At 31.4% G+C, this 142,014-nt stretch overlaps 14 protein-coding genes and 1 long non-coding RNA gene across 27 annotated transcripts; 10 read left to right on the top strand and 5 right to left on the bottom strand.

Moving 5' to 3' along the window:
• Window positions 1-3,576: 3,576 nt before the first annotated feature.
• On the top strand, window positions 3,577-7,971 carry LOC100804919 (GDSL esterase/lipase At5g45960). The gene is made up of 5 exons (XM_003542662.5): window positions 3,577-3,927; window positions 4,473-4,603; window positions 5,184-5,420; window positions 7,122-7,401; window positions 7,564-7,971. The coding sequence occupies exons 1-5, from the start codon at window positions 3,660-3,662 to the stop codon at window positions 7,755-7,757; spliced, it is 1,110 nt and encodes a 369-aa protein (XP_003542710.1). The 5' UTR covers window positions 3,577-3,659; the 3' UTR covers window positions 7,758-7,971.
• Window positions 7,972-11,910: 3,939 nt separating this feature from the next.
• Window positions 11,911-17,914, top strand: LOC732620 (SNI1). Of its 3 annotated transcripts, XR_417320.4 has the most exons (17): window positions 11,911-12,243; window positions 12,513-12,570; window positions 12,848-12,941; window positions 13,032-13,115; window positions 13,232-13,321; window positions 13,620-13,691; window positions 14,104-14,173; window positions 14,257-14,306; window positions 14,544-14,756; window positions 14,841-14,911; window positions 15,034-15,103; window positions 15,475-15,540; window positions 15,689-15,841; window positions 16,460-16,578; window positions 16,880-16,956; window positions 17,055-17,161; window positions 17,660-17,914. XR_417320.4 is itself a non-coding variant. In XM_006593422.4 (16 exons), exons 1-15 carry the CDS (start codon window positions 12,129-12,131, stop codon window positions 16,950-16,952), a joined length of 1,398 nt encoding a protein of 465 aa, XP_006593485.1. In that variant the 5' UTR covers window positions 11,911-12,128; the 3' UTR covers window positions 16,953-16,956; window positions 17,660-17,914.
• A 341-nt stretch (window positions 17,915-18,255) lies between these two features.
• On the bottom strand, window positions 18,256-23,289 carry LOC100777463 (peroxidase 19). Its single transcript, XM_003541465.5, has 3 exons — window positions 22,453-23,289; window positions 21,824-22,024; window positions 18,256-18,912 (listed from the first exon to the last, which is right to left on the bottom strand). Exons 1-3 carry the CDS (start codon window positions 22,720-22,722, stop codon window positions 18,334-18,336), a joined length of 1,050 nt encoding a protein of 349 aa, XP_003541513.1. The 5' UTR covers window positions 22,723-23,289; the 3' UTR covers window positions 18,256-18,333.
• Window positions 23,290-31,922: 8,633 nt separating this feature from the next.
• Window positions 31,923-40,247, top strand: LOC100803493 (apoptosis inhibitor 5-like protein API5). Its single transcript, XM_003542660.5, has 17 exons — window positions 31,923-32,192; window positions 32,377-32,487; window positions 32,584-32,745; window positions 33,202-33,301; window positions 33,388-33,453; window positions 34,410-34,507; window positions 34,600-34,674; window positions 34,794-34,943; window positions 35,140-35,205; window positions 35,293-35,358; window positions 36,874-36,984; window positions 37,615-37,704; window positions 37,781-37,887; window positions 38,942-39,056; window positions 39,139-39,204; window positions 39,348-39,445; window positions 39,893-40,247. Exons 2-17 carry the CDS (start codon window positions 32,398-32,400, stop codon window positions 40,086-40,088), a joined length of 1,656 nt encoding a protein of 551 aa, XP_003542708.1. The 5' UTR covers window positions 31,923-32,192; window positions 32,377-32,397; the 3' UTR covers window positions 40,089-40,247.
• Window positions 40,248-40,455: 208 nt separating this feature from the next.
• LOC100776933 (glutamate receptor 2.7) lies at window positions 40,456-44,920 on the bottom strand. The gene is made up of 5 exons (XM_014765620.3): window positions 44,183-44,920; window positions 42,659-43,929; window positions 41,878-42,184; window positions 41,363-41,760; window positions 40,456-41,073 (listed from the first exon to the last, which is right to left on the bottom strand). The coding sequence occupies exons 1-5, from the start codon at window positions 44,451-44,453 to the stop codon at window positions 40,768-40,770; spliced, it is 2,553 nt and encodes an 850-aa protein (XP_014621106.1). The 5' UTR covers window positions 44,454-44,920; the 3' UTR covers window positions 40,456-40,767.
• A 9,383-nt stretch (window positions 44,921-54,303) lies between these two features.
• Window positions 54,304-59,392, top strand: IQD44 (protein IQ-DOMAIN 44). 8 transcript variants are annotated; one of them, XM_041008177.1, is made up of 8 exons: window positions 54,304-54,478; window positions 54,559-54,621; window positions 54,741-54,837; window positions 56,330-56,442; window positions 57,207-57,338; window positions 57,618-57,845; window positions 58,611-58,724; window positions 58,815-59,392. In XM_041008177.1, exons 4-8 carry the CDS (start codon window positions 56,368-56,370, stop codon window positions 59,157-59,159), a joined length of 894 nt encoding a protein of 297 aa, XP_040864111.1. In that variant the 5' UTR covers window positions 54,304-54,478; window positions 54,559-54,621; window positions 54,741-54,837; window positions 56,330-56,367; the 3' UTR covers window positions 59,160-59,392. The 8 variants fall into 8 exon arrangements, with proteins under 8 accessions (XP_040864111.1, XP_014621098.1, XP_014621103.1 ...); XM_014765612.3 differs by lacking the exon at window positions 54,304-54,478 and having other exon boundaries at window positions 57,171-57,338; XM_014765617.3 differs by lacking the exon at window positions 54,304-54,478 and having other exon boundaries at window positions 54,562-54,621; window positions 54,741-54,860.
• A 1,389-nt stretch (window positions 59,393-60,781) lies between these two features.
• LOC100802086 (nudix hydrolase 15, mitochondrial) lies at window positions 60,782-64,483 on the top strand. Its single transcript, XM_003542658.5, has 4 exons — window positions 60,782-61,214; window positions 62,085-62,227; window positions 63,686-63,805; window positions 63,881-64,483. The coding sequence occupies exons 1-4, from the start codon at window positions 60,836-60,838 to the stop codon at window positions 64,103-64,105; spliced, it is 867 nt and encodes a 288-aa protein (XP_003542706.1). The 5' UTR covers window positions 60,782-60,835; the 3' UTR covers window positions 64,106-64,483.
• Window positions 64,484-66,152: 1,669 nt separating this feature from the next.
• LOC100801560 (magnesium-chelatase subunit ChlI, chloroplastic) lies at window positions 66,153-68,932 on the bottom strand. The gene is made up of 3 exons (XM_003542657.5): window positions 68,343-68,932; window positions 68,126-68,241; window positions 66,153-67,353 (listed from the first exon to the last, which is right to left on the bottom strand). Exons 1-3 carry the CDS (start codon window positions 68,437-68,439, stop codon window positions 66,301-66,303), a joined length of 1,266 nt encoding a protein of 421 aa, XP_003542705.1. The 5' UTR covers window positions 68,440-68,932; the 3' UTR covers window positions 66,153-66,300.
• Window positions 68,933-69,234: 302 nt separating this feature from the next.
• On the bottom strand, window positions 69,235-73,219 carry LOC100500321 (putative dolichol phosphate mannase synthase). 2 transcript variants are annotated; one of them, NM_001249400.2, is made up of 9 exons: window positions 73,101-73,210; window positions 72,427-72,586; window positions 72,032-72,131; window positions 71,862-71,895; window positions 71,720-71,796; window positions 71,204-71,229; window positions 70,961-71,125; window positions 70,752-70,866; window positions 69,235-69,716 (listed from the first exon to the last, which is right to left on the bottom strand). In NM_001249400.2, exons 2-9 carry the CDS (start codon window positions 72,534-72,536, stop codon window positions 69,612-69,614), a joined length of 732 nt encoding a protein of 243 aa, NP_001236329.2. In that variant the 5' UTR covers window positions 72,537-72,586; window positions 73,101-73,210; the 3' UTR covers window positions 69,235-69,611. The 2 variants fall into 2 exon arrangements, with proteins under 2 accessions (NP_001236329.2, XP_006593372.1); XM_006593309.4 differs by having other exon boundaries at window positions 69,309-69,716; window positions 72,427-72,538; window positions 73,101-73,219.
• A 1,097-nt stretch (window positions 73,220-74,316) lies between these two features.
• LOC102668705 (uncharacterized) lies at window positions 74,317-81,468 on the top strand. The gene is made up of 9 exons (XM_014765610.3): window positions 74,317-75,342; window positions 75,463-76,373; window positions 76,544-76,732; window positions 76,808-76,945; window positions 77,097-77,234; window positions 78,007-78,170; window positions 78,259-79,361; window positions 80,501-80,765; window positions 81,064-81,468. Exons 2-6 carry the CDS (start codon window positions 76,042-76,044, stop codon window positions 78,053-78,055), a joined length of 846 nt encoding a protein of 281 aa, XP_014621096.1. The 5' UTR covers window positions 74,317-75,342; window positions 75,463-76,041; the 3' UTR covers window positions 78,056-78,170; window positions 78,259-79,361; window positions 80,501-80,765; window positions 81,064-81,468.
• Window positions 81,469-92,951: 11,483 nt separating this feature from the next.
• LOC121173308 (uncharacterized) lies at window positions 92,952-93,721 on the top strand. 2 transcript variants are annotated; one of them, XR_005887881.1, is made up of 2 exons: window positions 92,952-93,180; window positions 93,389-93,721. It is a non-coding gene; the product is annotated as an uncharacterized lncRNA (long non-coding RNA). The 2 variants fall into 2 exon arrangements; XR_005887880.1 differs by having other exon boundaries at window positions 93,384-93,721.
• An 11,604-nt stretch (window positions 93,722-105,325) lies between these two features.
• Window positions 105,326-109,118, bottom strand: LOC100801018 (GDSL esterase/lipase At5g45920). Its single transcript, XM_003542656.5, has 5 exons — window positions 108,804-109,118; window positions 108,347-108,583; window positions 106,803-106,870; window positions 106,502-106,666; window positions 105,326-105,664 (listed from the first exon to the last, which is right to left on the bottom strand). The coding sequence occupies exons 1-5, from the start codon at window positions 108,900-108,902 to the stop codon at window positions 105,508-105,510; spliced, it is 726 nt and encodes a 241-aa protein (XP_003542704.1). The 5' UTR covers window positions 108,903-109,118; the 3' UTR covers window positions 105,326-105,507.
• A 945-nt stretch (window positions 109,119-110,063) lies between these two features.
• LOC100776399 (ribosomal RNA-processing protein 7 homolog A) lies at window positions 110,064-116,097 on the top strand. 2 transcript variants are annotated; one of them, XM_014765604.3, is made up of 9 exons: window positions 110,064-110,292; window positions 111,945-112,183; window positions 112,376-112,486; window positions 112,566-112,706; window positions 112,930-113,004; window positions 113,128-113,241; window positions 113,644-113,741; window positions 114,728-114,938; window positions 115,637-116,097. In XM_014765604.3, the coding sequence occupies exons 6-9, from the start codon at window positions 113,235-113,237 to the stop codon at window positions 115,720-115,722; spliced, it is 402 nt and encodes a 133-aa protein (XP_014621090.1). In that variant the 5' UTR covers window positions 110,064-110,292; window positions 111,945-112,183; window positions 112,376-112,486; window positions 112,566-112,706; window positions 112,930-113,004; window positions 113,128-113,234; the 3' UTR covers window positions 115,723-116,097. The 2 variants fall into 2 exon arrangements, with proteins under 2 accessions (XP_014621090.1, XP_040864109.1); XM_041008175.1 differs by lacking the exon at window positions 110,064-110,292 and having other exon boundaries at window positions 110,337-112,183.
• A 14,075-nt stretch (window positions 116,098-130,172) lies between these two features.
• LOC100799946 (protein CHUP1, chloroplastic) lies at window positions 130,173-134,095 on the top strand. Its single transcript, XM_003542654.5, has 6 exons — window positions 130,173-131,622; window positions 132,016-132,147; window positions 132,273-132,454; window positions 132,560-132,671; window positions 133,408-133,542; window positions 133,650-134,095. Exons 1-6 carry the CDS (start codon window positions 130,462-130,464, stop codon window positions 133,773-133,775), a joined length of 1,848 nt encoding a protein of 615 aa, XP_003542702.1. The 5' UTR covers window positions 130,173-130,461; the 3' UTR covers window positions 133,776-134,095.
• Window positions 134,096-137,382: 3,287 nt separating this feature from the next.
• LOC100527162 (uncharacterized) lies at window positions 137,383-140,855 on the top strand. The gene is given in 4 exon segments (NM_001248862.2): window positions 137,383-137,639; window positions 137,732-137,808; window positions 139,640-139,751; window positions 140,613-140,855. Coding segments are annotated over 4 exon segments (567 nt in total). The 5' UTR covers window positions 137,383-137,391; the 3' UTR covers window positions 140,743-140,855.
• Window positions 140,856-142,014: the final 1,159 nt, after the last annotated feature.

Here is a 142,014-nt window from a genome sequence, read left to right as displayed (position 1 = left end):
CAGCGATGTAGATTTTTTTTTTACTGGATATTATTAATCACAAGAAAACACGTGATCGTGATTTTACATATAGAGGGAGAATGGGATAATTAATACTATTAACTATCTAACTTAAGAAAATTGTATTTTCACAATATTTTATTAATATCAGTGTATATTAAATTTTAGACAATATTTTTTAAAAAATTAAGACACATAATTTAGCTGAAAATTATTATAATAAAATAATATGATAAAGTATTACTCATTTTTTTATGAAATTTTATAAACTTCATTTATTTGATAAAAAAATTCAAGACAATAATTAATTGATAAATTTCACTTCTGTAAGAAATTATTAAGAATAACAGTTTATGGATTTAACACCTAATATTATTTGACCATATTATAAATATAATTTATTTAAAAAGTAATATCTCATATTTATATAATTTTTTATATATGTATTAAATCATAATATTTATTTATTACAACTAATGATTTATGATCATCTTGATAGAAATTACTTTATCTTATATACTTTTCTTGTATTATTATAAAACAAATACAAGAAATTATATATTCAAAATTTATATGCTTAGAGCCAAGTTGATGAAGTTCAAATCAAGTTGATCATGAACGAGCTATACCCATAAATAAGTGTTATAACTTGATCTTTAATCCAAATTTAGTTATGCAAGACAAATTAAGTATGCAGTATACTTTCATCTGTAACCTAGTAAGTATCTCGCAATTATTCAGTTATTTTTCAATTTAGGTAAGATTTAAAGAATATAAATACAAAAATGATTTAATATAATAAGATAAATATATATTTCATTAAAATAAATAATAAAAATAAAAATAATCATTTAAAAGTACAAAATATTAAGATTTATGATGAGAAATAAAGTTTAATATAAAAAGAAAATCTTAAAATAATGAAAGTTTAGATTTGAGAAAAAAATTAACGTAAAGGAAAAATATAAAGATAATTGATAACTTTGAAATTAATATATATATATATATATATAGAAGTATATGCTCAATAATAAAAAAATTCTAGCATTATAATAATTAAAGAGATTATAATAAATTGTCTTCAAGGTTAAAGAATATAGATACAATTTCATCTTATATAATTTTTTAATAGCATTTTTTTAATGAGAAAGAAATAGGAAAATATGAGAGAAAAATATAAAATAATATTAATGATGTAATTAATAAAGAAAATAAAAAAGATTAATTATAATAAGTGATATAAAAATTTATTATAAATATATGCTTATATTTTCTTTCATTTTTCTCAAGCATACGGTGATATGGATTGCGCCTTTTGAAAAAAGACGCTAAATAAGTTCTCGGATAGATAAAGGAAGTATGATTGCTTTAATAATAACTAGTTTTTGACCATTTTACTTACGTATAAATAAAGTGATTTTTGCATTAAATAATATTTTTATTTAATAAATATAAATTTTATTCAATTTTTTATTGAATTATCTGTTTTAATATATAATGAGTATATAAAATTGCAAAAATAATTAAATTTAATAAATTAAGATATATAATATGTGATATTGTTAACAAAATAATTATTTTTGTTACACGGATACACTGTTGTCTCAATCAAAGTAAGATAGTTGTTAAAACATATTTATAATTCTTTAATTATTCTTCACATGTCCAAAATATTTTATCAAAGAAAATAAAAATAAGAAGAATTTAGCATATTGGACTTGATAATAAAGTCTATTGACCTCGTGTTTAGTTGACTTAAATCTCTTATCTATATCCTCATAATGAATTTGTGCCTCTATATCTTTGTAGAAAATAATAGGTGATTTTGCAGAGTGCAATTAATTAAAATATAAATAAAAATAGTAACTAAATAAAAAAATTATAATAATTTAATAAGAATTTCTAATCATATATACCTTAAATAACCACTGTTTGAAGATTTAAGCAAAATCATTTCAATATTAGTTTCAATCTTTTCTTTTGAAAATAAGTCTAGTGAAAAAGTCAATTTTCAATAGCTAATAAAAGTATTTATAAAGTTAAATATATTTCTTAACAACAGAAAGTATTTAACATTAAAACAAATTTGAAAAATCTCATAATATGATTACTATTTAAAAATAAATTTATTATATAAAAAATACTTACATATCCAGAATACATGACGAAATTAGTTTTCTATTATGTAATATGTAATGATAATTAGGAGACATTTTTTTACTTTCATATTTTGGTGAAGATCCAACACGCCTTTTTTTAAATCCTTTCATTTACTCATTATGATCCAACGTAAAATTTTTAATTTTTTAATGTAAAATAACGTTTTTTTAACTCCATTTAATTACCATTGATCACTATGTTTTCATAATTTTAATTGATCCGGCACACGTTTTCATATTTTGGTGAAGGATTCACACACATTTTTTTTAAACCTTTTCGGTTACTCAACACGTTTTTTCTTACTGCACACATTTTTACACACATTTTGGTTTAATACATTTCAATCAATTAAAGCCTCTTTTTTTTTTCAAAGGAGAGACGGTTTTTATTCCTTTTGAATCAAATGAACTCAGATTTTTATTTGATTCAATTAAAGCCTTTTTTTCTTAATTATTACAAATGATATTTCCATATATATATATATATAAAGATTACTTATGATATATTCTTATTTAATATAATATAATATTTTAATAGAACAAAATGTTTATTAGAGATCAAATTCAAATTGTTATTTTATTAAAGACTCATACTGAGAAAAACTTATTAGAAACAAACATAAAATTTAAATATTTATTAAGGATTAAAAACATATTTATTCTTTAAAATTCCAAAAAAGTTATACATGTGTATATTGATAAGACCGTTTATACTTTTTTAAATGATTAATCTCTCGTGCAACTGAAACCATAAAGTCAAGAGAAATCATGAAGCAGACGAGCTTGTCCCATCCTTAATTGGCACAAGTTATTTAATTTAATCTAGTTTAATCAATGATCTCGAATTTAAAACTTAGTCACTTAACTGTATGGTAAATATTTGAAAAACTTTATCATTTATATAATAAGAGAAAATATGGATTATATATGCAACAATAGTGTAAAAGATTTTTTATCCAATAATAAATTATAATATGTTGTAAATTTGTTGACTTTTAAAATAACTACCTTAAAAATCTTAAAAGATAATTTGTGTTTGAATGAAAATAAAAAATTATTTTATACTTTCAATAAATAACCACCAAACTCGTATAAATATATAATAATACCAAACTTACACAAAATTAGTCTTCATAAGTATAGAGTCTTACCAACATAACACTCGCTTTGTAGGAAATTAAGGTCGTTAAAGAAGATACGAAACTTGTGGAAATGTTGGGTGAACTTTCCTCAACCAAAGCTTACCCAAAAGTTCTTACTTGGGATGGACAAATTGAGAAATACCCCATAATTTAGAGGGTTGTTTTGGTCATAAGAAAATCAACACGGTAGTAGTTCACTCCACAACATCCGCAAGCCCATATGGCCATATCTTGGTTATTATATATACAGATAGATTGATAGATATCCCAAATCTTCATCCCATTGTTGAGGGAGTTCATATCACCAAGTTATTTATTCTGGTCCCTCCTTTGCTCATCCACACATAGCTATCATATCATGGAAGCCTCTAACTCACATTCGTTTCTCTCTCTTGTGCACCTTTTTGTGCTTTTCTTATTGTTATGTTTTGTGGTTACAATTGAAGCTAATTCAAAGAAGAAGGTCTCAGCCTTTTATGTGTTTGGAGACTCCACAGTAGACCCAGGAAACAACAACTTCATAGACACGGCTTTCAGGAGCGATTTTCCTCCCTATGGTAGAGATTTTGTTAACCAGGCTGCCACTGGAAGGTTCACCAATGGGAAGCTTGGCACTGATTTTCTTGGTATAACTTCTTCATTTTCTGTGCATGTTACTAATCGTAAAATATTGGAAAAAATATATTTTTAGTTCTTTTATTTTCACTAAAAACATAATTAAGGTATCTGTACTTTCTTATGGATAAATTTCATTTTTAAATTTGAAAAATATGTGTATTTAGTCATTTTTATCTAAGAATTTAGTATGTTTTGTAAAAATAAATATGAACAAGTTATTGTTCTAAGTGTTATTGAATTTAATACTCTTAAACAATATTTTTAATTCGAATATTGTGGATAAAAAATGTGACCCAAAAAATCATTAAAATTGGCCAGATTTTCAACAAAAAGTATTTATCAGGAAAAATACTGGAATGATAAAACAAATTATAATTAAAACAAATTACATATTTTTTAAAATTTAAGAATTAAATTCATTAATATGAAAATACAGCACCTCCTTGATTACGTTTAATCAAAAGAAAAAAAAAGAAGTAAATACACGTTTTTCTTAAATTTAATCAATTGTTATGTATTTGCAAAATTGATCTCTCGATGCTTGGTGATGCAGCTTCATATCTGGGCCTAAAAGAGTTGGTGCCGCCATATTTGGATCCAAATCTCAGCGACAAAGAACTTGTAACTGGTGTCAGTTTTGCCTCTGCTGGTTCTGGGTTTGACCCTCTCACTCCAATGCTGGGGGTATAACTCTTTCTCTCTCTCTTCTTTCATCTTTCTCCGTTATGCGTGTCCATTAATATTATTAATTAACTGTTCAACACTTATTATGATCATGCTTCACCACTTTACTATTAACACAAAAAAGGGCACTTGGAAATGACAGTGTCATGCTTTTTTTTTTTTTTATCATTTTATCGTATATATATGCCTCAAATAGATATGACATAAGTTTTTAGTTCATGCATAAAAATAACAAGGAATATATATATATATATATATATATATATATATATATATATACATACACGCTTTTACTTATTCACTGATCAAAGCCTAAAGAAGTGCTGAAATTTCATATGGGTATCTAAATATAAATATAATCTTATAGAATATTTATCGTATCACGTTTTATATTTTTTTATAATATACTGTATCATGTATATTAATTGGTAGTGCCATATTAATAGAACATACATATTTTCACACTTGTCAAAACATTATTTTTGTCCCTATATATAGTGTGCTAAAATGGAAAGAAAGTGGAAACTGATATAGGATTATATTAATTCTTAACTAATTTTCTGTTGTTTTTTCTGGGCAGAATGTAATTCCAGTAGCAAAGCAGTTGGAATATTTCAAAGAATACAAAAAGAGGTTAGAGGGTACGCTTGGTAAGAAAAGAACCGAATATCATATAAGCAATGCTTTATTTTTCATCAGCGCAGGCACAAATGACTACGTCATTAACTATTTTTCGTTGCCAATACGAAGAAAGACCTACACCACCCCCTTAACCTACGGACACTTCTTGCTTCAACACGTAAAAGAATTCATACAGGTTTGAATCTGATCGTAACACATGCATGCTTCTTTTTGTTTTGGTATATATATATAGAGAGAGAGAGAGGCACACAACACGTTTGTTTTATAAGATTTATTTATATAACAAAGACATTTAAAAAATAAAATAAAAAAGATAAATTTTTTAATTAGAATGTTTAATATTACATTATTTATTATTTTTTTATACTCTCATGTAATTTTTACATTAAACATTTACTCATTTAGTTCCTTAATCGATCAATATCTTACAAACACTTGATAATTAATGGGGGAGACTGATCACTTGATAATTAATAGGGGAGACTGAAAATATGTTTCCCTCGTACTGCCTTTATCCAAAATGCCCCTACACCACTAATTTTATGAAAAACTAAAAGAAGTAAGAGAAAAACTTAAAAACTTCATCAAGCAATCGATGAATATATATTTTTTTAATAAATTTTAGCTCTTCTCTTTTCTATGTATAATTTTTCATTATTTTAAGTAAATCAATTTTTTTATATATTAGAATAATACTTACCTAAATAAACTCCACAACTTATTCCTTCGTTTATTTTAAAAAAATCTTATCTATTTTTTTTAAAAAAATATTTATATAAAAAATACTTATTTTAAAATTATTTTTTAAGTCTTTTTTATCCGTATGAATACAAATTACATGACTCATCAAAAGGTAAAAAAGAAACTACAATTTATCTTCTCAAGGAATGTTGCTGATGTGCTAAAAATGAGATGTACTTTCCATTGTGTCCAATGTGTGGTTCTTAGTGTTGTTATTGAAAGAACAATAATGATAGCATATTTACATATGTCCTTATATATAATTCAAAACATTTATTTTTTTATATCATACTCCTAAACCCCTTTATGTATATAGTATGAAAGAAAAATATGATGTGAAAATATAAAACATCGTTTGGTTTATAAAGTTTTTTTTTTCATTTTAGTTACAAAAACATCACATTATTTTTATATCATTTCCCATTTTTAAATATTTTTATAAAAAATAATGAAAACAACTTTTTTATATTTTCACTTTTTTTCTATATACAAACTTTAGAAAGCAGAAAACAAAACAAAAATTAGTATAACATTTTTTTAATTAAAAATGAAAATAAAAATTATTTTTTGAATTAAATTATTATTCTATCTAGAACTTTAAATTTAAATAAATTGTAAAAATAAAAATTGTAACCGTGCAAATGTTAGGTTTGCATTGCCATAGACTCTTTTTGGCCTTGTAAGAATCAATGGCATTTTTGAGTTTTCCATACCAAATGAAAAATAGAAGGTAAGTAGTTAGTCTTATAGTAGTTACAATGCTGAGAAGGTAGCTCAGAAAACAAAGGAAGCATCAAGCACACCTTAATCCAACAAACGTTGAAATCACAAACCTCCCATCTTAAATCTTCCTAACCAAGATATATAAAGGGAAAGTTGGCAATTACTAGTTTCATATATCTTAATTAAGTAAAACTCGTGTACAGTCACAAAGTATTGGTAAGAAAATAATTTGTATAGCGTTATGATATTTGTGGCTAGCTAGATTAACTAATGTACTTTTTACCACTAGGGTCGCCCTAGCTAGTAGGAAATGATTCCAGATAATATGCACGAGTTTATAGTTAGGTTTAAATTTCAGTATGCTTATTATACACACACAAGAAAAAAACTAATATACTTGTTATCATATTAGAATTTATGGAAAGAAGGTGCACGGAAAATAGCTTTGGTTGGAGTACCTCCAATGGGATGCTTGCCGATCATGATCACCTTGAATTCCCATAATGTCTTTCTCGAACGTGGTTGTGTGGACAAGTATTCTGCTGTTGCAAGAGATCACAATATGATGCTTCAACATGAATTGTTCTTAATGCAACTAAATTTCTCCAATACTAACCCTGCCGGTGCTAAAATATCTTACCTCGACATATATGGACCCTTGGATGACATGATTCAAGCGCATCAAAACCTAGGTAATTAAATTAAGTAGACAACTGTAATTCCTTGATTGGTTATATTTGTTCTTATGAGGAATTGTACATATATACATGTGTAATCAATACACCATTACCTAATTTGATAACCTTATAACTAATTACTATTTCTTTTTATATATGTGTTGTACATTGTGGTAGGTTTTGATGAGGTTGATCGTGGTTGTTGTGGAAGTGGTTACATCGAAGCAACTTTTATGTGTAATGGGGTTTCATATGTGTGCTCTGATCCATCTAAGTTTGTCTTCTGGGATTCAATACACCCTACGGAGAAGGCATACTATGACCTATTTATGGCCGCCCGTCCCACAATTGATGCCCTTATCAATGGCTAGGAATACATATATTCTTTTTGTCCCCCCTCAATTTGGTTAGTTAGAAATTTATAACAAATAAAGGGTTGCAGCTTGTACCAAACTAAAAGGGATTATTGGAAAATAGAAAAAAAGAATTACAAAGTTTTTATGTATATATATTGTACACAAACACCCTTGTTTGTTTTGCATCATTTAATCGGTATAATGCTTTGGTAGTTTGATTATCATCAAATAGAATTGCAAGTATTTTAACTTTAATTCCTTAATAAACTCTTAACTGGACATCACTTATCATAGATACTTCATTAGTTAATCAAACAAAATGTCATTAAAAACTATACAACTACATTATTTATCAAAATTTTAATTTTTTAATATTTTATTATTAAACTTTAAAGATATAAAATGTACATGAATATGATTTTAATATCGTAACATTATTTATGATTATTATGTTCATGGAAACTATAATGTTTTACTTTTTGGCTTATAAAATTTAATAATATTTTTTTATTAAAAGTACATTTGTTAAATTAATTTTTTTATGAAAATATTTTTTTAAAATATATGTTGTTAAAATTCAATTAAAAGAATTTATGTTGTATTTCTTAAAGTTTTAAATATAAATTTTAAAATTGAAACATTTTTGTTGATTAAAATTATAGTTTATATATTATTCTCTTAAGATTTTTTAAAGTGTAATATTATATATTAAATATTAAAATATAACTCTAATAAATTTTATATTAAATATTTGTTTTAAATTTAATCTCACTCCTTGGAATGTACGTATATATGCATGTGTGTATTGTGCAGTTAAAGTTAAATAACATAGACCAAGCTATTGCACGATACATGTCTGCTTAAATCAGTAAGAAGGATGGATCGAGACCCAAACAAGAAAACATTGTGAGAAAGGGGGTTGAGGGCACAACAAAATATAAAATGATAAGCTATTGCCTTGCCTTCAATGCGACGGGCGCCCCATGGGAATGGGATCACCTACTGAGCTACCATCAAATGGTGGACAAGTTACATCACTAATAGTCTAATATGACGTTTAATTTAGATTTCTTTTCATGACCATGGAAAAGAAAATAGTTTCACAAATTATGAAAAAAAAAATAATTTCGTAATTTATCATGATGTAAATTGCTAGGTGCAACATAACTCAACTTGTCTCTCTGTCCAGTTCCATTCGAGGTTGGTTTGGGATTTTGAAAATGGATTAAATGTATTTTTTTAGGATGGATTTAGGTTGTGTATCAGGTCGTTATTTTGGCCTAGTTTCCTGTTTAAATTCGGGTTGATAGAAACAAGAATAAATCCATCCCTGGTCACCCAGATACGATGCAGCCAAATTTCTTTAAAAGAAAACTTATAGCCAAAATTGGGAACGGACCTCAAAATAAACAATATTATTTGATAATTTATCTTTATTTTTTTTGTTAAGTTTAATCATTTATCTTTTAAAAAAATTATTTTAATTAATCTTTTGTTTTTTTTTAAATGGATTCAAATTAATCTTTCAATTCATTTAAAATTGACGTTCTTAAAAATTATCATAAAATATAAGCTCTTTTTTTTTCTCTTTCTTCATCTTCCTCCTTTTTCTCCCTTTGCTTCCTTTAGGCAAATTGTCCAAACCGGGTTAGCTTTAGAAATTATTTTCTAAAATGAGTCTCTTTTCAAACTATTTTTGGAGGGGGTCTATTTTTTCAAAGCGTTCCGCCATCACTACGAGTGAAACACCACGTGGCACCATGGCATGTGTTTCGTCATTGGTGTTGACGAAACATGCTGCAACTTTTTTCGAGCGTGACATGGGTCTCCCCACTGGGCTGGCAAAATAAGCTTGGTAGGGTTTCGCCAATGTCATTAGCGAAACAGGTATAGGTACGAAAAATTAATTTTGCTTGTAAACTTGAAACAGGTGTAACTTTTGATATGAATGTCCGTCTGAGGCCCATAATATGTCAAAACGCTCGAAATTGAACGAGAAATCCCTTGATAAATATTTCCAAAGGGGATTTGATCAACTAATTTTTCCAAAAAACGCCTCTAAGTACTTGAAAAATAAAATTTAAGATTTAACCACCCGATTTTTCCATTATTAGAGAATAACAAAACTTGAACAAAACTAACTAGTGTGTGATATTTTTGTCAGGGGATTCCTCGTTCAATTTCAAACATTTTGACATATTATGGACCTCAAACGAATATTTCTATTAAAAGTTACACATGTTTCAAGTTTACAAGCAAAATTAATTTTTCGTACCTGTACCTGTTTCGCCAGTGGTACTGGCCAAACCCCATCAAGCTTATTTTGTCAGCACCCGTGCGAGACCCATGCCACGCTGGAAAAAAGTTGCAGCATGTTTCGCCAACACCAATGGCGAAACGCATGCCATGCTGCCACGTGGTGTTTCGCTCGTAGTGATGGCGAAATGCTTTGAAAAAACAAACCCCCTCCGGAAATAGTTTGAAAAGAGACTCGTTTTGGAAAATAGTTTCTAAAACTAACCCAGTTTGATCAATTTGCCCTCCCTTTACTCCTTCCTCCTTTCTTATCTCTATTTTCAATTCGTATATTTCTCCCTATGTGATGTGATTTATGTTTCCTTCCCATCTCCTTCTTCCCAATAACTCCTTTCTCCATTACCAAATCCCCTTCCGTTGCCCTACCTCCCCAACATTGCTCCCCAATGTCGATCAACCTTAGGTCACTATTTTTGTTGGTTTTTTTTCTCTTTGACGCTACCACCCTAGTTGTAGTCATGATTGTAGAGAATTTTGTGAATCTTGTCGTCTAAGGAGGGTAGAAGTCACGAATATGAGCCTTGATAGTTTTTGGGTTTCAATGGGGAAGGTTGGCAGGAGAAATAGTTTGGGATCACAAGTGGATTGAGGAGGTAAAGAGTGAGGGAGTTGCACATAAGCCTTTGAGGGTTGGGGGAGAAGCCAATATGGAGATAGCAACACGATATAAGAGAATGGGGAATTTTTGAAAATTGAATTTTTTTGGAAGGAGAAAAGGTAGATTGAAAAGAGAAAGGAGGAAAGGGAATGAACTAGAAGGAGTGGATGGAGAAAAGAGGAACAAGTTTATATTTTGTGACAGTTCTTATCTTATTAGAGGTGTTACCTTTAGATGGACAAAATAATGACCATTTAGAATTAATTTAAAAAGATAAAAGACAAAAATATTTTTTTAAAAGATAAATGATCAAATTGAACATAAAAATACAATAAGGGGTTAAAATGAGTATATAGTCTTTTAAAAATTATTGAAAATAATGGTTTTATAATTTTTTGGGAGATGTATTCATCTTAAGTGGTACAAAACTTCAATTTTTTTCTTTCGAATTTGACTCCTAAGTGAGGCAAGCCAAGATATCCAACACATCTTGCTTATAATGGGGTAACCTATCCTTCTTCTTACCCCTCTTAATTCTCCCTCCCTTTTTCCCTGCCCCAACCCATCACCACTACACTAACTTGCCCTAGATCTGAACCAGTGTTGGGCCCAACACATGATATCAACCTTTGAGGCTCCTTGCGCATGCAACCTCAACCTCCGTTTGTGCCACCATGAGCATTTTTTCTATTGAACGATGGGATGGTGTAATGTAGTGGTGTAGTGGCATGTAAATCTATTGTTGGTGTGGGGTGTTGTTTGGGGCATGGTGATGTTGTTGGTAATGTGGTGGCTAGGGTGATTGATGACAATGATGACGTGATGGAAGGTGATAATTTTGTATTTGAGTTGTGCAGATTTTGGTGGTATTTAATGAGATGGTTATGGTTGAGGAAGTGAAGTGTGCAAATGAAGAAGAGGCAAATACAATGATGCTAAAAATAAATAAACATTGATTATATAATAAAATCGTGTTTTAGTTTTTTTTTTTTCACTTTTTATAAAAACAATACAAATACGATTTCATTGTACAAACAAAATTATATTTTTGTTCATTTTTTTTACATCCCTTTAGTAAATAATGGAATAAAAATCTATTATATAATTATACAACAAAATCATATTTCCATAAAAAAATATTTTGAGGAAAAAAATGTTAGAATTACTGGGATCAATGGCCAGAGACCAATAGCAATCCCCTTTTATAATTAAGCAACCGGCTTAAGTAACTTCAAACTCTATTTTGCTCATAATTTGGTAACGTTTACCAAATTTTAGCGGGAAGCCGAAGCAACTCCTTTTTTATTTTTTTTTACTAAATTTTCAAATTACAGTTTTATTAAATTTCTTAGGTTTGTGTGCGTCAAATTCTCAGCGACACCAGTAGTATGAACTATGAAAAATAGGTAATTCCTTTTCAGTTTTGTTTGCGAAGAAACGAACAAAAAAATAAGCAAAAGTGGGAGCGAAAAATGGAGAACCCTAGCAGTGGTGAAAGATGGAGCAGAGCAGGAATCGATGACAACATGCTGGCTATGTTTGATGCCTCCGAAACCAAGGATGTTCATCAAGATGCCCTAGATGACCGTACGAATCGCACTCTTTTTTTTATAAATAATTTTATATTTTGTTTTTCTTCCTATTTTCACTTGACACTCCACCGCGTTCGTGCCGACGAAGAAAATCGTTGTGTTTGGGCTAATTGCACTTTTGGGTAATCGGAAAAATTAAAACTTGTGTAGAAATTGGTTTTGGGTTTCTTTCGAAATAAAAAAATAACTATTTTATACATGAATGTTAAATGACCAAAAAAATGTTGTCTTTTTTTGCTTTCTTGTACGGGTTCATACATGCAGGGATTGCTTTTATTGATGCTGTTCGTGCTTCTTGTGAACATGGAAAACCGCCCACTTCGTAAGTCTTTTTCTATCAGTGTTTTTTTATCAGCAAATGTAAGTTTTTGTTAGCAGAAGGATTGAACTCGCGATCTTTTCCCTCTTCCCTTCTCCCCAAACCATCCAATTCACTTTATAGCTTCTCTTTTTCTATCAGTGTGAATGCGTAACACTGTGTTGTCCCATTTTTCACATATATGGTTTATTCTCCCCCATAAGCAAGTTGTGTTTGAGAGAGTAAATTGCATTTTGTGTCTAATACTGTCTACTAAGGTTTTATTTTTCACTTTGTCAAGAAAGATTTTTGGGGCAGTTTTCCACATGCTGAGGACAGGGAAGTCTCTAGAGTTGATTGTGGGAAGTTATAAGCTTCTGGTTGATTTAGACAAGGTATTTGGATGCCACATGAAACATGGCTTTCTATCTTTATATTCGTAGGTTGTGAATGTAACTGATAGCTCTACTTTTTTTTTGGTTTAGCACTTCCCTCGTGTGTATTTATCTGGCATGGATGATTCCCGATCATCATCTAACTCTCCATCAAAATTGGTTGTGGTTAAAGAGGTACAAATGAGTCTAAGTCATCTTAATCTGTTGTTTTTGTTCTATTCTTGGTAAACTTAATTGATATTATAGGATGGTGGTTGAACTTATTTGCAAATATAAAATTTTTCTGCTAGGCATGGGCTCCCATTATTGGTTTCGTGGATAAGGCCACTGCTGTTAGTGAAGCCGGTGACAAACAGTCTGGTGGATCTCTTGACCACTCTGTGAGTTGGTTTTTTCTGCACTCTATTTTGTTCTATAGTGTTTCTAGTTCTTCTTTGATTTAATTGCAGTGATTTTTGCTGTAAGGATGACATGTTTTCTTATATATGTGTGAGCCAAAATAATAGAAGTATTTCTTAACTTTTCTTGGTGAATTTAGTGTTCTTATGCCTTTCAATGTATGAGACAGAATTATTGCTTATTTTTCCTTAACTTTTTCTCTTTCCTTAAATTACATTTTTGATATTGAATTCTTAAACTCGTTTCTGTTCTTTACATTCTCCACCTACTTTACTTTAGAGCTTTCAAGCTCTGATTGAAGAGCTGGCTGAAATTTTATCTGAGACCAAATTTGAAGCAGCAAGCATGGAGGTTAGTTCACCGATGTTGTAAATTCCTGTCTAGAATTTCGTATACTTGTTTTGCATCTGTCTCTTAAGAGTAGAGACATATTAGTAATTTTTCATTTCCAACTGGGGTTATAATATGTGGTCTACTTGTAGCTATATTTTGCATTTACATGTTCTAGATTCCAGGCTTCTACCTTTCCCATGTGGTTATGTATTTATATTAAGCTTCAGTTCATAAGTTACAGATTAAGTTCATTTTTTTTTTACTTTATATATATATGGTGAGAAAGTCATTGCCATTCTTATACGAGTAGTGAGAGGAACAGTCTTAGCTATACAACCATCATGAATGGTCAAGATTAAATGCTAATTTAAGGCACATGACTTTTATGTGGTGGATGAGTGTCTAATTTCTTTACATAATCTTATTGCAGCCCTTGAGGAACATGTTAATCTTTCAGTACCTTGTCGTTGTTTTTGAGGATGATTTTCTACCTCGCAACGGTGTGTATGAAGTTAAACTCATCTCTGCAGTCACCGTGCCTTAAGAAACTACTTGTAAATTCTAAGTAGCTATTTTTTTGCAGCAACCTTGAACTGGAGCATGCAGAGGGAGTCTTTGCTCAGCCTGCTACTGGTATTTATTTTTTATGCCAAAAGTATATTGATCATATTGTGTAAAAGAAGAACTTGTGTGAGTAACCAATCAACAATTAAACATATTGATTTGGGTGCTAAGTATGTGAGAACTAATACTCTTCTTCCCATATGTCCTGTTGATGGGATCTTTATGCATCTTGATTCCGTCACCTTGAAAGGCTTCTTTTTCCTTCTTTTTTTTTGCCGAAATATATATCTTATTTAGTTTTTGCAGGGATCTAGGAAAATAAATTACAAAAGCTTGATGAAGTATTTCATGGCAATTCTGTGTCAACTATCTCAACTTCAAAGTGAACTCAGTAAACATCCAGTGCTTCAAGAAAGTTCTGAATCTAAGTTATCCAAAAATTGTCATACTGCACTATCTCTTGCTTTACATGGAGTATTAAAGGACACATGTGTCTCAATGGAGAAACTTCTAGTGATGGTATGTTCCTGAATTATTTTATTCATTGTATATGTGTAATTCAAATAAGGGCCTTGTTTCTTCTTACATTCTGAGTGATTTTAGATTATGGACCTTGATATGGCAAGGAAGATAGCAGATATTGAAGGTCACACTACAAGAGGAGACAGTCCAAGGTAATTTACTTTATTTTCGTTTCTTTACAATGTTGGAGCTTTGAGTTGATTTTCTTGTTTCTTTATAGGCCATGCTTCTGATGAATTACATGTGATATTGTATTTTGGTGCTTTTGGTACAGAACACCTTTGATGGACATAATTCTGGATGAACTCTCTTACAACAAAGATAGTGTCCCTGTTTTTCTTAAGGTGGCTCCCAAATACCATCTCTCTTCCCTTCCCCTCTCTGTTCCTCTCACACACTTCTCTTTCGTTGCTGATAACTGTCTGTATATGGGGCTAGATGAAGTAATAATGCTTAAGATTGGGTTATGCTTTACCTTTAAAAACCTTAGTGTGGACATATTTGCTGATCAAGTCGTAAATCAAACCAATCTCTATATAAGATACGAGGGTTTACCACTATTTATGTAGTATCTAATATTGGATTACTTGACAATGGATACTTCCTACTTGTGTAGGTACTAGTTAACCTTTCCAGGTTTCCATTTCAACTCATTTTTGGAGGGAGTTTTCTTGTGAATAATAGTTTTTTCTGCTTTTCATGAGAATGGCTTCAGATCTTCAGTGAATCTAAATGGAAGCTAGAAATAGTTGTGCAGTATCTGTGGAAATACATAACCAAGGTAATCAACTGGTAGACAGGTTGAAAATCTATCATACTTGCTTAATGATATATTTTCCTCCGCCTGAAAGGAAGGCTCTATTAGTTGTAGGCTAGTAGTTTCTGATAATCTCTTGATTTAACTACCTTTGTTTTATACAAAATTGCAGCCTTCTGTTCGTACCCGCAAGTCAAATGGTCATACTGAGGATGCAACATTTGATGGGGCTTTGAAGTGCTTTTCAAATAAAACTGGCACTAAGAGCTTAATAAAAAAAATTGGTGTAGATGTAGTTCAATTCCTTCTGGCTCATGGTTTTCAGGTACTTTTTTTTATTCAACAAATCAATGCACAATATATATTGATTTAAACAGAATATATTGTAGAGAAAAGGAATACGTTGCAGAATTGAGGATTGTGATACAAACCAAGAATAGAAGTAGGGAAAAGAAAGGTTTTATTGATAGAGTGAGATTGGACAGAAATTAGTAGAGATTTCTTCTCCAAGGATTTGTCCTTTCAGAAAGAGCAAAGCTCAATCTGCAAATTGATACAAGATAGAATGAAGTTTCTCCCCTCTTACATTCTCCTATATATTTAACTGCCTAATCCTCCTTAAGAAGAAACAAAGATGACAAAAAAAAGAACATCACAACTAAAGAAGGACAAACCCCTTGGCATAATAGACTAAAGAGCTTCCTTAATCCCAGAGGTGGGATAATGATCACTTTGATAGCTATTTATCTCATGGGATAGAGAGACTAACTAGAGGCTTTTCCATCCTTTTTTTTTTTCTGAAACCAGTCAATTTAGCAGTTGGGAAGCTAAAGTATTAGTTCACACTCCTTGAGAATTTGAGAGGCTTCTAAACTAGTTTTTTTTTTATTAAAAAAAAAAGGGTTCTAGTTCTTTTTTGAAATGGGTTTTTACTGGCTTTCAGGCTCACTTGTCAATATTGTCAAAAGGAAATGCTGGTGATAAACAAGGGGGAGACAGTGCTATTGTGGATTCGTGTCAGACTTTTATCTCTGCTTTTGATAGTTTGAGAAGCACAGATGCGTAAGGGGACCATTTATGAGGATTTTAATTTACACAATCCTTGCTTACTTTTTCTTTGTATGATTTGGGATATTATGTCTATTGATCATACTTATTTACTTACAAAGAACGATTACAAATTTGCAATTGCTAATAGTATATGAAACCGCTTTAGTTTGAGTTTCCTTCCATGCTCATTGAGTATACCAAAGCTTTGAACTGATCCTCTAATTCTTTTTTTTGGGGAGGGGGCTTGGGACCTGTGTGTTCCTTCTGTTTAGTATGTTGACAATTTTCTAATTAGTTGTTTGTCACGTTGTAGGCAAATGGAGATATTGTCTATAGGAAAAGAGGCACTATTTACTGCGGCAACTATTATCTTCATGAAATCATAGGAATGTAAGTAGCTTGATTGACTTGTTCTGTCTGATAATTAAGGATAAATTCATTCTGTCCGATAAAACTGTTTCGACTTGATAAACTCATTCTTTATGCAGAATCTAAGGCTTTAATGCATGAGATATACTTTGCCATGTGGGAAATTTTACCTCCTTGTCTGACTGAATGATAATATCCCAAACTATTATAGTAATTTTATTTTGAGGTAACTGCCTTCATAAGATCCTTGTCAATTTGATATCTTAAAAGACATGGGTGTTCGTGTTACTCCTGATATGAAATTTGATGCCGTGTTCAACGAAAATTTTAATTGCATCAGAACTGAGAACGAAAATCATATTAACTGTGACTTGAAGTAGAATGACAATGACTATCAAAGTGAGTATATGAAAAATTTAATTGCATGAGAACTGAGAATGACAATCATATTAATTGACTTGAAGTAGAATGACAATGACTAACAAAGTGAGTATATGCTACTCAACCTCATCACTAGATCTTTCATGAGTAATTGAAGGCACCCTGTTTACTTAACCACCATTGTTTCAGTCTGTAGAACTGCTTTCAGTTTGAATTTTGAGCAGGTTGGCTGTATATATCTTTGATTTCAATCTCTAACAAGTATAACCATATGTTTGTGTTTTAACATATGAAAACTTCTATCCTTATAATTTTTTTTTTTATATATTTACTTCTATTTCAGGCTATGCCACAACATTGTATAGAAAAGTACAGCCTCCTTGCAGCTTTATAGTCGTAGCTTAGGTGCTATGCTGGGTTTATTTTGCTCCAACTCCAAGTGATGCATAGGAGGTTTAATTTTGGCAATTGTTACAGATCTGACAAAACAATGCAGATGCAATTAGATTTGATACCATCTTGGAATTGTTTTTCTTCTTTTTCATAATGTAGCATTGCTGAACTCTAGAATTACACTGATGAATGAAATTCTTACTCAGAATGTGCAGTAAACTTAGTCCAACTTGACACTTTGATACCCCTATTTCAAACCTGATCTTCAAAAATCAATATCCTACAAACTATTGCAGTAACATTTTCTAGATTCAAGAGAAATGCTACCAACACTTTTTTGAACACTCTTGAATACAATATGGACTCTTGTGGAAATTACACGAAGGAAAAAATAAATAAAAGATTAATCTTAACAAATAATATCTAAACAACTATTGCATTTATAAATGCACAAAACAGTACTAACTTCTGTTCTATTTATAACAAACAAGTTGTAATATATTTTATATCACAACTTGTTTCTTATAAATAGGACCAGAGGCCATATCAAAATCAATAAAAGTTCCATTGAAGTCTCGTATCAGTTATAAATGCAAGAATTGTGTAAAAATTGCATCTCACTTCTCACATATGCATGCTACAATCTCTTCTTTTCTCCCCATGCCTTTTCCCTCTCACCACTTTCACCAAACTCAATTTGTCCATAGCCCCCACAAAAGCTTTAAAAAACTTCTGCTTGTCCTTTGCAAGATCCTCAACAATGGGCTTGGTTCGTGGGTCCAAAGCCAAGGTCTGGTCAGATGCCAACAAGCCCAACTTCTTTTGCAAGTTACCATAATAGGCATGGTCAAATAGGAATGGGGTAGTGGCATCAAAAGGGGCAACAATGTCAGAGTTTCCACCAAAGTTTGGACAATACATTCTAAGTACATGTAATAGTTTTGGGTCCATGTTTGGGTCCGGTTGAGCCTTGCCTCGGTAACTGTAGAGGCGGGCCACGAAGTTCTTGCAGTGGGCAAACCCTATTGTGTGGGCCCCTGATAGGGCTACTAGGTCTTGTGTGGTTAGACCCTTTGAGGTGAAGAGTTTGATGAGTTGATCAACGGTGGAGTTTGCATGAGGGATGTTGGAGGCCACCCTTGATGCCGTTGATATCTTTCCATCCCATCTTCCCTTCTTCACTTGGTAATAGGGCCCTCCTGCCTTTGTCAGATTACACCAAATCAATCATTGGTTTCCATTACAAAGATAGTAATATATCCTTTTAATACATTCTTTTTTGAAAATATTTTTATTATTAATTAAAATTCATTAAAAATTACATAACTTTGTAGATCTCATCTTCCCTTCTTCCAGGCGATTTAGATTCTCTCAATTTCTTTTATTACTAAGTTTTTTGAGATCATAAATGTCACCTTTTATAAAGTATGTATCATCTTTATTTTATTTATTATCTTAAAAATTTATGAAATGAAAGAAATGAAGGAAAAAAAGAAATGGAGAAGACCCATTTCCCTTCACTTGGTAGTAGACACTAATTCTTTTTCTTTTTTCACTGGTAATTCTTTTTCCTTTTTGAAATCACACATATTAGTACACAGAATTGTAGACTAAAACAAAATCAAATATGTACTACTTGAATCAATCACATGTTGACTAATTTGATGTGACAATCTTGTCACTTTTGGTAGCAATCAGATAATAAAAAAGTTCTTGCCGTAGAACTAGCAAGCATTTTGTTATACAATGCTGGGTTCATTTTATTCTCTTAACTGTATTAAGAAAATCTAATTCAAGTCTTTAAAATGTAGAGGAATAACATGATTGACGATATCTTTTTTTTTTTTTTATCATACTTCACAATCATATAAATCAATGACAATGTTTTCATAAAAAAAAAAACCAATAACAATGAGTAATTGCATTTGAATAGTTAAATTTTATGACAAACTTGTCAGTTTGATGAAAAAGAATAATAGAAAACCTTTCATTATTAACCAGAACTTCATTAAGCAAAATTTTTAATTGCAACAAATTTAGATGAAGACCTGAGAATTTGTGGGAATGGGATTATTTTTCACATTCAATTTTATAAACAATAACAGGGTGGGATCCGCCACATTCTCTTTTAATTAAATTTAGATTTAGATGAAGTTTCTTAACTATTCATTAGATACAGGCTTGGTTTGGTTATAATTTTTATTTGGAAAAGTGATTTGGTTATAATTGGAAAGATCAAAACTAAACTAACAAAATTCTCTACAATGGCATTCATAAATTTGTTTATAATTAAAGAACCAAATAAAACCAAAACCAATCTTTATTAATTCAGTTTGGTTTGGTCAGCCTTTTTTTATCGACCTCTTTTTCTTCTTCTTAGAAAAACACAAATTTGGCTCTACTCTCACCTCCAAATAATAAATTAACTTTTAAAATTCAATAAAAACAATACTAAGTTAAAATATAATTATCCATAAACATGTAAATTATAGAAAAAAACTATAACTAATTTATTATTGATGGTGCAGGATTCCTAGTTTCCTACATATATCAATATGATATGGCATAGAAGAAAAGGACAACACAAAAACTTAGACCTAAGATTAAGAAGCAACGTTGTGTCTGGTGCCCAAATAATCCAAACATAAAAGTACAAAAGTTGAGCTGTTTTGGAGTCTATCATTATGCCCAAATAATACTGAGCAATTCATGACAATGTGAAAACAAATTTAAATTGACTTTATGCGGAATCAATACACGAAACAGCCACTATGTTAACTGTTTAAAACTGCAATTAATATTATACGAAGGACATGTTCTTATTTTCGTGTAGGAAAACACTTAGACCAAGACCAACTTGTCCGTTTCCTCTTTCTAGAGCTAAATTAAATGACTTCGGATAATCTACAATTGAGACCAGCCTGTCCCAATGCCTAATGCATTCTGTCCTTTTTACTAGGCAAAATAAAATAAAAATATTAACATAAGAGTATCTTTTTTAGTCATTATGATATTGTAAAGTATCTTTTAATTTTTTATCATATTTTTTTCATTCAAAAAAATTTAAACCTATAATTTTATTTAAAAAGACCAAATTCAATTTTACTCGAACTAACTTACCAAAAACCAGATACTAATATCCTAAAATACTAAAATATATTATTTTAAGGAATAGTTTTCTTAAAAATACTTTTTCATACTAAGGCTTGGGGATTAAACTCATACTCGATCAAGAAGTAGAGTTATTTGACAATCATAAGGTAATCCGTTAGCTCTTTTGTCTTTGTTTAGGAAGAAAAAAATAATTGGCCATATTGTCTTTCTCAATTTTCCCTTTTTCATTCTACAGTGTAAGAAGCTATTTCTAGCAACTAATATCCAATTTCTTTATACATAAATTATATAATATCCAATGTCATCATAAGTGACAGACAGATATGCTGTAATAAATCTAGGACACCTTTTCCCAAGTACCATAAGACTATTATACGCCTAAATTTTTATAACTTTTTTTGGCATTGGAATTCTATAATATAATTGGGAGGAGGGTGGACACTTGTTTTTTCATTTTTTTCTTCTTCTATATAAACGGTATGGAAGCAAAGCTGCTATGTAAGAAACACAGAAGATGCACTAGTGAAAGGAGAAGGAAACCACTCAGAAAATAAAACTAGAAAAGCACAATATGGATGTCTGCGGTCAATTTTAGTGGGCCAAACTTGGTTACTTCAAAGAGCACTACATCAACTTTTAAAATTAGGCATGCTTTGAATTTGTATTGCATGTGAACTGATACCTATGAATTATAATGTGTCAAGAGGAAGAAACCAAAAGGCAGAGGTGGAATGAAAATAATAGATAAATAAAAAAGAAAATAGTTTATGCACCAATAATATAAAGAATTTTACACTGTAATCTAATTATAAATATCATTTATAATTAGTTTGTAAATTTTTGTCCTAACTACTCTAAAAGTCATATTTTATTCGTTATCATGAATTTAATTCGTTTACGGTGTAAAACTTTCTTACACTTACAATTCACTCACACTATATAAAAATTGAACTCAAAACTAAAATATATGATAAGCATGATAGGAATTGCAACAACTTACCAGGTGAACATAATCTCTGGCTGCAATTACAAGAATGTCCGCACATGACACCACACCAGGGCACTTTCTCTCCACTTGTTCCTTAGCCTTTCTCACAGTCTCAAAAGCTTCCACCTTCAAGTCTCTATTATCCTCTGCATCTTTCTCTGCCAACTCCTTGCTCCCAGGCTTTGATGCTATTAAAATTGATGCATCACAACCCTGCACTCACCCATTCAAGAGTTATCATACCCCCAAAGAAGAAAAAAATAGCAACCCACTACAAAATTCACCCCCAAACATGGATGAATACTGACACATTTTTTCTAAAAAAAACTTAACTAGTGGATCAACACTAGAAAATAAGTTTTTTTAAGAGGGCTAGCAATGCATTTTCTAACACTCAATTATTAGTTAAAATTCGTTAAAAGTTACAAAATTATAAGTGAGACTCATTAAATATGAACTGGAATCTATGAAATTTTATAATTTCTAATAAACTTTGATCAATAGTAAAAAGTCTATTCCAAAGTGTATCAGAAAGTATATTGTCAGCATTTCTCTTTGAAATAATTTAGGAAAACAAGCCTATGCATGCATGCAAGTGCAAAGATGAATAATTTTTTTGAGGGGGTTGGAATTGGTCTTACTCCTACAAAACAATCATGGAAGAGGAGACGAATGGTGGCAGGGCCAGAAACAGGTGATTCTTTGAATTGTTGAGAGGTGACTGAGCCAACAAGCTGTTCTACCTGAGGGCATGATTTGGCATAGTAACTTACTGAGAGCTGGCGAGGGGGGCGTGTAGTGTTGGCATGTATTGCTAAGGAAGATGAAGAATTTCCACACAAGATGAAGAAAACAAAGAAAGATGTGAATAGAAATGAAAAAGAAGTGGTAGCAAAAGAAGGGAGAGACATGAGTTTAGGACAAAGAAAAGGGAAGAGTGAGTTGTAGAAGACCAAAAGTGAAGGCAAAGATTGAATGTTTTCTTTAGGGATATAGATAGATGGTCAAATCAGAATAAGAGGGGTTTAAATATTAGATGGAATCATATCCCGTGAGTCTCAGAAGAGAAAAACGAAGCTGAATTAATTGTTGGTATCTAATGCAGAAAGGGTCCTGACAACCCAAAAAAAGAAATTAATAAAAATCTGTAAGACATAAAGTAGACTTGAAGTCCAACTATCTGATAATGCTACATTTTCTTTTTTCAATCATAAAGGGTTTTTGTTTGGTCAATTGCATATAGGATCTCTACCTAGATGGATCGTGTCACTTTTTGATGATATTTGAACTTTCTCTAGGTTGAAAATTGAAATAATCAGTGATGGTTGAGATTAAAGGAAAACTGTGGTTTATCAATTACCACTAATTGTTTTGAAAACAGTAAAATAAAAAGGAGATATAAAGTTAACTCAATCGTTGGAGAATGATGAAAGGGAGAAGGATTATGGATTCAAATAACCTAAATGATATTTCTAACAAAAACTAACAAAAATTAATATATGCTGATAAAAAAAAATAAAACAGAAAAAGATTAAAGAACGCAAATATAAACTATCCTTGTGTAGTTGTGTACCTCAAGTTGTGGTAAAATATTAATTAAAAAGCATGATAATGAGATTCATTGGCATGTGTGTATATGCAATTGATCTTTATTCATCATTGTTGATAAATTGACTATTGATTGATGGGGACCTCCTAGCTAGGGTAAAATATCAAACTCCTATTCATTTTCTAGTTCATAAATTGAAATTTTTAACAAATTCAGTTTGCAATTAACAGTTTTATACGAAATTGTGGGCAAATCAGATTGTTATGCTCACAATTACTACAATTGAAATGCGGTTGCAGAAACTTCAAAATTGAAATTTATAACTGTAATCACAGCTACAAATCATAATTTAAAAAAATAATGACAAATTCATCAATGATGGTGGTCTATTATAAGAACTTTATAATGATAAATTAATTGACATGAAATTATTCTAACTTAAATAATGATTAAGTTTGAGTTGTGAGTATGCATTATAGAGATAAAGTTTTATTACTCATTATAATCTTAGTTAATTCCAACAAAATTATCTTCCTGGAAAAATATTTGAAGTCTCGAATTAATCAAAAAGTATTAAGGACTTTGCAATGACATAGAAGCAAATACAGAGATGACATAATCTACATCTAGGAAGGATGATGATATTTGCACATTATGGTCTCAACATATTTTTTACACTACTTTTAACATTTAGTACAAAATTAGTTTCAGAACCAACTGTAATAGAGTAAACAATGATTTATAAAAGTACCATTTTCAATGTACAAAAGAGGCTCGAGCAGTAATTGGATGGAAGGACGAAAGAGTGAGTCAGTGAACCCCACCAACACACACCTTGGTGCAGCCCTTGCATGAGTTATTAAATGCAAAGCATGTGCTACCAAAAGGGCCACTAGATTATAAATAAATGAAGCTCTTCAGAGATTAATCTAGTTTTCTGACTTATCCATCCCTTTCGGTGCACGTAGAGGGCCAATTACCGAGTTGCTTTTTTCCTTTTTCAGGTTGGTCTTATTAGGTGAATGGAGCCTTTTGTTGTGACTGCATTAAAAAGCTGGAGGACCATCTCAGCAAATTCATTCATTTCTGTAAGCTTAGCATTACAAGGTACTTTGGTATGACAAGAATTATGGTCATTCTGTGCATGTTTAGTTTGAAGTTGAAAATGTTATGACGCATAAAAATTACTTATGTCTCAAACGTAATTTTGCAAGTGATTCCCAAACATGTTTTCAGTGAGTGTGATACAGCTTTTTATGGGGTCTCCACCCTCTACTTTCTAGGGCCAGTATTTTTTTTTTTAACAAATCTTTATTGTTTCAAATTTTCAATGCTACTAACTACTTGTTGGAGGTTGAATGTCATCAGTCTTGTGATCTTAGGTGGACAATTAAAAAATGACCAAGGCTCAAATAAGGTTATTCAGTTAGGCTGTTGCTAAACACACCTCCCATTTTGTTTATGCACCTCCTTACACTTATTTCATACTTGCTTTTTCCAAATATATCCTTTCTTTAGTGCACCCCCTTATTTGTCCCGTGTCCCCTATACTCTATCTTTCGTTCCGCATGATCTCATTGTTATCGTTTTTGCGTCTTGATTGTATCCTTCATGGTTCCATGACTTGTTTCCGTCAATCACACAAATAACATGTCTTTGATTTCTCCGCTGACAAAGAAAACTAACAATTAATAACTAATATTTATCGATAAAAAAATTGAGTGTTTCCTTTGTAAGGACTAAGCATACATTTGCAGGATGCAAACAGTAACACAAACATACTATTAGTCTATGTATTTTGGGTCAAATTCCATGGTAGTTTAAGCTGTAGGTGGCGAGATTCTGAAATTATGTTTGGTTTGACTTCTTGTTTTTTGTTTTCATGAAATAAAAATATTGAAAATTTATTATACATTCATTGACTTCTTGTCTTTTTAGATTTGCTTAAAATTATATTTATTGGCACCGTAATTTCATTTTACCCAAGATGAGTTTTTGGAAACATTGAAAACGTATTATTTTCATTTTCTAGTTGTTTCCTGTTTTCATTTTTACTGAAAATGTTTTCAGAAATTCAAGCAAACACATTTTCATCACGGTTTTCAGTGAAAATGAAATCAGAAAACAATCAAACCAAACACTCTCTTACATTTGTGTGTGTTGAAATGTACCAATTTAAGAAAATTTTGAAATTCTCACAGTATTTTGGAGAAGTAAAGAATTTTAAATTCCTCGCTGCTTCCGCATTGTTGTTGAAGACTGACGAGCGCAATGTGTCGCTTCTGCAATGAGCTAGCTGCACGGATCCTCAGTCGCCGGAACGTGATGTTTATTCTGTGATCGCCGGAGAGTCAGATCGTCGTAAGATCGCGATGGAGCTGCGAGGCGATTGTTTCCTCCGCCGTAACCGTAAGCGGTTCCCTACTAAATCTATCGCGACTTCTCTGATCTATCCTTTGCCACCGTCGAAGCTCCACCTCTGCCGCACTGAGTTGTGATTGTCGTCGCCGTCGCCGTCGCGATTAGGTTGCGCTGCTACTGCCGCAGATAGGTCATCTCGTCGCTCACTCTCTTACAATCTTACTCGCGTCAGCCATTAGATTTCCAAAGATGCTACACAAACAACGACGCCCTATTCCGGAATGGACATTGGAGGTGCAGGAAGAGAAAAGGGGTGCAGGAGGTAAAAGCCTAAAGAACATAATATGAATATCCCATTTTATCCCGATATTGTTTTTTTAATATTATTTAAGAAAATAAAATTAAAAAACAGGAAAAAAGAGAGAAAATGTGATAAGACTTAATAAACACATAAGTTAGTTATAAGGAGAGCTGCATGATGTGAGCACTTGGTTACTTGGAAAACAAACTCAAAGTTTGGAAAGTATATTAACTATGTATTTTGCCTCTTTATGGATATGTGATTTGATATTTACTTGGCTCTTGTTTATTTGTTAATAGAAAATGGACATCTTTCACGTACACGAACACGAACACGAACAATGTTTCTCCGTTGCCATCAATTCCTTCATGCTTTCATTCTTTTCTCGTTCTCTTATTATTGATTTGTAAACCAATTTATATTATTGTGTCGGTGGTGATAGACTGATGCATCATTCAATTGTATAAGATTCCAATTGGAATTAGAGTAAATATCAGACGTCGACTTTGGCTTTTATTTTGCTTCTAAAAATAAGAAAAAGGAAAATATTAGAATCTATATAGGATTTTGTTTTTGGTTTCCATGTGTCATGAGCTTTAGGGAAGGTTGGAATATAGACGTTCAAATGGCTTGATCTGACTTTGAGTTTTTGTTTTGTTTTTATTTTCATTTATTTTTATTTATTTATTTATTTATTTTTCTTAAAAAAACGTTGAAAGGTGAGGCTTTAGCTTTAGGAATGTTTAGGTTGCAGCATTGTGTTTCATTAATTCCTTTACTTTTGGAAAGTGAGAAATAAACGGTGAAATCAAATTTTATTTATTTATTTATTTATTTATTTTCTCTCTTTATTCATATTTGTGTTTTCAAATAAAATAATTATTTTAACTCATTTGCAATATAAATAGAGTAACACTTTTACCTTTTGATTTCGGTTAATCATAAAAATTTACTGTATAGCCATTTGCTATCTAAAACTTTAGTACATAGAGTCCATGTTCTTCTTAAAAAAAAAATCATTCAAGTATCAATCAGTAGCATTAACGAATAGCAATTCTATTTTCAATGTTATTTGATTGTGAGGGTTTAATGACTAGTTATTTTACTGGCTTAAATCCTTGTGCTACACTTTTCTTTTAATAAAAAAAAATAATTTAAAAAAAAAAAATCAAATGCGTTCTTTTTGAAGAAAAGAAATATAAATAATTTTTGGGTAAAAAAATATTTATAAGATTATATAGATTTTGGGTAATTAATTAGAAGTATCATTTTTTAATGGAGTTGTAGAATATTAAAATTTTTGTATGCGTAATTGACTTTCAAACTTACCTTTGATTTCAAAGGTCATTTTTTGAAAGAGTTTTTCAACATTTTCCCCCAAAACATATTGGTGGCAACTCCATGTTTTAATTATTTTTGGCAAAATTATAAATTTAGCTCCCTTATAATTTAATTTATGAATTTAGTCTCCAAATTTTTTGCAATCCCATTATTTCAGTCAAATTGGACGTTGACTTTTAATTGTTTATCTTGACTATCAGGTGTCGCATTTTTATTAGACGTTAACTGTCACTTGTCGCGTATTTATTGGATGCTAATTTCGTATATTTACTTAACGTCAACCTCCAATAAAATCATGACACGTAACGAGTCATGTGAATGTCAAGGTAAGTAATTCCGTCAACATTCATTCTCCAGGATTGAAACAACGAGATTGTAAAAAACATGATACTAAATTCGTGAACTAAATTATAGGGAAACTAAATTTGTAATTTTGCCATTATTTTTGCAACATCCCTATTGTGATCCCAGTTACCAATAATAATAACAAAAAATATAATAAATTATTTAAAACATAACACATAATGTAATATACAAATTAAATAATAATAAGGGATTTAATAAATTAAAGAATAATAGTAATAAAAAAATATTAAATTTTGCTTGACTTAATCCAAACAATACTCATTAATCCTAATTGGCATTAATAAACACAATTCATTGTTTTGAAGAAATTTTTTCTAGCTATAAAAAAATTCCAAAATGCATTTTGTTCAAGTGATTCTCCTTCTTGAAACCAAACATGCCCTTTTTTCCACTATCTTAGATATGATGGGATCTTGAAGTTGCTTAAATTTTATTCTTTTCTAAAAGGACAGGTACATTACATTGGAGCTTAACATGTTAAATTGATGTAAAATCAGACTTTTGGATCATCATTACCAATGTCATTATTTGCTTGTAAATATTATGGAAAAAGAAGTAAATAATGACTATAATTGGTACGAAGGAAATTATCTTAGTATTAGCTTTCTTGATTGAAAATACCTCCTATGTGCATATTAGTTTTATATGGATTTTGATGATTCTCTTATTCTTTCCATATTCACATCTCTAATTACATGCTAAATGCAAAATGTGCATTTGAACATGTATGATATGAAAATGATTGGTTGTTTCTATAGTTGTTGCAACTAATATTTCTAAAGTTAATTTGCATAATGCTTCAAAATATGAAAAAGAGCACTTTACTTTTAGAGATCATGTTCACGGACTTTTAGTTATCCCTCTAACTTGCCTTCTTGGCTTCTTCTATATATTTTATACCTCTGGTTGTTAAGGATTTGAAGTATGCTGATTGTCATAAGTGGGTGAAAGTTGATGGAAATTATACTATGGTTGGTATAACTAATCATGCCCTTGCATATGTTGAATTGCCAAAAGTGGGAGTAGTTGTAACACAAGGAGGTAGTCCTACATTTCTTCATACAAGTTAATTCAAGCCCTTATAAAGATAGATGAATAATTAATTTTGAAATAAATGACAGTGATAAATTAAACAACTTGATGGATTCAGAACAATACTCCAAATTCTGTGAAAAAGAAGATTCCAAGCATTGATGGTCTTTGCCAAGATGTTTTAGAACTCTCTATGGTGTAGATCATGTTTTAATTGGGAAAGCAAATCATTGTTTATTCTCTTTTCTCCTTTTGCCCTTGTGTCATGTCTTGACTAATTTCCACTAGCTTATGATTCAACTGAGATGATATTTTCACCCTTTGCTATGGAAATATGAAATTGATAACGTGATAAATTGATGATGACAAATAATAATAACTTAAGAAATAAGATGGGGCGGTAAATTATTATAGAACAAATAACTTATTTGATCTTTTATCTTATTTTTTAATTCGTTTTGATCATTTATCTTTTAAAAATTATTCAAAATACTCATTTTGTTCATTTAATGTTAACAACATTAAATGAATAACAATACTAACAAGTAAAAACTATCACAAATGTAAGTTTTGCTCCCTCTTCCTTCAAACAAGATACATTGAATAAAAGAGAAAAATTCGTACATGAAAATTTTCTACACATGCAACACATGGTTGAGCTTTTATTAATACTTTTATTATACCTTTCATATAAATAATTACATGCTCATAAACCCATATAGTAGCATCATGTACAACGACGGATTTAGGGGCATATAAAAGGTAGATCAATTTTTTTAATATAATTATTTAAATACTTAAGTTATAATAAATGATTATTTAATAATAAGTTTTAAAACTAGGCAAAATTACATTTTTAGTCCCCCAGTTTATCTTCAGTTTCAGATTTAGTCCCCCAGTAATTTAATCGATGAATTGAGTCCTCCTATTTTGTAAAATCGTGCAATGTTGGTCCCCCAGACCACAATTGGACGTTGACCGTTAGCAAGTGATATTGACGGCCACATGTCATGTTTTTATTGGATGATGACTGTCATGTGTTATGTTCTGATTGGATGTTAACTCCATGAAAAATGAAATGCATTGTTATATTTATTGACCAATCAAAACATGACACATGATAGTCATCATCTAATAAGAACGTGACATGTGACAGTCAACATCACTTGCTAATGGTCAACGTCCAATTGTGGTATGGGGGACCAACATTGCACGATTTTACAAAATAGAAGGACTCAATTCGTGAATTAAATTACTGGGGAACTAAATCCGAAACTGAAGATAAAATGAGGGACCAAAAATGTAATTTTGCCTTAAAATTAAGGAAAGAGCAAAACCCCTATTAACCCCTTGAGTCCGTCCTTTATCATGTACATAAATAGTGGGTTATACAATCATAAATGGATAAATTACTCAAGTATGAACTACTCAAAGTTGACAATAATATTGATTCCATTATCGCTGTCAATGTAATTAAAAGTTATTGATTTGGTTATCATTTAAATTCAAAACACAATATGAATTTGTGACGGTAAGATGAAGAGTTAAAAGTTTTTTAGTGTGTTTGGTAGAGAGAAGATAAATAATATTAGAGAGAAATTTTATAATTTTTTTAGATCCACATCTTTTACATTATATTTTAATTCATTTTATTTTATTTCTATCTTCTCTATTTTCATCATTAATCAAAGCACACCATAATGGATGACAAAATTGAATCCAACCATTGAGCCTAAATCCTTGAGTTGGATATATTAAAAATTTGTAATATTATTTAGGTTAAAATATAATTTTTTCCTCTTATTTTTTCAAATTCGTGGTTTAGTCCTCCTATTTTGAAATTGATTTTGTCCCCAATGAAAAAATCTCTGTGATTTTAGTTTCTTTATTTTTTAATTAAGACATTTCGTCTCCCACTTATAAAAAATCCGTGAATTTAGTTCCTATGACCATTTTCAATTATTGACTGTGTATTTTTTTTATTTTTAATATGAATTAAACTTACTAGAAATTAAATAATAAAAAAAATATTTGTCATCTGACTTATAAACAAACACATGACATGTCGGTCAACATTAATAGAATACATATATCGTTGTTTGAAAATGATGAGAGGGACTAAAATTGTGAATTCTTTAAAAGTAAAGAACAAAATCTCTCAATTAAAAAATAAAAAACTAAAATCACGAATTTTTTTAAAATAATGGATGAAAATCATAAATTTTAAAAAATAGGCTGACAAAAATTATATTTTATCCTATTAATTAATTATTCAAATACACTGACCGTAAACAATAATATCATTAGTAGAGTCTTAGAATTGATACTTTTGAAAAATAAATTTAGAACATATTTTGATTTTCACGAAAACTAACAGGTTGAGCATTGAACTTGGATGAGAGCTGATCTTGAATATTCTTTGGAATGAGTTACTGTATTTGGTGCAGAAGAATAACTTGGGAGGTTTTACTTTTGTAGTTTGAAGGGTGGGTTTGAAAGCAACAATAAATTCTATCAAATATTACTATTGTTTTCAATTCCAAGGACCAACTTCTGCTATTAGGTAACCTTATTTTCTTCTGCAAAACGACAACAAAAGCAAGACAGTAAATAACATTTAAGTTGCATGACTGCATCTCATCATAATTTACTTCCGAATATAACAAAAGAAGAACAGAGGAGTGAAGTGGAAAGGAGTAGAAATTACTAGTTAAGAAACACAATCAGTAGATTAAAAGATAAATATATAAAAAAGAATTTTATATATTTGGTTTTCATATTACAATTTTTTTTAAAATTAGTTCTAAAACAATTTTGATTAACTTTTATATTAGATTTATAATGAAAACATTTAAATGTAAATAGTATCACTTCAAAATCAATTTGATCTCCAAGCATGTACCGTGAAAGTTGAACTTGAAATTTATCTGCTTTTGATTAATTTGGTTGAGAAAGGATTATTGTAACATTTTTATAATTTAGGCGGGAATTTATAGTTGTATTCGCTTTTATAGTATTTAAGAAAAGATGTTCTTAGGAATTATCTCTATGCTTAAAAGAAATTACTCTCCAACTATTGGTGAATTCATATTTTCAAAAAAGAGAGGATATCCTTGTTTTTTTTAAGAAATAAAATTATCTCTAATAGGTAAAAACATCCTGCAGTTGCTATTTTTTAAAAAGGTTTGGTCAATTCTGGCCGTTTAAGGAAGGCAGCAGGGTGAAACGACATGTCGTCTTATATATACAGAGTTTTTCGTTGGCGGAGAGATAGACTGTGTTTGTGTTTACTGTAAACTGTGTTTGTGTTGTGTCGTGTGTCTTGTTCAGTGAGGTAAGGGTAACTCGTCCCCATCGAAGAGCTTACTTGACCTCACACCACCGAATCATTCCCTACTAATTCAACTCAACAACACTACTTCACCAGTTAGGTCAGTTACTCTCTCTCTCTCTCTCTCTCTCTCTCTCTCTCTCTATATATATATATATATATATATATATATATATATATTCCCTCAAAACACTTCACAAAACCCTCTTTTTATTTTCCCTTTTCGCGTTGATTTTGTTCTTCAATTTCCAAATCGACGTTACAATCGCAATCGCAAATTGCAGAAACGCGCGTTCGTTCCAATAATGTCTGACCCCGCTGCCGAAGAGGCTGCTTTCATCGAGAAGCTCTACGAATACGGCGAGCAGCTCAACAATGCCAAGGACAAGTCGCAGGTTCGGAATTTCGCTCTTCAAATTGTTTTAGGGTTTTGGATTGTGATGTTCGAGTTTGGAATTAGGGTTTTGAATTGTTTTTTGTTGTTTTGGCAGAATGTGCAGGATTACCAGGGAATCATAGATGCGGCGAAGACGAGTGTGAAGGCGAAGCAGCTCGCCGCGCAGCTGATTCCCAAGTTCTTCAAGTTCTTCCCTGACCTCTCGAGCCCTGCTCTCGACACGCATCTTGATTTGGTTGAGGCTGAAGAACTTGGGGTATGTATTTTGCTCCACTAATTGTATGTAATATAATATTTGTGATTCTGTATGTGTGGCGGCTGAGGAATAATGTTCTGTTTCAAAATGGAAAAATATCTTATTACTATGATGCTTCTTTTCTATCCAAGTGTTAGTAATGGTTTAAAAACTAAATCAGGAGCCGAACTGGCAAGGGTTGTGGGTCATGTTTGTGTTGGTTCAACAGGCTAAAAGCTAAATTAATAAGGGGAGTTGAACTGAAGAGAGTTGGTGAGGGATACATGGGAAGGAAAGTAGTTCCATTTGTTAAGATTAAACCTTTAAAAGAAACATTGGGAACTGGGACGTGGATAGAAATAAAATCTTTTGTATTGCTGCATGTATCTTGGGTGTGTCTGTTTTGTCTCTATGAATTGAATTCTGTATGTACTGAGGTTTGTTTCTTCTATTTGGTGTTTTTCTGTTGCTGTACAGGTTCGGGTGCAAGCAATTAGAGGTCTGCCTCTTTTCTGTAAGGATACACCTGAGAATATTGGGAAGATGGTTGATATTCTTGTGCAAATTCTTGGGTCTGGTAAGTTGCAGTCATTGAAGTTTCTGCGTTGTTGAGAACTTAGCCATGATTATGATTCTGATATTTCCCCCCTTTAATTCTTGTAGAGGAATTTGTGGAGCGTGATGCAGTACATAAGGCTCTTATGTCTTTGCTGAGGCAGGATGTAAAAGGTACTTTGATATATCTTTATGTTGAGTGAGAAAATTGTTGTCAGATATTGTTGTGCTTAAGGGTGTGTTTGGAAATCTGTTTGGAGCCTTGTAACTGGAAGTTACTACTTTCCAATGCAGCTAATGTAGAAGGAATGGGGCTGGTCAATTAGCATTCTGTTGAACTCATCTAAATAGTTTAAAAGGATCTTCAGTTCATCAATGTTAAAGCAAAATAACTTATAATTTTGGGTATTGAACTAGTCTGATAATTGACAAGTGTTTAATTGCACGTTGTATATCATCATGTAATAGAAGTATATCACCAATCTTCTAGTATTATAGTAAACGGAATGAATTTGAATTTGAGAACTTTGTGTCTCAAACTTCTTGATCTTGTAACCTTTTAAGTTGGTGGTACATGCAATTTGATCTTTCTGCAATTCTTTCCCTTGTAGTGTAAATAATACTGGTAAATCTATCATCCATATAAAACAGAGAAAGAAAATGCATGCCTTAATGCCATTCTAACACAACTCTTATCTAGTTCCTATTCAGTGGGCATAAGATGTGCATTGAGATATACTTTTTCTTTGAAAACATTGGTTTCATTTTGGCTGAGATCCTGTTGATGTTATTGTGCCCTGAATAATTTTCTGTATCTGAAGTTATGGGTAATGTTTTTAATTAGTGCTTCCAATAAAGTTGACCACCTGCACCTTGGTGGTAATAAAACTTAAAAACATTTGTAACTGTGAGATTAATTGTGGAAGTCCAATAATTTTGTAAAACTGTTGCATGCCAAACTGATGGTGTGGAGTTAGGCTAATGCTTTGAATGTTGTACATAACACTCAAACTTTTTGCCAGTGAATGCTCAATTTTTTGTTAGCAATCACATATATGCTTTACAGATTCTTGACATTTATAATTAGTGCTGCATTTGGTTGTCTCCTTATAGTTTAGTTGTCAATGCAGCTTCTTTGACGGCTTTGTTTAAGCACATTGGCAGTGTTGAAGAGCCAAGCACGGATGATGTCATTCGTGAGAAAGTTATAAACTTTGTTAGAGATAAGGTAATCAGACAAATGTTCGATTAATGAGCCCTTTATTTTATTTCATCTTGAAAATGGAAGTGAATACTGAATACTAAATATCTTCATTACAGGTTTTCCCTATCAAAGCTGAATTGTTGAAACCCCAGGAGGAAATGGAAAGACACATAACTGATCTCATTAAAAAGGTATTCATAAATCATAGTTGCCCTCCCTCATTATTTTATGAATTCAGTTGTTAATCTATTAGTGTTTAATTTTTGTAAGGTAAGCAGTGTTGATATATGTTGTGGGAATTTAATTGCAGAGTTTAGAAGATGTAACTGGCATAGAATTTCGAATGTTTATGGATTTCCTGAAGAGTTTGAGCCTATTTGGAGAAAAGGCTCCGGCTGAGCGGATGAAAGAGCTTATTGGAATCATTGAAGGGCAAGCTGATTTAGATGCACAGTTCAATGTGATTATTATTTTTTTTTCTTTTCTTATTCAACACACAAATACAGTCATTTTATATGTAAAAAGAATCTGTTTTGAATTAGTAAAATGGTCTCTTAATTTTAGACTTTGCTGCTGGCAGAAGTTATTAAGTAATGGAAGTAGTATAGATTTTGTTTTGGGGTCTCATGTAATGGTTTTTAAATGGAAATTTGTAGGTATCAGATGCAGATCATATTGACAGGTTGATATCATGCCTTCATATGGCACTTCCATTTGTAGTGGTAAGGACTGTTTATACTGTTTATCTTTTCTCATATTGTTTTCTGTCAAGTTTTTTCTTCAACAGAATCATTTTTTTCTCCTTGCAGAGGGGTGCATCAAGCAACAAATTTCTCAACTATATAAACAAATATATAATACCTGTTTTTGACCAGGTATTACTTCAGATCTTTTAGTTTGAAAGAATAAGTATTTTTAATATTTGTTCTACCTATTTAATATTCTTCCTTTAGTTTTGAACCTGTCACGGAAGCTTTTACTTTCTGCCTCTTGTCTTTCAGGTAAATTGAACGTTCACAAGCATGAAATCTATTAGCCATTGTTGAATTGCAAGATATAATTTAGACAACTCTTTCTTTATATTTAGCAGGGTCTGGTCATATTTGCTTTTGAATTAGCATATTACCTTGTTCCAACTTCAGTACATAACTGTTCACCTCACCTGTGTAATTTCAAGTTGTTTGTGTTGGGGAGATTCGAGGGGTACACCTGTGGACCACGAGCCACCACATAAGGAAGCCTGACACCACACTCTAACCCAAAACCTTAAGGCTCAGGTTTATGGGTCTTCTCCTCACTTATATGGTGTTCAACCTTTCCACTTCTACCCGATGTGGGACTTCACCTCACACTTGTAACCCAACACATCTCCCCCTCAAGTGTGAGTCTCTTCCACATGGTAGTCTCCCCCTCGAGCGGAAGTCTTTATCATCCACGAGTATAGCCATGGCCACCTGCGGTACTTGCCCTGCCCGCTAGCCATTCTGGCTACCCCGCTTCACCTGTGGGGCGCGCTGTGCCGCTAGCCATTCTGGCCACCTGCGGTACTTGCATACTCATCTAAGCCGGTCACTAACTTGAACCATCGGCTCTGATACCAATTGTTGGGGAGATTCGAGGGGTACACCTGTGGACCACGAGCCACCACATAAGGAAGCCTGACACCACACTCTAACCCAAAACCTTAAGGCTCAGGTTTATGGGTCTTCTCCTCACTTATATGGTGTTCAACCTTTCCACTTCTACCCGATGTGGGACTTCACCTCACACTTGTAACCCAACACATCTCCCCCTCAAGTGTGAGTCTCTTCCACATGGTAGTCTCCCCCTCGAGCGGAAGTCTTTATCATCCACGAGTATAGCCATGGCCACCTGCGGTACTTGCCCTGCCCGCTAGCCATTCTGGCTACCCCGCTTCACCTGTGGGGCGCGCTGTGCCGCTAGCCATTCTGGCCACCTGCGGTACTTGCATACTCATCTAAGCCGGTCACTAACTTGAACCATCGGCTCTGATACCAATTGTTGGGGAGATTCGAGGGGTACACCTGTGGACCACGAGCCACCACATAAGGAAGCCTGACACCACACTCTAACCCAAAACCTTAAGGCTCAGGTTTATGGGTCTTCTCCTCACTTATATGGTGTTCAACCTTTCCACTTCTACCCGATGTGGGACTTCACCTCACACTTGTAACCCAACAGTTTGAACATAAAATATAAATAAGGAATCTTATCTATTGTAATTTTACTGGTTAGCTTTCTCGATCTTGCATTGCTGGTGAATGTTTTTTAATAATGAAATCTGGTTGGAATTATTTTAATAGTTTTTTATAATTGATGTTTTTCTTATGGTTGTTGAGAAACTTATGAATTTTTTTATTCCTTGTCAGCTTCCTGGAGAACGGAAAGTAGATTTACTCAGAAGCCTTGCAGAATTTTCACCTTATACAACACCACAAGATTCACGCCAAATGCTTCCTTCTATTGTTCAGTTGCTTAAGGTAAATTTTTAGTTGAAAATTGGCATATGGCACATTCAATGTTTTGGATATAGCAATATGTTTTCTTCATGTCAACGTCAAATTTTTATGTTTATTTTAGTTTGTGTCTTTATGCTGTTATTTCCAAGCACAGTTTGACTAGCAGAAATGTGATTTTGATGTGGCTAGCTTGGTTTAGTCTTAAATCCATTTTTTTTTTTTGAAGTGACTGTTGTAGGTCATCTATCTTTTATATTTGTAGTTATTAATTTGTAATGTTATTCATATAATTTCATTTCTGTTCATGCTCGTTGTCTGCAGCATTATATTTTGAGCTAGAAATTCATGCCTGACCTCCAAAATATTGGATTTCCATTACCCCAGCCCTTCAAAATAATTTGCACCATCTGATCACATTAATCTCCTTATTTTGATTGATGTAAACCCAAATTTTGCACAATTATGTTTCCCTGTTGAGTCAAATTCAAAGAGTGATGTAGTTAACTGTTGTGAATGGTCTTTGGAGAATTAAATCAATTTAAACACAATGTGTCAAGGATTAGTATATCAATTTATTTAATATTTCACTTAAATGCTTAATATCATCTACTCTTGCTGTTTTCATTAAGCTGTTTGCTTTCCTTTTTTCAGAAATACATGACTTGGAAGAAGACTGGAGAAGAGATGAACTTTACCTATGTTGAGTGCTTGTTGTACACATTTCATCACTTAGCTCATAAGGTGGTTACCTTACCTTGTCTAAAGCAAATATGTGATAGTAGTTGTATACGGTGCATAATTGAACTTGGTGATGTAGGTTCCTAATGCGACAAATAGTTTATGTGGATACAAAATTGTTACTGGCCAGCCATCTGATAGGCTTGGAGAGGACTTTTCAGAGCATTATAATGATTTTACTGAGAGGTATCATATTTTCTTTTGATAGATTTTTTGTAGTAAATTATTCACCTATTCTCTGGTTTTTATTCACCTATTCTTTGGTTTGTATTTTTAATATAAATATAATTTATTTTTTGAAAAATGTTTCTTAAAAAAATATTTTCTAAAATAGAAACAAACATATTTCAACCATATTTTCTGTTTTCTTTGAAAATGAAAACAGATAATGCTGAAATTAAATGCCCCCTAATAGTTTTGCCTTGTTTATCAAGTTTTGGGGTGATTAGACTGCGCAGTTATGTTTGTGAGTATTCCGAGTTTTATAGTGATATACTGATATGGGATTGTGGTTTACAAATAATTCCAGTATGCAATTTCTAGTAATGAGCATTCTTGGATATGTAGTTATTCCAATGATACAGTTCCATTGAGTTAGATCTCCTTATTTCATTATATCCTCTTAAAACTTTGTATTTATGCCTGTTAGTTTCTTTGTTCATTATATCAGCTGGGAGCAGAGCAGATTAACTTGACTTGATTTATGAAAATTCATGCTATTTTCCTTTACGTTGTCAACACAAATGCTGCTCACTTCCTCAATATTTCCACCATTCTCCGGATATATGTGCATAATCCTGCAATTCTCTTATTGAGTTCATTTTTAGGGTGTCAATTGGGTCCAAAATTAAAGAAATATCTGTCATGTGTTAAAGACACGAGAATTGTATGAGGCATGCAATGAGCAACAAGGTCCGATTCAGATTTTATAATTAAGCGGCTATTTGCAGAGTATCAGTATAAACTATAAACAAACTTCTTATGTGCAAGATTGTAGCAAAATCTGGTTTGGTCTAGAAATGCTCACTCCTGTTCATGACTGTCCTTTTGTCATTGTAGTGTGGATCTTCTTGTTGATCTTGTAAGTTTATAATAGTTTGGGAAGGGCAAACGTAGTTGATTTGACTGGTTGCTACTTTTCCATTGTTTAGTAAACTTTTTGTTGTTTTACCTCTCTTTAGTGTTTAAGTCATTTTTTATTGTTTTGTGGTCACATTTTTGGTTTATTTTCTTTTATTAGATTGAATAATGTTGAGGAGTTCACCCGGGCTACAATCAAGAAATTAACTCAAGGAATGGATGAAAACAACAAATCTATGGCCGGTGCTAAAACTGATGAAGAAAAGGAAAAAATTGTGAGTTCTTGTTAAATGGTTCTTTGTCTTGCCTTTCTCTTATTATGACATATTATGCTTACATTTATACATTATTTTGTAGAAAACTAAAAAGCAGAATGCTACAACTGGGTTGCGGACTTGTAATAACATTTTGACAATGACAAAGGTAAGAGCGATGCTACATTTTTTTTTTACTTTAGCAATTAAGTTGTTGACTCATTACTTGCATGAATTTTAATTGATCTTCCCCCCACCCCCACCACTCTCCCCCTTTTTTCTCTTATTTAATTATTTGGTTTGTGTGGTCAGCCATTGCACGCCAAAGTGCCTTCTTTTATTGGAGATAAGAGAATCAATCTTTCTTGGAAAGAAGCAACAAAAGCAGCATCTACTGCACCGGCTGCTGGGTATGTTATCTTTTCATTTGCTCTTAAAGATCATTTTAGAACTCGTATATATGGGGATTTTTTAATAAAATTAAAGTGGTTTTTAATAAATAAAAAAATTGTAATAGTTAGATAACTTTCTCTAGAGAACAAATGAAGCCTAGAAGACCTATTTTAGTACATTTTCCAGATGCTAGAAAAAGTAGTTTCTGAAGAAAAGTTCTAAGTAAGTTATATACCATAAAGCACCTTTTTACAAAGCTTATCCAATCCAAACACACTCTTGTTCTTTTTCAATCTTGAGAGTAACTTGTTTCATTCTCTCTTCTAATGACTGCCTAATTTACAGTTTTTATACAAAAAATTGATTTTTTAAACATCTCATTTGGATGAGGAGTTGGGACTACAGAAATAATTGGAAATTGATCAACCAACACCAACTTATCTATTTAGTTTAAACTTCTGCAGAGCAAAACGGCCTGCTAATGCTGCCAATGGGTCCAACAATATTGTCTCAAAGAAAGGTCGAGGTGCTGGTGGTTTGCAAAATCAACTTGTCAATAGAGCGCTGGAAGGATTGTCTGGTGGTGGGAGAGGGGGTATGAGGGGCAGAGGCCGGGGCTGGGGTGGTCGTGGAAGAGGAAGAGGAGGGTATCATCGGTAACTTTGTTGCAGATGTGATGTAGAAAACGTCAGACTTCACCAGGCTGTACTAGAATACGAATAGGACCTGTTAATGTACTAAAATTCTTTGTCGAGGAAGTTTTGACTTTTGATTATAGAGGATGATGAAATTTTAATTTAGTCGTGTACTTTTTACAAAGGTTGTTCATTTAGAATGCCGAGTTATTGATCATTTTCCAATCCATTTGTTGCAAGCAGCAGATGGGACTAGCTGACGGAACTTATGTTCGTTCGTATGTATGCATGTAATTTTAATGACGAGTGCATTTTAATGAAGACCGTATCTCCTAGTATGGATGTTACCCGTTTCAAGCAACATGAAATTAAATGGTCAGGTTCTTCGTACATTTGCCCTTAACGATGTCAATCTTACATGGTTCATATAACTTCTGAAGTTCAGTATATGATTAGAATTTTTAAAAAGTTAGTGACCAAGGTACAAAAGCAGGATAACTGAAATACTTTTCTTCGTAAGTTACCTTCCTAGATCTAGAGATGAAAAAGCTGCTAGTTGATTAAGAGCTGCGACTAGTAACCGTTGGGGGTGAATACACTGTTACCATATCTGGCAATTGTGGAGCCTGTGGCTAGTGATGCACGGGTGTCGCTGTTGCATTATTTCTGCTATAAATCTGCTTGGCTATTATAACTATCGTTTTTCATCGGCTTTCCTCACCTGGGTTGGCATTACCTTCTCGTGCCTCATCCCGGGTTGTTTGTCTAGATTTCAGCGACAGGATTGTATGAAGTAGAAAACAAATAGTAGAAGCGGCACCATAGATCACATACAGAACCCAGAAACTTTCAAGCCTCAAACTTTCTGTACCCTGTGAGGTCGAATTATTGTGGCAGTCTCCATCAGGTTTCAACCATTTGTCTTCTAATTCCTTCACTGTTCCATCCTCCAAGAGACGCAGTATAGCTTTGGAAAAATCTCTGGCCACTGGTGAGCCTTTCTGGAAGATCTGCATCATGGGATTGATAGGAAAATTAGTGGAGACAGATTGGCCAATTTTGTGAAAGATACAAGGCGTTTATTAAAAATATAAAAGAAAATTAACAATTAATACATCTAAAAATATATTTATGTTTATCTCAATTAGGACCAAAATAATGCATTTATTTTTCTTATATAAACAACAAAAGATAGTATTGTATTGTAATATATGAATGGCGTTTGGTTCTGTTTCCTTGTAGAAAACAGTTAGTCCAACATAAAATCACAGTTTTCAGAAGAATTCTTTTGTTACTTACAAATCCCAGTCCTCCAAATTTTTTGTTGATTGCAAAGGCATAGTATCCCTTGCAGTATTTACTGATATATACTTTCTCATAAGGGAGTTCGAGAAAAGCAGCTGCTATTGAGTTGTTTTTGAATGCATCATCATAACTGTTTTCACTGCCAATGTTTATGATGTTCTCTGGCTTGAACTCTTCGACTGTCTCCAGGTATGTCCTAACAAATGAATCTCCGTCACAACCAATTTTCTTGTTGTTGTTCTTCAGGATCTGGATGTCTGTCACAGTTGGTTGCAGTCGTTGAACTGTGAGAATCGAAGAAAGACTAGCAGTGTAGCTTGAGCTAAGAATCAATACTAGAAACATCCACGATACCATCACCATGCGAGATAAGTGGCTATAGATTTTCTCCCCTAAAACATCAAACAATTGGCATCAATTCAGTTTAATGCAAATTGGTATTTGTAACACTTCTTTTCATAACTAAAGCTGATCATTGTTGTTAATTGAATTATGAGGGTGATACTCACTGTGAGCAAAGAATAGAGAGGAGAAGGTAAACGTAAGAGCAGTGCTGATCTGGCTTTGCAAATTGCCATGAAACTCAGGATTGGGTTCCCTCTCAAGGTACCACACAACTACCATTGTATAAATCAACACGGCACCAGTTGCCAACCACATTTGCCAGGTGAAGGGCTTCGTAAACATCCATGTCGGTGCTTTGAACTCTTCTGTAACTATCATTGACAATCCTGATTCTGCATATGACGCAGTAAAGTCTACATATTTCAATCTGTCTTCTGTTATGGTCACGTCTCCAATAGCTGCCGCGTAAGACTTCCATTCCATCATTATTAGACCACATGACAACCATAAAAGTATTAGGTTAGTCAAGCAAGAAAAGGAAATTAACACACGCAAAAAAGAATTGTAACTAAAGTTCAAAACTAACAAGCAAAATAAAAGCATTTAGGACAAGTGAAGGTTTTATTCATTCATTTATTTATTTATTTTGCTGATTGTAAGGGAACTTGAGGGCGAGCCCTGGTGCAGCGGTAAAGTTGTGCCTTGGTGACTTGTTGGTCATGGGTTCAAATCTGGAAACAGCCTCTTCGCATATGCAAGGGTAAGGCTGCGTACAACATCCCTCCCCCATACCTTCGCATAGCGAAGAGTCTCTGAGCAATGGGGTACAAAGTTTTTTTTAAGGGAACTTGTTCATATAGGTGTGTGATGTGAGCAAAATAAAAACATATTTAACAATATATACAAAAAATAAGGGGCACAGTAGAATGAGTAATAAGGCCTTACCTTGTTATAGACAAGTTGAACCAGATCGTTATAGGTTCCGTTGATGGGATGAAACTCATGCGGCAGATCATACTTCAAAATCCCTATCACCTTATTAAAAAGTTCAATGCAGAATCCATTAAATTTATATGAATTATGATGCTCGTCAGGATCAACCTTAACAAACGCGGGAAAGGAGGTTCTTCCAGGAACTGCTATTTGCATTGGATTTTGTTTAGTAGGCAGATTCCAGCCCTTCGGAAATCTAACTAGTTTCCCTGGCCATATTACACCACGTAAACTCTCTGTGTTCCTAGAAACACTATCTGAACCTTGTTCTGTAGTGAGGCTAGTGATGAACCCGCGTTTTAGAGTCCAAAAGTCTAATTCTCTGTAACTCTTCTTATCTACATTCACCATCCTGAAGGTAGGATTCTGCAAGAGTTGGGCTGCTTCAAATCGAATTTCTCCACTTAAGCCAGGGAAATTGCTAGATAGTATTTCTGTTAGCAAAGTCTTTCTGCCACTGGCCGTTCTATCTATTGCTTGCGCAACAATTTTAATGCTATCATATGCTTGCAGAGCGTAAAATCCCGGATCACAGTTATCCTCCTCAGGATACTTGGCCCGAAAAGATTTTCGGAACTGAGCCTCAAAGTCTTGATATTCATTGCTATGGTTAGAGTAGTAGGTCTTGATTCCTAAAGCTCCTTCCATGTAGGAAATAGCAGACTTGTTGACAGTGTCAAGCAAATTAGTTATGCTCTCTGGGATTATCCAAGCTGATTCTCTTTCCACAAGTCCCATGTGTGAAGCTTCTCTGAACAAATGGATCACCATTTCTAATGATGATTGCAGAACAATGAACACCCGGGATTGTATATTTTTAATCAAATTATACAACTCTTCGCGAATAAACTCTCCAGGATTAGGTAGATAAGAAGGCGATGGAAGAGCTAAACGGTACTCAATCATTGAACCAACTTCTTGGAGGGTCTCAGATAGCAAAGCTAGCATCTCATAATCTCCATCTTCATAAATGACTACTACTCTTTGCCAACCATAAGCATGTACTACATCTGCAACACATTTTGCATATGCAGTACCATTGTTGGCCATTCTTACCGAAAAAGGCCAGCGAGTTGGCATCAATGGTGGGGTGATGGTAGGTGCTGCAAAGGATATGACAGGAACTAGAGTTTCGCGTCCTAATTCAGCCACTGAAGCTGCTTCTGTCCATGTGTGCATCCCTATAATCACTTGCGCCTTCTGTGTTTTAATCATATTTCTAGCTGCAAAAAATAGGTTCAATCAAAAGTAAAAAAAAAAAAACTAAGATGCAATTTCTCATATGCTACTTTCCAATCAGAATAAGAGTTTCACCTCAGAAATGCTTACCGCGGAAATTATCAAGGTAAAATTCTAATTCTTATTGGAAAACAGCACAAAAAACACTTAAGAATCTGCAACCCAGTTTTGTCCAAACCAAAAAAACATGAAAAATTTCAATCTTTTTTCTCTTGGCAAATGATTGATATTACTAACCAAGAGAAGTGGGTCCGAAGGGATCTTTGGTGGGTTCCTGAAAATGAAGGGCCATCTTGTGGCTCTTGGAAGTGTTATTGTGACTTTGAGCTGCAAGGTCCATGGCTACAAGCTGTTCTTTCCCAACCCGAGAGTTAACATCAATTATTGCTCCTATAGATATAACCATGTCGTCTCCATTTGTAGCCTCAGCATGGTAGCAATTAACTAGAACAAACGAAATGAATAAATAGGTTGGAAGTGCTAGAGGAATAGTGGATGGAAGATTCATTTTTCTTCAATTTGTTTTGATCATAATCTATGTAAGCATTTTTTGGAAAATTTGTGCATGCACTGGTTTCCTATTACGTAGTTTCATGCAATGCAATATTGCAAATTTGCAATATATGATGAGTAAACTTTTGAAGAAAGATGCAATGGAAAAGGAAAATATATAGCAATATAACACTGGAGTGGACCCCAAGGATTCTTCTAGTGGGGATGGAATTTGAGTTTTCATTTGGTCAATTATGCAGTTTTGAGTTCTGATGTAATCACTGTTGGAAATAATCCAAATCTCACATTGGTTAAAAGTAATCCCACATTAGAATATATAAGTGAGGGACAATCCTCACCCCTTGAGTTAGTTTTTGGGATTGAGTTAGACTTTTTACATTACCCATTCTAAGATGTGTGTGTTGGGAAATACCCAAGTGATTTTAAGATGAAATCTAACAATTAGGTGGTTCTAAATGAGTATGGCATCCAAATTTATCATTAATATATTAAATAAAATAAAAATATTATTCATTAGTTAAAAATAATACTTAAAGTGAAGATGTTCTTTTTCTTCCCTTAATTAGTAATTACTATTCTATTTATATACTAGAGAGTGTAAGTCAATTGATTGAGTAAAATGTATAGGTGTTATAAATTTTTTGATATTATTTTTGATTCTTACCAATAAAAGAAAATTATATTTACATCCTTAATGGATTTTTTACTACTGTTAATCTTAATTGAAATATTTATCTTTTTGATTGTTTTGTTGTTAAACATTTTTTAATTGTAAAGTTCAAAAACCTACTATACTTATTATTTGGATTGTAAATATTCTCAAGTTTTAATTAAAATAAAATTAAAGTGGCTTTTGACTAATTTTCTTTCCCTTTCAATATTCTATTTGTGTTTTTTAATAGCACAATTATGAGAATAAATGAAAAAAACATAGTTATAGTAGGCATTTTAATAATGGAAAACTTATATTTATTTTCGGAATTAAAAATTTCAAATAAAATTATATAAGTAGCAAAAGGATATACTAATAGACATAATTATATAGAAATACTTTTTTTTTTAAAATGCATATATTTCTAATAAAATAATGTTAGCAGTTCCATCCAATAAAATAATGATAGCAATTTCATGTAATAACTACTTGTTTTTGGTAAAAAAAACTATGTACTGCTTTAACAGAGAAGATCTCAAAAGCCAAAATTAAAAATAGTAAAATATTATATAAAATTAGATTAACTTTATTATTGATTGAAAATTAATTGTTAAATGAAATTAATTATGATACATTAAGTATTTTGCATTCTATAAATCTCAAATTCCCTGTGAAATTAGTTGTTTGAGGTCCATGTAATGTTGGACCAACCTGTGATTGTAAGATGGAAAATTGCTCTGAACCTCCGTGGATTAGAGACTTTGAAGGGTAAGTTGAACATGGGGTTTATAGAATCTAGAGGCAACTCTATTGTCTTAAATATAGACCAGTTCAAAATTACATTAATAATTTTTTTTAAAAAAAAAGGTAAAGAAGAAATATTTAATGTAAACTTTAGCATTCGAAGTACCAATATATTGGTCTGAGTGGGAAAAATTTTCTAAAAAAAATCTTAAATTTAAATATTGTAGATTAAAAAATGTAATTAAAAGAGAAAAATATTTAATTAAATTTTTCCATAAAAATTAGTAATGAATAAATACTTTGTACTTTAACATAGAAACAAAAATCAAATCAAATTATATACTAACGATAAATCAACATGTGAACAAATATTTTTTTTCTTCTTTTGTGTGTCTCTTGAAAGTATTTTTTTATTTTCATTTCCTATTTTCACTTTTATGTTCATCTTATGTCATTTTGTTTTCTGCTTTTAAATATTTGTATAGGAAGTAATAAAAACATCTCTTTATTATTTTCACCATTTTACACAAATATTTAAAAATAGAAATGAAAAGATAGCTTTTTTACAGTTAAAAGTAAGAATGAAATTGAAAACAAGAAATATTTGATGTTAAATGCATTGCCTATACTAATATTATTTTTCTATAGATGTGTAATTATGCTCTCTCTTTTGCCGTCAAAAAAATTATACCCTCTTTTTTTACTGTAGATGTATAATTATGCTTTATTACTCTTATTTACACTCTTTTCATTCCTTAGATTTTAAAATTCACAATGCACTTGATAAATATTTTTAAACCTATAATTTTTTTTCATTAATTTTTTATAAGTACTATTTTACATATTTTAAAAGTTTGAAGATTAAAGTATATGTTCGATCATAATTTAAACGGGGTAAATTAGATTTATTTAAGAGTTTAATTATTATGTAATGTTATTGTAAATTTTTTTTACTCTATCAACTAATAAAAAATAATTACTTATATGATTATAATTATTACATATACCAATTTATGATTAAATGGCACTATGGCACAGTGTAAATTATTTATACTATACAGTATTTTCTCTTTGTTTAATGGGGGCAAAAGAAAACTATAGTTTAAAAATATTTTTCCTTTCTGATTCTCTACAAAAACACGTTTCTTTCTACCACAAATTGCGCGGTTATGAAGCTGACTTAACTGAAAGCAACAGCAGCGGCACGAATTAATGTTGACACTTTGGATAATAAAATATATGTAAGGTCTAAGGTGAGCAAATAGTTGAAATCTTTATTTTAAGAAGTTTAATAATCAATAATATATATGGCTGGTTGGTACACAATCCAGGCACAAGTAGCCATGCATCCATCCACAAATTTAAAACATTAAGTAAACACAGCAGCACTATAAGTTGTGGTTAATTGCGATATTGTGCATGTTTGTATATTTGAAGATTTCACAACAATCTGAAAAATAAAAATAAAAATATGCAAAGGCTCCTATTTATAGCTTGTTCCAAAGTAAAAAAAAATTGAAAAAATTTAATGTATTCTATTGTTGAATATTTAATGTATAATACAACAATTTGAAAAGAAATAATACGTAAATTTATAGCTTGTTGCCTTCTTTCCATGTACAAAGTAAAAAAATTCTTCCAATCAAATTAGTATTTTATTGTTGAACATTTAATGTATAATACAACAATATGAAAAAAAAAAAACTCAAAGGCTACTATTCATAGCTTGTTGCCTTTTTCCTACTTCTATGTACAAAGTAAAAAAATTCTTCCAATCAAATGAGTATTTCATTGTTGAACATTTAATGTATGATACAACAATCTGGAAAAAATAAATAATACGCAAAGACTACTATTTATAGCTTGTTGCCTTCTTCCTACTTCTATGTACAAAGTAAAAAAATTCTTCCAATCAAATGAGTATTTTATTGTTGAACATTTAATGTATAATACAACAATCTGAAAAAAAAAATAATACGCAAATTTATAGCTTGTTGCCTTCTTCCTACTTCTATGTACAAAGTAAAAAAATTCTTCCAATGAGTATTTCATTGTCGAACATTTAATGTATAATACAACAATCTGAAAAAAAAATAAAATACGCAAAGACTACTATTTATAGCTTGTTGCCTTCTTCCTACTTCTATGTACAAAGTAAAAGAATTCTTCCAATTAAATGAGTATTTCATTGTTGAACATTTAATGTATAATACAATAATCTGAACAAAAAATACCCAAAGGCTACTATTTATAGCTTGTTGCCTTCTTCCTACTTCTATGTATAAAGTAAAAAAATTCTTCCAATCAAATGAGTATTCCATTGTTGAACATTTAATGTATAATTAAAGAATGAGATGGAAGTGTAACAATAACAAAAGTAGATAACCAACATGATAAACTAGTCTTCAATTTTCTATTTTAATTTTGTGTGTGAAAATAAATTATTAGTTTTTATCAGCATGTTGTTAGTCTAAATATAATTAGATTTAATTTTTTTAAATAATGTCTCATATTCAAACTTTGTAGATAAAAATATATTGTTAGGAGGGGAAATCTTAATAAAAGTGTATGCCCCTCATAGACTATAAAGAGAAATAAAACTATTTAAAATGGTATAAGTACCATATTTATATATTTAATTGACAAAAAAATTTATATATTTAATCTTGATAGTACATGCCTAAGGAAGTGAAAGCAAAAGTAAATGCCTTCGGGCTCAATTTCTTTCTATCAGCATCATGCATTTGTTGAAAAACTTGTATGGAATTCTTCGAAGAATGACATACAGAGTATAATTTTACATATGAATACAGAAGTTTGATGCCAATTCATGCATCCAATAGATACATGAAAAGAAAGTTTTGACAATATTGATGGTTTTTTTTAGTTGACACAGATCTTACTAGAAATAGTCACTTTATTTATTCAAGATTAATATTAATTATTAATTTTATTCATATATTGTTACTTTTTTATTTGAAAAATTACATCTATATACTTTTGTAAAAAGTGTATGTGAAGTTATTACATCTTTTAATAAACAAATCAGGCATTTACATTTCTGTACAAACTATACACAAAGTATAAAATTTGTTATAAATATTAAAGAACGGGATATAAGTTTAATTTTTTTAACAAGAAAACCGTTATAGTTAATGTCAATATTAAGAAATTTCAGTGTAATGAACCTAGATGATATGGAAACTTGAGGTCATAATTAACGACATATTTGGATTGTCATGAGAGAGACTCTTAATATTTCAAAAGGAAGCAGGAGAATCTGTCCCAATCTAAGTTTTAATTAATTAACTAGGGAGCTAGGAATCTTGTTTTTTTATGGAAAATGAAATAGAGGCATAACCATTAAAACCCTTATGAGGATGACTTCAAGTCACTTTAAACTTTGTTTTGACAAATATGGTTTATGATGTAGTTCATCAAATATTGGCAGAATTGCATAGGAAAGGCTTAGTTTCATTACAAAAATCAACTTACACTATTGTTCATTAGACATCAGTCCTAATGCAACTTTCAGTGTAACTAAAAACAAAACATAATATTATTTAAAAATAATTATTAAAAATTATTGTTTCTGCTGATGATGACAATTTTCATCGAGAAATCATCATTTCAAAAAGGGATTTTGTTCATGGTTTTAACCATTTTTTATATTACTACGTATGTTATAAACTATACCAACCAATCTATTAAGTAGTTTTAACTACTTTATAGTTAGCTCAGAGAGGAGTGTTCATTTAACAGGTTGCCACAGGTAATGACGTATAATGTTGTAATTACTTAGCGAAAATCTCAAGTTGGGGCTTGAGTAATATCTAGATCGGAGTAACCAAACCGATATAACAATCATCGGTGCATCCTCTTTTTATCCTTCCTCTTTCTCACTAAGTTAAATAGAATTCAGTATATTTTCATAAGAATTAAATATATTTGAATATGTTCAATTCCTTTGGAATTAGAGATCGGATACCAAATGATTTTCAAATAACATAATTCTCCCTCCTTTTGAGCTATTTATGTCACTTGGTTAACATAAATTTAAGTAATATGAAACTTTTGTTGTGTCGAAACAATTTTTCAAATCTAGATCGATTATGAAATAAGAGTGGCCTAAATTTTTTTGATGTCAATCTTTTAACCTCCAATTTATTGAAGAGTTAGGATCACTACCACATCTATGAGTATGATTAAGATAAGGCGTATGATTAGAATAATTCTTAAAAATGCTTTCATTAAATAATAGTTCCTCAAAATATAACAAGACTACTTTATTTATGATGAGAAATGTAAAAGATCTTTGAGAGTCAATAAATTAAAAGGATATGCACAATAGAAAACGAAAGGGAAAACAGTGCAAGTTTGAAAAGAAAAAAAGTTCTATAAAAAGGAAGATAGGCATTGGAAAGAGAGATTGACAAAGAATACGCATACTGATAGAAAAAAAGGCAAAAAAAGAAAGGTGGTTCATGTCATTTAAATTCTTAAATATCTTTTCATTCTTTTCTAGTGTCTTGTATATTAACTATTAAGAAAGATATGTTCATCAATAGCGTAAATATTGGTTTGGTTGCTTAACGATTTCAAATTATGAGATGGCATAACGGATAATATATATATTAAATATTTACATGATTTTAACATTTATATTTATCTGCTAAAAAAATATTTATATTTATCTATCTATCTTAATTATCTTCAATTCTTATTTTTTTTAATTTTAACCCCAAATGCCGTCATCTTACTAACCAAAAGCAAGTTGTATATGTTATATGTCTACTCTAATTTATGATTCGTATTATTCCATTTGACTATTCTAACAATTTTTACGTACCATGACATATATCTTGAAGTCAAGACTCAAGAACAAAAGGCCAAAATGATTTCTTTCCCTCGAAGGCTCCAACGCGTCCAACTTTACAGAAAACGCGGTTTTGAAGTTAAAAGCGGATCAAAATAGCAACGACCAACATGTTATCATGGTACCAATGTGTCCACGTTTACATGGAAGATTAATTTATATTATAGCATTACAATTATCTGAAATATTAAGGTCCTGAGTCCTAACATAAAAGATTAAAAGTACTTAATCAAGTATACAATGCCAAAAACTTGTTATTAGTGTACTTTAGTGTTAGTTTTCATCCGAACATATTTTGAAGACAATTTGGTGATAAACTTTAATGAATATAAATGAATTAATATTAAAGTTGAAGCATTATTATGAGCTAGTTTGATTTTTGGGTTGTCTATGCTATGTCTATAGCACACAATAAAAAGTTAAATGTTTTTTTTTTATTGAAAAACTTATTTAATTGAATAAAAATAATTTAATTTTGAATAATTAAAACATTTAATAAGATATATTTAGTGGTTTTACACCATAAACAATAAAACATTTATCTTTCACAAAGGAAGGGTGTTACAAGATTCAACTCTGGTGGTGCAGAATAATACTCAAAGAAAAAATAGAATAAATAAATAAATCAAATGATGACGTACATCTTAATTTTTATGGTTTTGTTGGAAAATTTATTATTGAAGTACTGTCGACGTCGCATGAATATGAAAAGAATATTGTAACAACAAAAAATAATATATATTGAAGCAAATATGATAAGAATTTTTTGGTAAATAATGTTTTTTAAAAATCCCCCCCCCCCCCAAAAAAAAAAAAGAAAAAGAAAAAGAAAAAAAGCATCAATGAACTATAGTAGCGTAGATCTTTGAAGTTTACTAAAAAAAGATCTTTGAATTTTGAACAAATTAATTAAACACGCGGTGCTTTTTCTTTCTTTTGATTTAACTGAAAGCTTTAGCCCCTATATATATGCACATGTTACACATATATTTTATAAAGAGAAAATTAGTGTATATCAGAGAAAAATATATATTAGAAAATCCTTAGATAAACGTCATCAAATCTTCGCTCTCCCCCTTTTTGACATCATTAAAAGAAAATACGTAATGCATGGAGTGATATATATGGAATTGATCTTAATAAATAGCATAATTTGAATTAAATACATTATGCTATATATACACATATCATCATAAAGGAAAAAAAAGAAGAAGAAGAAGAGTAGTTATCGTCTAAAATGTTGCAGAAAACCAAGCAAAAAGTCTTTAATCTCCTACATGCGTTAATCAATCTAACCCTGAAGAACTTGACGAGTTCAGCATGAACATCTGCATAATTAAGTTGACCACTCTGGACTCTTAGCTAATCTTAGACGTACGTTATTGATAGCATAACATCAAAGGTTGTGTCTGAGTTCAGTGTTGACAAGGATAAGTCTTGTGGTTGCTCCAAACGACTGAAATGCCTCAAAATGATGGGAATATGTGTACGAAACCCTTCAAATAAAACGAATAGAAGGAAAATGAAATGTTTCAAAAACAAATCTTCCATACATAGGGGGTCAAGGAGAGAAAGTACAATAAAACAATTTTTATTTATATATAAAAAACACATTTTAAGGAAGAATGTACAAATTAAAGGGAAAAATAGTATTTTATTAACGATAACAAAGAGCTTTGGAAAGAAACAATGAGGGTTGGTACGACTTAAGAATAAGGTTATATATTAAACTTCAAGCTTTAGGTTCATTGAAAAAATAAATATTTACTCTTAATTTTTATAAAATAAAAAAGTCATATATGTTGACAAAATATGACATGTAATTCTCTCATTTATAGTAATATAAAAATCATCCAATTACTACAGTTACATGATGCTGTTTTATTCATTACGATCTCATTTTTTCCATTTTCAACTAGTGGTTTACTCTCTTTTGTTCTCTCAATTTATTTTAAGGCTTACTCATTGTTGAACCGACTTTGGAGGAGATATTGTAAAGTAAACAAAATGAAAAGGCTAAAAGGGTGAGGGAGGAGAAAAGGATAGATGAAAGAATTAATAAAGGTTGAGCAGGGGAATTATACTGAAGCCAAATGTGTCTATATTTTGCACTTAGAGGATGAACGTTCAACTTGATTTCACAGTTTAACGAAGTAATTAACTCGTTCCCCGCTACACCTGTTATAAAGTGTTGTTGTCCTTGCCCTAGGTAAGAATATATCTTTGGCATTTTCTTTCCTTCATTGGCATTATGATGATGGTGAATATATTGGAGTCATAGTAGCAATTGAGGCCATGTCTCAAATACTTCCTAGACCACTATATATAGTTGTTTTGTCTTTGGCCTCAACTTGCTCCATATATAGCCAAAGCCAAGCGACAAATGAGGGTCTTGTCTTCCTTGGTTAACCAAGAAGGATGCTATATGTCGCATCAAATAGCTAGGGTAAAACTAGCTAGCATGTATCTTTATTTTATGCTCCCGCGCGTATACAGTAATTGCTACATGTCTCCTTTAGTAAAAACCATTTTTACTGCAAGGCCAAGGAAAAAAATAGTCATATAATGTGTTTGGTTGACATGATGAAAATAAATAAAATAGAAATAAATGAAAGATATTTGAATTCAAATAATAAAATGTAGAAGGTTTTCAATTATTAATTTGTTCTTCTACCAAATGCACTCATAGAGTTTTGCTAATCTTTATCCTTAGCAGGAATAATATATCCATAAACACTAAAACCATAAATCCTAAAATTGAAGGTTTTCAATTATTAATTTGTTCGTTTTAAGCACGCATTGATGCTTGGCTAAAGATTTTTTTTTAGTATGTGTGTGCGTGTGTCTATTTCAAATTGATTAACAGTAAAGAAAAAATAATCTCCACTACCATAGTATACTCTTTGGTATTTTAACTCCTTAATTAATATTTTGGTTAAGAAAAACTTCTTCATATTTCTAAACAAAAACTTAGTTTCTGAATATTTTTGTAGAATTTATATTTTATCTTCAATTTAATTCTAAATGAACATGTTGGATCCATGTCATCTCTTGATAAAAATCATTGATTAAAAGGATGACGTTGAAATAATTTAAAGACATTAATAATAATATCAAACAAAAGTTATTTAGAATTTCATTAAATTTAAGGAAAATAGATTACGAATAAAAAAAGCCAAATGGATTATTATTGCATGAAAACCAAATGGGATCATATCACTATATCAACTAGGTCCAGAATTTTATGTATTTTCCTTTGATTTTTGTTATTTCAAAAAATACAGCTGTGTTAAATGCTAATTGAAGCTTCGTTGGCAAATACATTGACTTGACAGTTTAATATTCCAGAAATAATAGTTGAATGACATATACTCCTTGAATTGAAAAGAATTAGTAGAATGACATATACTCCTTGAATTGAAAAGAATTAGTCCAAGTGCACACTTTCAAAAGAAAACAAAGTTCAACAAAATTACATGGCCCCGTAGTTCAATTGGTTATGGTCTATATTGTTCATATGAATCATGACACATTGAAGGTTCTCCTCACTAGTCTTCATTCCAAAAGATGAAAATGTTAACCTTTTACAAATTCATGTTCATCAATAGAGAAAAAACAGTGCATACAGAAAGCAGCAACAGGGTCACCATCAGGATTCTGTAATCACGGTTTGTTCTGCTGTCGTTATAACTGTAGCTGTAGCCTCCGTTGTTGAATTTCTCCAAAATCAAAAATGCAACCGTGTCATGTAATATTACTACGTTACTCTCTCTCTGTCAGACTAAAACTGCACGCCAATGTTCATTTTTTTTTTCGTTTCTTTTTCAGATGTGGGCCTTGTGGTGTTTACATGCGTCGGTTGAGCCTTTGATTGAGTGAGACAGAGAAAAAGTAAGTTTTTTTTTCTCTCTTGTATATTTTTTGGTTTGTTTTCTCTCTTTCTTTCTTTCTACCTTTTATTCTTTTTTTCTCTTTGTATTCATATTTACTTCCTCTTTACTTCTATGCAGATATAATTGTCCCCCACTTCCTTTTTTTCATCCAGAAATCTTGTTGCCCAAGTGAAGAAAAAAGGGTTGCCTTGGACACTTCTCACCTTGTTTTCTGGTATGTTTTTTTTATCGGCAAAGGTTAGTTATTAGTTTTTTTAAGGGGGTTCGAATTTACCACCTATCCATCTCTTCCTTCATCCTTTACCACCAAGCCAATCTTATATCTCCTTGTTCTCTAGTATGTTATCCTCCTCAGGTGCTTTATGTTTGTTCTTGCACTGTTTGGTCCAATTTCTGGGTTCATAAATGTGATTCTGGGTGGCATGTTGGGTATGTTGTGAGACCCAGATGGATTTTGACATGTTTTGGTCTTTTGATTTGCTTGCTAGGCAATCAAGCATATACTTTTTTCTTTTTCATTTATTCATTCTTTAAGCAGTTTAGTTGTTGATCCTTTTTTTGTTGTTCTGTTTGGTGGATCACAGTATGAGTCTGATGTGGAAGAAAAATCTTTAGGTTGTCTTATTGTAAATTTCTGTTGGTTGGGAGATTATTGGTGGGATTTGTTTATTTCTATAAAGGGAACAAAAGGGTTTTATATATCAAGTAAATCAGCATAGTCTATAATAATAGCTTTAGTGTTGTTCAAAAATGAACAAATGGATGCTTTTTCTTTTTTCTTCTTTGGCTGCAAACTGTGATGCCCTATGATAGATGTTTGCTCTCTGATTTTCATGTCTTTGCTGATTAAATCCAGTTCTACAGTGACTAACAATACCTGTGAACTGTGATTGCAAAATTTGTTTCTATTCTGGTTGTAAGACTGGAGTTCTGGTTAGCATAACAATTATAGGATTTGCTATGTGACGTAGTTTAGGGACAAGGGAAGGGCAGAAGAGATTGAGGGAAAGGGAGACTGAAAGTGGGAGAAATAAAGGAATGGAGGACGACTAAAATGAGAAGAAAGAAACAGAAAATTTCAAAATTATTTCAAGCATCAATTCAAGTCTAAATCCAAAACTTACTAAATAGCCATCCTTGAATTGGTAAAGCCTAGCTTGCTTTCTTCCCTACTCGTAGTAATCCTTATATTAATAAGAAAATACCCTACAAGCTTAAAATACTAAATTCCCAACATTTTGCTTGCTCCATACACCTTAAAAATCCTAATATTTATTTCCTATACTCCATTATTTCTATCCTATTCTCAATCAATATGACAAATGATATCATATAATGTTTCATGGATGAAGAACTGTACACTTATAATATATATTGGGCTTGATTACAAATAACTTACAATGGGGATGTTAGATTTCAACTTAAAATCAATTGGCACTATATGAAGTTGTCCAACAGATATATAAGCTGTACCCCAAGAACTGAGACAGGTGATGTGGGACTTCCTAACACCCCCCTCGTGTGCAGTTTATATATCTGTTGGACAACTTCACTTAGTGTCAATTGGTTTTAAGTTGAAATCTAACAGGGGACAAGTCACACGAACTCCAACACTGTTTTCTTCTTCTGTTTATGAACAACATGCAAAATCTTTATTTGTAGAGTGCTATGCTAATGCTTTTTATATTCATTAAAACTACTCCCAGAGTTATGTTAATTTGAAAGAAGCTACGTGGCATCAAGAATGGGTTCAGGTGATTGGTTTAAGACAATAATTAGCTCAAGAAAATCAAAAGAAGGAAGATCAAAGAAATTAAAGGTACAACACACTTTCTGTCAATACTAGTTTCTTGGAGTGAATTTTGCATGGATTAAGTTGAATGAGTATGGAAATTTTATTGTAAACCTCTAAATTGCCATTATTTTCCAGAAAAAAAAAAATCTTTTTTGAATGCTTTGAAGATCATTTATCTTGATCATGAGGAATCACATATGCCTTATTTTAGCAGAAAAGGTTTTGTGATTTGAAGAGTGACTGCTAATTTCCTATAAGGGATTGAACTGTGAGTAAGTTACCCTTAGATCCAAATTAGTAATCCGTCCAGAATTGAAATAACATTTTGTCAAAGAACAATACTTTGTTGACATAAATTGAAAAGCAAAGTTTAGATTTGTTCTACATGAAATTATTCAAAGTTTTGGACTGCAATATGACTTTAAACTATTACAACAACATCAACCAAGCCTTATCTCACTTTCTGGGGTCAGTTATCTTGAATCAGTTGATGCCATTGGGCTAATATAATTAGTTTTCAAACAGGAATTTCAGAGATTTAAGTTTTATCTTGAGTCTGACATCATTTTTATGAGGAACAGCATATGTTATTGTTTATAATGACCTCTTAATTTACCTGTTCATTTATTTTTTAATTAGGCTGCAGCAATGTCATTTGCTAGAACTTAGAATATATTGGAACTTGTTTTGTATGAGGGCTGTTGTGACCTGAAAGTTTCTATCCCCACTAATATGCTCACCTTTTGAGATAGGGATCTTTAGCTTCATGGAGATTAATTGTGTTGCAGACTAAGATTTATACAAGAAAAAAGTCCAATGGTTTAGCAAATGGAATGAAAAGCGAAAATCTAGAGTCAGATGGGGTATCAGTTGAAACTATTGCTGCAACAAGGATCCAAACAGCATTCCGAGCTTATAAGGTATGTCAATTTGAAAGTTTCACAGAGAAGAAACAGACCAAGTCCAGTTAACTTCATTGATTTTAGCACATCCTTAACAAGCACGTTTCATTTTTTATATTTCATTATTCAACTATGGATGTCTATGCTCTCTTGTCTTACATTCATACCATTTATGATATTATTTAAGCTGAAAGCGACATGACCTGCAGGCATGTGTTACTTATTTATCATAGAACAAACCTTCTGTAGTTTTTTCTGCTGACTTTGTTTTATGATGCTGACTTTTGAATCCGAAAGGCTAGAAAATATTTACACCGCTTGAGAGGATTCACAAAACTGAAGATCCAGACTCAAGGTTCCTCTGCTAAAAAACAAGCCGTTACCACTATAACTTATCTTCATTCATGGAGCAAGATACAGGCTGAGATTAGAGCTCGTCGTATATGTATGGTTACAGAAGACAGAATCAGGCGGAAGATAATACATTCTCAACTAAAACTTGAGGCCAAGATTCATGACCTGGAGGTAACTTGTAAAGCTAACAGGTTTTCAGTGATGGTATTCTGGACTTTTTCTTTTCAAACTGATGCCAGTTTGCTAATCACTCTTTCTACTACAATGATTATGTGTGGTTTCATTGGTTTCTCTGTTTTAAATATGCATTTGTGTCATTATTTCAAATTTCTATGTCTTTCTAGGTGATTAGTAAATGCATATAACTATTGAAACGGTGTCATGGGATGGGTCTCCCATATGAGTCAGCTTCACTTCTGAGGTCTAATATCCTATAGTTTGGCGTTTAGACATTGGAGGCATGCGCAAAAAAGCAAATAATCTCTCCTTTGTATAAAATCTTTAGACATCAAACATGCCCTTACCAGTTATGTCACCTTTCCCTCATTTCCTCTTGCTGAATCTTCAATATCAAGTTGTTTATTTCATTTAGAGCCTATTGTTGAATTCTAGTTAACCAATAGATTGGCTTTGTTTGTAAAGAGGTTCCTATCATACTGTATTAGAAATTCTGAAATGCATTTCTATCCTTGTAGAAACTTTCTCTTCTCTTTTCTATAGTTAGTTAAAATGCTTAACCAAATGTCTTAAAACATGTGTTCTTAATTGAAATCAGATTCCAGATATTAGTTTTTCCTATTCAATCATGGATGAAATGCTTGGAATCTTTTATCATTGACCACTTAATAGTGATGGAATTATTTCACTAGATAAAAGAGTTGGATAGAACCCTCTTCAGTCACCCTTTTTCTGATCATTAGTTTGAACAAACAACAGGTGGAATGGTGTAGTGGTTCTGAAACCAAGAAGGAAATCCTTTCAAGGTTACATCAAAGAGAAGAAGCAGCAGTCAAGAGGGAAAGAACCATGGCATATGCCTTCTCTCATCAGGTAGGTTAATCTTAATCATGAGTAGTAGTCACATTACCATGTTTCACCATGGTTCTAATGAAAATCATATGAATATCTTATGAAAAATAGTGGAGGGCCAGCTCTAGCCAAGGGCTAGGTAATTATGAACTTGGCAAAGCTAGTTGGAGTTGGAGCTGGAAGGATCGTTGGATTGCTGCACGCCCTTGGGAAAGCCGCGTACCAAGTGTAACAAACACTAGCCCCGAGAAAGATCAAAATAAGAAGCCAAGAAAAGTTCAGAAGGATAGGAATTCACCAACATCAAAAAAACCAGTTTCAGTTAAAACTCCTTCAGCTAATGCTAAAGGGACAAAACCTTTAAGTAATGCAAAAGGAACTACTAAAGCTAGAAGAAGGTTGTCTTACCCTGCTGCCACAGAGAAAAAAGCAGTGCCTGCTGAAGGAAAGCAATGAGTACTCAGAACAAAAGCATGCATATTTGATCAAAGCCTACATCATCATGTTAACATTAACAGAGTCAAGTTCAGTTTCAAGTGGTTACAGTCAGTGTGTGTGTGCGTGTGTGTAAAGATAAAAAGACAATCTGTTTTTCTTTATTCATTGGATTGCTTCCTTCCAATTTGTGCATATGAATGTGAGTGAAATTCAATGACCTTAGTGATAGAAAATGAAACAACAAACTTGCATATGTGTGTTTTGGTGATTGGTTTTTCTTTCTTCAATCTTGTATGTTTAGTGCAGTGAGGAGACAAATTATAGGTAGATCAATTATCCTTCCCCCCCCCCCCCACCTTTGTTTGCTGTAATAGAAAAGATTTTTTGAAGCTGCGATCTTCTGTCCAACAAGTCGACACTATAGAATGTTATTTTTCAACTTTATTACTCTCTCTGTTTTTTTTATAAGAAATAAGTTATAATGTATTTAATATAAAATACATTATAACTTGTTTCTTAAAGTGGAGATAGTATTTTGTACTAGTTTTGTTTTTCTCCTCTCCAGTTCATCCTTTGGATCCTTTGGTTTTATAAATGTTCTAATCCAACTCATGGAAATTGCATTAACCAAGCTAAAACAAAGTTTGAATTAGTAACGAATTTATATATCTTGTCTTTTTTTTCTTTTTGAAAAGCATTTATATATCTTGTCTAGTTGGATGAATTTTTATAAACTTAATTATGAACATTTTGATTTTGTTAACTTGAGTTTGATTAACAATCACTATAAATTGAAGTAATTTACATACATGTATACCAAAAAAATTAATGTTATTTATATAATAAATTCAAGTCAATGTAATACTACACCAAACGAGATTTTCAAGTCAATGTCGATTTTAATAAAAATACATAAATAAAATTGTTTTCCCTCAAAAATCAACTTTACAACCACTTAACAGCTGTTGTTAGGCTTTGGAGACATCAAAATAAACACACCATGATGTAGATATTTTTTTTACAGTATTATTAGTATGGGATTGTTTCCTTAATGATTAATCTTTATTGAAAATTTAGTTGATCACTTTTTAATAAATTTAAACTCAAAATTTTACTTAAAGATGAATACCATTTAAACCAAAATGACTTTTTGATAAATGGTGATGACATGGATATCAACCACAGAACTAGTTAGTAATTTATTATTCATATCACATGCCACTTCAAAAATATTCGTACTTCAAAAATTATTCATACCCAAATAATCCGTCAATCAAATACAACCAGCCAATCAACTTATTTCACCTTTCATAAATAACTAGCATTGAAACTCGTGTGTTGCATGCATTTTGAAAAAAAGACAATAAAATAATGAATAATAAATTGAGTAATTTAATAAAATAAACGAATTTTTCTTAAAAATTGTCCGGTTGACACGTGGCACTGACAGAACAGTTTTAATAATAGGATACTGGCAGTATTTTTTAGAAAGAAAAAAAATAATAAAATACAGAAAATATTTTTAATCAATAAATTTTTAATTCATAACTAGAAACAAATCCCCAGTCCAACTTTCATTAATTAATTTCTTAAAAAAATACTACAGTTTATACATAGTTTTTTTTTTTTTTTTATAGGAGTTTATAATTGACACGGGTTGGGTCGTTGGTGGTTTTTTTACTGTCACACATGACATGATTTCCATTCTGAGAACATTACCAACGACAAGATCCTTATTACCGAGAGCATCTTCTTCCATCACCAAATTCATGGATTCTTCCTCCAACGCCAGCAGCATTGGAGGATCTCAGAGGCTCTTTGCGTTAGCACAGCACCTTCGCCAGTACAAGGCACCGTCTTTCCCCGAAGATATTGTGGAACAAAGCATTGAAGAGATTGGTGGCAAGGTTGTTTCTCAGGTGGGATTTCAAGAATCAGCCATCCCAATTGGCCAAAACCCTGAGAAATTCAGACCCAAAAAAGCTGCTGTTTTGATCTGCCTATTCGAAGGGGATGATGGGGATCTAAGGGTCATTCTCACCAAGCGCTCTTCCAAGCTTTCTACTCACTCGGGTCTGTCCAAAATGAGTTCAATCTTTTGTCTTTTCATGGTGGTAAAAAATGTTTTTTTTTTTTTTCAAAATGATTGCAATTTAGGATATGGGAATTAAGAGGGCATGAACTGAGGGATTTTGTTGAGAGTTTGTAGTATCAACTGAGTTTCAATCTTTTGTCTTTTCATGATGTTGAAAAGTTGTTATTTTTTCAATAAATTGCAATTTAGGATATGGGGATTAAGAGGGTATGAACTGAGGGTTGTGTTTAGAGTTTGTATTATCAACTGAGTTTCTGGACTTTTTAACTAAACTAGGTGATTTCGTAAAACAAATTACCAAAGTGGTGTAGTTTCAAAACTATTTACATGTCAGCGGTGATTTTTGCCTCGTAGGATTCAAGAGGCGCTACTCAGTCTCATTTATCTTTTGTCATTTTGCACAAGGCGTCAGGCTGAAGTTTAGGTGTCCTATTAGTGAAGGATGTGCCAGGCTGAGAATTGCCTATAGAAAGCACTACTCTGGCTGACTTCACCCTGGCTTCCTCGTTTGCAAAGGAGGTGTCAGGCTGAGAATTGCCTACAAGAGGCACCACTCTGGCTGGCTTCACCCTCGCTTCATTGACAGAACACCTGAACGCGAGTCAAATTTCAGCCTGGCGCCTCATGCAAAATGACAAAAAATGAACGTGAGGCGCCACTCTGTGATTTGTTACTACACTACCTTGGTAATTTGTTTTCCAAAATCATCCAGTTTAGTTAAAAAGTCGAGTTTCTGCCTTTATTTCTTTTCATGAGGTTGAAAATTTGTTATTTTTTATTAAATGATTGCAATTTAGGTTGTGAGAAATAAGAGGGAATTGTGTGCATTTTGCATGTTATTTTTTCAGGTGAAGTGGCATTGCCTGGTGGGAAAACTGAGGAGGGGGATAAGGATGATGGGGATACTGCAAAAAGAGAGGCAAAGGAAGAAATTGGGTTGGACCCGGAACTTGTCAATGTTGTTACTGTACTTGAACCATTCTTGTCTAAGGTATTATGTGTTCTGTTTGATACTTTTCACTAGCTTGAGCAATTAGTATGACTTTAGATGGATCTCTGTCCTGGTTTGCTTGTGGCTGAAAGAAAAAATTGTGTTCAGAAATTATTTGTGATTAGGAATTTTGATGTTAAATTTGAACATTTATGGAGATTATTTCCATGATGGTTGGTTCATGAAATGGTTCTGTGCTGGAAGATGTTGATTTTGGGTGGCCTGTGAAAGCTCAAATTGTCTAATTTATTTTTGAAGCATTCTTTTTAATCATGATTTCTGTACTGTAATGGATGGGGTTGCATGCTAGGAGAGGAGTAAGTGGCCATTAGATACGTAGAACTGTTATTATGAAATGATCATTTGATAGAAAATATCTGAAATTAAAATGAATTTTAGTATTACCATTTACCAGTGTATTTCTTCTTAATTTTGAAACTCAAATATACCATCCACAAAAATGAAGTGCAATACTAAGGATATTGTTAATAATTGTGATTGTTATCTTGGGAGGTAATTGTTTCGTTAACTATACATATCTATATAACATAATGTGGACATGTGGTGGGGAATGGGTTTGACCCATGTAATCAGATAAATACCCTTTGTTAATAATTTAAGGGTTATAACCCATAGTTGTTTCCTGTTTCTTGTTTTTAGGGATTTGTATCTGGTAAGGGAAAACTGATTAGCTTTCTTCACTATCTATAATTCTATATTTATGAATTTAAGAACTAAGAAATGTTGCATTGAGTTAATGAGTGATTGCTTTTGGCCTTTGTTCCCCATTGAAGAGAATCCTAAAATAGAGTGCCACTAACTGTAAAAGACTGAAATTCATGCATCATTGAGTAAAGATTTGCAATGAGTTCACAGCATCCAAGCAAATGCTAAAACAAAATGGCCGAGGCCTCTTCATTGTCTTCTTATTAGTTCTTAACTTGTTCTTTAAATCTTAGACAATAGTATGATAAGTAAAAGGATTTTATACGTATAAACTAACAGTAGAGATTATTTGTGGACAGGAGAAACAGGAATAAAAGGTATTTGTTGCCTATTAGAGTGACACTATATACATTAATGACAATGCGTGCATTACTTAATGTTCAGAAGTTCGAGTAATGTAATACTAATATTTTCTTAGACAAACCTTGCATTGAAATAAGTTCTTATTAGCAATATTTGGTATATGATAAATCAATTTGAGGAAATGATTGGAAATTTATTTGATGTATAGTCACCACAGATTCAAAACTGTACACTTTTCTATAATTAAAAAAAAAACTCTAGCCTTGTCTATCATCTCATTTTTATTGATGATGTTGATGTTTAAACTCCCAGATGTTAGATAGATTGGACACCTTTTTGTTAGTCTAGTTCACATCTGCTTCATATTGTAAGGGTTGGATGAGAAATTTCACTCCAGCACTTTTAACCTATTACTGTTTTGATTTGCAGCACCTCCTAAGGGTAGTTCCAGTCATTGGCATACTTCATGACAAGAAAGCATTCAAACCTGTTCTGAATCCAGCTGAAGTGGAAGCAGTATTTGATGCACCTTTGGAAATGTTTCTCAAGGTCCATGCTTATTTTTATTTTGATCTCATGTCTTCATTCTTGATATCACTTGTCTGATGTCATTACTTTAAGCAGGATGAAAATCGGAGACAGGATGAGAGGGAGTGGATGGGAGAGAAGTATTTGTTGCATTTCTTTGACTATGATATCGGGCATAAAAAATACATCATATGGGGTTTAACTGCTGGGATCTTGATTAGGGCTGCATCAGTTGTGTACCAACGGCAGCCAGCTTTTGTGGAGCAGAACCCTAAATTCAAGCTTCCACAGGATGTATCCAAGGACACTACAATACCTTGAGTTCATTGTTTATTGTATTTTGTCCTTGATACTTGTCCTTAATCGTGCAAAAAAACTCGTAGCAGCCAGAGTTCTAGAATTCATAGCAAGTGTTTATATTTACTGAGAAAGGAAGAGGGTACTATCCCATCACTTGGAATTCATATTCCTACCTATTGAATGCCATCCCAAAGTTTAGAGAGTTGCAGACATTGAATCACTCAAAATAGAAGTATTTGCTGACAAGCAAGTAGTAACTTGAATACCGCTGAGTGTTAGAAGGGCTACTGGAATAAAGTAGTTCATTTTGTTACTTTTAGTTGAACAGAATTGTCTTCCTGCAATTCTTGTTATCTTATGATGCCGTTGGCAAAGTTTATATATGATGTTGTTGGCAAAGTATCTTATATAGAGATGCTTCTTGATATGATATGTACCATAAAATGGTGCAAAGGAAACATTCAGTGTGACAGGCGTGGGATTCATTTAAGCAAGTATATGCAAAAATATCTTCAGGTAATTTATTTTGGTGTGTATAATATATTTAGATGAGTGGACAAATCATTTCATAATTTCAAAAAAAAAAGTAGCAAAATGGTAGTTTTTCCAAATCTAATAAAGGAACTAAATTTTATTTTTGAGTAGGGGGGCTCAAATAAACTAGTTACAAATAATTGTATATAACTAGTTACATAATAACTAATTTGCTAAAACTGGTTACATAACTATAACTGTTTTATTAGTTATTTAAAATTTAGTTACTTAGTTTGCATAACTGGTTATAATTAGTTAATTTATATTTCATAACCAGTTATATAATTAGTTAATTTATATTTCATAACCAGTTATAACTTATAACTGGTTATTAGTTATAATAACTAGTTAAAACATATATCTGGTTACAAATTTTGCTCCTTCAACAATTTAGCTCTCTTTTTCAAACCCTTTGAAGAACAAGAGAACTGGAGAAGGTCCTGCGCAGCTGCGCCATTCTCTTCCAGTGTTCACCGTCGTCGTGACTCGTTCTCTAATCTCTACTTTGAAGTCGTTCTTCGTGGGTACTTGTTCTCGCCGAATACAAAAAAATATCTTCTTTCCAAAGAAAAATTGTTTCTCTTATTTTTTTCATCACATCTCTTATCAGTTATCACAACTTTCTCTCTCTGTCTCTTCCTCTCTCTTTCATTCACCCTATCCACTCTGTTTATAGTTTGAAAACAACACTATTTTTCTCATTTTAAGAAAAAGACAAGACCAAAAAATAGAAAAAATAAATGTCACAGTACTGAAACAAATGTCCAATTGAGCATAAAAGTTCAAAAGTAAATAATCATCTGAAACGAAATTAGACATTGAAACAAATAAGAAAAAACACACTTTTTGTTAGCACACTTTTAATATTATTAAAAATTTATTGAAACATATAAAATTATTATAAGTCTCTTTTTGGTTTTTCATTATGTGTGTACCGTGATATAATAAAAAGTTAAAATAAAAGTTATTAAAAATGTCTATATATTTAAAACATAAAAAAATTGAATAGTTACATAAAAATATTGATCATTTACTTTTTTTTAAGTAATTTAAATTGTGTGAACACACAATGAAAAATAACCTTTAATAATAAATATTGCTACTGATATTGTGAATTTTAATAAATTTAGATTTAGATAATTAAACAATTAATTAAAGATAAAAAGTATTAATTTAATTTGGTATAAAAACTAGTTAAATAATTATTTATATAACTGGTTATTTATCCATAGTTATGTATTCGAAACCGGTTATATAACTGGTTTTTAAAAATAATAACCAGTTATACAAAACTATAACCTGTTATACAAAATTAGTTATAGTTATAATAATTGTTTGAAATATAGTTATTAAGTAGTTATGATTATGAACCATGAGCACCCCTATTTTTTAGTGCTCGGTTCTTTTTTTGAGGCCTCTAAAGCAGATGTGATTTCCCTTGCTAATCACCAAATCGGTTTAGAAACTATGGAAAGTACCACTCTTACTCCGTTAGATTACAGATTCAGAAGAAACTATAGATCCTGGCACCGTATAATGCAAGAGGCCTAGAATTTCATTTGTAAATCTGAATCTTCCTCGTGGTAGTTTCAAGGAAAATGAAAATCCCCACAAAAATGTAAAGGATGAAGTGGTAAAATATTGAATAAATCCTAGAGCAGACAGAACATGTTATACCATGTTCATCTGAAAACCTCATAAAATTTCTCTAGGACAAGTAAACCTGAATCTATTGACTCCAAGGGATCCTTTCGAAGACGGTGCCTCAAGCAGTTAGGGATGACAGTAGCAATATCCTCTGCACTTACTTTGTCTCTTCCCTTGAGGGCAGCAAGAGCTTTCGCAGCTCTGTTTGTTACTATGTCTCCTCTTAATCCGTCCACATTCAACTCTGCACAAACCTTGGATATCTTTACCTTGAGATTGCGGTCAATTTGAACAGAAGAAAGAAAACTCCTTGCTGAGGCAATTTGTTGTTGGAGATTTTGTTGCTCTGCCTTGTAAGAATCTCGGAAAACCTTTGGGTTTTTGTCGAAACGAGCTCTCTCCTCCACAATCTTCACTCTTAACTCAGCATCCCTCACGGTCCCAACTTGAGCATGCATTCCAAACCTGTCCAGAAGCTGTGGCCTGAGTTCCCCTTCTTCGGGGTTGCCTGAACCAATTAGGATAAACCTAGCAGGATGTGAAATCGAAATACCCTCTCTTTCCACTGTGTTCCATCCTGATGCAGCAGAATCCAACAATACATCAACTAAGTGATCATCCAAAAGGTTAACTTCATCAACATACAGAATTCCTCTATTAGCTTTAGCCAGTAGACCTGGCTCAAATGCCTTTACACCCTCAGTGAGGGCCTTCTCAATGTCAATTGTCCCGCAGACTCTATCTTCTGTAGCTCCTAATGGCAAATCCACCATGTTAATTTTGGAGGAGACAACCTGAAGCTGCTCTCCTTTTATCACACGCTCTCTCACTTCAACACCCATGAATTCTGGATCTTCTGGGTCTGAATTATATGGGTCACCAGCAACAACCTTGATTTCAGGAAGCAAGTCAACCAATGATCTAACAGTTGTAGATTTCCCTGTTCCCCTGTCCCCCATGATCATTACACCTCCAATTTTGGGATCAATCACATTTAGGAGAAGGCAAAGCTTCATTTCATCCTGTCCAACTATAGCCGAAAATGGGTACACTGGCCTCTGGCTCTCGGTAAAAGCAATCTTCTGAGCCTGGATTAAGTTTACAGAGTTGAGATGTCATCAAAACGGGAAACAAAAAAACCAAGAACTAAAGTTACAAGGGCCACATTTTGATACACACAAGTGTAAAGAATTTTACACTGTTTACCAACTTTGAAGCACCGATACTTTAATTTGCTTTAGGTATTCATATCCAATACCAATTCTCTTGGATACTTCACCAATATGTGTATGTGAAGTATTCAATCCTTTACCAAAAGTTGTGAAAATCCAGCACTACATGAATCATAGAAGCATGTATAATATAGAAAAAGCATAGTATTGTCCCTTGATGAACCAAAAAAAGAAATCATCCTTTTTATGGATAGTTTCAAGAAAGGAATGAAATTGGTACTAATAATTTATAATTTTTATTTTAGTATTGTCCAAGAAGTATGTTCTAAATTTCGATTTGCATAAAATTGCAATTATATATTACAGCATAAAAAATCTAGTGCATCTTAATTAAATTCATTTTATTTGATACTACTAAGGTTGAGGATAACGAGCAAAAATGACTGAGTAAAACCTAACATGGTTGCAAGGTATTTGAAACCTACAGTATTAATTTTTTTATCTGCAGAAGTGGAAGACATGTATTGGAAGGTTTACAACAAGTTACACATCATGTTCAACCAAGTGATGTGCAAATACAAAAGAAACAAAGGTAGTACAAAATATCTCTCTATATGGTCCAAAAATTATGTCCTCAATTCATGCTATTACAAACATTCATTGCGGATGTTCAATATTACTAGCATACCTGTTGTGCAGAGTTAAGTTGAGTGGCAAGAACACTCGCAACCGGGAACAGAGACCTTCCCTTGACGCTGTGAAATCCATTTCCTCCGCCGCAAAACTTGCGCCCAAATATCTGCACTGTAAAGCCACAAATTGCTATTCAACATCATTTAGCTCACAATTACGCTAAAAAAAAACAACAAAGGTTTGAATGAGAAGAGAATATGTGTGTAATGCACCTGTGGTTAGAGAGGGAGAATCGGTGGCAAGGGATTGGGAAGAGTAGTATCGTGAAGAGAGGAAGGTAATTGAAGATGCGCCAAACGTGGAAGCCATTCTTTTTATTTGTTATGGCACTTATGCGCCTTCTTCTTTTGTGTTGTTATTTATTGATGCGTGTTTTTTTTTATTATTTCCTTTTCTCACTAGGAGACAAGATTGGAGGGTTTGGCTTTGGCATGTGAGACTAGACTAGCTAAGGATAAATAGAAGGAAGATTTGAGCTTTCACTATTTTGGTCGTATCTCCTGCTTTTGGTATGGTCACTACTCAAGTACTCGATATCTTGCTTTTGTCATATTTTAAAAAAGATGGTATGGACCATTTACTGGTTTAAAAAAATTCAGTATTAATAATTTTCGATTTGATTTCAACACGGACCTGATTATTTTAAAGTTTGAATAATTTCTTCTTTTTTTTTACCGTATTACATGTGAAACCAAATGTCATTGGTCCTAGTTCAACAGAATTTAAATTCTTTAAATAAATTCTTTAAATAAAGTCTTGAGTTTGATTTTTGTAAATAAAAAAATTATTGAAAAGATAATTTTTTAAAAGGTAATTGTTTGTCAAATCAATAATTATTTCACACATAATATGAAACCAGAACAAATATTATATATGATTTGTCGATATTTTTTTCCAATCATATTTTTCTTTCATCAATATTCAAATATGAGATCTTACTTAAAAGATCAAAACTAAATTTCACTCAAACTAATGTAATGTTGATTGAATTAATTAATTTTAAATGGTTAAATGAATTACTTTCGTTTCTTTTTTATTTGTGAAAAAAATTATTTCTATTTATTTGTCATTTTAAAATTATACTATAATGCTGCTCAATGAATTCTGAAGTAGTTGAAATCTCCTGTAGAATTTTACAAGTCAAGCTTTAGTATGGTCATCTACAAAGACTTTGAGACTTAAATCAATAGTTGGAGCAGAATTTTACAGTTGGCGTCTTGGCGCCTAGAAGGGGCGAAACAGAGAAGACCTCAGCCTAAGTCACAAGTTCATAAAATCTAAAACAATTAATTATCAAGTTTCACACAATTATAGACACAGAAACATACAGATGCTTCCTGCTAAATTGAAAAAGCAAGTTATGGAGATTCTATCAGCCAAGCTGATGTACCCCCAATAAACAGGTAGTTGATCAACAAGATTTATATCTAGTTTTTTTTCCCCAAAATGTAAGACATATATCAGTTGTTATGATTTATCTTTTATGTTGTTACCAAAAGATATGCTAGGCCTTTTAGGTATTCAACAATCTCTGATCCACCAAGCTTTGAACTTCCAAATACTCTATCAACAAATGTGATTGGAACCTGTACACATTTGAATTATATAAGTCAGTTATGAAGTGAATAATGAGAACTCTAAGCCATCTACTCAAGTATTCGGTGAAGGTGTAGTAAACACAAAAAGGAGAGGGGGAGGCTAAATTGCTGAAGCACATTATAAAAACACATGATGTAATTAATTAGCATTCAAATTTCCCACATGAATTAAATGCATATTTAGATTCAAATATTAAAGTTTAGAACATCGTATTTTTGTCTAAATAAATGCATATAAACTTCTCTGTAACCAACTAGCAGTCATGCACGTGCCCAATGACAAGCAAACACTGATTCCAGAAAGATAAAGATAGAACAATGGAAAGGAATAGGGACACTGTTTAACCAGTTACCATTTCAAGCAGTTTACATACAAAGCACAGGACTGTACGAATATGCTTGTCATTCAAATTTGCAATCTTAATATCAAATGCATCTTTCATGATTAGTTACATGTCAGTGTCACACAATGCACTCAATCTAATGAATTATTCAGTGATCTATGGAAGACCAACAGCCTACCTAAATAGGTAATTTGACAACATGGTCAGATAACAAAGCCATAACAACTTAGATTCAATATATGGACCTAGCATGTCTGCATGGATATAACATGTTGATTGCCTCAACATACAAACATATACATATCATCACCCATTACTGAATCCACTTTAAAGCAATTCCAAGGCCAACCAAAGGCACATAATAAGGGTGTATATGCATTTGGAAACACTTTTAGTTCCAGGATTAACCAACAAACATCTGTAAGATGTAGTCAATTAAAACTCCTATAGTTAAAAAAGAAAAAATCATGTTTCGTTGTTCAATCGACATTTTTAAAGAACAAAAAGAACAAGTTATATCAAAAGAAATTATGTTATTTATATCAAGAGTCAAGACACATACAAATGGCAAATACAGTGTACTGATAAATGCTATTACATATCTAAATCAAGATCTATAAAGTCAGCATAACAACCAGGTTAATATTAATTATAAGCATCATGAATTAAACAACTGTACCTCTTCGATATGGTACCCTTTTCTGGATGCTCGTACTATCATTTCCATTTGAAAGACATATCCTTTACTAACACAGCAACTAATGATATCTTCAAGCACTGATTTCCTATAAAGTCTACAAAGAACAACAAAACATCACTCTCAAACCAGGGAACGGGGGAGCAACCAACACTCGTGAAATTGCTAATACGAATTATCAAGCTTTATACCTAAAAGATCCTGTCAAATCTGAGACACCAGGCCATAAAAGTGTTTGTGCAAGAACATTTGCCCCCCTGCTAGTTAGTTTACGCATAAGATTCCATCCATGCACACCACCACCTTTAACATAACGAGTCCCTGTAACTATATCAGCACCAGTCTCCGACTGCTTTCTAAAATGCAAAAGGGAACGATTAAATTGTGGCAGGTAACAAGAAAACAAGAAAGAAATAACTAGAACCTTTCTTTACCTAATGAAGCTTGGCAAATATTTTGGCTGCAGAAGACATAAATAGATCAGACAAAGACAAATAAATAAATAAGAAAAAAATATGATTCAGCAACTAATAAATTCTCTAAACTAAAAATCCAAAAAAGAAGTTCATCCAACCCTTCTTTTTATTCCCTTTCAAATTTACAGCCTGTTTCTATATGGATGGAAACAGAGCTTTGTGGCTGGCTGATTAAGTGCCCATTTTTTTTAATGTTGGGTATAATTGACTTCGAGCCATTGAAGATAATTGGGTTATGTATCCAAATTAATCCCAACAACAAATTTTACATTGAAACATGTGCACAGTGCGGGGAATTAATTCCTGGTGTAAAACAAATAGACCCAAAACATTTCCCACTGAAAAAATTGCCTGGGGCCATGTAATTTTGCATGGAAAAGTGTGGAGAATCACAATTATATTGTAAAACAAACAGGCTCTTAATCATTCTTCATAAATTCAAAATATCCTCTACAGGCAAATAGCATAACTTACATGGTGTGATAGATCAGCATCCATGATGACAACAAAATTTCCAGATGCATGCTTCATGCCATGAATATAAGCAGTTCCTGCAAATTAATTGCATCAAAGGCTAATTTAGCAAAATCATTTAGTACAAGTATCAGGAACATACCTAAACCCAGCTTCCTAGGTCGTGCTCTTAACAGCTGGAACCACAGGAATAAGCACAGTTACTATAAATGAATGGAAGGGGGATGAGATGACCCCAAAAAAAAAAAGAATAAACCATGGATGACTAGTTGACTCTATATGAAAATTCAATTTGTAAATGTCACTGCTTACAATCCGATCTTCTCCATAAACTTGCTGCAGCTGTTTTACAACATCCTGAGTACCATCAGGACTGCCATCATCCACAATAATAATTTCAAAATCAGCATCCCTGAATTGAGCAACAAAAAGAAGTATTCGTAAAGATGATTGATCATATATAGAGATAGCAAAAGCAATAGCTTTCTAAAAATTGTGAGGAAAAAAAGAAACTTTCTTACTAAAATTCTCTCTTTGTATTTTGGGTTAAACTAAAAAGCCATATATTACAAAATGATTACTATTTGTTTGCATTATACACATAGGAACATGCTTATATTGAGAGCCAAGCTTATAAATTATATCCATATTTCACAGAAGAAAAAAACAGTTACAAGGGAAAAGATATAATCATGAGGAGAAATTACCCAAGGTGCTTGAAGATGAGGTAAACAATGAGACCAATGTTGAGACGCTCATTATATGTAGGAACAATTATACTGTACTTGTTTTTTTGCTTCTGATGATGGCCATCCATTTCTAAACTCAACTTGGACCAAATCCACTCAATGCAGTGAGTTCAATGAACTAACAAATACACAATATGAGTTTGAATTAACGTAATACAGAACAATCAACATATTTACACATAGAAACAGTTCTTTTTTAAATACACTTACGCTGATCATTTCTATAATACTACTATTTTGGAGGAGAAGTATTAGTCACCCGGTTAGAGGCATCAAATTGGCATGTCATTTGGGTAAAAAAAATCGATGATCGAGTAGGAAGTTATTGAGATTAATTGAATCAAAAGAGCCTCTCAATAATATTAATTATTAAACCAAATAATAAAATCCCTACGCATGCGTACAGGAAGGGAAATGCCAATTGCGGCTCTCAAATTCATCGAAACGAACCAAAATTAGTGAAGGATCATCTTATTCAAGAAGATCCAAAAACTCAGTTGAAGAAAAAAAAAACACAAATTTAAAATCGGGGAAAGCGTTTTCTCCATGACAGACTCTAACACGAACAGATTCCATCACAGAATAATTGTGATTAAAGAAAAATAAAGCGAAAGTGGCAGAGATGAACTAACCTAACGACGCGAGATGACGGAGAACAAATACTTCACAATGGGCAACAGCTGCTTCAAAAGACAGAGAACGATTTTGCTGGAAATTAAGGGGCAAAAACAATGTCAACTACTATAAACTTTTTATTTGTATTTAAAGTCTATAAGTATAATTATACTTAGTAGAACATAAAAGTTTGTTTTTTTTATATAACTAAAATTTATAATCAATAAATATTTTTAAATAAATACTTATATTTATATTTATGATATATAAATTATGTTGTCATGTAAGATTATTTTGATTGTGGATAATTTTTAAAATATATATAAATTTAATTTAAAAATAAAAGTGAAAAGGATAAATTAAAAAGATGAACAATTAAAAAATTAAGCACATAAATAAAATAAAATTTGTATAAAAAAATAAAAATAAAATAAAAGCAAGCAATTTGAGATGATTGAGAAAAAAAATATAGTTATTAAATTAAAATAAACTTATATTTTAACATGTGTGATGTACATGATAAATATTTTTTAAAAATAATTAAAAATTGTAATAAATAATATTTTAATTTAAAAATTATTTTTGAGTAATTTGAATTTTAAAAAAAATATGAAAATAATAAGTTGAAAGATATAAATAGTTCAAAAAAATTAAGTATACAAATAAAAGATTAAAGGAGAATGATTTAAAATGAACAATACAAATATTTTTTTTGGATAAATGTTAAATCAAATTAAAATTTAAAAATATATTTGAAAGAATAATATTAAAAAAAAACTACTGAATATACAACATATGAATAAACTTTAGCCTTCGTCTAAATTACCCGAACCTCTCACTATTAAGTTGACCATATTAAATTATTAAGATGAATAAAGTATGACTTAATGATAGTAATAAATAACAGTAACTGTTAAAAACACTATCATTTTATAAAAAATTCTAAAAATATTTTTGTTCAAAAATAGATCTTAAAAACATTCTCAATGAAAAAATTGATTCATATTTATAATATAGAAGTACATATTATATTAATTAATCGTTCAGCTTTTGAAAAGTAAAAAAGCACAAAACTTACACGTTTTTTTAGTATTTTTTGTGTTGTTCATCAAAGTTTCACATCAGTAATAAATGTTTATATTAATTATTAACATCACATAAAAATATTTTTTTATTAAAAAATGATAATATGTATTCAACTTTCTTGGAAATACTCTTACAGCAAATCTCGCCATAGATTATCTTCAACTTTCTTGGAAAATGAAGTGAAGACAAAATTATAAGACAAGAAAGTAAAAAGAGAATTCAGCAGTCAAATAATTTCTGGAATAAATTACCTAAGTTCTTCACACCATACGTAAGGGCTACTTTTTTTTTTAATTCATGCATTCCTTAATCCTAAATATATGCAAGATTCTTAGATGTCTTGCAACTTCTTGTAAATTTCTGAGATTGCATTCTCACCTCACCTACTCAATGGGAGAACCAAATATTTTCTTTTCTTTTTTCTCTTTTTCTTCTCTCGTGGTTGGGTAAAAACAACAATAATGATTTACGTAAGTACCAATTTCTTTGCACTTTTCAATTCAAACAGATGATGAAATTGGAAAGGAATTTCTTGGCTTCTGGAAATCCATGTCAATGCCAGATGACGATGCAATGGACTTTAGCTTTGACACTGTTTCTAAAGGCAAGAAGAAGACATTGGACTTTGAAAAAATTTAAGTCTTCCTAACTTCCTAAAGTTAAGAGTTTAGACTATGCAAAGTGAAGTATGGATGGCAAGGGTTCCGTTATTGGTTTCGTTCTGAATCTTTCTCTCAGTTCTCTGTTTTAAAGTGTTTTTCGTTTGACAGGTTCAATATTTTGCACTTATACTGTAGAAGGGTGATATAATAAATTAAATGTTCATTATTTTGATCTTTTGCATATATGTAGTGATTGTGATGTTTTATATAAAAGAGAATTTCATTTAAGGAACAAATTACCTGGATATACATATGTGCTTATGTAATGCAATTTTGACTTGTGAGTTTGTAATTCCTAATTTGACGTGTTACAAATAATCCTTGGTAGGGACATGAATTTTAATCTGGATGGTGAATTCAACAAGATATCATCATTTAAGTTGGACATGTCAGATCTTGATTTTACATGCCCAGCCAAGAAGAATTCCCAGTCTAAGGATAAGAAAGGAGAAGTTTCTGGTTCACAAGAAGGGAAGCAAGATGGGTTTAATTTCAGCTTTGATTTTAATGAGTAAGTGGTTGAAAATAATTGAAGCAATAATCATTTAAGGCACGAATATTTATTTTGGTTTATGCAGCATGAATGTGAGTGATTTGAAGGTATAAATCTATTCTCACACTTTTGCACCAGTTATTGGCATAGGTTGGGTAGCTTCAATTTTGATTCAAGCTTCATGAAAGTAGTAACTACCTCCAACAGTAGCCCAAGAAAAAAGGGAGTAACTACAGAAGGAAGTGATAAAGAAGGTGGTGAAATGCTTAAAACCAATGATGATGAAGGTGCTCGTGCATCTAATGATAGCACAACTGTGAAATCCCATGCATCAGTGAGGCTGGAAACTTCGAAGGTTGAGACTGTGGTTGGTAGCCCAGGGAATCTAGTTTCCAAACAGGATGGTTCTGTTTCCAAAATTTCATCCTCTGGGAATCTTGACATGCCAATGGAGAATCAAACTTTAGATATAAATAAACATAAAAGTACAGAGGAAATTGATCAAGAAAGAGACTTACCTGAAAAGTCAAACTTAACAGGATCAAAATCTGAGCAGGTTATCAATATGGCAAGTTCTCAGTCAGTAGGTGAGAGTGATTCAGAACAGCACACTATCTCAGACCAGCATACAAATGCTTTTTCATCTGGAACAAGAGTCAGTAATGTTTCAGGAGATAAACAAGTGGTTAACGATAAGACAACATATCAGTTTAAAAAATGTTTTCTTCTGGAACAAGAGAAATTAATGTTTCAGGTGACATACAAGAGGTTAATGATAAGGCAACAAACGTGAAATCTGATAGTGTAGACTTACAATTAGAGCATTCCTCCCCACATCACGTCACTAAGTCAGATAGCAGTGTTGGAGAAGCAATTACTCTAGGTAGCAGTACCCAAGAAGGAGTTACTAGTGACCCTCAGCCAGAAAAGAGGTATACAAATTGTGAAAATATTAATAAAACTGATGCCTTGAAGAAGATTTCATGTGACAATGGCGACAGAGAAAACAAAAAAACAACTTCAGTGTGTCATTTGGCTCCCACAAGCAGGTCAAATTATTATGATCCTTTTATTATTATGTCTTTATGAGTGTTAGTTTATAGTTTATTTCTGTTATTAGCTGAGTTTCTGAAAATGTTATTCTATAAGGTAGCAAGGACATGAGGTTAGTTTTTTTTAGATGTATACTGTTTTCACGATTTTCATTCAATTGATGCAGTAAACCTGTAGTTGAAAAAATGATGCTGATGAAAGATAAAAAACTCCAAGATCTGCAGTCAAATATGTTCAGCACACCAGAGGGCAAAAGGTCTTTAAAACAACCTTCATCCACAATTGGGACAAAGGGTAGTTCTCTTGGCAACGAAAAAAATATTGACATCCTCCTCGGATCCATTACTCAAGCACGGTGTGTTATGCTTGTGATAACAGTTATAGTTATTGGCCTTTCAATGGTGGAATGTTCATTTATATCACTCAACAGGGAGAACTTCAGGTCAAATGACACAAAACATGGAAGGAAACTGGTAGGTGATTCCCTCACAGATTCCAGCAAATTAATGAGGAATGCAGGAGTTTTGCTTGGTAGTAAAGATGATCTTAAAAGTTGTAGCAATACCAGGTAATACATATGTTCCTGGACTTCTGTAAAACTAGAAGCTTCTTGCTTTTACCGTCACTTTTTTCCACAAACTTCATAAATGATATTTTTGCAGAAGTTGGATTATTACTTCCATGTAATGAATGCGACTGTTTTTTCTAATCATGATCAGGGAGGGCATTGTTTCTGATGTCTCACCATGTTCAGGAAAATTGGCTGGGAATAAGCAATCATTTTTTGATGAAGTAAATAAAAGCAAGACCACATTTCTAGAAATTGGCATTTCAACTGAAGATGTTAGTATGCTGAGGTAAGGCAGCTTCTGTTGAGTGTTGGCTTTGTATACTCAAGTTAGTGGTAGAACTAGAAATAATACACCCGAATCCAGATAATATTTGTTATCAAGATTTTGTGTGGTTGGCTTTGCTAATCTGCTGTACTATGAATTAATTGGTGTTATTTGCCTATGTTTTTCTCTAAATATGGCCAAAAGAAATCAGAGTTTCACTTGAACAATTATGACAATTCAGCTATATTAGATGTCTTGGATTGAGTGAAAAAAATTAACAAGAATGAGATCAATAAATATTGAAGAGTTAGTTGATGAAAGAATATAAAGATGCATCTTTACAAGTATTTGTTTCTCATTCCCTATTAGTTTTTTTATTTATGTGGTTCTTAATTTTGTTATTTCTAGACATGGTCTTTTACCACTATGATAAAAACAATTTAAAGATGTGCCTTTGATACAGGCTTTGGTCCTCGCCATGATCATATACTGATTTTTCTCATTAAAATTTAATTTGGTTTGTGAAAATTTTCTTTCCTTCAGTGCTTGGATCTTTAGATTATGATAAACTTTTCAGAGACCACTTACTGTAGATTCTTGATTCAATGTAATTAGACTCTAATTATTTACATCATTTTAGTTGATTTCTGGAAATTGGTGCTTGGGTGTATAGAGATTTTTTAGTTAGATTTTAAGCTTTGAAGAAGTTATTTGGGATTATCATAATTTGGAGCATAAATTTCCGTTTTTTGAGGATTTTTGCAGTTCTCAAGTTAATCTTCCTGCTTAACAGAGAAGACTGCTATAATTACTACCCAGATATCTGTAAATTCTCAACCTGAAGCTTCAGGCAAGGAGTTCTCTCAGATCAAGGATTTCTTCCATAGAAGGAAATAAACTTTCTTCTTTTAAAAATTGCAAGATCACTCCTGCCCTTTCAAGCTTAAAAACTTCAAGGTCTGGTGCCAAGTGTAATACTTCCTTCTTCTGTTTTTCTCTTTAATTTCATGCAGAGACTGTTTAAATGAATTTTATGTTATCTCAGGAGCTTTGGAGCTAACAGGGTTCTAACAACTGCTTTACACCAAAAAGAAACAAACTCCCTAGTAAGCTCTGGCCAAAGCATGGACAAATGGGGTATTACAACATCAAAGAATGACCATTCTATTGACAGCAGTGACAATCAGAAGTCCTCAACCCCATTTTTGAAGAGGAAAACTATTGAGGTTTGAAATTTCCAAAGACTTTTACCTTTTGAAGATTGAAGGAAAAAATCATTTCTCAAATGATTTGACACTCACCATCCAAGACCTATACTTGTCACCTTTATTTTTTTTAATAAAGTCATATCTGCAAACGTCGTCATTCCTGTCTCCTGCTAAGTACTTTTGGTGCATAATTCTTCCCCTTGAACCCTCGGTCCACATCCATTCACATAGCTGGATGAATTTTTTTGTTTCTTCAAAGAAAAAAAAGAAAAGAAAATGAAGAACATAAAAATAACTTCATAACTTTATTACTCTAATATGAATATATGGTACCTTTGTGTTCAAACGAATCATCTTACAGAAATTCTTTGAACATCTAAAAGACTCAATTCCACAGGCTTCTGATGCTGATTTTACATTGTTGAGGCCCCTAAAGTGCATCTCCCAGTCTTCTCCTAGTAAAAGCAGGTCCTGCAGAACTAATTGATTGCTTTAATTTCTCTTTTTTGATAGATTCTGTAGTTTCTTTTATTGGTACTTCTGGAAAAGTAACAATTCTTAACTGCAGAAGTTCTAAAGAATCTTCAGAAGAAGTTGTTGGAGAGGTACATAACCAAAGCTTGGGGATTATTATATCTGATGTATTGTCATATATTTTTGATGATTGCTGTTTACTGATAAATGCAAGGAGACTTGGGGATATTTAAGTGTGATAATTGTCAATACTAGATTTTTTCTCTCTCTCCATATTACCCAAATTTCCTTCCATGAAAGTCAGGTAGAGAGTATGCCCAACAATTTACTCTACAATCATTCAACCTCTGGACTTAAAAGTTCACCTGTGATTAAAGTGACGGAAGTGGAAATACATGATCCTTTACTCATGGAAGATAACAACAATGTTGAAAAGGCTGAAGCGTATATTAAAGAACTTGAGGATGTGAGTGATCTGAACATTTTTATCATCTGTGGAATTGTTAGTGTTATGCTAAAATCATTCAATTTACCGGGTTATCAAATCTATAAGTATATTTAAGCAATAGGCGTGATATTGAAAAACAAAAGATAGTCTGCTGCCTGCTGGTAATAGTTGCCTTCTGCCATCTGGTATGAGTTGAGACATGAAAACGGTTTCATAGAATTCAAGAAGTTGGTCTGGTTACTGAAGAAACATGCTAATATGCTACTAGGTAAACACTTTCTATTTTCTGTGTTTAAACTTTGAAGTATCACTAGAACAGTCCACCTGTGCTTCGCACGTTAGCGGACAAATAAAAAAGCAACCCAATTTCAGTAAGAAAAATGCAGAATCAATAAAAAAGAATAAGTAAAGGGTGGGGAAAATTTACACAATGCTGACATCTGTCCAAACAGTTTATATATGAGTATATGAATGAATGATGAACATCTCCCTTGCTTTCAAGGCCTGTTTCACCATAATAACCCTTTTCTCAAATTAGTTACTGTGACACTGATATTTACTTTATTTTAGGCACTGTATAAGAGACATTTTGAAGGAAGTGTATCACATGAGAGATGAGAGTACCAAAGCAAAAAATCTCAATTGTATAATTAAAATAGACTGTTAAGATTAAAACTAATTATAATTATAATTTATAACAATCTTAACTATATATATGATTGTATGACTAAAATGAACTCTTCTCATACACTCACTAGATATGCTCCCATTTTGAATGCAAAATTTTTTGAGGACCAAATTCAGATCGGTGTGTAAAAATAAAAGATGGCTTTTTTGTTTCTCTGAAGTAAAACAGCATGTAATATCATACAATTTAGAATTTGTGAGCATACATGTTATTAGGACTGATGACTATGTTGGCCTGAGGCTGATCAAGCTACATGCAAGGAAAGACATTTATATCTTCCTTTATAGAGCCATTTCTTGTTCCTAAACTCCCCGTTCTTGTGTTTAATTGTTTATGCAAGCAAACCAAATTATCTCCTCTCTTAACAAAATTGTAATTTCATACACTTTCAAGTTGCAATTGTTTTTAAATTGAATATGTTCAGATCATTTTTAATGGTGGATTTCTTTTTAAATGTTATTTCTAGCAGATTTGTAACATGCTGAAAAAGAAGCAAGATGAAGCAAAAGAATTATTAGTTCAAGCCATTGTGAACGACAATAACTTGCTGATCCTTGACCATCCCATTCATGAAGAAGAAATATCCTCTCACTATTTTTTTTATTCATTTCCTTCTAATCATTTAAGAGTAGACATTAATGCTGGTTATTTCCTTGACATTTGTGAACATTTGAAAGGTACAGAAGTTTGCTTCCCAGTTGATGCCCAAGGGGATTCAAACTAGATCGGCTGAGGTATGTATGCATAAAGATCTTTGTTATGAGTAGACTGTTTTGCACAATAAAATTTGCCAGGGTATTAGTCATCATTTGAATTGAAGAACCGAATACATGTATTCCTTCAATGTTGTCTGAACCTGACTAACCTTTGCTTTCCTTAAAACGAGAGATTATTAGAATTTTGTCTTTTATTTGGTCTATTAAGGGTTTAAATTTGTATAGTCTATTGTGATGCATGTTTCTAGTCCATTTGAGCCTTAATTGTCTTACCTTATGCGTTAGTTAACTCAGCTAATTTTTTTACTGGGTACAGGAAAAAGGAAAAAAAGAAAAAAGAAAAGAAACTAGCTTTTCATCCAAAGCCTTTTGCATTTCTTTGAAAATTCTAGTCAGACTTTCTTCTTGAGAACCAACGATGAGGTTAACGAAAATTTGGACTCTATTGCACAATGAGTGGCCAAATTTAAAGAAAAACGAAGTGTATAATCTATGATTTTCTTCCTCAGACATGGGTCAGCAGTCCAATTGCTGAAAAGGGGGAAAGAATCTCGCAATTCTTCAGATAAAACAGATTGTTGCTACTAGTTGTTGAATGTAAATATTTTTCTAAATTCTAAACTATCGGACTGTAAGGTATAACTATGATTCACAAATTAACCCATGAATTGTTTCAGAATGGGAGTTAATCCTTTCATCAACTCGCATTCCCGCAAAGAAGGAAACAAATCACCAAGAAGTAAATGAGCAACCATGTATGACTGTATGCTAATTAGCTCTAGATAAACTTCACAAAAAGACATGATTTAAACAGCTAAGCAAGCATGCATGTTAATTAGCTCCAAAATAAGTTTGACACATTAGCCATCATTAACTGTGGGGACTCTTTCAAAGGTCGAAAGGCAACAGGGTGAGAAATGGGGATACTCGATAAGACTAGCCCTTTTCTTTTTCGTATACGACATAGCAGCACACTCATTAGGCAAAAGATTGGCACTGGGGAGTTGAATAATGTGGTTGAGGATTGAACACAACCGATTTGGCTCTAATAGGTCCAAAATGTATCTTTTTTAGCACATTTGTCCAAACAGAGTATTTGTATTTAGCTTACAAAAAGGACAATAAAAGTTTTTGACGATTAGGAAGTGCTCACATAGATACAAAAATCAATTGCACGACAGACTCAGACGAGTGTTTTTATGTCCTTGCCTTCTTGGACTTCCACTTGGATTACAATAACATAAAATAATGACTGCGAGCACCTGATGCCTATATATATACATGTTACCTCTTCACTAGGATATAAGTAACAAATCTGTCAAGCATTTTTCAAAATCTTGAGAGGTAAATGGCAAAACTGAGTTTCTGTTTCTGCACCTTACTCCTGTTGCTTTCATTCTCCTTGTCCGAGACTCGCCCCCTGAGGAATCATGATCCATTTTCTTCTCATTCCCCCCCTAGCTCCCTCTTCTTTAGTAGTATCAAGCACTACATTTATCCAGGATCAGAAGGCAGCAGCCTAGCCAAGAAAAGTGTTAAGGTCTCTTACAGCATTGGGTTCAGAAACAGCAATGCAACAGGAAGCCATTACTACCGACCCAATCGAGTGAGTCCGGGAGGCCCAGATGCACACCATCACTTCAAAACAGTGAATAATACGCTAAATTAATTCTTGAAACTGAGTTTCAGTTAATTTAGTTCTTCAAATTTTAAAACTATCACTTTAGTTATTGAAATTAATCACTGGAGTCTTTGTTTTAATAATTTTTTCTAGGATTTATTATTTGTTTGTTTCTAAACCTTCTAAGATTTCTGTTTTTGGTTTTTAAATTTTTTTTACTAGTTAAGATCGCTTAAAGTATTTTTCGTCCTTATTTTTAATCTCTTAAAGTAAGGATAAAAAAAAAATTAAGCGACTAAAATCAGTCAAAAAAAATTAAAAGACTAAAATAGAAATCTTAAAAAGTTTAGGGAAAAAATAGTAAACTTTTTTCTATAAGCAAAAGATTTTATTAATTTTTTGCTTATAAAAAAAAAGAATTATTAAAACAAAGACTACAGTGATTAATTTCAAGAATTACAATGACGGTTTTTCATAATTTCAAGACTCATTTGGTGTATTATGGTGAAAACAACTATTAGTGGAGGGCAAGCTAGGGGAGAGATGTTAGATCTACTGTGTGTGTTTAAGTTTTGCTAGTATGAAATGACGATTTATAATAATGGAAATAAAAAAAATCCTTTCACAAAATGACATGATCGTGTTACTATGAGAATAAAAACACAAACAAAATTATCAATAAAAAATACTCCATTTAGCACCCTAAGGGTGGCATGCGATTCTTGTAAAATAGGTGGAAGGATTATTTTGTTAGACCTTGTACGTTGTAACACGAATCTCTTTGACTCCAATAAATAACATAGTAGTATTTCCTTTTGTATTTTGATATGCGATCACACGTAGCCAAAATGGCATGCAGATTATTGAAGTTATTTTCTTTATATTTAAACTTGGGTTATACTGTTATAGCAAATAGACTATACTTCTTTAAGCACCAAAAAAAAAGGACTGATTCTACTATCCTCTCCTGCTGCTGCATTCTGTCCAGTTAACATCCAACCCACATCTAAACCATTAAATTTTTTATGACCCAGTAAATTGAGAGGAATGAGAATATAATGGATTGTTAGAATCCAGTTCTTGACATGAAGAAAAATTACTACAGTGATTTGTACTATAATTCCTTTGTGAATCGTATTAACGTAACAATTATAAATATAAATATACATACGAGCTTTCTTTATAAGTATGAATGTTCAGCCTCCTTAAAGATCCACTTCATGCGTATCAAATTAAACAATACAAGATTCACACCATTAAAGTTATTTTTCTTAAAAATTCCGATCATGTAAACATAAATGAATTTTGAACCTAGTCTGAGCTTTTCTACACACACACAAAGAGAAAATGTTATTTCCTTCCGGATAACATTTGTGTTTAAAGACGATTTAGGAGATCTTAATACCCACAAAAATTTTAGATTGTAGGAACATGTGATAATTTAAAAGAAGATAAACTATCCAATAGGGAGGTCCTAAGGAGGATCCAAATTAGGTGAACAATAATTTTTGAAGCCGCTCAAAGATTCGATGCGATGTTCATTTGGATATGCATGGCTTTTTACTTTTGCATATCTACTTTTTTCTTTTTTCTTACTTATTTTTGTCTTTCTATCTTGAATCTTGATCTTCCCTTTGTATCATGTCATTTATTACAATTTTTTAAAACTTTTTCTCTCCTTTTTTCTTCTCCGAGTATATGTCTCTCTCTCTCCCAAAGGGGTGTGTGAGAGAAAAAATTATTGTTTCCACTTTGATGCTCTAAGTAGTTTTATTGTAGATTCTGAATCAGAATCAATGGTATATGCAAGAGCTGTGATGCACAATATGTTAATCGGCTGAAAACCTGACCATTGGGCATCCCAGAAGGAAACTAAAAAATAATAACTAGTCAATACATTTTTTAAGTGGGAAATACTTTGTGGTTAATAAAAAAAAAATATACGAAAGTGCACCTTAAAAAAAATATATGAAGGTCAATTGCGATGTAGTGTGTTGAAAAGATAAAAGGCCACGTTAATGCCAGTTAAGCAGAGGATAGTGAGGATAAGGTAAAGAATATAATAGAAACGATATCCTCTTATCAAAGTGGGTTTTCTCTTTATATGTTGTATTTTCCCTGCTTGTAGTAACTAATTAATTAAGGTACATCACTTAACAATTGCATGGCTCAAATCTGTAGATTTATTGGATCAATATACTCAAAAATGATATCAATGCATGCCTCTGGAATTCAGTTGAGCCATAAACTATATTCATCAATTCATTCTCATACAGGACGAAATAGTCGGTAGAACAATGCCGACCAACATTTAACAAATAAAAGCAACGGCAAGCACTTGATTAGGTTTTATTTGTAGAAAAGAATGATGTGGGGTTGGGTTGAGACTTAAGCTTTTTGTCTCAGTTCATTCTTCATATTTAATTACTACATACAGAGCTGCAAATCTTTGATTACCAATGTTACAAGATCAGATAAGATAATGGAACAATTTAAACACATGATGATAAGATATAGCTCTGTTATGATATCCTTTCTCTTGGCATTTAGTCTTGGAGGAGTGTTTGGCATAATTATATTATTCATGTCATGTTCTCTTCCTGTAATTGGACTAGTCCAAGGTGAATTTGGATCAGGCAGCTAGGAAACTCCAATGCATAACGATAAGCTTAGAAGCATATCAAGGAAGAACTCCAAATCTTCCTCTTTCAACAAACATAGAAGATCACCTAGTTAGAAGATCAATTTTTATAAGCTTTTGAAAAAATAAATCAAATGGAAATGATGCACACTTTAAGGGGAGTAACATTTATTTTCTCAAAAGTTTAGTAATAGAATAAATAGAGAGAGAAAAAAATGGAGAAGATTCAACAAACCCCTTCTTAACATGCATAAAGCAAAGTTAGCAGATGACTTTGGGCAGCGTGTGATACCCCCTTGGGATATGTACGGTGCGATAGGGATTTTCAGATGGGAGGCACAGTGCAAAACTTATTATTTTGCAATGGGAGAGTTATTTTGACCATTAGATCTTTCAAACTCGTAATTGGTGGCTTAAAATGATTTCCTTTGTTCTTTTTCTGCTTTTCATTCTCTCTACCCTTCTTATTCTTCCTTTGTCTCCTCCTCTCCCCCTCTATCTCCTTCCCACCACAAGTATGAATCAAGAACAAGGTTCTTTCGCAGCCCACACCAATGATTGTCACAGATCAAGAACATATTTCAAGAAGGAAAAATTAGAAAGAAAATCATAAAATAAAAAGTGAACCAAATTTCAACCATTGATAAAAAAAATTAAATAATGAGAATTATAATATCTAAGACCCTTATGATTAGTGTAGCTAATGCTTTGAAAAACTACATCTTACCATTTTATGCTTCTAGCTGCTTAAATTTTAGAATTTAGTTAGAATGTATTTATCATATAAATGTTTTTCTTTTTACAGTATCATTTAATCACGAATACAATAATTATATATGATAAAATTATTAACATTTATAATAATTGTTTTAAAAGTCATGTTTGTTTATGAGCATTTCTAATCGGCAGGTTATCAATATAAAAGCAATCATTAATAATATGTCAAAAATAAATTAAAATGTTTATTTTGCTTTGAATATAAAATAACATTAGTTATTAATGTTTTTTTAAGAAACATAAGTTATTAATGTTGGCCAGACAATATCATGCCTCTAAAAACCGGGCCATGAAGCAGTATTATGAACTTTTCCAAACCCAAAAAAGTGTTTAGACCATGCATTGCATGACCCAGTGGATTCGAAAATAAATAAGAAGCACTGATATCATGTCTTTTTCTTGATCGAAGAGTTGAATGATTGAAAGAGATTGCTATTGTTTTTGGAAATTCACATAATGTGAAGTTTTTATAGTTCAATAAAAGGATATCAGCAAGTCGTTTAAAATGGCTTAGCAACAATTAAATTTGTGAATGGTGAAGATATAAAATCATCATTTAGATAAAAAAAAAAAAAAAAAAACAACTAATGAACCATGATAACACAACTAAAAACCTACCTTTATATTAAGTTAGAAGATGGTAAGCAAGAAAAAATACTTTTATATTAATATTATTACAACAATAAATAAAAAAGTATAAAATCTCCCTAATAATTTAGTTGTTAATTTAAGTTTAGGTAAATTGTTCATCATCATGAACTTTTATAAATTTTCTCAGCAATTTCTTAAAAAGATATTTACCCTCATCTATTATATTGTCAATATATGATTAAATAAACTTACCATACATTATAATATGTGATTAAATGATAATATAAAAAAAATTACATTGTGAATGTATTTTAAATAAATTTAATCTTTTATATTAATTAATTTACGTATAAATATCAACATATAAAAGAAAAATAAAATTTTTCAATTAAAAAAATAAAAAAAGTAGTTAAATTTGTTCAAGTAAAAATAAAATTAAGAAAACAATGATGATCTGCCTACAACTTTTTAAGAACTTTAAATGTTAAATATCAAATGAAAGATTAAAAAATCAAATTTGAAATTTTTTAATTATTTAAATCTAAACTTAGTAAAAAGAAATTTTAAATTTGATTAGATAAAAGAAAACATCCAACAAATTAATTAAAAGAAAGCATTCTATAAATTATTTAAGTAAATCAAAAGATAGTAAGGAAGAAAAAATATATAATTTAAATGTTGATATGATTTTAGATAAACTATTCATATTCATAAGTTAGTTTAAAGTTTCTGTGTTTCCATAAAAAAAATGTTCATTTACATGTATTATATCTTATATATAGTTTTGGTAGAGTTTAATTTTTATGTATTGATATAGGGTAAAAAATTGTATATTGTTTCAATTTTATTGGATGTGCTTGAAAATACAATTTTTCTATATTTTAAATCATTTAAAAATATTTTTAGGTATGATTTTTAAAGTGATCTTCATCAAAGTCAACAAATGTATGTTGTAATTCTTATATGACGCTGTTGTCAGATACACTATTGAGAACTAATATTGCCCACTAAAAGCATGCTTGGGCAACTAAACCGAACAGAAAACTTAAGACAACTTGTTTTACAGTGTCCAATGGGCATGAAAGGTAGTGAGTGACCTAAAATACTAGGTACACCTAAAAAAGGACCGAACATCTCTCAGAGCTTGTGACTTTAATATGTATGATTTTGCTATTCATTAGTACCTTAAAGATAATGGTCAAGGAGTTAATGTATAATTATTATTTTTTATTTAAAACTACTGGTGGGATATATTTTTAACATTAGATTATGCTTTCAATAATTTTTCTTCTATTTTTTATTCTTTAACCGTACAATTCTTGGTTTAATGAGTAGCAAATCATGGGTGACCCAGTTAGTAGGTTGCCCATAACCCATGGTCGGTGGCAGAGATTGGAGAAAAAAGATATCCAAGATATATACACCATTTATTCTTGTACATAGTGGGGATTTAAAAAGGTACAAAACTTTTCTAAGTATGTTATTAATATAGTATGATATGGTTGATAGAGATAATCATATAGTATTGTTTTAAGTATATAATTTGAAATCTGATTTGTAAATGGGTGTATAGAAAAATATTTATTTAAAAAATATCAAATTTTTAAACAAATCTCAATGCTCTGAAGGACTAATTTTTAACTCCCAGTTAGAGATAACTTAGGTTTGTTTTGGTAATTTAGGTTCATCCAAACCAAAACATGACCAAATTCATTAACATCAACTATTGGAGAATTAGAAGAGACAAAATTTGATTTGAAACCTTTGTTTCATCATACGCATATGAACCTCTAATTAACAATTTTTTAACCTATTGGCTAACTATTACATTTATAATGACAACATATGCTGTATCATATTGTCATTGTGATTACAATTTTGGCCTATAAATATGCATAGTTTTGCCTCGGAGCCCTGCACCAAGATCCAAAGTTACTATATATTTTGCAACTCCAAAAGCTCCTCAATGGCAATGTCAAAGTTCTGGTTGTGCACAATCTTGGTCTTGTTGTCAATTATTGTAATCTCTGAACAACGTTCTCTCCCTTCATCCTTTGAAAGAAGCACCACCAAATCAGATTTTACATTGAGTGCTGACGGAATTGCCATAGTTGTTTCAGGACTCAAACTCAAAGGAAAGGAGATTGTCAAATATAAGACCAATCGTCTTAGTCCTTCGGGCCCAGATCCGAAGCACCATTGAATATTGATTGATCATCAAGAATTGGGAATTGGGATGCTCCAATTCTAACTTTGGGATCATGAATAATTTCATGCTCCTTCTTGTTGTTAACAATAAATAATGTGCATTCAGCAATAAAACTTTGAAACTTTTGATGCTAATTCAGGTGCGATAGTACCTTTAGATGATTTTTTTTTTATAATCAGGATATTGTTGACCGAGATTGAAAGAAGTCGAGATATGTCATATGTGCAAGCTATTATTTAAATATCACTTAACTGCCAACTTTTTTTTATAATAAAAATAGAGAACCATGAGTTTCAACTAACATACATGGAATTAAAACTTCCTTTGGACAATTTAGTGCGTGTTTGATTTACTATTTGCAGCCTTACATACGTCTATTTACACTTTTCAAAACTTTAAATGGAGAAGCAAGTATCTTGATGGAAAATATGAGAGTTTTTTTTTTTTTTTTTTGCTGAATTAGAAAAATATGAGTTACGTTCAATCTTATGTTTTTTTCAAACACAACCTTAAGAGGTTAATTTGATATTTACTTTATTTAGCTCAAATACTGACACATAAGACATTGATTAATTCATCTATCGTGTGTTGACTGACCCAATATAAGAATACTATACTAGAAGAATAACAAATGTATGCTCTCAGCCTTACGTAAGACGGTTTTTCTTCTTTTTTCCCCCCAAAATTAAACTACACGAAAAGCCCAAGCCAAACCATCAGTTCTTCCATGGGGTTACTATTCGTACATTCTTTTTGTTCTTTGCACTGTTTAGAATTTTTTTTCATATTTTTTATTTAAAAATTTATTACAAAATCATACAAAAATTAGTTTCCGTGATATATTTTTATGAACACATCCATGTATCAACTGCCTGATAATAACTCCACCAAGACACTACTCCATTGCAAATTTTTTTATTGACAAATATTAGTTTTTAATTGTTAGTAGAAAATTCAAATGCATGATCTTTCTCATTTTTCTTTTTTCTTCGTCACTAAGGAATCTTTCAATCTTATAATTTCTCTGCTTCATAGCAATTAACCTTTATCATTTTATGTTGGATCATATCTGCACCTGTTTACCAAAATGTTTATGTCCCTTTGTTTCAAACTTAGTATAATTAATTTTAAAAGAATTGAGTTTGAAAATCTTATTTTAAAAGTGAGTTTAGAAAAATTAATTTCTCTTTTTATAAGCTAGAAAATTTAATTTTTTGAGTGATAAATTATTTGTTTGTTTGAAATTCTTTTCCATTACAAATGGAAGAATTTGCTTTGCCAATGCAAATAATTATTCATGGCGTCAATTTTTTTTTTTAAAAAAAGTAAATTCTCATAGCAGAAACGTCCCTTAACAATCTGTAAAGGCAAAAATCACTATAAAGAGATTGAATTGTGATTTATAATTTTTTTGCAAATCTTTTTCACAATCACATCTTATATATCGTCTGTCAAGCTATTTTAAAGAGAAACTTAAAAAGAAAGAGTAGACCGTCACTAGACGATAGTCTCAAAGCGCTGTTGTTTTATAAAAACAAAACCAAAGACGACATAATTTTTAATATCACTATACAAGGTTTGTTATAATGTATAAAAGCAATTTATTTTTCAGGGTTAGGGTAAAATAAGGATTTCATATATGAAATGATCAGATTATAACTTACATTAATGATTACACTATTTAATAATTTTTAATTGAATCAAAATCTAGATTAAAAATTATTTTCATATAAATTATATATATACAAAACTTCTAAAGCTGATATACAATTATTTGACAAAATTCACATGATATATATGTTTCGTACACACAAATAAAAGTTTTATATTAATGATAGATTTTGTTTGACTGCTTATATCGTAGTGATAGATGTTTTTTAAGAGGACATAGTAGTGATAGATACAAACACATTAATGAAAAAATCATTCACTCACTTCCTTCCTCTGTATATGTCACTTAATATTATAATATTGTTTCACTTAAGACTCTTCGGTTTCGCCACGTAGCTCTCAAAAATCTCCACAGTTGTTTTGATCGAAAAGCAAATTATTAAAAATAGAAAATAACATTCTATCCTTGATTTTTATAACACATATATGATGAAAAATATTATCCCAACAGGATAAAGCTACAAGCAACTTAACGTGATTCCATCAACAAGATCTGCATCCACCATCGCAATAGCATTCATCAAATCAATCTATTACACTCAGGCCATATCCAATTAATTAGCATACTTTGAAAGGGAAACTAAGAAATGATAGCCATTGATTTAAAAGTTAACTATTATTATTGTAATAATTATATATTAACAAAAAAACTTTATTTGCTAACAATTTAATATTGGGTATTATAGTAGTAGTTATCTAATGAAAATTAAACTATTAGTATATATTTTATAAATTATTATACTAAAAAATTTAGTTGGTATAGAATATTAACATATATCAATACATCATATGTTAATGCAATACATCATATATTATTAATATAAATCTTAATGTGTTTATTATATTAACAATTTAATTTTTCAGGAAAGTGTTTCACTTGAGGAGGTTCCTATTGAGGTTGCCTCTCTAGTTCACTATGATGTATTGAATGTTTATGAGATTTTTGAATAAAAATTAACTAAATTTTTCTTTAAAAAATAATTTAATTTTATTACACAACGGTCATACTCAAGAAAGTAATATTTTAACATGACTATTTGTCTCTAAATATATAAATGATATTTTTTAGTAGTATGCACACACAACAAATTATATTATAAATTTTTAAGTATATTACTTATTTATTTTTCAATTAAAAGTTATGCATTCGCATTTTATTCTTAATATAAAATGTGACTCTCACTTTCGATGAGTTAAATCCAGCCTAGGGGGAATATAAAAATCATATAGGGGATGAATTGGAAATAAATAAATTTAAGTATGTATAACTATATTTTTTGGTATGCACTAATTATACTGGAATTTATTGATATTCAAAATTATATTAATAAATTATATAATTACTTATGGTTTTACATAAAAATTAAACATTACACATATAATTTTAGTAAAATAGTTCCATTATCTCTGGTGTTTATGTAAATATTTATAATCATTAGCTATCGATCTTGATAAATAAAAGCATGACAGGGAGGGATGAGAATGAGCTGGATTTGTGAGAAAAAACTTAAATTCGATTCTCATAAAAATATATACGTATTTTAGAAGGGGTGATAAATTTAAGTGTGATTAAATATATATAACAATTTCAAAAAACTAAAATTTATATAAAAAAAATATATCTCGAGTTATTAACGGAAAGCAAATTTTTTATTTATGATGGTTAAAAAATAAAAACATGAAGAACAACCACAAATTCAATTGCTAGATAGAATTTTCAACATAAATCAGACCATTAGATAAAATCCAAATTTAGAAGGGGCTTTCTTCAATAATATGATGACTTCATTTTTAATGTAAGAAATTGAATGAAAATTAAAGTCAAACAGTATAGTAACTAATTAATTAAATTAAAAATAAGTTCTTTGGAGCAAGAATTAAGGGAAAAAGTAAGAAGTTTCTTACAATATCAATATTTAGATGAGAAATTATGGCTGTATTAACTTTAACATTTACTTTTATAAATATATTATTATTGCATAATTACTTATAAAATATTTTTATTTTCATTAATTCTTTAATTATTATCGTTAGAATAATAGATAATAAAACCATTAACTTTATATAGCATTTATTGTTCAGCTAACAACCTCTTGAACGTGAATTAAAAAACAACCATTTATTTCATACAAATCTATTAGACAAATTAAAATCTTAATTTGTTCCTAACACATTTCTTCCTTATCCACAAGAATCCTTTTGATCCTTAATGGAATTCTTTAACACATGGGCAGCTTGCTGACACGGGCTGACATAAAGGATAACTACCAAATCACTCACTTAACGTAATATTAACTGGAGTGAACTAATAAATAAGATTCACCTTGCAAGATAAAATTTATATATAGCACGTACGCGAATTTGTTTTTTTTTATTTGGTAGATTATAGCCCACAAAATTTAACAATACATCATTTGACATTTTTTATGATGACTTGATTAATTTTTTACTTTTCAATAAGAGGTCGAACATGAAAAAAAAATAGTATAGTAAAATATAAACAATGTTAAGGAAAAAAGTTTATTAGCTGATATTTTTTGGTCTGACACAAAACCTAGTCAGATTGCCAATCTAATGCGTAGCTTTTATTTAGGATCATCCAGGTTGTCGTCACCTAATTTTTTTATATATATAAAAAAGTATAAACATAATATAAAAATTTGCAGTTATATATATATAGTAGTATAAATTAACTGGAGGCACGTCATGCACATAGAAATCCAACTTCAGAAGTGCACACTATTGGTTTTGCTGGCCTAGAAAAGTGGATATCACACATCAATCACAGCACCATTGGCCGATCCATCTAGTATTTGGCAAATTGCAGCGAAAACCAGATTAATTTCAATTCATGCATGATCTCAATAAATCAGATACACTTCACCGCACTTTCAGTGATACAGAAATCATACGACGTAGTATGGTATGTATATAATAATCATATAGGAATTACTATAAATACCACATGCTTGGCTATAATCTTTCCTACACTAGCCACCACATTATCCAATAAGTTTCCAAAATAGTATTTTCTTTCTCTTCAGCTAACATTGTGAGAAGGATCACTGGTAGAATGGCTATGTTAACGAGATTTTTGGGTTGCATTTGCTTGATCTTGATTTTAAGTGCAGGAAGTGAGGCACGGCCTTTGAACCCAACAATTGTAAGGGACGTCCTTGGAACCTTGAAGTGGACACCAATACAACCAATTGCAGAAGAAGGTGGACAGCGTGGTACACAAAGATTGAGTCCAGGAGGACCTGATGCTCATCATCATTAACTTGTATATATATATATATAAGCCAACGATGATGAACATCAAATCCTCCAGTTTACCAAGTTTATATAAAATTCTAATGTATACTACTGTCATTGTCTTTCTTGTCTTTTATCTTCTTCTTTTTCTTTATCATTCGCATGACATGTATGGAGAATTTATGAGAATAAATTTTGTAATTGATCAACTTCTGTATTTTATGGAATTAGTTACTCATCATCATGACTTCCAAAATATTGGTGCATAGAAGAGAAGAAAAAAAGAGTTTGTATAAACCAGCAGCCGTAGTACAGCATTGTTACACTGTTACTCATTTGATTGAATGAGTAAAAGTGATTACGTTAGACTTGTATTAAGCCATGTACAGGTATTAACCAAGTAGTACTAACTAACCAAGTAGCAACTAAGTGTGAATAAATAATAACAAATCTCCAACTAACTATATCCTTAATAGTAAACATAATGCAATGTCGAATTTAAAATTAATGGAACCATTAATTAAGGAACTAAAACGCTTGTGAGGCGGAGAATTTGAGTTGTGGTTTGGTTGTTGTTGAGTCGTACGTTTTAAGATTGGGGTACCATAAAGGATTGTTCATGGGAAGATGATGATTGTATCGACAAATGCTTAGTGAGGCAGTCCACGAGACAACTGAAAATATACAGTAGAAACATGTTGAACCTGCAAAGTGCACAAAAATTATTGTGTGATTCATGGAATCGCGCTGTGCCATATTGCATTGAGGATAAGGTAAGTGGCACTAAAACTATATAGATTATAGATAGTGAGAATTGAACTTAAATGCACAGTATGGATAACAAAGATTAGACATTATATATATATATATATATATATATATATATATATATATATATATATATATATATATATATATATATATATTCTATGATTATTAGATGTAATAGCTATTTACCTTAGGCATGCAACAAATGGCAAGTGGCCATGGCGTCATCCAACTGTGTCACTAAAATGAACCCTTCACCATTAATCTTATTCCTGTTTATGACTCTTGGCGTCTTTGTTGAAACTCTATCAACTCGTATGAAAACATATATAATGTTAATTAATTATATAATTGTTAATGTAAAGGGAATACAATATAGACAATAACTCATGTCTTATCCTTTTTCGTGCATTTTTAAGTTGTTTCACATGGAACATATACATTTTGAATTACACTAATAACGTGAAGGAGTTGAAATTATGGTCGAAGCCGAATTAAAATTAATCTTTTTTTGAACTGCAATATTTTTGAGTTATATAGGTCAAGACTTTTTTTTTTAAGTCTAGAAACCAATGCACAACAAGAGGATGCTCCACGCATCTGATCGAATTTGACAGTCTAGTTATTTCTTTTAAGGCAAAAAATTTTGCAAATCTTGTTAGGTCGAGTCTTTTTAGTTGTGCTTACCCTTTGCTTTTCATAAAATATATACTCTAATCCTTTATGCTTAAAGTTCTTCCAACTCTATCTAATGCTTAAAGTTCTTCTCCAACTCTATCTAGTACGTAGTTTTCAATTTTGCCGCTTGTCAAATAGATTGGTTGGATAATTTTTTACTCGGATTATAATAGAGGAATTAAAAATATCAATTAATTAATTCGTTTACGATTTATTAAAAAAACTATTAGAAATATTCACTTTCATTCGTGATTCATTTAATAAAGTTTATCTAATCTATTTATTAACTTTCTTAAAACTATTTTTTAAAATTAAATATTTTTATGATTATTTTAAAATCTACCAGTTATAAAAAAACTAAATGTTTTATAACTTTTTTTGTTTATTTCACTTTAAAGAAATAATCATTTGTGGTTATTATTTTTATAAAAGTTTTAAAAATAAATATTTATTTTAAAAAATAAACTATTAAGTCATAAAATTAATATTTAAGAAATTATTCTAAAACTATATAACTAATTTTAAAATAATCAAATATGTTGGACTGATTTTGATTCATAACATATTAGATGGTCACGTTCGATTAAAAATAAGATAGGATGTATTAATTGTATTCATCCATTTAACTATACATATACGACCTATCAAATCTTATTAATCAAATATTTTTAGAAAGAAAAACAACTAAATAGATGGAATTAGATTATATATATATATAATTAAACGTTATACAACTTACCCCAAAATCTCAAAACCAATAGATAAATCATTTTCTCAAAGGTGCTATCCCTAGCTACGATAGGACTTTCAATGGCTAAATCGCCTACCTGATGGCTCAGGACATCTTCCTACAAGAATGAAGCCTAAAAACTACTCAAACACAATGGGGAATATTTACATTTACGTGGTGTTTGGTTTAAAGGGACGAAAGAGGATTGAAAGTGTTCATAACTGAAAATCAATAAATTAAAGAGTACAAGTTTAGGTGTTTCTTACATGTGAAATGTTTTAAAAAAATATGAGATCCACGTATTTTTACTTTCATCTCAAAAAGAGAATAAAACAAAAATAATAAAAGACATAATTAAAAACACAAACTACACACAAATTTGTTGGCTGCCAAATTTGTCTCTCATTGGCACTTGTGAAGTAATTTTTTTTTTCAATTAGGCATTTAGTCTCACTAGTTTTTAAATTTATTTCTTTTAGTCTCTATAATTAATAAGTGAATTTTTTAGTCTTTAAAATTTATATTTTAATTTTTAAAAGGTTCTGTCATTAAATTTTTTTAAAAGATCTTCTAAAAATTAAAATGTAAACTTTAAAAACTAAAAAATGTACTTATTAAATTTTATGACCAAAAAATTTATTTATTAACTATAAGAACTAAAAATGATAAATTTAAAAATTATATGAACTAAATAATTAATTAAACTTTTTTTTCTTTGTTGTTAGTGCTTCCTTCTCCGAAGCTCGTTCAACTCCTATCATTACAAATAAAAAAGTTAACGAGACATTTAATTGATTATCCAAATTTCATAATCAATTATGATTATATTTAGTAAAATTAACTGAAAATTGTAAAGTTAGTTAACAATTGAAAACTAAAAGTTGATAACTAGCTAAAAATTAAAAGACTAACTTATTAAATGATCTCTGTTTGATAACATTAATTATTCAAATAACTGAAAATTATAACATAAAAATAATAAAACCATTATTTATTTAAAAATGATAGTCAATAAATTTGATAAATGTATTAAAAATAATAAAAAAAGAAAATATAAAAAATCGGAAAGTCAAGAAAAAAAATTACTTTTAAGTAGAATTTTAAAAAATATTAAAAATTATTATAAAAAACTTATAACAACAAACAAGTTTTCAACTAATATAAAAATTTAAAAATAACTAAAATATCTTATCGAACATAATATATATCTTTAATTTGAAAAAAAAAAGTTTTCATCGCATATAGTTATGGAAACGTGTTTTTTTTTTTTGGGGGTACGATTAATGTACATTTGATTAATCTTCCTTTTTCAGTTTTTTTATTAATTACTCTAATTTAAATCTTTTATTTTTTTACACTCTTTTTCATCTCTATCAAAATATCTCACTTTTTTTCTTTACTTTAACTCTCTATCATTCTTTTAATTCATTTTTATTTTTCATACTTTCATTCTTTTTTATCCATCTCTATCGAACATAGTGTTAATTTTAACTTACACTAATAAATATCAGCTATGATATCATATTTTATATACCGGACTTAAATCCAACCTTTATGGTCATTGTGATAGACAATTATCACAGAGATCAAGGCTAGGGTAGCTATGATATCATATGTTTCATATTCTTAACCTTTTACCGTTATGACGCACATATAACTTTTGAGGTTGCCAGATTAGGATAAGTATAGCAGTTCCTCGATTGAATATTGACCTATTATATATGCATGTAAAATTGTTAATGTGAGATGTGTCACCAGTGGTCAGAGGGTGCCCCAACGAGAAGTAATTGAAATTTATGTAAGAAAATAGGAGTGGCTATCAATTATGTTAAAAAGAAAATAAAAAATTATTTAAAATTAATTTTGGAGAATAAATTTGAATTCGTAAATCTAATTACGCACATGTAAAATTATTAAATATTTTAAATGATTTAAAAATTAAAAGTAAATGATTTTTATGTTTCTATATAATAAATGATTTCTAATAATACTTTTAAGTTATTATTACGTATCCATGCATCAACGTATAATAAATAATCCTTGTTCTACCGTAAGCTCTTGGGCTATCTCTTCAATAAGGAAACTTTAGTTATAGTCTCGGTTGATGACCTTAATCTAGTACTGTCAATCGTTTTCACCTCTATTGCATTGCCAATTTGGCATGCACTTGTTAACAACTTTATATATATATAAGCATGTGTAATCCCCTTCTCATCAAGTTGATCCATTTTTAAGATAAAATAATATCTTTAGTTATCATTTTATGTTCAACTCAAAAGTCACTTGTTAATAATTTTTTTAATGTTACTAGTATGAAATTTATAATTTTATCGATAATTAATCTTTATAAAAAAATTTAGTTGATCACTTTTTATAGATCATATTTTTCCAATTACATATGGAATCCAAAATTTTGTTAAAAATATTGAATTCAGGATTATTATACTATGCAAACCAACGACTTCTTAATCACTTCTTAACTATTTAAGTGATGCTACATGATCATATGCTTACGTACATATATCTTTTACTCGTATTAGTTAATAAAAAAAAAAAAATTGATCCCATAAGTCATTATAACGCACGATATTAACTTTATATATTTTTAGCTCATGCCAGCTGGTTCATTTTCATTCAAGGTCAATGATCTCGGTAGGTTCACCTCAAAAAATGATCTCGGTAGGTTCGATCTTTAATCAAGTCCATTGGGGAAAAGGTTGAAAATTATTTCAAACTAGAGTCCTATTGTGAATAAAAAATAGGAATATATATATAGAGAGAGAGTCCTTTTTGCATGCTTGATCTAAAATTGTATTAAAATATCAGTAAATGTATTTTTAGATAAGTGCTTATATATTTAGTCACATGTTAATAAACTAATTGAGTTTAAAATTTATTTTAAGTTAAAATAATTTTACTAATCTTTGTGTGAAATAAAAATTAATATTAAATTTTACTATCACTTTTAGATTAAAAATATAAATCACTTTAACCACTTCGTGTGTGCTTAATTAATTAGTCAGAGACATAAAAAAACAATTTGTGATCCTTCTAAAGCTTAACCTTTTAATTAATTAGAATATATGTCCAAATTAAGCTAAATGCTTACGCAGAAGAATTCGATCTGCCAGCAAATTTTCAGTTCACATGAATTGTGATTTGTGACGCTGACACATGCATTTGTTTTTGGTGTTTTGAAAGGTCAACTCGTAAGTAATTCAATCTTCATGCTGTATAATTTTTTCATCACCCCCTTTTTTTATGGTGCATCATACACAGATATGGATCCACAATCAGAAAACCACCAACAGTGGCCACTATTTAGCCTCGTACATTCATAGTATATGAATATGACATGAAATTGATCATGCATGGAACATGGCTGGTATTCTAGTGCTCGAGCAAATTTCTTCTGGCTAGGGATTATATACTGTTCAACTTGCTCGAAAGTCAAATATTTGTTTAAATTCCTGACCATTGTACAGTTAACATTATAATTTTTTTATATAAACATCTAATCATGAAACTCTTAAAATAAATAAAAGAGGAAACCGTGTGTATTCATTACATTAATATCCTGGTCTACTATCCCAATAAATTGTTCAATGTCAATATAATTATAATGTTGTGATCTGACACAATGCAAATCTTTCTCCTTTTTTTTGTTCAATATAAATATGAGACTCTTAAAATAAATTGTTCAATATCAATATTATGGTGTGATCTGACAGCATTCTTTCTCCTTTTTTTTTTTGTTCTCCGAATATATGAAAATCAAGACAAATTTGTTGATCAAATAGCATGTCTTTCTTTTCCAAATTAAGGTGATCACTTGAAATTTCATTTATTTGTAATCTTTTAGTTCACCCAGTGATCATAACATAATTATTTTTGTGTGTGTAGAATGGCGGCAATATCTGTATTCTTCTTATTAATTAAATTTATATTTACATATTTTCTAAATTATATATAATCAAACATTTTGTACGGATGAGACATTTTACAGCTTTTTATTTTATAGATTTTAGAGGATCCCATGATCATTCAAGGTTGGACACTTAATTTGTAGTGGTGGGATTATGGATAAATGTAATCATGAAGACGACAAACAAGTTGACACAAAATGAAATTCAAATAATGTTGGATCTTAGTTAATACTTAATAGTGTAGGTTGCACGCGTTGCCGGCATATCGTCGCATGCACTTGGATGTATCTCTTTTACGTAGAAATTAATTAAAAGCTTAATTAAACACCTATATATCATCACCTCTAACATATCGTAGCCACGTATGAACTATGAATCATTTCTCAAAGAGATCACTACATGCACTATACGACGACACAAGAAAAGGCCAAATCAATAGCTATCTAATTCGTTATACGAACAAAAATTGTCCCCAAGGGACCATTTTATTTTTAAAATAAGCTTCCCTAAATGTAATCTTAATTCTTAAATTATAGTGATAGAATGTAAGTGGAAACCACATTAGCACAAAGTCAACTACACAAGAAGAATGGATTATTAATGTACATCCATGCAAGATAGGCTTGGCCTTATTGCATTCATTTGGTGATGTCACGTAGTGAATTAAAGTGCTTTTATGCTGATTTGCTTTCTCTTTTGGCATTGTCATAAGCTTAAACATGCTTTACTACATGTATAGTCCAAACACACCAGCTTGTAAAGAAGCCATTGATGACAAGGCGATAAGTATTGGCACATATAAAAGGGTAAGACGGCGCCAACAACGTTATGTGACTTCAAAAACATATAGGCCAAGAACACGAGTACTCGTGATGCCACGAAATTATTGTTTTTTTTTTGTGAGATTTGTGGAATTAATTAGGATCTATTATCTAAAGGGAGAGAATCAGAATTTTTAATTTCATCTAAAAGGCTGAAAGCTTTTTTAGAAAGCGGACAATAAAATGCTTTTCTCCATTTGTCTTCTTGGGAGGGAATGCTCTGGCCTCCTACCTGAAAGATGGATAAATACAAACAAAACGATTGACCCACATATTTTACTAACTTTTTATTAGATTTGTAATATGAAAAAAAGGAAAGAAAAAGTGTATCGGGAATTTTATTTCTTGTTTTATAATGCAAAATATATTGTATAATAAAAATAAAATAAAAGTGACGCACGCACGAGCAACATTACTTTAGATCTAAGTTATTATAACATAAATGCAATCTCACTTTTGTAATTAATTTTGTCTTTCCTTAAAAAAAAGTAATTTTATCTTTTCCTAAGTGAGCATCCCTTATTTTGGCTTATTAAAGAATTATAATATAAATTTGGTTGCTTTTATGATAAATGTGGTTTCACATAAGCAATTAATTAAAGTCAATCCACTTATATAGATAATCCAAATAACATTAGAAGCCTAATTGGGACCAACTTGCTCATCGATTATGTATTGATATTATGTATTGATATGACTAAGAATCCCTTGGTCATATCTTAGATCGGAAAGGTCCTCAAGCTAATATAAAACTAGATATACATGTTGCACACACCTGATTATATTTTAGGTTCATGAAGATTAAGAAAATTTTAACTTATCTTATAACTATTAGATAATCTCATATTACATCTCTTTAATAAAAAAAATAAGACCTATATGAATTTTGAGGCCCATAAATATATATATATATATATATATATATATGTAAAGGAGTTATATTTTTAAGATAAAACATTATTTTATTCATTCTATTACACATGTTTGTTGATATACCATCGTTACTTGAGTGTTGGAATGCTATTTATAGGTTCTCATTGACATTTTAAGGAGAAAAATGAACACTACAAATAAAAAATGAAAAGATATCTGACATATAAAGGAAAAAAGTACCTAACAACTTCTGTGTAGGTACATATCAATATATCATAAATTACTTGGGCATAGTTCAAAGCCCTTTTAGCATTAATTTTAAAAGATCAATGTGATTTGTCATATCCAATGAAAGTAAAAGGAAGAAGACAAACAACCGTATCACATTAATGCATCTAGTGATATTGTACCGAAATCACTAAGGTGTGCGGGTGTTGCTAGGTGCATCCAGCACCATTGCTTATGCACCTAGCAATTTAAGTGAAGTGACAAAAATACCCTTCACTTAAATCTCATAAACCTTCCCTCCTACGTTTCGTTCATACACCGCAGCAGCCTCGTTCTTCCTCTTCTTCCTTCGTTTTGTAATAAAAACATATAAGGATTATCAATATTCTCCTATTTTATTGCTTCATTTTGTGTGAATCATTGGAATTTCGGCATTCTCTGAGTTTTTGTGTAGTAAATGCCTAAATTGTTAAATTTATACTGTTTTGGTGGTTTTTGTTTTGTAGAAACACAAACAAGGGATTTGAAGAGAAGTTAAAGCCTGAGGATTTGCACTTAGCGCACTAGGCTTGCTTAGCGAGCTATAGTCGCTTAGCATGAAAAAGTTGTTTGGAGAGCCTAAAGTCATGTGAAGGGGCGTTTAGTGCACATTGCATGCTTCATGCCCAGTCACTTACTCGCGCTTAATGCGAAATTGCAAAAATCTTAGCTCAGGATGGTTTTAAGTGAAAAGAGAAGGAAAAAAGGAGACTTTTTTTTTGGAGTGGAGACAATACAAAACCCTAGAGCTTGAGGAACAAGAGAAGACAACCATTGGGAGCCACTCCTTATCCACTTGTTCATCTTCCTTCCATTTCCCTTCATATTTCCATCCTTTTTGTATAGTTAAGTCTCTCATGACGATGAGAGGCTAAACAAACCATTGTTGGAGAGCTTTCCATCAAATTCTTTTGATGTAATGACTCTCAGTACCTATTGAATATTATTACTAGTTTCATTGTCTCTTTTTATGCTTATTTACATCTATTTGGTTTGATCACCCATTTATATGTTATGTTAGAATTTAGGCATTGAAAAATGTGGTTAATCCTTAGAATTGGAAAGAACATCTAAATGCTTCATTCCCAGGGATAGTGTGAGGTGGTTTAGCCTGTTTATACATCTCTATTAGTCATGCGGTTCAACTAATTTAGTTCTTGAGGGATTAAGAAAGGAATTAGGGGAATTAGGCTTTTTCATCAAAGGAATCACAATTAGAGTACTTTAATAGACGTAGGTGATAACTAGAGTACTATTAAATAGAGAAAAATTAACTATATTACGTCAAGAGAAGTTTCGGTAAGAAGCCCCCAACATAATCAACTCCTACGTTCACAATTCTTTGTCATTCCTGGTGTTTGTTTTCCTTGCTAAGTCTTAGTCTAGAATCATATAAATATCTAATTTACAAACAAAATGATTCGAATTGCACTTCTTAAATCCATTCATTAATTGCACAAAAATTGGATTACACAATCTTGAGTACAACAAAATCCCTCTAGAAACGATACTCAATCTTACCAATTTAGAATACTATTTGAACGAATTAGTGCACTTGCTAATGAGTTAACACTCATTGAACTAAGCTTTTTGGTTGATTTTAATGGTTGCTAGTAGGCATTTAAAATCCGTATAATGCATACGGATTGGCTAATCCGTATAACACATACAAATTAGGTAATCCGTATGAGTTATACGAATTGGTTAATTCGTATAACTCATACGAATTACCTAATCTATATGTTTTTTTAATTATTAATGTACTAATTTTATTTTTGTTTCTAAATAGTTATTGTTTATTTTTTAAATCAAAATAGATTATTTTGAATTATCTTTTTAAATAGTTATTGTTTTTTTAGTTGTAAATATATGAATTTTGTTTTTGTTTTTAAATACTTATTATTTTTTATTGTAAATATATTAATTTTATTTTTGTTTTTAAATAGTTATTGTTTATTTTTTAAATAAAAATAGATTATTTTGAATAATGTTTTTAAATAGTGATTTTTTTAAATTTTAAATATATTAATTTTATATTTGTTTTTAAATAGTGTTTTTTTAATTTAAAATAGATTATTTTGAATTATGTTTTGAAATAGTTATTTTTTTAATTTAAAATAGATTATTTTGAATTATGTTTTGAAATAGTTATTGTTTTTTTAATTAAAATATATTATTTTGAATTATGTTTTAAAATATTTATTTTTTAAAATTATAAATATATTATTTAGAATGTTTTCTTTAATAGTTAATATATTTTAATAAAAAAGATTATTTTCATTTTTGTTTTGAAATAGTTATTGTTTTATTTTTAATTGTAAATATATTTAATTATTATATATTATTTTTTTGTAAAAAAATAGGCAAGGAGACCTAGTTTTTGTTTTTATGTAATTAATTAATTAGTGTTTTTTAGTTGATTTTTAATAAAGAAGTTATTTTGATTAAATAAAATTAATTAAAAATACATTTTGAATATATATATATATATATATATATATATATATATATATATAATTTTTTATTTATGAATTATTGTATAGTAATTGATTGAAGTATTGTTTGAATTTTGACATAAATTTTTGTGTATGTTCAAATTTGCAGATTATGGTTAGAACCAGAGGTTGAGTCGTGTTTTAGGCAGAGTTATAGGAAGAGTCCTGGGAAGAGAAGATAATCATGAGTTAGATGAAGCTTATCAGCGACAAAGCGACAAAGGCCCACAGCATTCGCACATAGGCAATGGGAAGCTGTCCCTGTTGTTGAGGATGTTCATCACATGGATGACGCAGTTGATGAGGTCTTCCCAGATAGGCTTCACAAACATTTAGAACTAAGCTTGGATATACACAATCTTGAGTACAACAAAATCCCTCTAGAAACGATGCTCGATCTTACTATTTTAGAATACTATTTGGACGAATTTGTGCACTTGCTAATGAGTTAACAGCCGTTGAGGTAAGCTTTTTGGTTGATTTTTTGGGGTGGGTAAGCGGGCCGATCCGCCCTGCATAAGCCCGCATTGACAGCGAACCGGGCTAGCTCACCTCGCATTCTTACACCGATCAAATAAATTGGTCCGACCCTGTCCCGCGGACCCCGCGAGTCAAACGAGTCGGTCTGCGGGCCTAATTTTAAAAGAATTTCAATTTCAATAAAAATACAACACAATCAAATTAAGTTCAATACAAATGTAAATAAAATCTTAACAATTAGTCAATTACATCAATAAAATAAATAATGTCTTAACAAAAGAAAATCCAAACAATAAATCTAAAATATGAAACTTAAACATCTCCAACAACAAATGATTCCATATTTGAAATAATAAAATCCTAATGCGGGCAGCATAGTTTGCGGGTTAAGCGGAGCAGACCCAAAAATATAACATAACCATGAACCGTTTAAAAAAATTGGTCTGTTATCCGCGCGAACCGCGGGCCAATCCATGGACCTGGGTCCGTACCCACCCCTAATGATTTTAATGGTTGCTGGTGGGCATTTGGAATCCGTATAACACATACGGATTGGCTAATCCATATGAGTTATACGGATTGATTAATCCGTATAACACATACGAATTAGGTAGTCCGTATAACACATGCATAGCTTATTTTCCTAAATAGGTTCCTTCACTTTAAAATAAACAAGTGTAACATTTTTTTTAAGAAATAGGAGTGTATTTTTTCAAAATAAGTTATATAATGTAATCTAAGCATCTATTGCCACTATTGGAGAAGGGAAGTGCAATTTATCCCAAATTAAATCATCTATGAACTGCAAATGTCATAAACTAACACTTGAAGAGGTTTTCTACTAGAGAATTGTTATAAAAAAGAGGACCCAAATATTATCAGGAAACGTACTCAATTAACATATCATTAAATCAAGGCAGAAGCATAATAAGCCACCAACATGCATATAACCTATTATTACTGAAATGACTTCAGAGGGTCATTCGGGTCGATATCAGCTAGTAGAGGGAGATCAACTGGCATAGCTTCTAAACTCAAGCCTTTCTCTCTCAGCTTCAAGATTACCTCCTCAAAAACAACTCGATTGCCACTTTGGGTTAGATGCAGACCATCACTGCGTTTTAGTTATAAAAAAAAAAAATCAGATTTTCATGTCACTCTCTTATCATTGTTGGTGAGGGCACACAAACAAGACAAGGACACTAAATAATAAGTATTGTTACATTAAGTGTGAGATTTATGAGAAGGACCTACTCTCCTAAAAATTTAAACAGTTAGGTAAGAGCTGAAAATGGTTTGCACGACACTGCATGCAAGAAGTATTTGAGCTTGGAGAATGAACAATGCACAAGCACACTTTACCATGTACCATTTGGTCAAAGAAGCTTTATTAGTATGTCAAATAGCATGATTAGCATCTCTCCTAAAATTTTAAAGCTACTATTGTCTCTTTGTCTCTTTGAGCTTGAAGCATAGACATGCATATAAAATATGTGGGTAGCAAGGTTTAAATTCCTTATTCCCTGGTTATATAGGTGTTAATACTATGTAAACCACTACCTAAAAACTTAAAACTATTTGATGAAAACCTGAACGTTTTTGTATCCCTTAATAATTTACAGCTCTAGAATGACTATATGTATGTTTGGTTCCATGTTGAATTAGCTAGAATTCCATTGAAATACTAATAAACGTGATTTTAGGTAAATTTCCACATGTTTGATTCCACGTTAAGAAATAGATTCTTGGTCCACAATTGACTGAGTAGAAACAATTTTTGGTAAGTTTTGGGTTGGATCAAAAAATTTACATCAAGTTTTACTATTAACTTACTTTTAGAATGAGAACATTTAGACATAAATCACATTACTTCAAAATCAATTTTTCCAATGCTCACCTAAACACATGTAGTCACAGTCATTAAAGATAAATGTAATAGGTAAAAAGTTACCATAGATATTCTTTCCTCCAGTCAGGGCACTGCTGCATTTTGGTCCAGAGATCAATCACAGGTACTCCACATTCTTCAGCCACAGCAATGCATGCTGTAGCATACTCACCAGCAGCTTCATTTGTCCTCTCTGGAAGACCCTGTGGATTGTATGCATATGGATATCTGCAACAGAATTTTATAAAAAAAAAATTGAGCTTAACCTTTCCTTTGCTGTATGTCTTAAATTTTATAGGAGAAAAGTTACTAAAAACAATGATAGCATGAAGCCGTGAAGAACTAAATGGCACTTAAATCATACCTAAGACGTGCTTCTTCATCAATTGGAGGAGTTGTTATAAGGAGAATATGTGTTGTTGGCCATTGCTTCTGAATTTCAGATAAAAGTTTACATTACACCACAATGCATATGCAAATTTGATCAAAGAAAATCAAATGAAAGGGAAAAAATTATATGGAATCTTCTCCATCTGAGGTACTGGTAACAGGCACTCCTTTCATGCTTTCATGTTTTCCAATATTGAAAGTTTCAATTATTCTAATCTTATCTAACTGATTCTAGGGAAGCTACATGTGATAGAGAAATAGCAAGGTCAAGTTTTTTATTAAATGTAGATTGATCTAGTAGTTCATGATAGGTTTTATCTAAGTGCAAATGGTGATAAAAAGAAGGATCCTCAGAGTCAGAATCAAACTTTGAAAACATGATATGTATTGGTTAGTTACACTATATGTTGAGCTCAATAAGTCCATAATACACTGGTGTTTAATTAAACATCAAAACCCAACAGCAATGCTTGGTCTTATTATGTATCAATTGATAATTCACCCAACCTTTGCCTTTGCCAATAGCCAGTTTCTCCACACAAACCAAAATGAAACAAATAAAATAAAATCCTCTTCAGTAGAGATTTACATAGCACAATCAACTCTTTGACCCTAATCGTCCAAAACACACAAGTAGCATACCTTTCTCTAATCTGTCACTTATTACATTTACTGATGAATACAGTCCACATCCTTGAAACATAATTATATCTTTCCCTTAAAGTAAAAGTACCCCAGTATACGAGTCAGCATTCATTAAACCTGTGGGCCTAAGACTTGATAACCCTCCTCGAGGAATGTTCAGCACCACTCTTTCCACTACGTACCTCTAAAGTAAATGAGGGTCTCTTCTCTTCCAAAATCCTTTCTTGCTTGCATACCTTACAACTAGGAAACCATATAATACACAAAGCATAACTATAATAGGGATTTAGCACACGGGTCATCCAAAAAACACAATCACATGGCAACCAATGAAAGAAGAAAAATGAAAAACACAAGATTTAGGTTGTGAAATAAAAAACTCCTAGTAGCCTCCCATTGTCCAACCAAAGGACCCTTCACAGTTTCAAAAGAAAACTTCATAAAAGTGAACCTGTACACAAACAGCTCCACTAGCATAAAAAGCAACGAATCAGACAACTACAACTTGATTCAACCTTTTTCCCACCTTATGTTTTTAAATTGTGAAACATTCGAAGTAACTTTTCTCAAAATCTTTGTACCAAATAACATTCCTGTTATCTGTTTGACCTTTTTCCCCATTCTCAAGGGTCCCCTCGATCATCTTTGACCACACACATGAAGAAACAGTCTTCATAACACTCAACCCCGCCAAATTCCAAATGATGATTAACCCTTTTGCAACATGCATTGGAACAGTGTCAACTCCAAAACCCAATTGATCAAAACCCTCTTGTGTCAACCAAAAACGGTAATTGGTGACCCTTTTTGCCTAATCATTTGATAATTTGTTGCAGCAACAAGCTGCGAATACACACACAAAGATGAACTTACCACGAAGAAGGACACAATAGAGTGAAGGTTCTGCTTATACTCAAGGAGAGGCACGTGTTGAAAAGCACCGTATCTATCTGGAAGGCAAGCATCGTTGGCCCCAAAGAAAATAGTGATAGCAACTGGTGCTCCATTGATTCCACCATCACCATGTTGTGTTGCAGCGAAAACCTTCTCCAACACCTTCAACACCCACCTTGTGTTGTAGCCACTGTAACCTCTTAACACCACATCTACCTGATCATCATAATCATGAAAAAAGCTTCAAACTTTATATACAAATCATCTTACCCATTAAGGAGACAACAAAAAAATGAAGAAAAAAAACACCCCATTTGCAACAGCTCCAAAATTTACACGAAAACCACCATACCCATTATGCAGAAAAATGCAAAAAGAAAAAGATTCAAATTCAAAGCATTCACTCTCATTTCAATTTTTCATAAAAGTTTAATACCGTGCGGGAGAAATGGTTGGCGAGAGAAGCACCCCATCCACCTTCAGCAAATGAATCCTGAGTGATTGAATCGCCGAAAAGAAATATCTTTGGTCTCATCTTAGAGTTACTTTGAAAGTCTTGCGGAGCTTGAACTTGAACAACACTGAGTGTTTAAGATAACACGGTGGAAAAAATAACTGCAGTGCTCTGGGCACGAATCAAACTCTAGATTCCCGGAGTTTCTGTTACAATTCACGTGCTCCGCACTGTTGTTGCAGTTAAAACTTAATAGAGAGGTTACCATGTTTTAGAGGAGAGTTTTATCATTTCAATGTCAAGTCAACTACTGACTTTAAATTCTTAAATTTTATTTTCTTTTTAAACTATACATATGTGAAAATAATTTTTTTGACCTTAACCAATGCAGAGTTAATAAGTAAATTTTTCTTAAAAAAATTATTTCTAATGATCAAACTTGATATAATATATGCAATTTTTTTAAAACTAAAATAAAAATAAAAATAGATATGAACCGCAAATATTTTTTTATATCGTATTTTAATTATGAATTATTATATAATTAAGAAATATTAATTTTTATAATATATTTAATGTATTTTTACTTAATTAATAATCTAAAAATTGTACGCTAATAAATATATCAAAATTAAAATTATCTTAAAAGTATTTCATAAAAAATTAAAAACTAAAAAATATTTTATCAAAGTCATTATATAAAAAGCATTGTTCTTTATAAAAATTATATTTAGAAAATATTAGGTATGTATTTACACTTCTTGTATCATTTTTTTTATTCCCCTTTTTTTCATCACATAATCTATCACATGTATAATTTTTTTTGTTTTTTTTACTCGGAGTTTACTTGTGACAATGAGAGATAATTTATCCATTTGAATTTTTTTTATAAAAAAATATACTCTAAAATGAATATGTTACAAAATTAAATAATGACATGAGTTTGATTTGATCATAAATCAAATTGATAATTTAATCACTTGACATGTCATATAAAGAAAAAAATTATTATTACCAATATTAATTTCATCCTCATAACTAATTTATCATAAGATAATTTGTAATAAAAAAATAATTGATAATTTATAACTAATTATATATATATATATATATATATATATATATTTTGTAATAAAGATTAAAAGATGATTAAAATACAAATTATAAAGATTAAAATATTATTTTTAAACTATAAAAATTAAAAAAGAATTAAAATATAAATTATAAAGACTAAAATAAAATTAAAATATAAACCATAAAGATTAAAAAATCACTTTCAAGTATTGAACCAATAAGTAAAAATTAAAAAAATTAAAAAAAAACCTTAAATATATAGCGTGTATTAAAATATTACTATTCAAAACCTAATGTGCGCGCGGGTCCTCAGTCCTCTCGTCCTAATGCTCTCTACCTACATCTCACAAACTCACAGGTTTGGGATTTGGAGTTGGCGCTTTGCACCTTGTTCTGAGTAAGTGTTTGGTTATTGCATAGATTCTTTTATTTATGCCTTATGTCCGCCAATAATTCATGAGCTGGTGAAATCGTACTAAACTCCCATTCGATCTCTAACCGATAGGCCCCTAATGTCTGGTGATTTTGCTCGAGTACTAAAATTATTTTTATGGGAGATTCGTGGGATTCATGACCCTTTCATTTTCTCCTATTATCTGGATTCACAAGAGTCTTGTGAATCTTGTATTAAAGCATTTATTGTCTTTGCATTTGGGAGTGTAAATTACTGTTGGCCCCAAAGAAAAATGGGGAACAAAAAGTACATGAAAGGAGTTATATATTTCATGCAGGAAAAAACACCACAGACCATACTCAGCTTCTTGACAGGCTCCTAAAATTTATGATGCAAACAGTGATACAAACAAACATCTCAATTGCCTTGGGAATATTTAAATTTTTAAATATTAAATTAGTAGTAAAGATGGGCTCCTGGAGTTTTTTTTTTCAGTGTCTAAAGATTGCTTCCTTCTTTAATTTCTTTAAGCAATGTTGGTATGATTAATGGATATCACAGATATGTTGCAGGTAAATGTTGCTTCAAGTGGGAAAGCATAATTTTTCTTTCTTTTCTGCTTTAAGTTGATAATCCAATGGCTATTCTCAATGGGTAGTTTTAGGATCTTTTTATTATTTTAATCATGTTAAAGTGTTTCTTTCCTGTCGTTACCATTTTCTCAAACAGGTTAAATGGTGCAGATACCAATTTACCTGAATGGATGTTTTCTAAGATTATCAGAATTGCAAGGCTTAAATTTAATGAGTATTCCATAAAGTGTTTCTTTTTTCGTTTGGATTCCATCCCTATTTGATATCATTTCATTCATCCTCCCCAGTCCCCAATTCTTGTTCCTGCTTCTTCTCTAATTATTTTTTTTTGAACAGCCATATTCTCTAATTATCTTAAATTTTTGTTGATTGTTGAAGTTACACTTCCTCACGAACACTCTTGACTTTATAAAAATACTGAAATTTAGAAATAACAAAACTAAGACTTGCATTCACTCTGTTTGTTCCTATTAAGATTCAAAAATTCAACTTCAAGCTTTCCAATTGTAAAATACTTTCCTGAGTTGCATTGAAACTGGAAAAGTGCATATTTTTGGTACACTCACTGATTCTCCTTCAATTTGAATTGTTTAATCACTGACATCATGCATTGCTCTGTCCAAATAAATTAAAAATCCATGTTCATGCTTTCTAATACTGTAAAATAGTTTCCCCAACTGTGTTAAAGCCGGAAGAATGTCTATTTCTGGTACACCCAATTTCTGAGAATACCACACCAAGAGCCCGCAACACACTCTACTTTAAGAGTAGATATATGCCACACAATTCCAAAATCAAACCAGACTGGATTGCTAATATGAAGAAAAGATCAGAGTGTTATGTATTTTGGGAGAAATTAAATATGCATGTCCTTAATTCCCCATGCAATACCCAGATTTTATGATTTTAATTGAATTGATTGATTTGTTTTAGTAATTTTTTAAATTATGATAATGATCCCATATTTTGAATTTGGCTTTGTTATTGTTTTTTTTGCTATGTAACTGCCTTTTGGCCCCATTTTTTTCAATAAGTTACAGTATTTTTCTATCTTTTTAACAGGGGTGGGGATGGAGATGTATTTTTTAATCCCGGCGGGGATCGGTTACAAAGTCGGGGGTGGGAAATGCAATACCGTACCGCCCCGTTGCCATGCCTATCCCTAGCCGGCGCTAGCAACGGTTATGCTTCCCTCTCGCTGCTCTTGCAGTTGCAGAGATACTGCACCGCACCTCCCTCCCTCTTCGCTTGCAACTTTTCTCTCACTATTTCTCAAATCTAACTTCCTTTTCATCTCAAAGGTACTCCAAATATTTTTTTATCCCTTTTATCAATCAATAACAATAACAACTACTTCCTTCTATTAATACTCTTTCAGAACCAACCTGTATGTTATATAGATGATTCTTAATTTCCGAAGCAACGATAATATTGTTGTTGTTTTATGTTTTTTTGGTGTTGATTCACACGTTGAGTTTTTGTTACGATGAAAGTAATGAAGAAGGGGAAAAGAGACTCGCATAGTGGGGAAAAGAAGAAGAAACAGAGGAACAGGGAACAGAAGCCTGATGTTGAGGCAATTGTTGCTACGCAGAACGGTGAAGGTAAACTATGTTGTAATGTTTTCATATTCATAGCCCTTTGTTGAACTGTCCCTGAAATAAAGTGGTTGTTTTGTTTCAGTGGATAGTGCCAACGGAATGCAGGCTAGAGAGACAAAAAAGGAGAAAGCTTCCATCAACAAAAAAAGATAGAACAATGACAGAAATGTGGTTAGGAAACGAAGACCGAAGGGTGAAGAGGTTGATTTGGAAGAGCAAAGTGGTGAGTTGATAAGATTATTGGGTGTTGGCTTGTGCTGTCAATAATTGTAGAACTCTTCATTACTCTTCAAATGCTATATTGCATTAATTTTATTTTTGCTGTTATTGTTTCTCCCTATTTTGGAATCTAGTATAGACCTCGTTTATAAAAATTAGGTAAACTATTATGTTGTAATGTTCATGCTCAACATCTTTTTTTCTTTATTTTTTCCCAATGGTATCAGATGGAGTAGTGGACAATCCTCATTCTAAAGTTGAGGAGATCCAAGAATTTGATGGGCACAGAGATTCTGATACTGGTGCAGCTATCAAACCTTAATAAATTACATTTTCTAGTTGATTTCAATTTTTTATTTTGATATGTAATGTAATGCCTGAAGTTATATATTCATTTCCCCCATGAATTTATCTTGATCTTGTAGGTAGGGCAAAGAAAGACAAGAAAAAAAGGAAAAAGGAGGAGGGAGAAGGGTGCAATCAGGAGGAAGTTTATATTATTTCCTCTGTTGACGATGACTGCTCAAAAGGAATGAAAAGTATGAATTGTTTGTTTAGCCATTGAGGAGTGCATTACTTTTTTACTTGCTTTAAACCTCCAAACATTATATATCTAAAACTTTTATTTAAATGCATTGTCACTGTATTGTGAGTCTATTTAAATGTATTTCAGTTTAATTTGCAAGAGTAATTTCCATAGTTGAGGATTTTTATGTTAACTCTCATCTATAGATCTCTTTTATCATTTGCCAATTAACAACTTCCACCCCTACCTTTTATCTATGAACATTTAGACAGATTTTTTAAATGTTTTTCAATCTGTTGACAGAATGGATTGTGATGCACCTTTGTACTTTGTCCATATTTCATATTTGTAACCTATTGTCTACTGTCTATTAATGTTCATATGAGATAGTTTCTGACTGGGGACTACTCTACAGAATGGATCATGGAATACCATCAAAGTAGACCAGGATTGGATGTATTGCAAAATCAAATTGATGACTTTATAACAGCTCATGAGGCAAAACTGGAAGAGGTAAATATGATGACATACATGCATAAGATCAAAACAGAATGTTTGGATGGACGGGGGTGGGGTGGGTGGGGGATGTATTGCAAAATCAAATTGATGACTTTATAACAGCTCACGAGGCAAAACTGGAAGAGGTAAATATAATGACATACATGCTTAAGATCAAAACAGAATGTTTGGATGGGGTGGGGAGATCCATTAATGGTAACTAGAGTAGTGCAGAAAAGCTTTGGAAGTACATTATTTCTGATTAAATATGAGCAAAATCAAGCATGTAAAATTGAAGTTCAGGAAGACAAACACTAGTGCTAGCTTAGAGGTGAAAATTGGAGATGATACCATTCCACTAGTCTCAAAGTATCTTGGATCTATTATACAAGATAATGAAGAAATATAGACTTCAAGCTGGGTGAATGAAATGATGAAGTGTCTTAATTGTTATTTGTGATTCAAAAGTTCTTCAAAAGCTTAATGAAAATTTTACGGCACAATCACAAAATCTGTGTTATTGTTTGGTATTATATGTTGAGTGGTAGAGAACCAACAAGAGAAGCCCAGTTAGTGTGGAAAACATGAGGATGTTGTGGTTGTAATGAATATTAAGTGAGCATAAAAGACAAAGTAGAATCAATATTGAATACTTTAGATAAAGCAAGGGTAGCATAACTGAGTAAAAAATGGTAGAATATTGCCAAAGGTTGTTTGAATGTGGGAGAAGACAATAGAGGCCCCAATAAGGAGAGTGGATCAGAAGCAAAGTAGCCCCTATAGTTAGAGGTAGAAAGAAGTCTAGAAAATATGGGATTTGAATTCCATTTGCAGTATCTGACTGAAATGAGTTGTCTGACTATAGTGTCCCATTATATCAAAATAGCCTCTTTGTGATACTTAAATGTTTAGCCTTTTATTTCCTAACTTATGCATGATCCCTCATTTTTTTTTCTGTTTTTATTTTGGTTTTACATATAATGATGTTTTGATTAATGCAGGAAAGAGAAGAAAAAGAAGCCCTTGCTGCAGAAGGGGGGTGGACAGTTGTTGTACACCATAAGGGTAGAAAGAAAACTACTGACTCTGAGAGTGGAATTGCTGTGGGCTCTGTTGCTCAAGCTGCTGTAGAGAATAAAATGACCAAAAAGAAACATAAAGAAGTTGGTCTAGATTTCTACCGCTTTCAAAGAAAAGAAGCACAGAGAAATGGTATAATTTCTTTTTTGTGTCAAAACAAATGTCAATAATTAAATATGGATCCACAATGTTAGTATATATTGCAAGAAAAGCATATGCTATTTTACAGAGCTTTCTATCAAAGTTTGGATTTTTTTTATGAGCTAATGCCATTTGCTTTTCTTTTGTTTCTAATGAATTCCTTAATCCATAAAAAAGGAAAATCATGATGTTTTTTCATTTCTATTTTACAGTGCTTAAGATTCACAACTCATTTTGTCAGAACTAAAATTTTATACCTGAAAACACTAGCAATTCCTGTTTCTGGATGTTCATGAAATGAATGTCACGTTGCTGTGGGTGGAACACCACTTAATGAATTATGATTTTTTGTAGAAGTCTCATGCTTTACACCCTATATTTGTTTCTTAATTGCTGTTGTGTATAAGATTATAAACGCATGTTGTTGCCAAGTTAAGATTTTATATACAAATGAATGTCATGAAAGAATGTTTCTGGATGTTCATGAAAGGGATGCCGTGTTTTTGTTTGTTGGAATTGCATAAGGAATTGTATGATTTTATGTAAAAGTATCATGCTTTATGCCTCATTTTGTTTCTTAACTCCAGTTTATGTGAATTAAAACTTAGTAACTTTCTAAATTGATTTTGATTAGATTTTGTTTTTGTTAGCGGTCAAACTGAGATAAACCATTTTGGTTTTTGTTGCAGAGATCATGACACTGCAGAGCAAATTTGAGGAGGATAAAAAACGTCTGCAGCAGATGAGAGCTGCCAGGAAATTTAGACCTTATTAGACTACGTTTTTGGTGTACAAGGTTCACAGTGGGTTTTTTGGTGGATTTGGGGTGGGGTGGGGTGGAGGTAGTTATGTAGTCTTGAAGTTCAATTATCCCATAGCTCTGAAATTTAAAACAAAAAGTTCATTTTATCATTCTCCAAATTTGTCGAAATTATTTGTACATTTGGTGTAGGTGGTAGTTATTGATTTGTATGACTTTGCAGGGTTGGAAATGCTGATCAGCCCCTTTCTGTCCGTTATTGTGACTGCATTTTGGTCATTTTGGCTACATTGTTTTAAACTTGACAATATCTATAATTGTTAGATTCTTATTTACTCCAAACATATGCAAATTCAAGAAGGAAATGTTAAAACTTTGAAGTTTGAACAACTATAATTTTTCTACTGTATCTCGTTGCATTTTTTTCTTCTACCGTTGAATTTGTTTCTAATGTCAGCTTAACTTGTTCTCTGGTAGATATGATTATGATGGAAAGGAAGATTACATTCTTATTAGGTTAGGCTTTATTTGATAATACAATTATGAAGGAATGGAAAAGAAGGGTGTATAGATTTTGAGGTCCGTGAATTCTTCTAGAATTATATGGAAGTAAAAGTTATAAAGTTGATTTGATGGTTGAAGGTGAAAAAAATGTTGAGTTCAAATTCAATTCGGACAAAGGTGAAGAAGGAAACAATCCTCTAATAGATGATGAATGCAGTGGCTAAACTATGAGAACAAAATGAAGTCATACAACACAAGAGTAGAGAGGTTAAAGAGCAAATTAAAGTCTTGTTACACCAGATAATGATGTTGAGGTTGAACCTAGCCGAAGACAAAACAACGCAGGGACAGGGGCACCTCAAAAGCTTTTAAACCATTCTCTCTCTCTATATTTTTTTTTTTTGAAAGCAACCAACTAAGACAAGAGAACCCTAAACATCCCAATTATGTTGACATCCTTAGCGCAAAAAAGTAAACAAGCAGCTAAGAAATTTCATTAAACAAAAAAATAGATGATAACAAAACACATGGGAGGCAAAACCAAACCCATGGCAAGCCAAGCTATCTAAACCTATAGTTTGTAAAGTAATATCTATTCTCAATAAAATCTAAGGCTAGAAAACAAGGGATAACATCCCACCAATGAAAGCTGTCATATAAATGAGCTTTGTATGCAAGTAAGTCTGCACGAGTGCTTCCCTCCCTATAAATATGGCCTATCACAAAATTCATTTGTCTAGTTAAAGCTATACAATTACACCTTTTATTTTTCATAAACCAAGGAACTAAGTCTAGATTGTTGTAGGACTGAACTACCAGAGTTGAATCACATTCCAGCCAAGATTCAACCAGCCTTTGTTAAAAGCTATCTCAATAGCTAAGATGGCACCCATAATCTTTCCAAAAAAAGAATTATTTACACCTAAATTTTGAGAAAAGCAACCAAGAGAGTTAGCTGAGTGATCCCTGAAGATGGCACCACAACCAGCTAAGCCAGGAGAGCCCTTAGCCGAGCCATCATTGTTGCACTTAACCCAACCCTGCAAAGGGGGGTTCCAAGTGACTGGAGAAATGCAATCTGCTATTCTAGGATGATCAAAAATACCAAGCAGCTTGCTGATGACAAACTCCTGGATAGAAGAGTTCATACAAGATGAAGAAACATTACTTGTAATTCTAATTTTCCCAACTATCAACGAAATTGCTGAGTGGAAGGAGATGGCTTTGTTATTAATTAAAGCGCTTGTTGTTTCTACAGTGCCATATGGCCAAAACAGAAAAAGTAGTAATGGAGGAGAGAAACTCATTGATATAGCTAAAGTTGATCGCACGGTTGAATAAAGACTACACTCAATTCCAAATTCTAACAGAAAATAGACATTGAAAGATTAAATGCTTGGAGGACTCATTATCACCCTCACATCTCCCAAAGCTTATGAAGCACCGACACCGGACACGATACGGACACGAACACATGGACACCAATAATGTCTAAAATATAGAACGTAGTACGGGTGTCCGACACTGACACGGACCCGTGTCGGACACCGGACACGACAAGGGATTAGGGTATCCGTGCTTCATAGCCCAAAGCTTGTCATGATCCACTAGAGCAAGAAAGAAGCTGATGGTGGGATTTGAGAATACCAGAGGTCCTTGAAGCTAGACTGAGAAACATCTTTGAGAGATAGATGACCATTGCTGGAGTTATTTCTTCCGAAGGATGAACTGGGATGACCATATCTACAGTAACCATTCTCTATTTTAAACGTTAAGAACTTATAAAATTATATTTCATTTTTAGTTTTTAGTATTATAAAGTTATGGTATTATATTTCTTTAATTTTGTATTATTATTATTATTATTATTAATTTTGTACTATATTTCTTCAATTTTGTATTATTATTAATTTTCCCTCTCACCGACACCTCTCTTACAACGCATGATGATCTCAACCTTCGCAGTTTCCTCGATTTTCCCGAGTTTTTTCTTAGGGTTAGGCAATCATGCAATGGCTTACCCATGAGATTTCTATATATTCTTCTGAGACAGGTCGTTGGAGCGATCTTAGGGTTTCTTCATGTTTATGATCAAGGTGTTTATTGTAATGGTGCTATACATTAGTATTACACTGATGATCACAAATCTCTGTAGTTTTACGTGGAAAATGAATGCTTGAAAACATATCCAATGCCAACGAGTATAATTCTGAGCCAAAGTGTATAGGGTATTTTGGTGAGTCAAGAGGCCATTTGCATTTGATTCTTAGAAACTGTTGGACTTTATATACCATGATGTGAAACTTAGAAATATTTTGTCAAATACTGATCACATGTCAAAGCAAGAATAACAATCGTTCATTCCAATTGCTTGTTTCTTATATACTGTTGGACTTTTCTATTTTCATACCAAAAACACTATGCTGCATGCTTTTGTTTTTGTTTTTTGATTGTTAAGTGGTGGCTGGTGGACTGGGCTATACCATAGACGAATCAGGAAAGGAGATTGTTATTCTCGCTCCCCCTATTGTTATTTGCACCTCCACATTCTTAAAATTCTGCAGAAAGACATACCTGCTGCTATTTTTTATTAATTTAATTTTTTTATGTTTTAACATGTGTTATAGAAACCTAAATTTAAATTTTTAATATCATATAAATAAATTTTTAAAAAAACTAAAATTTTAAATCAATCTACTAAAAAAATTCAAAATAAAATATTATGAAAACAAATACAATATGATTTCCTTTAATAATGTACAACAAAAGTATGTTTTAGTTGCACACATGTAGGAACTACCATTGGATATGCTCTTAGAGGTTAATGTTAAGAAAATAGTTAAAGGATATCAATGGTTGTGGTGATAAAAATTTAGCCAGCCTTAAGGAATCTTTGCTTCTCAGTAGGAATCTTATGTTAAAATACAACAGAAATACGAGTTGTTTAACTTTTTTTTCCATAGAAACAGATGACATGGAATTGTTTATATAAATATTGTTACTTATATAATATAAGCAACTGTTGTTTAAAACATTTATAACATAAATAATACTACAAAGCTAAGTCAAACATTTATTTTAACAACCTTAATGTTGGAGTGATTTTTTTTATAGATTATTTAAATTTATATGAAATTATAAAACCCATAAAATTAAGAGAAACAACTCATCTACTCAACTATATATACATGCGCTTGGATTGATTCTTTGTAGTTTGTTATCTTTTTAGTGATTCGTTTTCGTTAATTGAAGTTGGTCCTTGGAAATATTATCTTATTTTTTATGTTACTAGGACATTTGAAAAAATATATATTTTATTTTATCATTTTAAAATTTTATGATGTCTTAATGTATATTCTTAAAAAAAGAAAAAAAATAATAGAGAAAAAATAGACATATAAATAAATTAATAAAAAAAAATGAATTACCGTTTGAATTATGTATTATAAGCCTGTAACTTTAAACAATAAATAGTAAATAATATTAAAAGCTACTCTTACGTTGACATAATGACAAAAGTACTTGCAGACAAATTTATTGTTGGTTTAAACCCCAGGCCCAAGTAATTAAGAGATGGTTCCCTAGTATTGATCGTTGAATTACCATTATTCCAATTTGTTCTTCTAAATTGGCATGGTAGCAAAGATGGGCAAAGTAATTTGGTACGAAGAGAGAAAAAGGTTGTTGGTGCAGTCACGGGGGAGACAGAAAGAGTTAGTGAGTGAGTAGGTAACCTCTTTCTGCTTTGTTACAAAATACATGAAAAGTGAAAACCGTATCAAAGTCACGGAGCCCTCGAGTTCAATTCAGACACTCATTCTGCAACAAATCTAGCTAGTCTCTATGAAGTACTCATACTGACATATAAATGTCTGTCAAACACATCAAACTCAACTCGAACACGGGTGTCGATGTCAATGTCAAACACCAGACATAACAAGAAATTGGAGTATCCGAGCTTTAACTCTCCTGTTCATCATTCCCCCCTCCAGCTCTTTTCTTTCTGTATTTTAACCCAATGTTAACATTTCTCATATGCTATGAAAATGTATTTTAAATTCTTCTTTTTGACAAGTGATTTTGGTTACAGTTGTCAAAATGAACCGAACATATGTCAAGCTTACCCCCACAGACTAGGCTAACCTCAAGAATTGTAGCTATGAATACCAATGAATCTACTTTGGTATGATATTTTAATTTTATATTTTTTTTCTTTTAAATTTATATGAATTTAGACAAAATGAAACAAAAAAGGACCAACTTGGCCCAACCTAATGTGGAAATTTTAGACGGATGACCAGGTCAGCCTATTTTTAACTCTTGGCCCGTCGGACCAGGTAGGGCAATTCATAAATCTCATATTTAGTTCTTACTCCTTGTGCATGTTTGGAATCTCATCAATGATGCTTGGTAAAAATCCACATCAAATTCTATCAAAATACATGAAAGTTACTCTAAGTAGCTTCACTTTAAGGCACATTCATTTTTCCATTACATATAATCAAAAGCATGTTATTATTTAATTAATTTTTTGAAGGAACACATGGTATATTTTAAAATGGCCTAATTGCACTTTTTGTCATTTATCTTGTTTTTGCAAATTTCGTCACCAAACTATGAATTTGCACATTTTTTTCACACATTTTTGCTACCACTTTTTTTTTTTACATTCCTTTTAAAAAAACTTTTTTAAAACATTTTATTGTTTGCAAAACTTCATGCATTTTATCATTCAATTTTAAAAACAAAACTGCTTCATAATAATAAAGGGAGCAAATTTTGTGAAATTTTGACAATTGAGTGGAAACATATGTAAAATTTTGAAAAGCAAGTGATAAAATATTTAAATTTTATAGTTTCCATGACAAAATTGGCCCAAATGTGAGAAATGAATTCCAAAAAGTGTAATCAAGAATAAAATCTATTGTATTTCTTCGATACAATAGATTTTATTCTTGATCCTATATTTTATTTTGATTTTGTCAAAGACAAAATCTACCACACTTAAAAAAATACCAAAACCAAAATCATTATTTTAAAAATATAGAGTAAAATTAATTTTAATTAAGTATTTGAGAATTCTAAACCAGATTTTATCCCATAATGACGTTTATATATAATGGGCTGAAGTAACCAATTTTGGCAATCCTATTATTACCCGTAACCTTTGAGCGAAGGAATTGACACCAAAAGCCTTTCTCTGATCTGATTGGTCGAATTCAAGAATGTGTCAACTTTCAACTAATCGTCTTAAAAGAATAAGGGACTAGGTGAAAATGATTTTACATTATATCTCTAAAAATTGATTTGAAATTAATTATGAGAAATGATCATACATGCAATATAATATCTCAATTAATTCTTAAGTAGGAAAACATTCAAAGAAGAAAATGGTTGTTTTGATGATAATTAATGAAGCATAGATAATGAAATCATGAGTTTGGAATATTACTCTCTACCTTGCTTGGGTCACATTCTTGACAAGTCCATGCAATTCCGAAGATGACCCATTTTTGCTTGGCAATATAATGATGCAAATTTTCCATCTCATTGACGTATTAGACAAAAATAAAAGCAAATTTGGAACTTTGGAGCTGTCTAGTAAGACTATTACATACCTCATAGACATAGTCACGACCATTAATTTGCTTTCGTTAGCAACTGCAAGTGAAAGCTAGCTGAATATGACCTTCACGTACCAATACCTCATGCAATTAATTCTATTCCCCGAATATCGATCCTAACGTGCATGTGAGGGCATGGCCCCTACCCGCTCTTCTTGCTAGGCAAAAGGGTAACAACCCTAACCTCAAATCACGATCACTACCGAGTAAACCCTCATGCGAAGTTATGAACTATATACATTTGAATTTCCTTGATAACGAGAGTATGTGATTATATAGTTGGGGATGCATGACATTCAATGAAAGACGGATCATGTACCAACAGTGTACGTACCCTTGTGGGCATTGCCCATACAAAATAGTGAGATACAAATTTGTTTTCTCTTAAAATATTTTAGTGTTGTAATATGAAAAACAAAAAGAAAGAATACATGCATGCATGCATATATAACTTATATGCATATGTAGTTAAAAAATCCTAAATAATTTTGTATAGAGGTTTGTATTTTTTTTTCTCTTTAAACATATAACACTATTTTGCATAATTAATCATATATAAAGAGTACGTGTGTCTTACATTAACTCTTGCTTCGTTGGCCACGCTATATATCTACAAATGTATAGCGATATACATATATATATATAAGTTGTCTTCCATCAATCTCTCTATAAAATTCACAAATCGACTTCATCGATCAGGACCACTTTCTGGTTACTCACTAATAGCCCCACCTCCATGATACATTCCTTTCATGCTAGCTTTTTCTACCCTCTCCATATTTTTCGCGTTAATCTGTTCTTTTTGTTCTTCACATTTAAGTACATTTTCGCAAGTTAGATTCATCCGTTTTCTTGTTTTGCTGTTATAGTACAAACATTAAAAGTACAAGTTAAAGAGTTTAATTTTTATAAGGGTTACACGGTTGATCAATGTTTAGAAATTGTCATGAATATAATTTTTAAAGTAATAATTATATATATATATATATATATATATATATATATATATATATATATATATATATATATATTATCTTTTGATAGAGTGAAGTATATTCTAATAATTAATTAATTTGAAGTTAAATATGATTGCATTTGCATCATATATACGATCATATAAGATCTATAGAAACCTGGCAAAGCAAGAAGACACAAATCGATGTTGATATATGTATCAGAGAATCCATCTTTATCGGTGACTATTCAGCTATACGTGCATGCAGTGAGAATGATGTAACATATATCCCAGTGTAATTCCAAAGCAATGCTTCACATGATAAATTCATACACAACTTCTCACCTAATATTATTGGTGGTTGAAAAATTACCATTGGTAGACTCTAAGATGCTTGTAGCCTATTATACATATGTCAAGTGCATTGTCTTGGAAATATGACGAAATTTTCCAACTAGACATTGCTGCAGCAATTGGTAAGTCTATACAAAAAAGGCTGAAGTATGAAAACAACTCTCTTCGTCTTTTTCTTTTCTTTTCTCTATTCAGATGGTGAAATCTTGCTCATTACCATTAGGCCACTTACCAACAAAAGTTTTTTTTTTTAAAAAAAAAAGAATTAAAAACTAGTTAGGTCCCGAAATTTTATTTTATTCACACGATTTTAAAAACTCAATATCAATTCCCTGAAATTAATATTAACTTCAGTTCTTGAAAATAATTCGTTTATTTCATGGTAATCCCCTATATTTTAAAATCCAACACCAAATTCAATTCTGTTAAAATAATGATGCGCGTTATCCAAGTTAGAGCATTTTGAACTAGATTATTTTAAAAGATTATAATTTGATTAATTAATGAAAAATCTAAATTGTATTATTTAAGCATGTTTGTACGTAATTTATATTATATAATGTTTTATTATGATATATATATATATATATATATATATATAAATTTTTCATAATTTAAATGAAATAAATTATTATAATATTCACCTAACATATCAGAACATAAAACTTATTGCTTATATAATTAATAATCAAGTATATATATACAATGATTATGAAAACATTTTTTTCCCAAAATTAATCCACGCACAGTTTTTTTAGATTAAGTTGGTCCAAAAATGTTTCTACGTATACTAATTAAATTGCTCATGCAATACTAATTAAGATGGCCATATGACTTTTATCAAAACGAAGATGACGTGTAAGCTGGTATTATTATTGAAACGAGAAATAATGAATGTATTCTTAAGCCATGAACAGAACCAATCTAATATATTAGAAATGAGCTGGTTTGATATAGAATATTACGCACAGGCTCTAAAGAATGTTTCAAGATAATTAGGATAATTAAATAACCTGTTATGCTAAACAGAAAAGGGAGAAAATCTTTAAAAAAATAAAAGAAAGAGAAATATCAAGATTTCGTTTATTAACGAGAACATTTTCTTATTTTTTTATTATTAAATAAGACAAAATGTATTATTATATATATTAATATTTTTCTATAATTCAAAGAGTTGATACATTGATGGAAGACTTTGATTCACATGTGAAAGGACCTATCTAAGATAATATCTATTTGATTTTAATCATGTAAAAAATTTCATTGAATGAGCAGCAATCACACACACAAATGTGATTAATCTTTTATTCAAATATAAAAATTGACAAACATTCTATTTTATTTTATTTTTATCCTTAAAATATTTATTAAATTTATTTATTACACTTTTTAAATATTTTTTTATTATTTATGTTTTTCACTCATTCCTCCTAGATATTTTTTTTATATCATATTATTTATTTTATTTAATGATAATTGTTGACTTATTGACAAACATATTAAATTGTCAAGTAATATTGGATAAGTAAAAGATATGATTCTCCCAAAAACTTGCTTAATATTTGACAAATTTTATAAGTTTTTGGCATTTAAACTAACAAATGATTAAAGAGAATTTAAACATATCATTCAACAATAACCATAACCAAAGATACAAGTTCAAGCGTAATATCTTCTCCAACTTCTTCGGTATCATTTAAATTCTTAGGCATAACGTAAACAACAGCATTTCAGCATTTATTTAGCTTATAATTAAAATAATACACCAATTGTGCTCTGAAGCTCCAATATACGGGTCATGTTCCTCACAATCATGTTCCTCACATTCACCTGAGCGAATACATTGAGAGGAATTCATCAAAGCAAATTGCTAAACATCATTTCTTAATCCTCTAAGACATGTGATATCTGCCCACTTGCACCTAAAGAGAATAACCTTAAAAAAACCCATAAAGCTCAATTATGTCTTCCAACTTTCCGTAATATGACAAATATGCTATATACCCTCATTTTTTCCTCAGCATTACTTGCAAAACATGATGTGTTTGAAGTTAGAAAAACTCCATTGTTGAGTTTATAAACCGTCATCTTGACCCATTGTTCTAAACTTATACTCATTAATGTCATATGTAATATATATCTTCTAGCAATTTACATCAAGCCCTTAACTAGATACTTTATTTCATCTAGAACAACATTTGTAATGTTTAGATTTATAACCTTATTAAGAAATCATATTAGTCACGAAAGTAAAATATAATTTCACGTTAAATTATTTTTAAACTTACCTGATGAAAAAACTTTACTGTAAATTTTTTACTTACTATTTTTCAACTTTGTACGTAAAAGTCTGTGTTTTTATCCTCCTCTTGATCATTTTTTTTTAACTCACTATCACAAAAGAATATCATATGTTAAATTTAATATATGGCAAGACTCATATTTTTACAAAATATAATATATTCAAATACTTACTGAACACATGATTAGACTTTTGGACAATTTAGTAGCAAATATTAATGTGTTTGTGTTGATAAATTTCCTAGGAGAATTGATTAGAGAAGTATCACTATCATTAGGACGATCATCAACACGTTAATTTCAATACAACCTTGACTCTTCTTCATATAATGAGTAAAAATTGTGAGTCTCTTCATCCAATAGCCTTATTGACCTATCTAGTTGTACCACTTTCTAGGCTTGTTGGAGTAAATTAATAGAAGCTAACCTTGGTTGATGTATGTGGGTTCTAGGTACCCCCTATGCCTTTTAATTACGTATGTATACTATTTTGTTGATAATAAAAAACTCTAGTTGTGCCATATTTTGTACAAAATGCAATTGTGAGTCTCTTCATCCAAATAATAGACCCTTCATCAACATAAGCTTCACTTACACTTCATTCAAATATCCTAACACCCTATTAATCAATATTTTCTTTAAAAAAGTGAGTTAAGCACAACCAAATGTATTTACCTCTCGATTGGATGCATCCAATGATTATACACTGGCCCTCCTAATTTCACTTCTTTAAGAACATGACAAGTTAAATGGACCATCGTTATGGGTAATAGGATTTTCAAATGGCAAAGAGTGAGCACAGTTTGATGTTGTAGCTTGTCAAGATTTGAGACATTTAATCTTTTATCGAACAAACTGGTTGAGCATGAGCAAAATTCTACTGACATTACAGTCAAGGATGGATAGAAGGAGGCAACCAGGGGTCCTAGTCCCCCCTCTCACGGGATCTTATTATTATTAAAGTAATTGTAACTTAGTTTGCTATATACCATTTTTGGTTTTGTTAATTAGTTAGAAAACAAGTACATTATTTTTCCTTGCTCTTAGTCTTATTAGTAACTTACCTTCTCACTTTTATATAAACTAGTTTTTTCCCTATTAAAAAATAAGAATGAATAAGATAGATTTTTTCTGAGAGTTATTTTCCCTCTAGCTTCTTGAAACCTCTCAGATGATGAATTCTACAATTTTTTTTACACATATATTCATGTTAACATGATTACTTAATTATAAGATTTTTTTGACTGATCCCACATGTGATAGTGTAATAATAAAGATTGTGCAATTATATGAGATTATTTTTTTTATTTTTTGGCAATCATATCGATTAAATTGATCTTATATATATTTTTAGGCTAAAATATAATTTTCGTTCTCCTAGTTTCTTAAATCAATGATTTTAGTCTCTATATTTTGTAATTAAGACATTTCATCTTTCACTTTTAAAAAGTTCATGATTTTGTCTCTCATTTTTTAATTGAGACATTTCATTCTCCATTTTTGAAAAATCCACAATTTTGGTTCTTGTGATCAATTTCAAACATGGATCTATGTACTCTATAAATGTTGACTAACATGTGTTTATTTATTATTCACATGACAAATGTTTTTTTTTTAAATTATTTTATTGTTAACAAACTTAATTTATTAAAAAAAGTACATAATAAAGTTTGACATTAAAAAATGAACTAAAATTACAAATTTTTAAAAGTGAGAGATAAAATGTTTTAATTAAAAAATAAAGAGACTAAAATCACATATTTAATAAAAAATAAGAAGACAAAAATTACATTTTAACATTTTTTATTAACTAATATCCATTCTCTTTATCTCTATTTACATCATTATACAAATTAGTAAACAATACACCTTTTACTCCACTTCCTGTCCCTACTTTCTACAAATTAATATTTCAGTTTTTTTAAAAGTAATTTTTTTATAATTATTGTTGCTCTAGATCACAAAATGAAAAAAAAAAATATAGTCCTTCCTTTAACAAAGTTTTGGATCCGTCCCTAACTACTATCACTTAGTCAGGTAAAACATTGTGTATTGTCATTGAATGTAATGTTGCATGAGCATGTGACAATCATGTCTCTAAAGTCTAAATATCCTAGAGTTTTGATCATTAATGCCACGATATTTGTTTCTTGAGTAACAATTTGAAATCTTTACATTCTTTAATGTAATGGAAAATATCTTTATTCATTCTTTTATCATTGTAAACAATAAAGAAATATTTTTTTTTCATTTTTATTTGGTCAAAGATCTTATTTTGTAACTATTTTTTTAGATTCAACGACCTTAAAGATGATCTTTTGATTTTCCATCTTAAAGTAATGTATATAACACCTTATCACAAGCATTCTTCTCAATATGGATAACATCAAGGATATGACAAAAAGTTATCCTTCCAATAAAGAAGGTTAAAAAATATGCTCATCTTTTTCCTTTGCTTTGGTGTTTCATCTTCACCATTTCACTTCCCTTTACTATTTGACACAAGGTTGCTTTCAAAGGTTGTATTCATGACATCAAGTTGTTCCAAAGTTTCTTACCCAAATAAAAAAAAATTGGTGCACCCTTTTGTCATTTATGCCATCAAAGTGTTTTTTCTTTAATATAAATTTATGACCCATCTCAAAAAATTGTTGATGACCCATGATACATCATTTGTTACTACATCTTAATAGACAAAGAAAAAGCATCAAAATTTCAAGTTGGACCAACATAGCTAGTATAAGTATTCCAACTAGATAGAGTATACAGTCCAAGGAAATAACTAATTGTTCACATGTGAATCGCTCGCATTCTAAATATTTCTTTCAAAGAAGAACCATAAGTTTCCTCCCTTTTGCCAATAGCTCATTCAACTCCTTGATATTAGAGATTGCATGTAGACACCTATATTATTCCTCGACATTAGATTGATTAATAATGGAAATAATCAAAGAAGATTGCTTCATGCACTCCTAAAGAAGGTTGATTGTTTGGAATTAGAATCACCAGCAATATACTATAGCTTATTCATGATACAGTAGAGACCAAAGCCATCAATTGCAAGGCTTAAGGTAGACATTTTTAAGTTCTAAAGCAAATTTAAGGTGACATTGATCCAAACATTTTCATGCTTAAGCATCTCGTAGATGCCTCAACAATCCATCTGGTTACTATTTAAAACAAGTCATCACATAGACATTGTTGTTTTGGGACACACGAATAACCTTTGCAACCTTGGTTTCAAGGGAAAGTAATATAAAACCTTTACAATGTCTACAAATCTCCAAAAAAATTTCTTCTTTCCAATACAACATGCAATTTTTCGAGCATGCATCTATCTTGGTGTAATTAAGATCAAACTTGTAAATCACCTTATTTTTCTCATAAAATGAATAATGAACTTTTGCATATTTAAATACATTTTTCAATAAATTCAAAATCGTCATCATTGCTTTATCAGTCATTATTACATAAACATCTTTCAATAACCTTTGCAACCTAAAACTACATTTTTTAAAAAGGAAAACCATAATTGTCTTGACTTATTGCTAAAATTATATTCTTAATTCAAACCGTTTTACTTTCTTCTAATTAAACCCTTATTTAATGTTGAATCCATTTATATGGATTTTTTTTAAATAAACAACAAATTAATTGTTGTTTTATTTCCAACTTATATAGTTTCTTACAACTCCCTATTTTTCTTCACAATATCCGTAATAACACACTTTCTAGTAAATGAATAATTATTTTAATTTTGAATTAAAAAACATTTTTTTTACATATCTATAAGATATGTGATATTACTTAAAAATTATCATTAAATAATTTTGTGTAAGAAATATTGAGTAAACAACCACTTTAGTCAATTACCAAAATCAACCACTTTAGTCTTTTAAATTAGTTGGTATTGTTACGTTAGTCTATAAAATTAAGAGAATGTTAAATAAGTCCAAGAGATATCAAATAAATCCCTAAATTTAACTACTTCCTTTTACTTAATCCTTAAATGTACGTCATTATTACTCTATTTTTTTTTTTTGAGAATTTTGAACTTATGTGTGATTATCGATTTACACTTTAAGGTCCTTTCTTTAATTACCTTCAATTTAGGAACTAATATAACAATGTTCTACAAGGCTAGGGAGCAAAGTGATCCTTTACTCAATAAGTATTTTTTTTCCTAATAAAAGCATGTCTAATTTTGTTTTGTTAATTTCTTATTACATCAATGCTTATTAACATAAAGTAAAAAGAAAAAAAAAATTGCTATTAAAAAATCAGTTAAAAGGATTAAAACTTATAAAAACATTTTAGGCACCATTGAACATTGAAAAACCTAATACCTTAATTAGGGTAATTAAAAAAATTAGTGTCCATTTGAACGATAACCCACCCCATCTACCAGAAGGTTAACCACCCGTCATCAGTTGACACCTTTTGACTAGCTCAACGCAACAACCACGATAAATGGCGATAATATCACGACACACTACACATTACTCCGAATCTCGTTGAAGATCAAACCGTTACAAACAGATAAAAATAAACATACGAAACCAAAAGTCATAAAACGAACCGTTACACGACCGTTCTCAAATTCAAGTCCCTCTTACTACTTAGTTCCCTTCAAACTAGACTCAACCAAATAATAAATGCACGACACGATAACTCGAATACAGACACTACACAACACTGATCCACATCTACTTGGACAACATTATTACTTTTTCAAACTTGTTCTATATTGTCTTTAACAATATTTAGAATAACTTTCATTAATATTTTATTTCTCCTTTTTTTCCTCAAAAAGGATCCAAGAAGAGAAGACCGTTCATCGTTTACTGTGCCCTTAATTTCTCTTCTCCCTCTTTAACACCATTCGTTCTCTCTGTGCTACTCTATCTATCTATCTACACAAGACAACGACGTCGTCTTTGTCATGTTTAAAACTCTTACGAGATTCTTGAACTCTAAACACTGAAGAAAAATAGATAAATATAAATAAATAAAAGCATGGTTGCCGGTAAGGTAAGAGTAGCAATGGGGTTTCAGAAGTCGCCGGCGGCGCCGCACACTACTCCTCCGCCGCAGAAGAAGCAGCCTCCTCCTGCTTCTCCGTCCACCACCGCGAAGTCTTCTTCTCACAAGTCCTCTTTCTCTCGCTCGTTCGGCGCTTACTTCCCGCGCTCCTCCGCTCAGGTGCAGCCGCGGCCGCCGGACGTGGCAGAGCTCCTCCGGCTGGTGGAGGATCTCCGGGAGAGCGAGTCGCGCCTGAAGACGGAGCTGCTGGAGCACAAGCTGCTGAAGGAGTCCATCGCCATTGTTCCCGTTCTGGAGAACGAGATCACAGCGAGGGAAAGTGAAATCGAAAGGAGCAGAAGAAGAGCGGAAGAAGCGGAATCGGAGAACGAGAGGTTGAGAAAGGAATTGCAGGAACTGAAGGTGAAAGCGGAAGAAGAGAAAAATGAGAACGAGAGAAAAATCAAAGCGCTGGAAGAGGAAATAATAGAGTTCAAGAAAACGGCGTCGTTTATTGGTAGTAACAGTAGCAGCAACAGAACAGAGGCATTGGAGAGTCACGAGCAAGAAGAAGCTACACAGAAGCTTGTGGAGGTTTCGTTTAGGTCGAATCTGATGAGGAGTTTGAAGAAAACCGCGTCGGATCTCGGAAGCGGGAATTTGAAAAGAGAGGTTTCAGAAATTTCTGAAAGGCCACTGCACTCGCGGTGTAACTCCGAGGAACTCGTTGATTGCTCTGACTCGGTTCTGTCTGGTTCGGTTAGGTCACGCGCGCCACGTGTTCCGAATCCTCCACCGAAACCTTCGACTTCTTCGCCGTCGAGTGGTTCCTCCGGCGAAACAGAGCGTAGGATTCCGCCGCCGCCTCCTCCTCCGCCGATGAAGGCCTTACCGCCTCCGCCACCGCCACCTCCGAAGAAGCTTGTGTCGAAGGCGGCGGCGCCTCCTCCTCCACCGCCTCCGCCGCCGAAGGCCGGTAGAGAAGTTCCGGCGAAGGTGCGGAGAGTGCCAGAGGTGGTGGAGTTTTACCACTCGCTGATGCGGAGGGACTCGCATTCGCGGCGGGACTCTGCCTCCGCCGCGGAGGTGCTGGCGACGGCGAACGCTCGTGACATGATCGGCGAGATCGAGAACCGTTCGACTCACTTGTTGGCGGTAAGTGCACGTGAATTTGGCCGTATAATTACGAGTTTGCCACTGTCCATTTATTATGTCACTGTCTGCTGACATGTGAAGTCGCTTTTCTTGCTTTATTTTGAATTGGATTTCTTTGTAGACAAGACAGTAATCTGATTCGAAATTTGCATGCCCAATATCGTAAATATGCCCCCAAATTATGTCATTTTGTGGAGTTCCATGTCAAAGAGGGAAGAAAAGATTCTCCAATTACTGAAACCTAGTGTCACTAATAGTCAATTAAGTCAACAAACTTAGTTTTTAGCTGATTAGTAACTGGTTAGAGCTTAATAATATTCAACAACTTAGCGTTAATTATGGATCTTTCAGGTACTGTCTGGTCAGTATTATTAACATTGTTTGTTTTTACAGATAAAAACAGATGTAGAAACACAAGGAGACTTTATTAGATACCTGATCAAAGAGGTGGAGAGTGCAGCATTCACGGACATTGAAGATGTGGTACCTTTTGTCAAATGGCTTGACGACGAACTCTCTTATTTGGTACTTTTAATTCTTAATTGTATAAAGTTACTTGTGTTTTTTTATTTCATTTGCTTGAAGATTTTAAAATTATGAAAAAAATATTTTATATTGTTTACATGATTTGTCTGTTTTTGTTGTTTAAGGTGGATGAAAGGGCAGTACTGAAACACTTCGATTGGCCAGAGCAGAAGGCTGATGCTTTGCGTGAAGCTGCGTTTGGTTATTGTGATCTGAAGAAGTTGGTATCTGAGGCTTCGTCTTTCAGGGATGATCCTCGGCAGCTGTGTGGTCCTGCTCTTAAGAAGATGCAGACTCTCTTAGAAAAGTGCGTCAACTTGTTAATTGTCCCCATTTACCTTACTTATTCAATGTCAATTAAATTTCATGTGAGCACTCTCTAATGTAAATTTTTCTTAAATGATCATGACAGATTAGAACATGGGATTTACAATATCTCAAGAATGAGAGAATCGGCAACAAAGAGATACAAAGTGTTCCAAATTCCTGTGGATTGGATGCTTGATAGTGGTTATGTCAGCCAGGTAATTTCCATTAAAGATATATTATGTTTGATAGTAGCTGCAGGCTCCAGATATAGCATCAGTTATAGGTTAATATAATACTCATAGGGTCATAGGTTAATAGGTTATAGGTTAACATAATACACAAGATGGTCCAAAATCTTTCGAATTATTTGAATAATGGGCAAGAGTCGTGTTAGCCCATAATCTTTATTGAAATAATAGTGGTAAATGGAAATGGGTCCCGCTCATAAGTTAATATAAAAGGTTTGTAATTAAATCATTTGTGTTGGATTGACCCAACCAAACTGTTATTCTTCTTTTCAAAAATTAGCCAAACTTTACCACATTGCTGCATGTAGACAAATTAGCTGATAGCGAAATGTCATAGAAATGGTTCTCTTTGCTGATAGGACTTCGACTTCTATTTCTTTGTGCTGATCTGCACAAGCACATGGAAGTCCCAGATCTCTACAGACTACAGTCTATTTGTTTGTCTGCTTCATCTTTTAAGGGAAATTCTCTTTGCCCATCTGGAACTTTATGTTTTAAATATTTATATGAAGAACGAAATAAAAGACCCATATGATATGGTTGCCTATATATGAATAAATGTCACATGCATGTGCAGAAGAATGGATAAAGCATTACCTCACTCACAGTAGATTGCTATTACTAATTTTCTTACTACCAAGTGAAGAAGAATATTGGGTTAGCTGATTTCATTTATTGTACCTGCAATGTTAAATTGTGACAGATCAAGCTGGCATCTGTAAAATTGGCCATGAAGTATATGAAGAGAGTCTCTGCTGAGCTTGAAACAGGTGGTGGTGGGCCTGAAGAAGAAGAGCTTATTGTCCAAGGAGTTAGATTTGCATTCCGAGTACATCAGGTAAAACTTTTTTCCCAACATGTTTGGTACGAAAATGACATATTATTAAAAGAGTGTATTCCTAGCATTTCTCGATAAGAATAAAGGGCTGTTATGACCTGTTGCAGTTTGCTGGAGGTTTTGATGTGGAGACAATGAGGGCGTTTCAAGAGTTGAGAGATAAAGCGAGGTCGTGCCATGTTCAATGTCACAGCCAGCAACAGAAATTATTTTGCAGGTCTGCCACATGCTAATGCTGGAGCAAACTCAGCTTCAGAGAATTAGTTGCGCCGCACTCCCCCCTCCCCTATTGTTTTTTCTGTATTTTGTGAATAGAATGGCAAATATAGTATTAGCCATCCTTAAAAGTGTAGAACACATTCATAATTCATGATTCATCCATTCATTACTGGAAAAAATGCTAATCCGGTTCCATTCTAGCACATGTTGCTGTTGCGAATTCACTCCAAGTCGAAGGTAGTAAATTATTTGCCGGGAAACAAGATACTATACAAATTTGTTTCCAATTTGGTACGTGCTGAATTGAATTTACTTGAAAAATTCGCTTCTCTAACCCAAATCCTGCAATTTAGTGTTTTTTTTAGGTTTGTTCCATTATCACTGGTTTTTCTTTTACTGCAAATAAATTAATTTCGTCACCATCTTTATTTATTTTCTTTTCTATTATAAGTGCACAGATATGTTTGGTAACTTCGGTTGTAGGCGATGTCGTTTTCCATCATCAAATTTTATGTTACGTTACGAAACACGAAAGTTAGAAGATTTTTTCCCCATTGGCCTGGGCTGGCCTTAGAAAGAGACGCTTTCCTGAATGCGCGCTCGTATTTAAGAGATGTTTTGCATGAATTTCATAGATGAACTTTATCCCTACGATAAGATGATTAATAATATAGGTAAAAGGATAATGATATATCAACAAATTTCAAACTTTCATTTCCACTTAACATACTGAGCCTAATTCAGTTTTCTTGTCATAGATGTGTCTAAAGATATAAGGAGATCTAAGGTTGGTTGAGTCCTTGAGAAGAAAAAAAAAAGAAGAAAAATGTCATCAATTTGATCTTTTCTGCTAACAAAAAATTAATAATTAATAATCACGGATAAAAAAATATACCTAAAGATACTGTGATTATTGTTCCATAATTCATTCACCAAAAAAAAAAAGTTTATTCCATAATTTTCTGCACCCCCTTCGGATGTGGTTTCTTTTGTAGTACACCTTGTGAGTTGTGAGTTATGATTCCCTCTTTGATCCAGAAAACCCCGTATGCAATAATTGTACTATTGTACTGCCACTACTGCGAGGAATTGCTGGTTGGGTTAAAAATAACCTAAAAAAACAAAAACAGAACCCCTAATTGGGCAGACCACATTCAAGTAAGCAAGCTTTACTAGTTGGGTGTTGCTTCTTGCATACGCCTTTTCACTTGTATACCATTACTACTAATATTACTTCTTTTCGCGTTTTTAGTATTTCTTCGATAAACATTACTTCTTTCGGGAATTAAAATTTGGAATATGTATCTGAATGTTGGTATAATTTCTGAATATTAGTTCTCGCTTGGCATGACATTGGTACGAAATAATTATCGACTTTATTGATGATTAATCTATGTAAACTGACTATTACTAGTGGGTCTTTTTTTTTTAATCACATATATTTTTTTTCATTCAGAAAGTTCGAATCCGATATCTTGCTTAATAAGATAGAATTCAGCCATTCACATCAATGACTTATTGATATTTTTGGAAATTAGTTTAACTAAGCATGAAATAAAATTAATTTTATAAATATATTTTGGGTTGTGATAGACATTTTAGGAATTAATTTATAGAATGTTATATAATTATTCAAATATGCTGTATAAATAAATTAAGAATGGTGAAAATTGATATTTATTCCGAGTCGATCATAACTATCATGACCTACATCTAACTCCTCAATAACTATCTTGAAAATTTCCCACTTCAATATTTGTTTACATACATTAATATATATATATATATATATATATATATATATATATATATATATATATCATCAATCCGTTATAACATCTACATAATGTATTTCCTTTTGCACAAATAATAAAGTTTACTGTTGCATTCGAGAAATATATGGAATTTGCTAGGTGTTGCTCAAGATGGAGAAGCCAACAGAAATGAAGTGTGCTATGTTGTTGTTTCACAATGAGGCAGTGCCACCTTGCATAGAAGTTGCTTCCAAATTCCACATTGCTTGCCTCTATGGCTCTATCAATCATACTGTCTCAGTCCAATGTTTTTCTATAAGATTAATTGTTTTTTTGTTGCTTCACCTTTACAATTTATTTTTTTTTTGCACTTTTCATAACCTCTGCATTTTTTTTATTGATTCATAGTTTTACAAAATTATTTTCAAACCCAAAAAATTTGATATTCCCTCAACACATTTTGTCCACGTCTTTCACTAAACTAGACCATCTTTTGCCCTATGCTAACCCTATCCAGTCATCTACATTACAGAATTTGATTCATTTATTGAAACATTTTCGCATTTTATTACCTATTTCCTACGCTTAATAGGTTATGCAACAAACCCTAAAGCTCAACATTTTTTTGAGAAACTAGAAGTTGTTCATGAAGATCAAGCATAATATTTTGTCAACATCTTGATGATCATAAGTATTGTCTAAATCTATTGGCTGCTAGTTTCCTGGAGCTTCGTTAAATTGTTATTAGGAGTTAGCTCGTGCATGTGAGATTACAGGAGAATTATTGAATGACCCTAAACTTATGTTTTGATGGTTCCAAAATGGGAGAGACAAAGATGAAAAATTGAAGAGAAAAAGAGATAGAGAGAAGAGAAAGATGAAAAAGAAGAAGTGAAGTAGGAAGAAGAGAAACCGAAAAATAAGAAGATTAAAAGTTTAAGTTTGATGAAAGTGAATATGAAAAGAACAAGAAGACTTTTGTTTTGCTTAGAACATTACATCACCTTTGATGTAAAACAATTTTTCAAATTTCAAATATAAGTTTGAGGTTATTCAACGTATAACATTCCTTCTGCTCATTAATATTTTTCTTGCTTAACTCATTAACTGCTTTGCTTTTGATACTCCATGATCTAAATGTTTTACTCTTATACAATTTTACTGTTTGCTCTGGTATATCATTGTCCTTGATATGTTTGAATATTCATTGTTTTCAAAATGGATTTGTCCTGACAAAGTTTCTTTTAGAAGTCTTATAAAAGCTTTAATATATTTTCAATTAATTCCCATACAATATTAATATAAATATTTTATATTATCAATAAACTAGAAAATATTTCAAATATAATTTTTAAATAATTAATATAAAAATTAAAAAATTTACTATACATAACAAATGACAAGATATAATGGCATGACAATACAAAATTAAAAATATAATTAACATATTCTTAATTTTATTAAACATTAAATAATTTGAAATAAATAAAATTTTAAAATATTATTTATTTTAAATCAGACAACATGTAAATTTCCAATTAATAATTTTGCAATTTGTTAAATATAATAATGAATAGACAGAAATAGTTAAACCAACTTATTAAGTTGACACAAAGTGTTGTAAGATTATGATTTACAATGCATAGGCCTTTTTTTGTTTTTTAATACTTGGGTAAATCTTAACTAATTTAGAATTTGATTAAAAAATAAATAAAATAATTATTTACGAAACATGAACTAGGAAAAAAAAAAATTAAACCAGAAAGAAAAAGAAAAAAACGGAATCGGGTCAGTAGTAATTTACCCGAATATCAAAGTCTACATTGATTTGATACCTTTTTAGGCTGAGCTTGTGAGAAAGAAGCTTAAGGGAGAAATGACCGAATGCTATTCACTTCTAAATCTTCGATTTCCATCGTTTCCCGTCATTGATTTCGGCGCAAAAATCTTCCCCAAACGTTTCCCCAAATCCATTTCATTCTCACACCCTTCATCGAAGTTTCAACTTTGTGGAATTTCCCGAGCTATGGAAGTGGTCGAAGGAAGTGAAGAGAGTAAAGGGTCGTCATCCCCTCTAATGAAGCTCTTGTTCGTGGAAATGGGTGTCGGCTACGATCAACATGGGTGCTCTTTTTTTGCCCTTTTGACTTTTTCGCCTTATTTTTTCTTCTTCTTTTCTTTCTTTGGTTTTGCTAACATGGGAACGCACGAAACAGACAGGACATAACGGTTGCAGCAATGAGGGCTTGCAGGGATGCAATCTCTTCTAATTCAATCCCTGCTTTCCGCAGAGGTATACATATTTAATCTTTTTGGTTTTTTCACTCACTGTTCAGCTTGTTAGTCTTATGAAGCACGGCCACTGTTCAAAGGTGTCTCATTTAAAAATTATATTTTGTTGACTTGAACACGCGGTTATAGAACTAATACACTTGAAAAAGGTTGGTTTAAAAAGATGATACTCCATCAATTTAGATATTTTGTTATGTGTTACTCATATTTCATTAGAGTCTCTCTGTTTGTGTTTGTATGCCATGTCCTGTGTGGGTCCTATATTTTAGACATGAAAAATGCTAACTAGTGGCCCTTGAGACATTGCTTAAGGAACTAAAAGAAGAAAACCAAATTATTGAGATGCGGAAAATTGCGTTACGACTTACGAATGACTTTGTTTATGCTCTCCTTTGATCTCCACAATAAATGTTTTTTCCTTTTTAGTTTCTTAACCAATGTCCTAAAGCACTGATTAACAAAACCCTTTAGATATTAGCCATGTCAAAGTGGTCCGTGTCGTGTCAGGTGTCGATGCTTCATAACTTGTTACGGTTCTATATTGCTGTTATTATTATTCTATTATAAGACACAGTGTTAAGCATCGCTTAGATTACTGGTATAAATAAGTGTATCTTGTTATATTTCAGGATCTTTTATCATATCAATCATCTAGACACGATGAACTACTTTTATGGTACTCGTCTCTAGTTCTTTGAGTTGCATGATGTGTGGTCATATCTACTTGGAATCACTTGCATTTCTTATCAAAATTCTGATACACAGGTGTTATAATAATTGCTATAATACTTTCTAACTTTCTAATTTCTTTGTCCAGAGAGTTTCTGTTGAATGTTATTTTTCCAACATTAATAGCCTACAAAAGCATTTAAATGTATTGGTTACTTTATTATCCAGATTCAACACTATAAGGCTAGCGTTTTCTGTTTTCTGGATTTTTTTCCCTAGCATGTGTTGCTTGCAAAAATCTTCACAAGTATTTATTTTCATAGTGGCTATGAGTTAAACTTGTAATTTATCGCCCTATGATATATATTGGGCAAAATATAAAGGAATAGAAGAATCACTTCCATGAATTTTTTTTTCTAGGTCAGGAAAGTGAAAGGAATCAAGGACATGGCATGTTTAATTTAGCCTATGCTAGTATAGGGCTTATATTGCAAATTGACATCTAGAAAGATAACACATTTTATGATTTCTGGGCTGAGATCTTCCTTTTCCCTTGTATTCCTCACTATACTTGGTTCTGTGGTGCTAAGGACTAAATCAAAACTAATTTTGATCATTTTAAACTGTCCTCTTTAGTCTTTACTCTTTACTCTTTACATGCTTGTCCCAATTTACTTTATTTTTTAAAGTGCATTGTATTTATCAACTACTATATGTTCAAGATGGAGAACGTAGATTTTATTTTAAACATAAAGATTGCTCAAAGGAGAAAATAATCAGGATTTCTCAGTTTGCTTGCTAACTATTGTAATATTCCTACTGAACTTGATTCTATGATGCTTGTATTACAGATTTTCTAACTGTAATTTGTTCATTCGGTTCTAATTGTAATGCTTAGAAATCATTCCTCTTGCGAGAAATTAATAGTCAAGTACCAAGTTTGATGCGATCTCCATCCCTCTTCCTCTAGATAAGCGCTGTAGTTTAGGAACATGCCTTACAGTCAGATGTTCAATATGACCCAAATTTCCCCCTTTTCGAATCTACATGATGATTTTTCTGTATAGTTATTCATTGTTGATTAATTTTTTTAAAATGTATGCTTGGATATTTGACATGTTCAAATTTGTTTCTTGAATTCTAATAAGATGAATTTGGTTTAGGTTCCATTCCTGGTGTCAGTTTTGATCAGATGAAATTGCAGATTAAACTAGGGGTTCCTCATTCCCTCCAGAATTCCTTGGATATTGAGAAAGTGAAGTCAGTATTTCCCTAGTAAGTACCCACAACCGTGGAAAGTAGTGCCTTATTTTTTCATTTATTGTTTTCTATATGTGATGATGCGGCTATAATCAATATGAAATCCTATATTATTAACGTTTTTTTTCTTGGAAAATTAACTGTGATACAGTGATACTTCAATCTTTTATCTCCCTGTTATGTCTGGTTATTGGATGTTTCTATTTTTTTTGGTGCACTCTGGTTATTGGATGTTAACACTTAAACATTTCTAACAGAAACCTAAGTCATTCTTCATCTCCTTATTTATGTTGATGAAGGCTAGTATGAACCACTCGTGTAAGTAGTTTATTGTGGATCACATTTATAGACCCTCAGATTCATCTCACCCACACAGCCATATGATGCACCTTCTCCACTAGATTTTTTTTCTTCTTTCATCCTCTTCCTCCTCCTTTACTGTTTTTTGTCCTGCACCAGAAAAAAAACTTGCCGCTGCTCACCGCTGCAGGAGTTTATTTCCAGAGAAAGAAGAAGAAAAAAATCTAGTGGAGAGGGTGCATCATATGGCTGTGTGGGTAAGATGAATCTGATAGTAGAAATGTGGTCCACAATAAACCACTTACACAAGTTGTTCATGCTAGCCTTTGTCATTTATATTCTGTATTGAAGTTTATATAGTCTTGCTTGAAGCCTTGAACCAAAACTTAATTTTGATGTTCTTGGATGCTAATAAACTTATAATAATTGACCTGGGCTTTTGATAATTTCTTTCCGTAATGCTTGTTAAGTTGTTATTCAGTTCATGTGGTTGTTTGTTGCTTCCAATATAATAACATGTGTCATATCAATTCTATATAGTAATCTTTTTGAACTAACTTTCTGACCTCATTGCAGTGGAGAAATTTTGAATGTTGAAGTTGTGGATGGTGGTTTGATATGCTCAAGTGGGGTACTTGTAGAAGAGATGGGTGACAAGAATGATGATTGTTACATTGTGAATGCTGCTGTTTATGTGGGCTATTAACTTTCAGGTTTTGCAGAGCTTTGCTCTGTTTGTTCTCTTGTTAATGGATGATTACTACATTTTTGTGCTGTGTAATAACATAATAACAAAGTTGTACATTACTACATTTCTCTAAATTCTGTTCTTGCTCGGTTATTTTTGGGTTTTGTCGAAAGCTACCATGAGCACTATTCTTTACCTACCTACCTATATTGGATATAATTATATAAAAGTTGTATAACATGTAATGAATTAACAAAAGTAAAAAAAAAAAATTGAACATTTTATGTTTTTATACACTTGATTTTCTTCTAAATTATTATGTTACCCTCAAATTTTAAGTTACCGATTAATGAAAAGTCGTAAGAACTAATAGTAAAGTTTAAAACCCTTTAAGCTTTTGGTAGAAATGTTGGACCAAGATAAATTATAATAGATGAGTTCTATTTTATATTTTGCTTACTTACAAATAAAATAAAATTAGGCACGAGATTGAGATTTGTTAAATGGTTGGAACACAATATATAAGTTAGAGAAATTGTATTTTTATATTTGTATAGTTCTTTTTGTTTAAATTAATTTGTAGGTTCCTAAATTATTTGGAGAATTTTAATTAAGTCTTTGTGCTTTGAAAGTTTGTAATAGGATAAATCTTTTAATTGGATTTTGGAAAACATTTTTGTTAGCGTTTCATAAAGCTAAGTGAAAATTTCCAAATAATTCTCAGCTAAATTATTTTAAAATGTTTAAATTAAGTAGTTAATGAAACTTTTAGCAAAAATGAGAAAGGGGTCTAATTAAAAATGATTTATAAGTTTAAGGACTTAACTATTTTATAATGTTTAAAAATGTTTTATATGTTTAAGAACTTAAATATAGGGATCTATTAAGAATTTCTAAATAGTTCAAAGATCTAAATAATAATTTTACCATTTTTTGTATAATGAAAAAAGAGAGAAAAGTATGAAATAAGATTGTTAATATGATATATAAATAGAAAAAAATTGCGTTCTTAAAAATATTATGTAAATAATACAACTTTATAACTTATGTTAATGTTTATTAAATAATAAATATACAAAAATTACATAATATTAAGAATTTTTTTTGTTTTTATGTGACTGTACAACTTTGAATTAAAGTTTTCATATTCTTAAAATTAAAATGATTCTCACGTAATGTATATCTCCCTTCATGTGTATCCTAATTACGTGTTGCATTTTCATATATACGTGGCCTAGTTTAATGACGACATGGCACATACAGAATGAAACACTTCTCAGCTGGAAGGTA

This window comes from Glycine max, chromosome 13 (assembly GCF_000004515.6).
Source record: "Glycine max cultivar Williams 82 chromosome 13, Glycine_max_v4.0, whole genome shotgun sequence".
In the NCBI taxonomy this organism is placed as follows: domain Eukaryota; kingdom Viridiplantae; phylum Streptophyta; class Magnoliopsida; order Fabales; family Fabaceae; genus Glycine; species Glycine max.
This window is presented reverse-complemented; position numbering and strand designations above follow the sequence as displayed.

What these genes read in the sequence shown, in the direction of transcription:
- LOC100804919 (XM_003542662.5), top strand. Translation starts at nt 3,660, where the DNA reads ATGGAAGCCTCTAACTCACATTCGTTTCTCTCTCTTGTGCACCTTTTT. An exon ending in CTCTCACTCCAATGCTGGGG is followed by an intron (nt 4,604 to 5,183) that starts GTATAACTCTTT and finishes TTTTCTGGGCAG; the next exon opens with AATGTAATTCCAGTAGCAAA. An exon ending in ACGTAAAAGAATTCATACAG is followed by an intron (nt 5,421 to 7,121) that starts GTTTGAATCTGA and finishes TTATCATATTAG; the next exon opens with AATTTATGGAAAGAAGGTGC.
- LOC732620 (XM_006593422.4), top strand. Translation starts at nt 12,129, where the DNA reads ATGGAGAACCCTAGCAGTGGTGAAAGATGGAGCAGAGCAGGAATCGAT. An exon ending in TTCTGGTTGATTTAGACAAG is followed by an intron (nt 12,942 to 13,031) that starts GTATTTGGATGC and finishes TTTTTGGTTTAG; the next exon opens with CACTTCCCTCGTGTGTATTT. An exon ending in AATTGGTTGTGGTTAAAGAG is followed by an intron (nt 13,116 to 13,231) that starts GTACAAATGAGT and finishes TTTTTCTGCTAG; the next exon opens with GCATGGGCTCCCATTATTGG.
- LOC100777463 (XM_003541465.5), bottom strand. Translation starts at nt 22,722, where the DNA reads ATGTCTCTCCCTTCTTTTGCTACCACTTCTTTTTCATTTCTATTCACA. An exon ending in TCCATGATTGTTTTGTAGGA is followed by an intron (nt 22,025 to 22,452) that starts GTAAGACCAATT and finishes GGGTGAGTGCAG; the next exon opens with GGTTGTGATGCATCAATTTT. An exon ending in CCAGAGATTATGTTCACCTG is followed by an intron (nt 18,913 to 21,823) that starts GTAAGTTGTTGC and finishes AATCTGACAAAG; the next exon opens with GCAGGAGGGCCCTATTACCA.
- LOC100803493 (XM_003542660.5), top strand. Translation starts at nt 32,398, where the DNA reads ATGTCTGACCCCGCTGCCGAAGAGGCTGCTTTCATCGAGAAGCTCTAC. An exon ending in TGGCACTTCCATTTGTAGTG is followed by an intron (nt 35,206 to 35,292) that starts GTAAGGACTGTT and finishes TTCTCCTTGCAG; the next exon opens with AGGGGTGCATCAAGCAACAA. An exon ending in ATGAAGAAAAGGAAAAAATT is followed by an intron (nt 39,057 to 39,138) that starts GTGAGTTCTTGT and finishes ATTATTTTGTAG; the next exon opens with AAAACTAAAAAGCAGAATGC.
- LOC100776933 (XM_014765620.3), bottom strand. Translation starts at nt 44,453, where the DNA reads ATGAATCTTCCATCCACTATTCCTCTAGCACTTCCAACCTATTTATTC. An exon ending in CTTCGGACCCACTTCTCTTG is followed by an intron (nt 43,930 to 44,182) that starts GTTAGTAATATC and finishes TATTTTTTGCAG; the next exon opens with CTAGAAATATGATTAAAACA. An exon ending in CTCTCTATTCTTTGCTCACA is followed by an intron (nt 41,761 to 41,877) that starts GTGAGTATCACC and finishes TTGATGTTTTAG; the next exon opens with GGGAGAAAATCTATAGCCAC.
- IQD44 (XM_014765612.3), top strand. Translation starts at nt 56,368, where the DNA reads ATGGGTTCAGGTGATTGGTTTAAGACAATAATTAGCTCAAGAAAATCA. An exon ending in GAAGATCAAAGAAATTAAAG is followed by an intron (nt 56,443 to 57,170) that starts GTACAACACACT and finishes CTTTTGAGATAG; the next exon opens with GGATCTTTAGCTTCATGGAG. An exon ending in CAGCATTCCGAGCTTATAAG is followed by an intron (nt 57,339 to 57,617) that starts GTATGTCAATTT and finishes TGAATCCGAAAG; the next exon opens with GCTAGAAAATATTTACACCG.
- LOC100802086 (XM_003542658.5), top strand. Translation starts at nt 60,836, where the DNA reads ATGATTTCCATTCTGAGAACATTACCAACGACAAGATCCTTATTACCG. An exon ending in CAAGCTTTCTACTCACTCGG is followed by an intron (nt 61,215 to 62,084) that starts GTCTGTCCAAAA and finishes TTATTTTTTCAG; the next exon opens with GTGAAGTGGCATTGCCTGGT. An exon ending in CTTTGGAAATGTTTCTCAAG is followed by an intron (nt 63,806 to 63,880) that starts GTCCATGCTTAT and finishes TACTTTAAGCAG; the next exon opens with GATGAAAATCGGAGACAGGA.
- LOC100801560 (XM_003542657.5), bottom strand. Translation starts at nt 68,439, where the DNA reads ATGGCTTCCACGTTTGGCGCATCTTCAATTACCTTCCTCTCTTCACGA. An exon ending in TTCTCCCTCTCTAACCACAG is followed by an intron (nt 68,242 to 68,342) that starts GTGCATTACACA and finishes GTGGCTTTACAG; the next exon opens with TGCAGATATTTGGGCGCAAG. An exon ending in AACTTAACTCTGCACAACAG is followed by an intron (nt 67,354 to 68,125) that starts GTATGCTAGTAA and finishes AACTTAATCCAG; the next exon opens with GCTCAGAAGATTGCTTTTAC.
- LOC100500321 (XM_006593309.4), bottom strand. Translation starts at nt 72,536, where the DNA reads ATGGATGGCCATCATCAGAAGCAAAAAAACAAGTACAGTATAATTGTT. An exon ending in TTTATGGAGAAGATCGGATT is followed by an intron (nt 71,896 to 72,031) that starts GTAAGCAGTGAC and finishes CTGTGGTTCCAG; the next exon opens with CTGTTAAGAGCACGACCTAG. An exon ending in AAGGGTACCATATCGAAGAG is followed by an intron (nt 69,717 to 70,751) that starts GTACAGTTGTTT and finishes AAATGTGTACAG; the next exon opens with GTTCCAATCACATTTGTTGA.
- LOC102668705 (XM_014765610.3), top strand. Translation starts at nt 76,042, where the DNA reads ATGTTTTCTTCTGGAACAAGAGAAATTAATGTTTCAGGTGACATACAA. An exon ending in CATTTGGCTCCCACAAGCAG is followed by an intron (nt 76,374 to 76,543) that starts GTCAAATTATTA and finishes CAATTGATGCAG; the next exon opens with TAAACCTGTAGTTGAAAAAA. An exon ending in GAAGATGTTAGTATGCTGAG is followed by an intron (nt 77,235 to 78,006) that starts GTAAGGCAGCTT and finishes CCTGCTTAACAG; the next exon opens with AGAAGACTGCTATAATTACT.
- LOC100801018 (XM_003542656.5), bottom strand. Translation starts at nt 108,902, where the DNA reads ATGAGACCAAAGATATTTCTTTTCGGCGATTCAATCACTCAGGATTCA. An exon ending in CCAACCATTTCTCCCGCACG is followed by an intron (nt 108,584 to 108,803) that starts GTATTAAACTTT and finishes TATGATGATCAG; the next exon opens with GTAGATGTGGTGTTAAGAGG. An exon ending in CTATTGTGTCCTTCTTCGTG is followed by an intron (nt 106,871 to 108,346) that starts GTAAGTTCATCT and finishes TCTGAAATTCAG; the next exon opens with AAGCAATGGCCAACAACACA.
- LOC100776399 (XM_014765604.3), top strand. An exon ending in ATGAGGCAAAACTGGAAGAG is followed by an intron (nt 113,742 to 114,727) that starts GTAAATATGATG and finishes TGATTAATGCAG; the next exon opens with GAAAGAGAAGAAAAAGAAGC. An exon ending in AAAAGAAGCACAGAGAAATG is followed by an intron (nt 114,939 to 115,636) that starts GTATAATTTCTT and finishes TTTTTGTTGCAG; the next exon opens with AGATCATGACACTGCAGAGC.
- LOC100799946 (XM_003542654.5), top strand. Translation starts at nt 130,462, where the DNA reads ATGGTTGCCGGTAAGGTAAGAGTAGCAATGGGGTTTCAGAAGTCGCCG. An exon ending in GTTCGACTCACTTGTTGGCG is followed by an intron (nt 131,623 to 132,015) that starts GTAAGTGCACGT and finishes TTGTTTTTACAG; the next exon opens with ATAAAAACAGATGTAGAAAC. An exon ending in ACGACGAACTCTCTTATTTG is followed by an intron (nt 132,148 to 132,272) that starts GTACTTTTAATT and finishes TTGTTGTTTAAG; the next exon opens with GTGGATGAAAGGGCAGTACT.